Source organism: Mixophyes fleayi, chromosome 1, assembly GCF_038048845.1.
Source record: "Mixophyes fleayi isolate aMixFle1 chromosome 1, aMixFle1.hap1, whole genome shotgun sequence".
Classification (NCBI taxonomy): domain Eukaryota; kingdom Metazoa; phylum Chordata; class Amphibia; order Anura; family Limnodynastidae; genus Mixophyes; species Mixophyes fleayi.
In genome coordinates, this window is record NC_134402.1 from 229,395,562 (window position 1) to 229,539,740 (window position 144,179).

General features: G+C 41.1%; 1 protein-coding gene across 3 annotated transcripts; it reads right to left on the bottom strand.

Moving 5' to 3' along the window:
• Positions 1–17,929: 17,929 nt before the first annotated feature.
• On the bottom strand, positions 17,930–89,391 carry JAK3 (Janus kinase 3). Of its 3 annotated transcripts, XM_075206795.1 has the most exons (25): positions 89,077–89,391; positions 87,997–88,088; positions 80,957–81,149; positions 77,590–77,713; positions 73,405–73,522; positions 71,528–71,673; positions 70,578–70,863; positions 66,690–66,812; positions 57,923–58,080; positions 57,268–57,379; positions 45,361–45,544; positions 43,966–44,087; positions 43,704–43,835; positions 42,593–42,677; positions 41,500–41,633; positions 39,297–39,429; positions 32,505–32,656; positions 31,058–31,208; positions 30,840–30,973; positions 30,137–30,326; positions 29,433–29,557; positions 21,508–21,680; positions 19,215–19,332; positions 18,581–18,691; positions 17,930–18,382 (listed from the first exon to the last, which is right to left on the bottom strand). In XM_075206795.1, exons 3-25 carry the CDS (start codon positions 81,147–81,149, stop codon positions 18,272–18,274), a joined length of 3,315 nt encoding a protein of 1,104 aa, XP_075062896.1. In that variant the 5' UTR covers positions 87,997–88,088; positions 89,077–89,391; the 3' UTR covers positions 17,930–18,271. The 3 variants fall into 3 exon arrangements, with proteins under 3 accessions (XP_075062896.1, XP_075062888.1, XP_075062904.1); XM_075206787.1 differs by lacking the exon at positions 87,997–88,088; XM_075206803.1 differs by lacking the exons at positions 17,930–18,382; positions 18,581–18,691; positions 19,215–19,332; positions 21,508–21,680; positions 87,997–88,088 and adding an exon at positions 25,310–25,426.
• Positions 89,392–144,179: the final 54,788 nt, after the last annotated feature.

The window sequence follows — 144,179 nt, forward strand, 5'->3', positions numbered from 1 at the left end:
AGTGGGTCACCACAATATATATTAAAAACCCTGAACTTTTATGAATCGCACCAATAAATGTACCTGGACTGCGTAGAGGAGTGGGTCACCACAATATATTAAAAACCCTGAACTTTTATGAATCGCACCAATAAATGTACCTGGACTGCGTAGAGGAGTGGGTCACCACAATATATATAATAAGAAAACCATCAACTTGTTTGATTCGCACCAATAAATGTACCTGGACTGCGTAGAGGAGTGGGTCACCACAATATATTAAAAACCCTGAACTTTTATGAATCGCACCAATAAATGTACCTGGACTGCGTAGAGGAGTGGGTCACCACAATATATATTAAAAACCCTGAACTTTTATGATTCGCACCAATAATTGTACCTGGACTGCGTAGAGGAGTGGGTCACCACAATATATTAAAAACCCTGAACTTTTATGATTCGCACCAATAATTGTACCTGGACTGCGTAGAGGAGTGGGTCACCACAATATATTAAAAACCCTGAACTTTTATGATTCGCACCAATAATTGTACCTGGACTGCGTAGAGGAGTGGGTCACCACAATATATTAAAAACCCTGAACTTTTATGATTCGCACCAATAATTGTACCTGGACTGCGTAGAGGAGTGGGTCACCACAATATATTAAAAACCCTGAACTTTTATGATTCGCACCAATAAATGTACCTGGACTGCGTAGAGGAGTGGGTCACCACAATATCTTAAAAACCCTGAACTTTTATGATTCGCACCAATAAATGTACCTGGACTGCGTAGAGGAGTGGGTCACCACAATATATTAAAAACCCTGAACTTTTATGAATCGCACCAATAAATGTACCTGGACTGCGTAGAGGAGTGGGTCACCACAATATATATTAAAAACCCTGAACTTTTATGATTCGCACCAATAATTGTACCTGGACTGCGTAGAGGAGTGGGTCACCACAATATATATTAAAAACCCTGAACTTTTATGATTCGCACCAATAAATGTACCTGGACTGCGTAGAGGAGTGGGCACTGGGCACCACAATAAAATATATAAAAAACCTTCAACAGATCTGCATTACACTACACATACGGCTGCTCCTCCATCCTCTCCATCATATACATGTTGGAGTTTTAGCGTGTGACAACCTCTTGTTTTTGATAATGTCAGTGCATTTTGAATATTTTTCAATTTGCCCCACACCACTGAATGTACTTTATCTATGATACGCAATACGCATCTATCTATCTTGACTGCGTAGTGTGGTGGCCCCGGTACACAATTTGGTACCGAGGCCACAATATAATTAAAAAATTGGGCATCAACTGTCACCGTTGTTTAATATCTGATACACCTAAATATGGACTGCACAGTGGAGTGGCCCCGGTAGTAAATTTGGTGCCGGGGCCACAATACCTCCTCCAACTTCCAAGTGTAGTGTTTATAAAGACAGACAGCGTCGAAGTGTTATTAGTTGACTTTCTTAACCCTAAAATTGTCCCTGTTGCAAATATTCGTGCAATGGACAGTTACTTTTTTATTGAAAAGACTCAAGCTTTCAAGTGTAGTGTTTATAAAATATAATACAGTAGTTTTAGAGCACGTCAATACCTCTTGTTTTAAATTATGACACGGCATTTTACTTTTGGTTTAATTTCTTGTATTTTTTTAAATTTGGTTTTACTTTTTGAACATGGCAAACGACTGTTGATTGGTCATATAATGCAAAAAAAAAAGGTCCAAGATGGAATTGTCCTTGGGCCCTCACACCCACCCTTATGTTGTTTAAATAGGACATGCACACTTTAACAAACCAATCATTTCAGCGACAGGGCCTACCAAACAACTTTGGCTGAAATGATTGGTTTGTTTGGGCCCCCACACCAAAAAAGCTATTCATCTCTCCCTGTACAGACTAAACAGGCTCTACTGAGGCAAGATGTCGCCCTCATCCTCAACCTCTGATTCCTCTCCCCCTACAGTGTGTACTTCCTCCTCATCACACATTATCAATTCGTCCCCGCTGGACTCCACAACCACAGGTCCCTATGTAGTATCTGGAGGGCAGTGCTGTACTTCATTGAGGAATTGATTATTCATTTTTATAAACATCATTTTTTCAACGTTGTGAGGAAGCAACCTCCTTCGCCGCTCACTGACCAGGTTCCCCGCTGCACTAAAAACTCTTTCCGAGTACACACTGGAGGGGGGACAACTCAGGTAAAATAGAGCCAGTTTGTACAGGGGCTTCCAAACTGCCTTTTTTTCCTGCCAGTAACAATATGGACTGTCTGACATGTCTACTTGGATGGTGTCAGCAAAGTAATCATCCACAATTTTTTCTATTGTGACAGCATCCAATGCAGCGAGAGTAGACATGTCTGCAATGGTTGGCAGGTCCTTCAGTCCGGACCAGATGTTATCAGCATCCCCGCCAGTGCCTCTTTTGGGAAAACTGAGCTTTTTCCTCGCAGCCATAGATGTGGAAGAAAATGAGGGTGGAGCTGTTGGCATGTCACGGTCCTCTTCAGAGGACAATCTCCTGACCAGCAGGTCTTTGCACCGCTGTAGACTTGTGTCCGCCGGAAACAGAGACACAACATACGCTTTAAACCGAGGATCGAGCACGGTGGCCAGAATGTATTCCTCTGACTTTAAAAGAGTGACCACCCTCGGATCCTGGCAAAGCGTACGAAGGGCTACATCCACAAGAGCTACATGCTTGGTGTAATCGCAATGGCTTACCAGCTCCTCCCTCACTTTCTCCAGCTGCTTCTGCAACAGCCTGATCAGGGGAATGACCTGACTCAAGCTGGCAGTGTCGGAACTGACTTCTCGTGTGGCAAGTTCAAATGGCTGCAGAACCTAGCACAACACGGAAATCAGTCTCCACTGCGCTTGACTGAGGCGCATCCCCACTCCTTTGCCTATGTCGTAGGTGGCTGTGTAGGCCTGAATGGCCTTTTGCTGCTCCTCCATCCTCTGCAGCATATAGAGGGTGGAGTTCCAGCGCGTCACAACCTCTTGTTTGAGGTGATGGCAGGGCAGGTTCATGCTTTTTTGATGTGCCTCTAGTCTGCGGTAGGCACTGGCTGAATGCCGAAAGTGTCCAGCAATTTTGCGCGCCACCGCAAGCATCTCCTGCACACCCCTGTCACTCTTGAGGTAATGCTGCACCACCAAATTAATGGTGTGGGCAAAACATGGGACGTGCTGGAAATTGCCCATATTTAATGCCCGCACAATGTTACTGGCATTGTCTGACACCACAAATCCCCATGAGAGTCTAAGTGGGGTAAGCCACTGGGAGATAATTTCCCTCATTTTCTGTAATATGTTGTCAGCGTTGTGCCTCTTATTAAAGCCTGTAATGCACAATGTTGCCTGCCTTTGCATGAGCAGCCATTTTGTAGATGCTGCTACTGATGCAGCTGTTGCTGTTGCTGCGGAAGGGGATGCATCTACCCAGTGGGCTGTCACAGTCATATAGTCCTTCGTTTGCCCAGAACCACTTGTCCACATGTCCGTGGTTAAGTGGACAGTGGGTACAACCGCATTTTTAAGAGCACTGAGGACACTTGATCGTACTTCTCTGTACATTTTTGGTATCGCCTGCCTAGTGAAGTGGAATCTCGAGGGGATTTGGTACCGGGGACACAATACCTCCATCAACCCTCTAAATCCCACTCCACTGATGGCGGACACCGGGCGCACGTCTAACACCAACATTGCAGTTACAGCCGCAGTTATACGCTTTGCAATAGGGTGACTACTATCGTATTTTGTGGTCATGGCAAACGACTGTTGGACGGTCAATTGTTTTGTGAAAGACTTAGCGGTCTTACGACTTCCCCTCTGGGAAGATGACTGACTAACAGCAGCAACAGCAGCAGTGGCAGTAGTAGGCGTACCGCTGCAGGATTCCTCGGATGAATCCCGTATTGAGGAGGACTCAGTCTGGCTGCTGACTTGGGCTGCAGGACTGAATCTGATGGAGATTGTGGAGGAAGTTGACGAGGAGGGTGTTGCTGGTGTGTATCCAACTGGACCACGGGATTTAGGTGTCCCTGTACCGATGAGGGTCCTAGCCCCAGTTCCTGAACTAACCACTGAACTATGAAGGTTATTCAGGTGACGTATAAGGGAGGATGTTCCTAGGTGGGCAAGATCCTTACCCCTGCTTATTTGAGCTTTACATAAGCTACATATGGCCATACATTGGTTGTCTGGATTTGGATAAAAATAACTCCAGACCGAAGAGGTGCATTTTTTGGTCTTCTGACCAGGCATGACGATGGGCTTTTTCATCCCATGGACATCAGCTTTTTCCCCCCCTGGTGCCTCATTTACAATAACCACATCACCATCCTCATCATCAAGTTCCTCCACAGCGCCAGCTACATCATCAATAGCCTCCTCCCGAGCCACCTCTTCCCGTACAGTGATGGGAAGGTCAGGCTTGACAACCACCAACACCCTTGGACTCGCCTTGTGGATTTGTGATAATTTCTCTTTAGAAGGCAGAGTTGTTTGCTGTTTTGTTGCTGACAGCATAACTCTCTTCAATTTTTTGTAGGGGGGGGGGAGGAGGAGGAGGGCTAAGATCCGTGGGTGAAGCTGAACCACTAGTCATGAACACGGGCCAGGGCCTAAGCCGTTCCTTGCCACTCTGTGTCGTAAATGGCATATTGGCAACTTTACGTTTCTCCTCAGATGATTTAAAGTTTCTCTTTTTGCTACTTTTTCTTAACTTGGGCTTTTTGGATTTTACATGCCCGGTACTACGAGATTGGGCATCGGGCTTGGAAGACGACGTTGATGGCATTTCATCGTCTATGTCATGACTAGTGGCAGCAGCTTCAGCATTAGGAGGAAGTGGGTCTTGATCTTTCCCTACTTTATCCTCCAAATTTTTGGTCTCCATTATATGTAGCACAAGATACTGCAGAATGTGTGAACTTGGTAATATTGCAGTACCAATGGACTTATACTGCTGTATTGGTTTTGCAAATTTGGTTATAATTATTATATATTTTTTTTTTTTTTTACATTTTTTATTTTTTTTTACTTTTTTTTAATTTTTAAAAAACTTGGGAATAGTGGGGAAAAAACTATGCCCTTAGAAGCACAGAGCACAGGACACAGCACCACTGGACTGAACAGGACACGGCACAGGACCCAGCAGCACTACGGAACTCAGCAGGACAGAGCACAGGACACAGCACCACTGGACTGATACTGCAGAATGTGTGAACTTGGTAATATTGCAGTACCAATGGACTTATACTGCTGGATTGGTTTTGCAAATTTGGTTATAATTATTATATATTTTTTTTTTTTTTAAATTTTTTATTTTTTTTTACTTTTTTTTTATTTTTTAAAAACTTGGGAATAATGGGGAAATAACTATGCCCTTAGAAGCACAGAGCACAGGACACAGCACCACTGGACTGAACAGGACACGGCACAGGACCCAGCAGCACTACGGAACTCAGCAGGACAGAGCACAGGACACAGCACCACTGGACTGATACTGCAGAATGTGTGAACTTGGTAATATTGCAGTACCAATGGACTTATACTGCTGGATTGGTTTTGCAAATTTGGTTATAATTATTATATTTATTTATTTTTTTTTTACTTTTTTATTTTTTTTTACTTTTTTTTATTTTTTAAAAACTTGGGAATAATGGGGAAATAACTATGCCCTTAGAAGCACAGAGCACAGGACACAGCACCACTGGACTGAACAGGACACGGCACAGGACCCAGCAGCACTACGGAACTCAGCAGGACAGAGCACAGGACACAGCACCACTGGACTGATACTGCAGAATGTGTGAACTTGGTAATATTGCAGTACCAATGGACTTATACTGCTGGATTGGTTTTGCACATTTGGTTATAATTATATATATTTTTTTTAATTTCTAATTTTTTCTTTTTTTTTACTTTTTTTTTATTTTTTAAAAACTTGGGAATAATGGGGAAATAACTATGCCCTTAGAAGCACAGAGCACAGGACACAGCACCACTGGACTGAACAGGACACAGCACAGGACCCAGCAGCACCACTGACCTCAGAAGGACAGAGCACAGCACACAGCACCACTGGACTGATACTGCAGAACACAGCACAGCACAGCACAGCACAGCACAGCACAGCACAGCACAGCACAGCACTGCACAGCACAGCACTAAACAGCACAGCACTAAACAGCACAGAACTAAACAGCACAGAACTAAACAGCACAGAACTAAACAGCACAGAACTAAACAGCACAGAACTAAACAGCACAGAACTAAACAGCACAGAGGACCACCTAACACACCCTCCCTCTACCCTGATCAATGCCCGAGTGAAGATGGCGGCGACTAGCGGGGAATTTATAGGATCCGAGTATCGCGAGATCCGACAACGGGATTATGAGTCAGAGCCTCAATTTCACTTTTGAATTTGGCGCCAATACCCGGATCTGTCTCGGATCCGACTCGGATCCGCAACGTTCGGGTGGGCTCGGATTTCATAAATCCGAGTGCGCTCATCCCTACTGGGCACCACAATAAAATATATAGAAAACCTTCAACTGGTCTGAATTACACCCAAAAGTAGTATCTGAACTGCGTAGAGTAGTGGGCACTGGGCACCACAATAAAATATATAAAAAACCTTCAACAGGTCTGCATTACACTGCACATACGGCTGCTCCTCCATCCTCTATATCATATACATGTTGGAGTTTCAGCGTGTGAAAACCTCTTGTTTTTGATAATGTCAGTGCATTTTGAATATTTTTCAATTTGCTCCACAACACTGAATGTACTTTATCTATGATACGCATCTATCTATCTTGACTGCGTAGTGTGGTGGCCCCGGTACACAATTTGGTACCGAGGCCACAATATAATTAAAAAACCCTCCACGGGTCAGAATTCCACCAAAAAAGGGTATGGACCGCATAGTGTGGTGTGCCCGGTACACAATTTTTTACAGCGCCAACAATATAATTAAAAAATTGGGCATCAACTGTCACCGTTGTTTAATATCTGATACACCTAAATATGGACTGACAGTGGAGTGGCCCCGGTAGTAAATTTGGTGCCGGGGCCACAATACCTCCTCCAACTTCCAAGTGTAGTGTTTATAAAGACAGACAGCGTCGAAGTGTTATTAGTTGACTTTCTTAACCCTAAAATTGTCCCTGTTGCAAATATTCGTGCAATGGAGAGTTACTTTTTCATTGAAAGACTCAAGCTTTCAAGTGTAGTGTTTATAAAATATAAACAACAATACAGTAGTTTTAGAGCAACTCAATACCTCTTGTTTTATATTATGACAGGGCATTTTACTTTTGGTTTAATTTCTTGAATTTGTTTAAATTTGGTTTTACTTTTTGAACATGGCAAACGACTGTTGATTGGTCATATAATGCAAAAAAAAAAGTTCCAAGATGGAATTGTCCTTGGGCCCTCACACCCACCCTTATGTTGCTGAAATAGGACATGCACACTTTAACAAACCAATCATTTCAGCGACAGGGCCTACCAAACAACTTTGGCTGAAATGATTGGTTTGTTTGGGCCCCCACACCAAAAAAGCTATCCATCTCTCCCTGTACAGACTAAACAGGCTCTACTGAGGCAAGATGTCGTCCTCATCCTCAACCTCTGATTCCTCTCCCCCTACAGTGTGTACTTCTTCCTCATCACACATTATCAATTCGTCCCCGCTGGACTCCACAACCACAGGTCCCTCTGTACTATCTGGAGGGCAGTGCTGTACTTCATTGAGGAATTGATTATTCATTTTTATAAACATCATTTTTTCAACGTTATGAGGAAGCAACCTCCTTCGCCGGTTACTGACCAGGTTCCCCGCTGCACTAAAAACTCTTTCCGAGTACACACTGGAGGGGGGACAACTCAGGTAAAATAGAGCCAGTTTGTACAGGGGCTTCCAAACTGCCTTTTTTTCCTGGCAGTAACAATATGGACTGTCTGACATGTCTACTTGGATGGTGTCAGCAAAGTAATCATCCACAATTTTTTCTATTGTGACAGCATCCAATGCAGCGAGAGTAGACATGTCTGCAATGGTTGGCAGGTCCTTCAGTCCGGACCAGATGTTATCAGCATCCCCGCCAGCGCCTTTTTTGGGAAAACTGAGCTTTTTAGTCGCAGCCATAGATGTGGAAGAAAATGAGGGTGGAGCTGTTGGCATGTCACGGTCCTCTTCAGAGGACAATCTCCTGACCAGCAGGTCTTTGCACCGCTGTAGACTTGTGTCCACCGGAAACAGAGACACAACATACGCTTTAAACCGAGGATCGAGCACGGTGGCCAGAATGTATTCCTCTGACTTTAAAAGAGTGACCACCCTCGGATCCTGGCAAAGCGTACGAAGGGCTACATCCACAAGAGCTACATGCTTGGTGTAATCGCAATGGCTTACCAGCTCCTCCCTCACTTTCTCCAGCTGCTTCTGCAACAGCCTGATCAGGGGAATGACCTGACTCAAGCTGGCAGTGTCGGAACTGACTTCTCGTGTGGCAAGTTCAAATGGCTGCAGAACCTTGCACAACACGGAAATCAGTCTCCACTGCGCTTGACTGAGGCGCATCCCCACTCCTTTGCCTATGTCGTAGGTGGCTGTGTAGGCCTGAATGGCCTTTTGCTGCTCCTCCATCCTCTGCAGCATATAGAGGGTGGAGTTCCAGCGCGTCACAACCTCTTGTTTGAGGTGATGGCAGGGCAGGTTCATGCTTTTTTGATGTGCCTCTAGTCTGCGGTAGGCACTGGCTGAATGCCGAAAGTGTCCAGCAATTTTGCGCGCCACCGCAAGCATCTCCTGCACACCCCTGTCACTCTTGAGGTAATGCTGCACCACCAAATTAATGGTGTGGGCAAAACATGGGACGTGCTGGAAATTGCCCATATTTAATGCCCGCACAATGTTACTGGCATTGTCTGACACCACAAATCCCCATGAGAGTCTAAGTGGGGTAAGCCACTGGGAGATAATTTCCCTCAGTTTCTCTAATATGTTGTCAGCGTTGTGCCTCTTATTAAAGCCTGTAATACACAATGTTGCCTGCCTTTGCACGAGCAGCCATTTTGTAGATGCTGCTACTGATGCAGCTGTTGCTGTTGCTGCGGAAGGGGATGCATCTACCCAGTGGGCTGTCACAGTCATATAGTCCTTCGTTTGCCCAGAACCACTTGTCCACATGTCTGTGGTTAAGTGGACAGTGGGTACAACCGCATTTTTTAGAGCACTGAGGACACTTGATCGTACTTCTCTGTACAATTTTGGTATCGCCTGCCTAGTGAAGTGGAATCTCAACGGGATTTGGTACCGGGGACACAATACCTCCATCAACCCTCTAAATCCCACTCCACTGATGGCGGACACCGGGCGCACGTCTAACACCAATATTGCATTTACAGCCGCAGTTATACGCTTTGCAATAGGGTGACTACTATCGTATTTTGTGGTCATGGCAAACGACTGTTGGACGGTCAATTGTTTTGTGAAAGTCTTAGCGGTCTTACGACTTCCCCTCTGGGAAGATGACCGACTAACAGCAGCAACAGCAGCAGTGGCAGTAGTAGGCGTACCGCTGCAGGATTCCTCGGATGAATCCCGTATTGAGGAGGACTCAGTCTGGCTGCTGACTTGGGCTGCAGGACTGAATCTGATGGAGATTGTGGAGGAAGTTGACGAGGAGGGTGTTGCTGGTGTGTATCCAATTGGACCACGGGATTTAGGTGTCCCTGTACCGATGAGGGTCCTAGCCCCAGTTCCTGAACTAACCACTGAACTATGAAGGTTATTCAGGTGACGTATAAGGGAGGATGTTCCTAGGTGGGCAAGATCCTTACCCCTGCTTATTTGAGCTTTACATAAGCTACATATGGCCATACATTGGTTGTTGGATTTGGATAAAAATAACTCCAGACCGAAGAGGTGCATTTTTTGGTCTTCTGACCAGGCATGACGATGGGCTTTTTCATCCCATGGACATCAGCTGTTTCCCCCCCTGGTGCCTCATTTACAATAACCACATCACCATCCTCATTATCAAGTTCCTCCACAGCGCCAGCTACATCATCAATAGGCTCCTCCCGAGCCACCTCTTCCCGTACAGTGATGGGAAGGTCAGGCTTGACAACCACCAACACCCTTGGACTCGCCTTGAGGATTTGTGATAATTTCTCTTTAGAAGGCAGAGTTGTTTGCTGTTTTGTTGCTGACAGCATAACTCTCTTCAATTTTTTGTAGGGGGGGGGAGGAGGAGGAGGGATAAGATCCGTGGGTGAAGCTGAACCACTAGTCATGAACACGGGCCAGGGCCTAAGCCGTTCCTTGCCACTTCCGTGTCGTAAATGGCATATTGGCAACTTTACGTTTCTCCTCAGATGATTTTAAGTTTCTCTTTTTGCTACTTTTTCTTAACTTGGGCTTTTTGGATTTTACATGCCCGGTACTACGAGATTGGGCATCGGGCTTGGAAGACGACGTTGATGGCATTTCATCGTCTATGTCATGACTAGTGGCAGCAGCTTCAGCATTAGGAGGAAGTGGGTCTTGATCTTTCCCTACTTTATCCTCCAAATTTTTGGTCTCCATTATATGTAGCACAAGATACTGCAGAATGTGTGAACTTGGTAATATTGCAGTACCAATGGACTTATACTGCTGGATTGGTTTTGCAAATTTGGTTATAATTACTTTTTTTTTTTATTTTTTATTTTAATTTTTTTTATAACTTTTTTTTTATTTTTTTAAAACTTGGGAATAATGGGGAAATAACTATGCCCTTAGAAGCACAGAGCACAGGACACAGCACCACTGGACTGAACAGGACACAGCACAGGACCCAGCAGCACTACTGAACTCTAATTTAGGAAGGTCTAATTTAATTTATTTAATTTAACTAATTTAATTTTTTTTTAATTACCACAAAATTTGCACAACCAATCCTGCAGTATAAACTGCAGGATTGGTTGTGCAAATTTTGTGGTAATTAAAAAAAAATTAAATTAGTTTTTGGTATTTTTTTAAATAACTTTTTTTAATTTTTTTAAACACAGGGGAATATTGGGGAAATAACTATGCCCTTAGAAGCACAGAGCACAGGACACAGCACCACTGGACTGAACAGGACACAGCACAGGACCCAGCAGCACCACTGACCTCAGAAGGATAGAGCACAGGACACAGCACCACTGGACTGAGCACAGCACAGCACAGCACTGAACTGAACCGCACGAGATATAGCAGGACAGAGGACCACCTAACACACCCTCCCTCTACCCTGATCAATGCCCGAGTGAAGATGGCGGCGACTAGCGGGGAATTTATGGGATCGGAGTATCGCGAGATCCGACAACGGGATTATGAGTCAGAGCCTCAGTTTCAGATTTAAATTTGGCGCCAATACCCGGATCTGTCTCGGATCCGACTCGGATCGGCAACGTTCGGGTGGGCTCGGATATCATAAATCCGAGTGCACTCATCTCTAGTTCACACTGCACCTTGGACCCGGGAATTTCCCAGGTCGACCTTGTTCATACTAAACACTGATCTGCCCTGACAATAAGTGTCATCACAAGAGGAGCTTTGATTGGCTGAAAAATGGTGAGGTCATTTAAAGGGGACTGTTATTTTTGTACACAAAAATGAGGACAAAGTGGGTGGTGACTGTTCATAGCATTGCTTTTATCATGGACGACGAATCATTATTGTGTACCCAGACGTTCCTGGACAATTGTGTTGTTTTCCTGTGTCATACAACAAATGAGAGCTTGATGCAGCTGCTAATACTATGCTACCTTGCATGGTGTCATTTCAGGAGGAGAAAGGAGCAATTTATGGCACAGAGGGAGAATACTCAGCGTCTTTATTTGCGCAGGAGGAGAGCTTTTGTCAGGGCCAGCATTTCCTCTATATTGAGCTTCAGCGCGGCAAGTAACCGAGCAATGTGGGCCAGAGAACGCAGTCACGGAGAAGCTTTCTGGACTCTGTGGAAGCTTTTCAGAACGAGCAGTGGATGGCACAGTTCCGTATGTCACGTGGGAAATTTCAGTATGTTCTGGACCTTATCACCCCAGCACTTTCTAGACAGATCACTAACTTCAGAAAACCCATGCAGGAGTGTAGCAATTGTTTTGTGGTGGTATGCTTCCCCTGGCGATTACCGCACAATCTACTGCTTGTTTGGAGTGGGGATATCCACAGTTTGCACTCCATTGCATGAAGTCACCAAGGCATTGCTGGAAGACCTTTATTATCGCATCATCTCCTTACCTCAAGGACAGCGACTAGATGACACAATCACTGGATTCCTGCGACGTGGATATTCACAGTGCGCTGGAGCAATCTATGGGATACACCTTCCTATCATTGCCCCCAAAGACAACCCTGCGGATTACTACAACCGCAAAGGCTGGCATTCCATCATTCTGCAGGCTGTAGTTGACCGCAACCATTGGTAAGCATCATTTTTTTTATGTTAATGTGACTGTGTCTTATGATGTGCATTATAAAACAAAGCTAAATATATTTTATTTTCAGTTTCACAGATGCCTTTATTGGCTGACCTGGATGTTTCCATGGCGCCAGAGTTCTGGCCAATTCGGATCTGTACCAGATTGCAGAGGAGCAGCAAGATGGCTGGTTGTTCCCTAGAGAGGTAAATATCTATATATTTTTTACGGATGTTTCCTCATCTAGCTAATACATTCATGTATTTTGTGCTATTTGTTTACTGCCCCTGTCCATCTGTAGATTTTCTGCTTTCCAAATGCAATTTAAACAAATACCAGCAAGCAGGTATATTGTGTTCTGCAGCCAACATTTAGGTAGCGTCTATATGTTTGTTTTTATTAAGCTAGAAATTATAGATTGCAAGATCTATAGTAGTAGTGATTGTTGTCAAAGTTCCAATATTCTCTGTAAAGCACAACAGAAATTGAACTGTTGTATTTCTTTACAGAAATCCAAGTTTGTGAATGGTGTGGAAAACCCATCATCGGGGATGCAGCTTACCCTTTGCGGCGATGGTTGATGAAGGGCTTCACACAGCAACATCAACTGTCTGCAGAACAAATTTGCTTCACCCATATCCTCAGCTGAGCTCGGATGGTGACAGGGCCACCTTAACAACATTATGGGCCCCTGGGCAATGCAGTGCAACGGGGCCCCTAAATATATATCTATATCTGTATATATATTTTGTATATATATATATTGCCTGTGTGTGTAAAAAAAAAAGTGATTTCATATGTATGTATGTAAAAAAAGTGATTTTATATATATATATATATATATATATATATAATCACTTTTTTTTTACATATATATATATATATATATATATAGGGGCCTCCTTAACTTACCTTAAGTCCGATCCCCTTCTCTACTTTTTTCCGGGCTGAGTCTCTCTGTTCTGCGCTCCTCCGTGCTGTGCTTGCAGTGAATGTTGGGCGTGACTTCACACCCAACATTCACTGCGACCACAGCATGGAAGAGGGGACCAGGGAGGGAGCCGGATCGCCACCTGACCACATGATCTGAACAGTCAGGTGACCGCTAAAGGTAAGTTGTTTTTTTTTGTTTTTTTTTACACAGGATTTTTTTTTTACAGCAGTCCTGTCTTGGGCCCCCTTTCCAGCTGGGCCCCTGAGCACCTGCCCATCGTGCCCAGTCGCTAAGATGGCCCTGGATGGTGGTAGAAAATGCCTTTGGATATTTGAAAGGACGTTGACGGTGTTTATTGAAGCACAATGACATTGACACCAAAGTTATGCCCCATGTAGTTGCTGCTTGCTGTATTTTACACAATATTTGTGAAATACAGAAAGAGCAGTTTCTACCAGAGTGGAACGTACAGAACTATATGTGCTGTCTGTTGATTCTACGGCTTATTAGGAAGAACGTATAAATACCTCTGCAGAACTAATTTGTACCACCATCACTGCCAATCTGCCATCCATTATTGAGTAGAGCAGACAAAGTTTAGCTTAACAAAATAATTTTATTCAAATTGGTAATTTCTTTGTTAAATGGTAAATATTATCTCATGTCTACTAATACAAATTCAATTTAAATCAAAAAGTGCTTGTTTTTTTGATCAAAAAATGTCATAATATTGTAGTAGTAAATTGTTTTTACATATAGACACTTTAGACACACATGTGCCAAAACAGTAGTGCAAAACAAAATTTTTGGTCAGTGCTTGCATCACACATATAAAATATTAGGGGTGTGCACCGGCCACTTTTAGTGTTTTGGGTTCTGATTAGCTTGAGGTTTTGGGTTCTGATTTGTTTTGCCAAAACACCTGACGAAATGTTTTGGTTCTGATTTAGGGTTTTGGGTTCTGATTTATTTTTAAAAAAGCATAAAAAGTGCTAAAATCCATTTTTTTTTCCACTCCTACACTATTATTAACCTCAATAACATTCAATAACAACCATTTCCACTAATTTCCAGTCTATTCAGAACACCTCACAATATTGTTTTTAGTCCAAAACGTTGCACCGAGGTAGCTGGATGTCTAAGCTAAGCGACACAAGTGGGCGGCACAAACACTTGGCCCATCATAGGTTGCTGTGTAGGCTTGAATGGCCTCTTTCTGCTCCTCCATCCTCTGCAGCATATAGAGGGTGTAGTTCTAGCGCGTCACTACCTCTTGTTTTCGTTGATGACAGGGCATTTTCATTTTTTTTTAATTTGGCAGTAACATTGAATGTAGTTTAATATCTGATACAAAGCTTTCTGGACTGCGCAGTGGAGTGGCCCCGGTACCCAATTTGGTACCGGGGCCACAATACCTCCTCCAACTAGTCTGAATTCCACTGCACAGATGGCGGACACCGGACGCACGTCTAACACCAACATAGCTGTGACGGTGACATGGCCTGCAGTATATTAATGTTTCTGGACTGCAAGAAAGAACAGTGAACAATTTTTAATAGATTGCAGTATATTAATGTTTCTGGACTGCAAGAAAGAACAGTGAACAATTTTTAATAGATTGCAGTATATTAATGTTTTTGGACTGCAAGAAAGAACAGTGAACAATTTTTAATAGATTGCAGTATTAATGTTTCTGGACTGCAAGAAAGAACAGTGAACAATTTTTAATAGATTGCAGTATATTAATGTTTCTGGACTGCAAGAAAGAACAGTGAACAATTTTTAATAGATTGCAGTATATTAATGTTTCTGGACTGCAAGAAAGAACAGTAAACAATTTTTAATAGATTGCAGTATATTTATGTTTCTGGACTGCAAGAAAGAACAGTGAACAATTTTTAATAGATTGCAGCAAGAATTTTTTTTAGACTTTTTTGATTTTTTTTTTATATTTTTGGAAAATGATTTTTGTATAATTTTTTTTTTTTTTTTGAAGATTTTTTAATACTTTTAAAATAACTATGCACTTAGCAGAACAAAGCACAGGACAAAAGCACCACTGTACTCAGGGCCGGATTAACCATAGGGCTAACTGGGCTACAGAATGGATGAATATTACTGCAAAATTAAATAGCAGTGTTGTAAGCAGATATGTGCTTGAGGCCTCCTCTCTCCTGCACATTAGCATCACGCTGCAACATGTTGTGTTAATGTTTTGATATGTTTTTATGTTTAATTTTGTAGTTTTGTTTAGTTTGTAGTTTAGTAATAATGTTAAACTTTCATATATTTATTTCATTATTACTTTAAAAAATGTTTACATTAATAAATTTACTGTTTTACCATAGCATTGGGTTCTGAGTGGAAGGTTGTGCCACTGCCAACTGTTCGGTCTCTTGCAACAGTTGCGTATGTACTGAATGCTGTGCAGCTGGCAAAGGTTGCGAGTCTGGGAATTCCTCGGCTGAAATACTGATATTGTCTTTTGTTAGATTGGAATACTGCAATTCAGCATGTTCTTCAAGCGAATTGTCACTAATGAGCAGTGAGGACACGGTTGACTTACTCTTTTCTGGTGTAGGACTGCAGGCATCACGGCAGCTTGATAATGACAATGCAATCAAATTTGTCAGGGCTACGTTCCCAAACATTATATTACATTGCTCATAGAACTACCATTGCATGCGGGCAGCTCCGCTCTTTCTCCGTTTATGGTCATTGACTATTTTCGCAACAGTTTCAATTTATTGGCCATCTACTGCTAGCTGCGCTTTATCCCACGCTGAGTTAGTATTTTGGCAATGTTATTGTACTTTGTTGCATTCTTAACAGTGTCTTTGATCTGTGTCTTTATCTCCTCCTCTCCTCTAACGTCCAACAGCTCTCGCACTTCGTCATCTAGCCTGTGTGCCATGCTTTCTTCTATATGGCTCATCTGCAGCATTGCATTGATGTCATCTTCCAGTGTCCCAGACACACAATCAGCTTCTTTCTGTGAGACCTGGGTTTTTCAATCCGAGTCCCACCATTCACACGGCAGGCGACCCTGGACTGACATGTGAATAACCCTCCATCAGACCCGGGATTTTGCACTGACCCCCTTTCACACGGAGCCATGACCCGGGTCGTCGGAGCTCGCCCCAGAAAAAAACCTGAGTTTTTGCGGCAGTATGAAAGAGGTACTATTGGTACCCCCACACCTACACCCTTTCTTCCACAGTATCACACAGCCCTAATTTTCCACCGGGCCTGAGACATTAAAGCCCTGGAAAAAAGTTCTGCACTGCAATGCATCCTTTGATACCAAAATAGCATATGAAACATTTCAATCATTGGGGCACATTGAATTAGATCCGGCAATCCTTACTTTCCTTTCCTATATATATATAAATATATATATATATATATATATATATATATATATATATATATATACATATACATATATATATATATATATATATATATATATATATATGTTGGGCACTCACCCTATAGGGACTAAGGTCCAGTGCAAAGTACATTAATAAATAGTATGATACATAGTATAATGAAGATAAAGAATAAATAGTATAATAAATAGTACAATAAAGAAAAAGTAGTTGGTTTAGATAATGAGCATTAACAACCCGTTGAACTCTCCTTATCACTTTTATTATTACTCCTGATGAAGTTCTTTGAATGAACGAAACACGTTGAGCCCCTATACCACATCTGGAACACCACTGGCTGTACTGCTACACCCTGAGATATATACCATTAGAATATATTTCCTTTTATGATGAGCGGATAAGTTTGGTGTCGCGGTTGTTTTAGAACATACATTTTATCCATCGCTAAAGAGAATTGGTTGCAGATCATACTCCGGGATTTCTAAGGAGCTACTATACAGATAAGCGGTTTAATTTTATATATCTGGTACGCACACGACTTCTATTATTCTGCACGATCAACTTTAGAATATCTCTATCCTGTATTACAGTGATTTTGAGTCACCTGCGGTGCATCTATACAGACACCGTCCTGTTTTAACTCCTCTGGACTACTTTGTGTACATCTGTGCTTATATGTTTATATACATTGTATAAACCTGAAGGCGCCGCCCTTTACCGTTTATATCCTAATATATATATATATATATATATATATATATATATATATATGTTGGGCACTCGCCCTATAGGGACTAAGGTCCAGTGGAAAGTACATTAATAAGAAGATAAAGAATAAATAGTATAATAAATAGTATGATACATAGTATAATGAAGATAAAGAATAAATAGTATAATAAATAGTGCAATAAAGAAAAAGTAGTTGGTTTAGATAATGAGCATTAACAACCCGTTGAACTCTCCTTATCACCTTCTCCCATTAGGAGAATTTAGAGCAAGTTTGAAGAACAAATCTTGAAACTTTAAAATGTTTTCACTAACTTGTAGCCTCCAATATGGCTTTGTTGGACACTTGTCTGAATTGCCTGTGAAGAAATATAACTGAAACTATTCTTTTGTTTTAATAAACAAATTTTATTTTACAGGTAGGATTAAACATCAATACAAAACTGGAATTTTGTGTTCATTTGCAAATTGACAGTTTCATGATAATATAGTACACATAAATTCAATTTATTTTCATCTATTTGCACATGAGTAAAAATATTTTTCCAATGCAAATAAAGGAAACACAAATAAAAAAAAGTGTAGATCATATGTGACTTATCTTTGTGTAAATGTATGCATGTTTGTTTTGCTATATATAGTGTTATTATATACACAAGTCGAAAATCGACTTTTGTTAAATTATTAGAAAGAATACAGTAGTTGTGAAACTGATCTGCGTATGCGCTAGTATTAAGCTCACAAACTCCTGCACATCTTCCGGAACTGCTCACACTGATGATCCAGCTCACTAAAAGATGGCCTCTCACATGGGAGGAAGGACCAGCAAGAGAGCATCATCTTATACATCTGAAAGGAGAAGACACACAGGTTTACATAAATAATACATGGAAGTTTAAAGAGAAGCACATAATTTTACAATAAGTTATAATGCTTGGCCAAACACAGCATTAAAATGATCTGAAGCAAGTATGTATATTGAACATATTATACAGATTAAATGTAAAGGGCATTAAGATGCTTGGTTAAATTTCTGAAGGAGCTTACATGCACTGGACAGCTTTGGGGAGCTTGTAGTCTTTTCTCAGCTCTTAATAGTTCAACAAGCCCACAAACAGTTTGCTGGGAATTGTGAGGTCCCATCATACGTCGATACTCCTGAGAAAAGCAAATAATCATGATTAAACATTTTTCACTTAAAAGGTAAATATGTGGGGCCTGATTCATTAAGGATCTTAAATGAAGAGGTATCATATTTCAGTCTCCTGGACAAAACCATGTTACAATGCAAGGGGTGCAAACTAGTTTTCTGTTTTGCACATAAGTTAAATACTGACTGTTTTTTCATGTAGCACACAAATATCAACTTTAAATTTCAGTGTACAAATAAGCTATCAAGTATTTGTGTGCTACATGAAAAAACAGTCAGTATTTAACTTATGTGCAAAACAGAAAACTAGTTTGCACCCCTTTTATTGTAACATGGTTTTGTCCAGGAGACTGAAATAAGATACCTCTTCATTTAAGAACCTTAATGAATCAGGCCCGTGGTTCTCAGTCCGTCAATGGGTAATCAGTTGTAACCCAATTTAGAAGGTGACTATGCCCCCACTGTAGCAGGACAAAAACATTATCATTTCGGTGAAATTTCTTAGTGCTGAATAGTGTCTCAAATACTTACAGATGATGGGCTGCAGCTTCTTTCACAGTAAGTGAAGAGTTCATAAAGGAGTACCCCAAAACTCCAGACATCTGACTCACGAGAATAAACATTGTCCGAGAGAGATTCAGGGGCATGCCTGAAAAAAATAGTGAGAGAGAACAACTAATGAGTAATCAGCAAGCAAAAATTAGGTAAATAATCTCCATCTTTGGATTCTTCTGCTGTAAAGCACATAGATTAGTTTATGGCTAAGTATTAGTATTCTGACGCATGAAGCTCTTATATGTGTGGACACAATGGATTAATGACGCCCATTCCAAGTTGCTGGACTAGAGCAGGGATGGCCAACCTGCAGCTCCAGAGCCACATGCGGCTCTTTTGACTTTGAAATACAGCTCCGATCCTGGCGGGGCAGATCAGTCCCCTGCCAGCGCAGCTCCAATGTTCCAGGTACTGTCGGGCAGATTGTTCCCCAGTCAGTGCCGACTCCCGGTCATGCGACCTCCTCTGCACAACACAGGGAGGTCACAGCGTATAAGCACAGCAATCAGGGAAGGAGGAGGAGACATTTATACCGTGCTCTCCCTCCTTCCTTATTCTCGGGTCCAGTGGCTGTGTGAAAAGTAAATAAGGGGTATATTGTTACATTTAATAAAATGTGGTTGGGTTCATTGGCATGTGGGGAAATCTGATGGGGTAGTCTGATCGTATATAAGGGGCTTGTGAGGGGTCTGATGGGCATATGGTGAGGTCTGATGGCATATAAGGGGCATGTTGGGCATCTGATGGTATATAAGGGGCACATGGGGTAGTTTGATAGGCATCTGGTGAGGTCTGATAGTATATAAGGGGCATGTGGGGAGGCTGATTGGCATGTATACGGCATGTGGGGTGGTTTGATGGGCATCTGGTGAAGTCTGAGGGTATATAAGAGGCAAGTTGGGTGATCTTGTGGCATATAAAGGGCATGTGGCGAGGTTTGATGACATTTGTGGGGTGGTCTGATGGGCATCTGGTGAGGTCTGATGACAAATAAGGGGCATGTGATAAGGCTGATTTCAATATATGGGGCATGTGGGGAAGCTAATGGCATGTATGGGGAATGTTGGTGGAACTCATGTAATATGGAAAGGTTTATGTGTATGTAAGGGGCACGTGGTGAGGTCTAGTGGAAATGTGAAGAGGTCTGAGGGGCATGTTGGCTATTTATGACTTTTTTTTTATCCCCACTTCAACAGTTCCTTCCACAGAGATTGTGGATACAGAAGCACTATGAGCTACTGTGGAGAGACTGTAAGTACCCTTTATACCCTAATCTGCTGGACACAGCAGTGTGGTAAGAGCTGAGTTGGTTATTATTATGAACATTTTGGCAATGTTGGATATATTCTTTTTCACTTAACAAGATATTGTAAATTATGTTATGTTTTCAATGTTTGTGTGTGCGGTATGTATGCGCATGTTTATACTGTGTATATGTATATGCACACATTTATAAAAGTTATAAAAAGTTAGCTCTTTGCCGCATCTATGGATATGTTTTGGCTCTTAGGCTCTGAGTGGTTGGCTACCTCTGGACTAGAGAGTTTTGTTTCCCTAGCCCCCAGGATAGAGAGACTCCAACCAGAACCCTACCCTGCCTTCTCTTACTTTTCCTAATATCTCTTTTACTTTGTCTCTTTACAAATCAATTTTTGTTTCCTTTTTGGACTAACTTTGACTAGAAGGCGCAAGTGAACCAATAGTATTCACCACCTATTTGACTCTTGTGGCACGAGTCAAATAGAAATATGCCATGCCAGCACATTAACTGGACCCTCTGATTGTGATAATTGGTCCCCTACTAATTGGGTGAGGCCTTCCTCCAAGTTGTCAGTTTCAAAGTGTTTGATATTTCCTTAACTTTATTTTCAGAAACTTTTCTCATTGTTATGTTCTGTATTACTGTTATTAAAATGCAATGGTTTGCCTATAGGTAGATGCATATGCACATATAATATACTTAGGGAAAGATGCACATAAAAAATGGTATTTACATGCATATGTTGAATTGGGTGTTTCTTAGGCTAAAATGTATACGTATATTACATGATAGTGTAGAGATAGCAGCTTGACAATGTCAGTAATAAATGTTAAAGTTGCACTACCCTATTTCTACACAATATAATGTTATAATGAAGTTGCATATAAGCAAAAAAACAGACATATGTCACACTATAAGCCCCTCTGTGTTATACAGTATTGAATACACTGTTCTTGGTCTTCACTCTTTGCATTCATTGCTCTTCACTCATTTAGTGCTTTCGCTTACCAAAAGATGGGGCTTTGTCCTCGCTCTCGAACCACATAATATTCTTTATCTTGTGGTAGAATTTTTGTTAATCCAAAGTCTCCAATTTTCACATGATTAAGACCCTCTACGAGAATATTCCTACTAGCCAGATCCCGATGGAGATACCGCTGAGATCCCAAGTATAGCATGCCCTGAAAACAGTTGGAAGTTGATAAAAATCAACAAGGAGAAAAGGTTACAGAAGGGTATACCTTAGAATGTGAAACATCATGTGTTGGCATTATTATTACAATATTTCATTTAGTATGTTTTATTTAGGAAGATAAAACAAACACAGTGGTTATAACCCAGGGACATAATTTTTGATTGTTTTAAAGCCCTGCTCACAAGATCATAATAATCTAATACAAAACAATAGAAATGATTCAAAGGATATACATGCATCTTTTAAGCAATAGACTGCGACATATATCTATGTGACCCCACTGTAGTGGGGCTACGAGAAACTGGCAGCGTATATAGACTCCAACAAAATGATGCCTATTACAGCACCGTATCTAGATCTCCCTGTGGTCTAGGATACTGGGGGGAGGAGAAAGTGGATGGGGAGGAAGAAGGCAAATCAAGGAGCCCACTGGCGCCAATCAGGTGAAGGAAGGAGATAAATAGGAGAAGAAGCAGAGAAGCCACCGTAAGAGAGAGTGGTGCAGCTGCAGGAAGGAAAGAGTGTGACATAAGTGTTGGAGCAGAACAGACAAAGTAGTCAGAGTCCTGCCGCCACATAGTAAAAGAAAAGTGTAATCATTCACTTAAACACATGCAGCAATTTCTCATTATCCACAAGGACTCCCCCTGGACTCATTTAACTGCATCAGATAAAGACATTGACAAGTTTATTAACTTCTACCTCATTTGTGGATAAGTGTGAAAGTATTTACTGCAGCCTTATACATTAAAGACATTTACATGACCTGGGTTATCATCATCATCATCATAATCTATTTATATAGCGCCAACATATTCCGTAGCGCTTTACAATTGGGGACAAACACAGTAAAGTAATAAACAACTGGATAAAACAGACAAAGAGGTGAGAAGACCCTGCTCGCAAGCTTACATTCTATGGGACAATGGAAGTTTGATACATGAGGTTAAGTATATATTTTGCATTTCAGTCCAGCCTATTCCAGGAGAGTAGGCAAGTATGGTGTACTGCATATATCTGTATTGCCTGATTGCTGCAACTGTTGTTACTGCTGAATACGTCTGTACTACAAAGAACTGTGAGTAACTGCATTCATCTGTTGTTATCATCTTTAAATAAACAGCAACCTGTTTAAGTTACAAAAGCGTTGTGGCTTAAAATCCACATTAACACCGCTGAACACCTTTAGTAACACCAGAAGGCATAACCAACACATAAAAGAGGGGAAGAAGTCCCCTGAGTTAAGAGAGCCATAAGAACGGGAAGATGTCTCCATAATAATAATGAAGAGACCCTGAGAGATAAAGGTTGAAAACTAATAAAGTAGGGAGTCACTGCCTAATCTGTGTGGAATCAATTAATAATGGCAGTTGTGACAGGATAGACCGCATATGCCACCCTGTCTGTTGTTGCTGGGAGCTGGCTGGGCTTACTTTGCCACTGTCCCCTTTCGTTATTCCAAATACGCACCTCCTGCCGCAGTGGGAGGGGCCTGCTGCCACCACTGAGCTCCTTTTATGTCACTTAGAACCACGTTCCTTCTGGGTAACTGATGCTGCTAGTGTACCTCGTTGCTGGTGTACCTGGGCTGATACGCCTGACCTCTTACAATGGATCAGGGTTGCTGTGAATGGATCCCCCTGGCCTATCACACTGACCAGGTCTGCATGGGTAGCAGGCAGAGAGGTGGTACTGGAGAGCTTGGTCCAACCTCAGAATCAGCCGGAGAACGGATTAGAGTTTGGATCTATTCTGTAGGTCACAGGATTTTCAACATGGAAGATATTTTCAAGCAGATCTATGAAGCAAGTGATGTTTATTTGTTCAAACACTGGTTGAAGGTACCAGCGTTCAGGTCAGATGAAATCAGAAAGATACATTTTATGTACAAGTCAGTGCATTTTATACAGATTTGGACACAGGCTATTTTTAGAATCAGGGTGTAACCTGCTTACCAAAACATAGATTTACATGCTTTGCAAAGCTAACGATATTTACACTTGTCTGTGATGTCTTACAAATCCAGTGATGTCTTGCATCTTGTCTTTAGACACAGGAAATCTAGTAACAAGGTCTTAATTAACCCTTCCTGCCTTCAAAAGGCCTCACATATCAAAATATCCAATCAACACGAATCCTTTCTTTAGACAGTAGCAGGATACGTATTCCCAAAGACAGGTACAACAAAGCATTTCCTTGCACCAAGATATGCAAAAGGCTTTCAAAGCAAAGACTTATTGTATCAGATATACATCATAAATAAGGTATTTGCTTTTGAAAACCCCAATTTTCTACCCTGGTCTCAGAAATAACGATTTCCTGTCTCACAATATACACAATATCAAAAATAAGTGCATGTGCAATTATATAAATAAGCGCCCTGCGCTATTTCTTTAAACTAATTTATACCAAAAGTTATTTATCAGTGATCCAGTCACAGCAGTAATGAGGATCTGCCATATAGAGTCCCATGTCTGGAGAGGGGAGTACATGTAAAGATACCCTGTGGAGGAGGTTGCTGCAAGACACAAATGTAGCAGTATTTAATGTGACCCAGAGGGGCAGAGAGGACACCAGAGAGGGTGTTATAGCATAAGGGGTGAGAGAAGAAGCTGCAAGAGACCATTACTGAGAGTGTCAGATCTACCCTGCTCAGAGAATCGTCGTAAGCCCCGCATTGAACGGAAGAAGAGGCGCCACCGGCTGGAGGGTCTGGAAGACCCGGAGAAGACGTTGGGAACAAGCAGAGTATCCTATGCAGAGCAAGTAAGTATACTCCGCGTAGATAGGGCAGGCACAAGGCCCGTGGGCACTGTCGGGCAATAGGCCCGTGGCTACAGATAGGGGCACAAGGCCCAGTGTTAATTGGGCATAAGGCCCATATAGGTAGTTAGTGGGCTTTGAGCCCAGTGGCAGCAAAGGGCACAAGGCCCTAGTTAGTGGACTCAGAGCCGAGAGTCTGAAAGGGCACAAGGCCCTAGTTAGGGAGCATAAAGCCCTTAGTCAGGGTACAAGGCCCTATAGGTAAGGCCACAAGGCACTTAGTAGCTGGGCAGAGAGCCCATGGTGTAGGTCCTGTAGGCGGTGGGCGTGAGAGCCATGATCTAGAATAGGGTGCAGTCCCAGAGTTGTGTCGTGTGAATCTAGGTGATAGTCCTATGCAACAGTTGAGCAGAAGGCTCCTGTTAGTGCTTTACTAAAACGTCTGGTTAGATAGCAGAAGTGTGTATTCCGTGGTTAGCCTTCCAGGTACATCAGCAAGTCTTATTCCGACTGTGTGGTGAATACTGCATTGTGCATTGTATTCGGTTGTGCTGTGTATGTTTATTTACAGGTGCAAGACGTCAGGCACCCATTAAAGGTAGACTCTTGTTTCCTTACTGTTTTCCTGTTATAACCTGTGTCTTTCGGGACAAGGGGTAGTTAGGAGCACACACACAGTTAGGGAAGGACACGTTGCAGTATTCCCGTCCCTTTAGTCCTTGGAGTTACATTGGTTTTCTGAGGCAGTGATTGGGTACCTCACTGGCAGTGCAGCACAACCCTTTTGAATTCCAGCACTTAGTCCCGTGGTTCCAATTGGATGTCCAGTCTGAGCTCCGGCAGGTTTGACTTGAGTGTCTCTGATCATTGCCGTGGTCTCGGATAGTCCCTTTCTGGTAGGTATGGCCTTAACTTCTGTTTCTTAATTAGAGGGAAGAGGAGTGAGGCGACAGAGGTTCGGTTGCTGGTCTGCTGGGATAGGAGAGTGACTGGAGTGACTCGGAAGCGGACAGGAGGTGGCCATCATTTGTAAAATAAGATATGTGTGCGCGTCTGTCCTGTTCCCCGCAGGTGTTACACATCCACAGTCTAAGTTTTGTGCAGAAGTGAGTAGAAAAATTAATTGTCCTAACAACATCCTGAGACATGTTCAACTTGTGCAGGCGGAGTATGTGAAAATGTATGTGATGCAACCATACTCTTGCTATCCAACTAAGATCTGTGCAATAAGGATAAGTCATACTTGCCAACTGTCCCGGAATGTCTGGGAGACTCTCAAATTCCGGGTAGGTATCCTGGACTCCTGGGAGAGCTGGCAATTCTCCCACATCCTGCTCGTAGTGAACCTAAATGAAGCAATTTGCGGTGAATCGCATATTTTTGGTCTCGCCCCCATGACAAAATGATGATTTTGTCACGAGGACGGAGCCAAAATGATGTGATTTGCTGTGCCTTGCCACCTTCTTCCTCCCTTCTTCCCTCCCACCATGCCCCCTTTCCAGGTTCTCCTGGAACACCAACAGAAAGTTGGCAAGTATGGAATAAGTATATTCCTTAAGTCAAAGCTGTTAACCACCTAATAAGTGTACAAGAGGAGACAGGAGATGTACATATTTATTTTAGTATTTTCTGCAACCCATCTATGGTGCTAGAGGAGTAGGAATGTAAATATATTTTGCAAAATAGAGAATGTCTGTCGCCCAACTTACTATTACATTGTATCCCCATGCAAAAACAACTGTGTGCGGGGACCCACTGGTTACTTATGCCCACACCCAGGAGCTAGCCAGGGCAGATAAAAGCACAAGTAAAGAAATGTATTACCTACCCATGCACCATGCCATTACCACACACAGTGACAGGGAGCTACATATAGAAAAGTTTCAGCATGGAAAGTTTCAGCATGGAAAAAGCCAGCGGGAAATGGGAGGTAGTATTAAGGAATTGTGAAAGTAATAAGCTATTGCCAATTCAAAGACCATAAGGAGAGAGGTGTACAATTAGGGGTGAATTGGGAACTTAAAGTGGCACTGGAAATAAAACCTGAGACTGGTCTCATGTAGACAGGACCAAGTCATTTAAAAGTGGGGACATCACAAAAGTAGGCAGGACTAGCACATTTTAACCCTTGCCACATCAGTGGTAGGAGAGGACAATGCAACATGTAGTGGCAGATTCAGCACACCAGTGGGTGTACACGCATTAGTTACAGTTAGTGATGCAGTTTAATCCAGCAGCAAGGAATTTCCAGGGTTACCATTAATGTTATAGTAGTTGTGTCTGTGAAATCCTTGCACATACAGTAGGTCATTCTAACTGGGGTCTCATACCTGTCAATCTCCCACTGATTATAAAGTATCCCTAGCAGTAATAAAAAAAAATAAAAAAAATTCTCTGCCTACCTGTATGCAAAACTTTGGGATGTCCCAACATTAACTGTGATTACTTGTAAACACTAACATCAGCAATTCAACAAATGCCTTTTTTGTTTGAATTAAATGAAATATGCCATGCAAAATGTATGGTAACACAAAGCAGGTATTATACTCTTTGAATGATAATTTGGCCAGTATTGGTGATAGATATATAATACAGAGAACATGCTAGTGCACGCCATACAATACAGGCTGGATCCTATTGACCGCCATACAATACAGAAAGCATGCTAGTGACTGCCATACAATACAGAGAGCATGCCAGTGACCATCATACAATAGAGAAAGCATGCTAATGACCGGCATACAATACAGAAAGCATGTTAGTGAATGACATACAATACAGAGAGCGTGCTAGTGACCCCCATATAATAGAGAGCATGCTAGTGACCACCACACAGGGCCGGTGCTAGGGTTCTTGGCGCCCTAGGTACACTTTCACATCCGCGCCCACCCAGGCACACTTTCACATCTGTGCGCCCCCCCAGGCACACTTTCACATCCGCGCCCCCCCCCAGGCACACTTTCACAATCCGCGCCCCCCCCTCCCCACGTCTTTCCTTACCTTTACTTGCCGCCATAAAGCTGCTCCTCTCTGCTCCGTCTCCTCCCCTCCACTCACTGACACTGTCGGGCCGTGATGATGATGTCACGCCCGACAGTCAGTGAGTGGAGAGGAGGAGACGGAGCAGAGAGGTGGCGGTGGTGATCCATACCCCCTTCCCCTCCCCGTGGATTTATCGGAAGCTCTGCGGCGGCTGTGGAAGGTATGGTCAGCGGTCGCCGCACAGTTTTAAAGTAATTTTTATTCTCTGGCGCCCTCCAGAGCAAGGTTAGGCAACTGCCTAACCTTGCCTAATGGGAGCGCCGGGCCTGCCACCATACAATACAGAAAGCATTCTTGTGACCGTCACACAACACAGAGAGCATTTTTGAGACCACAAAACAGAGAGCATTCTTGGGACCACAATACAAAGAGCATTCTTGTATTACTAGTTACTCTCCGCAGTTACTGCCTTGTTGCTTAACCATTCGATTCATCTTCTCTGTGTTGCTGCTGACACACAGTGGGGTGAGTTGAAGGTGATCCCACCACCAGAGAGGAGGTAAGGGCACTAAACTGTAGCAATAGACTGCACGGCCCATCCTTTTAAGAAAAATTAAGGAGGTGTCTTGAGGCCAACAACTTACCGGGAAAAGTCCTGGTAAGCCTTATGCCCAATTCCACCCTCTGTGCAATATTATTATTGAGCATGTAACCCACTGTCACTGTGTGTAGTGTTGAGGTGCACAGGTGAGACAGTGCACCTCCTTCTCAGCCCTGGCTAGCTCCTGGGCATGGATGTAGATGACCAGAGGGTCCCTGCACAAGTTGGTTATTTTTACAAAGTCTGTGAAGATGTTGGGACACAGGTGATGTACTTTTGTGGTGCAGTGCAATCAGATGTCTCAATAATATGGGCACCAGACCATTTCTATATTGCAGAATAAAGTCTTTATTTACACTCCTTCACTTCAAACTGATGCAGTGATAAGTAAATATGTACATTTCCTATATACATCTCTTGTTTTCTGCACAGTTCTTATGGCTCCATGGACAGAATATTAACGGGACAGTCAAATTTAAAATGGTGACCTCTTAGCTCACATTTCTCTCTCACAGCAATGTTCACTTACCCCTTCTCTGTGGGGGTATTATCACTCACCCCTCCTCTGCGGGGGTAATATCACCCACCCCTCCTCTGTGGGGGTATTATCACTCACCTTTCCTCTGCGGAGATAATATCACCCACCCCTCCTCTGTGGGGGTAATACCTCTCATACCACCTCTGCTGGGGTAATGTCTCACACCCCTCCTCTGCAGGGGTATTGTCGCTCACCCCTCCTCTGCAGGGGGATTGTCACTCATCACACAGGTTCTGATTCTTTCATTCCTGCATTATGTTGTTAAGCAACATTCCTGGTGTGTTTCCTCCGGGTCCTAGTGCCGGGCCACACAGTCAGGCACTGGAAGGTGTCAATAACAACACCAGAGGGGGCGTTAAATTCACATGACTGGCAAAGGGCTGCAGTATTAGTAAAATGTTTAGTAAAGATAGATATTATAACAGTTGCAGGATCTACTGGCCCCATAATGCCCCTTTAAGCATATCTGAAGGCTGGATATTAATGACGCCATATTGGAGCCTGATTTCTAAAACTATAACTTGAGAAAGAATATATTTTATACTTTATAACTTTTTACTTTGTAGTTTCAGTGTAGTAAAATACTTTATCATCATTTTAACAGCACTCATTACTATCTTTTTACCACTGTATACATACTGTATGGCACCAATGCATGACAAGAAGTGCAAGAGCACCATCTATAGACGAAATAAGATAACATTTTGGTGACTTGGTATATCAACGTCAGTATAACAGTATTGTCCAAGACGTCATAGGAAGAGTTGCATATAACTATAAATGCCCATTCACAGGATAGATTTATTGGAAAATTTGCAGTTGGACATTATTATGTGTATGATAAGGGTACAAACCTTGCAGATCTGAGAAGCATAGAGAAGTAAATGATGGGAACACAGCCCGTCTCTGTTCTTGGGCAGAAACTCCTGCAAACTCCCGTTAGGAAGATATTCCATGATCAACTGGAAACTACGACGACCTTATAAAACATTAAGAACATTTTTCACTAAGAATATTGAAAAAAGTGGTAGTATAAAGTGGTGAGCTGATTTCTGATTATACTATAGAGTGAAAGTGCTCAGAGTGGGATAACTATAAGACATCACTTTCATCTTGTAGTCACTTCTGTATGTGAAATAATGCAAATACATAAGAATATCCCATTCAATGAACATACCTAAGACTACCTCTGCACCGAGAGGGTTAAACAATGGAAAATAAAATCCATATCATGATATCAAACTACATATAATTTTCTACAAACATACATAACTTAAATTGGAGTTACTGCAGCCACAAGTTTTAGATTTCACGTGGACAGACATGCATGTTTTAGACTTAATCATCTAGACATCATTACAGACAGTCGTTTGATAAGGTGCTTACCCTCTGCTGAATGGGTGTCTCTATGCATTCAATAGACCGCTGAATTCACACACTACTTAAGATTTAGTAACATTTCTGCATCCTTTTTATGAAGGTACAGACTGGAGTCAGTGATCTATGTTTTCATACATGGATATTATGTGAATATCTAAACCAATATATAGCTCTTCACCTGCACTATAGCAGATCCCTTTGTATTTGACAATGTAGTCACTATGGAGAGCACGCAGAATTAACCCCTCTCTGTGGAAGTCTCGGATATGTTCAGCATCGCTGTGCTGTAGCTTTTTTACTGCAACCAGCTCTCCTGTATTATCACCCAAGGGATCATATCTGCATAGTTCAACACTGCCAAAATTTCCCTGAGAAAAGAGAGAACAGAAATGAAAAATTACTAAGGGAGTGCAACTTGATATATTTTGGAGTTTGCAAATGACATAGAGCCTGTCAAAGAGAAGGACAGAATTTAAGGGTAGGATACTTAATTCCGACATTGGAATATGTCGGCAGGCTAAATGCCGACACTTCCATTGTGCTGATAGATTGCCAATGTCGATAGTGTGATTGGCGACATTCACAATGTCACCAATCACTTTGCCGACATTAAAAGAGCAATGACGGTGGGTCCGGGTATAGCTGCCAGACCCTACAACATTGAAGGTTAAGTGCCAAAATTTCTAATGTTGGATTTATGACTTATTAAGTACATGTACAATTTAACTGTGAGGAACAACATTGCAATTTTTTTTTAACAAAGACAAACCCCAGTTTTGTTCATAATATAGTCCACTATTAAACAACATACAGCATGCAACCGTAACAATGACAATTTAAAAGAGATAATAAGAGAGAGCATACTTTTGAATGTCCCTTACCTTGCCAAGGACTGATATGTATTTGAGATGTCTTTCCTCATACACACAAGGGTCCTTGTATTCCCAGACATGGTCACAAACTCTAAATCCTTCTTTCATTTGCTGCCCTTTGGAATCTACAAGCAGCTCATAATCTGTGACAAACACCAAGAGATCACCTTATATCCAATTTTTCATATCATCAAAACTCTGAAAATTACATACAGGTCCCTTCTTACCAGATGCAATAAGATTGTTGAGCTCTCGGATGATAGAGCGGAAGGATGGCCTCAAACCTGGGTTATAGGACATGCACTGTTGCTCTAAACTTGCCAACTCTATCCAGTGTGGAGCTGGAAGTTGCATCTGGTCCTTATAAAATTGCAGTTTCTGAATAAACAGATAGATATGATGAGAGAGAATAGAATAGTACTAAATGAATATGCTATAATAGCAATATGGACAGAGAGCAGCTGAATGCATTAAAAGTGCATTTAGTGCATTTCTGAGGCCCAAAAGGAAACAAATTATGGAGAGTAACTCGGATAAATGTTTGAATTGTATTAGGAAAGGCATTACTTTCTTTCATCATTTTTGGGAGTGCAGGAAGATTAAAACATTTTGGGATAAGGTGATGATCTTTGTAAACTGTATCATTAATCTTAATCTACAGAAAAACCAAATACCAATAATCTTTTGCAAATTTGAATTATGGAAACCACAATTACCTTGGAAAGAAATGAAACCAATTCTTACAGTGATTATAACGCTAGCCAATCATTTCATATTACGAAAGCGCACATTTTCTCACACCCCATTTCTTGTACGAACTGAGAACAGAATTACTTTATATATTAAATTTTGATATAAGCGCAACACTACTGGATACAGGACTTTATATTGAATTGTTAGAGCAGGACACTCAGATCAATATCATTAAAATATTTTGAGTCTACAAATTTGTATCTTATAGGCAATTTTGACTAACTCTAACTGGAGATGAGGTCAGACTTGTGATAAGTAATTTTGATTACTTGGTCATGGGTTCTAGCAAAGCATTCTATTGTGTGTTCCTAATCTGCTAGGCTTATACTGACAAAAGCCGAACAATTCTCACCACCTCTTTCAGAGGGCTAGGGAGGTTCCCCTTCACCTCTCCTTCTTCAACATCATTCACACGATGAGTAGGATTGACAGTTTGGGTTACTGCTCTGTAGTTCTTTAGTTCTGTTTTTAAATTATAGTTGTTATTTTATCAATAATTTCTCTATTTAAGAAATAATGCTAATGGAAAGGTATATTTGTTTCTTTTTTCTTGTTTACTGTGTCATTGTATTTTGCTACATTTGGTCTCCAGACATACAGTATGTGAAAGCATAAGTTGAATGGAACTGCTGTATTCGGATGTTCTTGGTTGTAAACATTTTCTAATGTGACGATCCCTGCCAAATGCACATGAAACTTGGTTATGCACAGACATCACATTCATCAAAAACAATCATATTAATCATCTAAATCCTAGTATAACATGCTTTATAACTGAGATAAAGCAGAATGTAATAAGGTGAAATGTATGAAAAGTAGATTCAAACTGTGGAATAAAGAAAAGAGCCTGGGATTAAAAAGTTTAGTGAGAAAAATTAAGAAAGGGTAAGTCTCAGTGTCTGAAAATTATACACCGCTTACCTTATCTGGTTCCTCTGCATTTAGGGGTACAATGCCATCATTAAAAATTTCCCACAGAGTGGCCCCAAAACTCCAGCAATCAGACTCTAAAGCCAAGTTCCTGGGGTCAGACACACATTCAGGGGCCAACCATGGGATCCTCTCTAGCAACACTGAAATAAAAACAGTTTTTTATGCAATACTACTATTAAAACTATGCACAAGTTAGTTGCATACAAAGACTTTCTATTTCTATAAAGTTTTGCATGCACATCAGCTTTTTAATTGGTTTATTACTGATATTGTGGTTGAACTGCAGTTGTGTGTTACTGTCTGTACTAGTATGCATGTGCATAGCACTCTCTTCATTTGCCGACAGTTCACCGGTGTGGTAAGTTGATACACTTGGCCAGACCCTCACAAAAAAAATAATTTGCTGTGGGACCTGGGGACTGCTAGATACTCCCCTGATCACCAGTGAATCAAATTGGCCAGTGTCACAACATTTATGGCTCGCAAAGAACTTTTATTATATCATTATTGGGCATCTCAGTAAATGTGGTCAGCACTGTGCATTATGAACCCGTGAATTCGATTGTCTTCTGAAAAGATGGCCTGGCCTAAGCCAGTGGTTCCCAAACTTTTGCAGTTCGCAGCACCCTTAGAGTCTCCATAATTTTTTCAAGGCACCCCTCCAAAATAATTATCGAGCAGTCCCGTTTTATAAGTAGTCAAAAAGACGTAATAAGTATTTAAGTCAGAACAGAAATACTTATTTAGTTGTATGCAAAAATAATACACATAAATCCAAGGGGAAAGAATTTATTTATGTATATTTTTTTCAATTATATTTCTGTCAAAGAATAATTTACAGCTAACACACTCTGTGCCCCCTGCATCCACACACACTCTGTGCCCCCTGCATCCACACACATTCTGTGCCCCCTGCATCCACACACACTCTGTGCCCCCTCAGCCTCTGTGCTCTGCCCCCACGCTCTGCCCCCTCAGCCTCTGCGCTCTGCCCCCATGCTCTGCCCCCTCAGCCTCTGCCCCCGCTGCATCTGCCCCTCGCTGTGCCCCCTCTGTATCCCGCCGTGGACAGGAAGAAGAAAAAAACCCCCAAAAAACTACTTACCAATCCGTCGGCGCCCGGCATTCAGTGAGAAGCGAGGAAGGAGGAGGATGCTTTGTCCCGGGCGCCGCCGGATTGGTAAGTAGTTTTTGTTTGTTTTTTTTTCTTTTTCCTTCCTCTTCTTCTTCCTGTCCACGGCACCCCTGTGACAGTGCCGCGGTACCCCTGGGAGCCGCAGCGCACAGTTTGGGAACCTAGGGCCTAAGCACTAAAGGGCCAACCGTATCCTATATGGCCACCCACATTGGAAAGTGGTACTGCCTTTCAGTGCACAGGACAAGTGGAAGGATCAGTCTTTGTGTGTCACAAAGGAGAGAAACAAATAAAATAGATTATAAAGATATAATCATTAAGATACTTGCAACTCAAAGTATACATGTACGGACACAATTTTGCAGCCAAAACTCAAGTGTAGATTACTGTAAATGAGGTCGATATTTGGTAGAAAAAAAAATCAAAGAACACCTATTTTGAACTATAAACAGAATTTTTCTTTAATCTTGATGGCCTGTTTCCATCTGTGATATGCATGCTTTTGTTGAAAATTTAAGCTAGGCTATGTTGTGGAAGCCAACCTGATTGACACTTTACCCGCAATTCAATTCCATTTTTAAGCTACGTTTTTTTTCATGAAACGGTCCTCTCGCGCTCCAGTGGAAGGTCTATTGCAAGTATAGGGTGTGCGAGAGGCATCCGCGCTAAAAGCTATTCAATTGTTTTTTAATGTGGCGGGTAAAACAGGAAAATATGCTGTTTTATCTTGCACCTCCTTGGGGTGTGTTAAAAATAAAAAAACTCCTGAAATCATATAATAATGCGGAAACAAAGTTAAACTTATGTTTATCACTAATGCCTAACTTGTGTAAGTTGATTTTCTTGTGAAAAAATAATGAAATAAAATAAACATAAATTTTTTTTTAAAATTAAATCACTAATTAATTATATTATGTATGTTTTTGGTACAAATATGAATGTAGTAATGTGTTTTGACATGGTATAGATGATTGTATGGTAAAAAATAATTCAATTAAAAAATATGCTAAAGAAAGTACTGTAATGTAGATATTATCAATGTGTAATGCAATCTAATATATGGAAATGTATGCAAAACCTTTTTTTGGTTGTTATACGTGACCGCGTTAAAACTCCTCTTTACTCCCCTAAAATCTTGCAAACACAATTTTTAATGCGCGGGGGCAGCGTTCCCTCTTTTTCAATTGAATTGCACAAATTTTCCCGCTGCTCTAACTTTGCAGTCAAAAACATGCAGGAGATTCTTTTTTTTCTACTCTGCGTGGAAAAAAACAACTCACTAACAATTGAATACCCCCCTTTATGGTTTATATTGTATCAATTAAGCAATACAATATTATTATATTGTATGTGTCCAATTCTGTTCTCTTCAGAATGCAGCAGGAAGGGGTGAAAGATTGACATGGTCTGAACAGATGTATTCTTAGCGCAGGAGGACAAACTTATTTACCTTTAGATTAAAAAGACAATGAGAGAGGTCAAGCTAAATAAAGTGAAGTGAGATTTATGATGCCAACAGTTATAGCAGGGGCGGGCTGGGCCGGGGGGCAGGGCGGCATCGCCCCCCCGGGCCGCTCAGAATCACGGCTGTTAGGGCCGCCCGCTCCCCGGAAGTAATATCAATGATGACGCAGCCGCATCACGTGTCATGTGATGCGGCCGCCTGTGTGGCGTGTGCCCCCCGGGCTGACGTCCGTCAGCCCGCGCCTGAGTTATAGCAATGTTAGTGTATGTGGTTTCTTTATCTCAAGATAGCCTATGTTTATTAGAAACTTATTTACCATATTAGGAAATTGTAAATAAGGGGTATAGATCATCACATTGTGTAACAGATGCTGTTAAAATGTATTAAAGCTTGTACTTGTATGCACAAGGACTCTTCTCTCTGCTTGAGAGGTGTCTACATCTGATGTGAATGCAATAAAGACTTCATACTTACTCCAGAAGACTTTGAAAATACTTTTTGCTTTATCAGCTGCTGTCCAACTAATTTATTATGCATATCATATACAAAGTGAGCATATTTTATTTTTCCAATTATACATAATTTTACACACTTAGATGCATGCCCTTTGCCTTAATGATATGCTATGGTATTTTGTGGAACACTATAGGAACTTGAGAACAGGCAACACAGTTTTCTATTTGCTTAGTCAGAAGATGTTAAATAAAACATAATCACACTCTACTGCATACAATCACATTAGGGCCTTTTCTCTTATTGACTTTTGCTTTTACAATTTTCTTATAAAATATCACTTGTTATTTCTCCCTTGCTTTGCTATAATATAACTCATTAAAGTGAAGGAACGTCAGAGCTGTTTATATTATATTTGACAAAAATACCTACTTTATGCCATTTACTGTGGCTAATGTACTTATGGCTTTTTGCATATTATGAGCATTTGAACTCACGTCAGGATCATATTCCCAGAAAATTGCATGTGCATGAATGGAATTGCATATGTGCAAATGAAATACAAACAGATGCATGACAATGTGTCTGATGCACATGCACTTAGATGCTGGCAACACCAAAGGTGCAGTTATAAAAAATACTTCCAAGAACTAGTTTCTCATGGAAATCTAACTGTACATAAATGGAACAGTGCACATGAAAACACTATGGCATTTACATGCACAAAGGAATTCCATGTGCAAGCCTGTCAACATCCTTATCTCTTATGCCTCTAGCTCTTATTCCAATGCTTTGGCTGACTAAGTCGCTGGCTCTTATGCCCTGGTTTGGGCTGACTGCCTCTCCGGCTTACATCCCTTAACTAACTCATCTAAATATTCTACAATCCACATCCCCGGTACGCAGACCATTATCAACCCAGTTAGCCAAAATATGTGTAGTCTTGTCTAAATTCATTTCTCAATCAAGCTGTCTGGTTCGTCTGTTGTCCTTAATAATAAATATATCTGACTTGAGTCCAAGACTTGGGTTGCAGCTAAGTACCGGTAAGAACATCTAGATCTAAAGGAAAATGGGACTGGTAAATGCGAAGAACACACTAGCCTGGTCAATTGTGTTCATTATACGATGCACAGGCTCAATCAATCATGACAACTTAGTTATTTTCTCATTGTTATAAATAGTTCTTACACAAACTCATTGTGGAGCATCTTATGCCTAACTCATACTAATAAGGAACGCCTACCTATCTCACAATGTTCAACCCTTAAACAGACACAATATTTGCTCACTCTCTAACAGCAACCATCTTGTAGTATAAATACATGCATGGTCCAGTTTATCTAGGTATACTGTCTACTGTATAATGCCTATTCATTGCCATTTGTGTTTTTTGCTTTTTTTAATTTAATTTTTATTGGGTTTTACTCACATATACAGGTTATAAATGCACAACCAACAAATTGGCATGGTATGTAATTGACACTGAAAAAATTACATCCTGGCACCAGTCCAAAATGTACTCAGAAATCTGTAAAAGAGTTATGCCAAACTATACACACACCTGCTACTAACCATATAACCAATAACACACAGACAAAAGGAAGGGAGGGAAGGGGGGAAACACATTGGGGGTGGGGGGTGAAGCAAAATCCTCATTCAAAAATTTCAGTTTAGTTTAGAGCTCTGTCAACCTAGTAGGTTATGCATCTGCCGGGCACACGACAAGCCCAAGTGGTCTACTCAACCAAGCCAACCCACTGGTGCAAAAATGGGAACAAAACCACTCAATCAGTCAAATTTGAAATCGGGGACTCTGGAGAGTCTAATAGGTTTAACCATGGAACCCAAATAGCATAATACATTTCAAACGAGTCTGTGGTTGACAGAGGCATCTCATCCATGACCCTATAGTGTTCCAATCTATTCGACCAGTCCCGAATACTCGGAGGCGTAGTTGATCTCCATTTCACTGGAATTACTGCCTTTTCTACCGAGATAATAAATTTTAAGAGAATTTTTTTTAAAACATGATAGAGGCATGTCAACATTATTTAACAGCCAGAACACCAGGGTGTTGGGTATGTTTTGACCTAGCAACTTCCGCGTGATGCTTACCACCCGGGACCAAAACGTTTGCAACATGGGGCAGTCCCACCAGATATGCAAAAAAGAACCAGAACCCTGGTTGCATCTCCAACAAGTGTCGGGCACCCCCTGGAAGACCCCTCGCCAAATGAGCCGGGCATCTGTACCACCTGGTAAGTACCTTATAGTGAGTTTCTAGGATTGAAACATTAGGAGAACACGCGGGCACTGCCTGGAAGATTTTAGACCAGTCTGCCTCTGGTAACTCAACTCCTAAATCTCTCTCCCACTCTATGGTAAATTTCGGAGGGGATACGAAAAGATGTTCTACCAAAAGCTTATATATAATTGAAAGGGAATGTGAGGGACATGGTGACCTGAAACACAAAGATTCGAACACCGTTAAACTCCTAGAAGTATGGTGTTTTGGAAGGTCCTGTGACAAAAGGTGTTTAAATCTGTAAATATCTTCAGATCTCTGCATTAGGCAAATCCCATTTGGATTGGATCTCTGTAAATGAGAGAACCCCCGTAGCACCCACCAACTGGCCGACTCGATGGATCCCTGCTTGAGACCACTGTTTGAAAGCTAACGGGGTAATCCCCGGAGGGAACATTGGGTTATTAAATAATGGGGTTAATGGGGAAATTGGAGAGGAGATACATGAGAGGGTTCTAAGCCTAGACCATTTCGCTAATGTAACTTAAATCTAGGGCGTCTCCCACACACACCATGAGTCTGGCACGTGAATCGGTAAGGTCTGAATGAGATATAGGAGATGGGGAAAGACATTCATTTTGTTTATATTGACCCGACCTATCCAAGTAAAGTTCTTACTCTGCCTTTCCCTCAAGTCTGCTCGGATCCTGCTCAGAAGTGGTCTGAAATTGAGGTCATAAAGGCATGTGAGGTCACTAGGAATTATCACCCCCAGGTATTTTAATTGGGAAGGTGCCAAATGAAAGGAAAGGCCAGTTTCAGCCCCTCTACCATTGAAGCTGGAGTCTTAATGTTCAAAGCCACAGATTTACTATAGTTCATTTTAAAATTAGATAACACGCCAAACTTTTGAAACTCACTGACCAAATTGGGTAAAGAAACAACTGGATTGGAGATAATGGCTAAAAGGTCGTCTGCGAATAACGCGAGTTTATGTTCTTTCTCTCCAACTTGTAGACCCGAGATATTTGGGTTGGCCCTGATAGCTCTTGCCAATGCCTCCATACACAACACAAAGATAAGCGGTAAGAGCGGAGCCATTTGTGTTTTTGATACTCTGTGGGTCTGCTTCATAAAGATCATTGTACGTTCCAAGCTGGTTTCTTAGTGGTAATAATTTTTAAAAGTGTATCATATGCTCTGCGGTACCGTACTATACAGATTATACAGGTAGTCTTTGCTGATACAGATATCAGGAGAGATCATCTCTACCTGTTATGGAACAACAGGTCCCAGCATTCCCTAACAGGTTGCCTAATTCTGATCTGGAATGAGCTAAATAAAGATATTACATAAATAAAAAAAAACTATAAATAGAAGTTACATGGTAATATTGATAGGAAGACTTTATGGAAAAAGTTACAGAGATGATTTGTATGGAAAAATAAGTTATACAGTAAATTTGCTTTGGGTTCTTACTTCCTTTTTCCAGGATTTTAATGCTTACACCACGGTCACTGAGTTTGATAAATGGTGGTGTGTCCTTGTCCCCTTCTCGGCTCAAAAGTATTTTCTTAGACGAAATATTTCCATGAACCAATTGCTTATCCTCCTGTTGTAGATAGGGTAGAGATAAGAGCCAATTGCATAGTGCCAAGAGTTAGTAAATGAAAATATAAAAATATATTTACTGGAACACTAAAGGAGTTGTATAAAACAGTTGTATGACACAATGCCATGTTAGACTTAAAGAGACAGCTAGAATGGATCAGGGTCTGTGGCTCAAATCACCACACCACATCATAAATTATGTTTGGGAAAGGGGATTTTTTTAATGGCTGGCCACTCACACTACGATATGGCAGCCAAGATTAGGCAAATTGACCTATATCCCATGGTGTGTGGCTACACAATGACTGAGATGTCAGATATTATCATTATCTTTTATTTCTAAGTTGCCACAAGAGTTCCGTAGAACTATACATAGGGTGTTGAAGGACTTTGAAGGAAATGAGAGCACTTATTTTCGTGCCTTTACTTCACACCAACCAACCACAATGTAATAAAAACAACTTTTTAAAATTAATATAAACCATACATGATAAACCATCATTATAACATATAACAATCCACCTTATATAGCAAACTACACTACAAAATGAGTCTCTTATTTAAGCTGCTATATTGCCTCTACTCAATCTGTCAGCTGGACGCATATTAAGAGGATTAGAGCATTTTTTGGGAACAGTGTTTGAAGGATACCAATCATACAGTCTGCAATCAGTCAGTAGTGAGATTTATACTGAAGTTTATTCTTCAACTGGACATTCCCGGCTCCTTTGTTTAACCAATAAGAATTTTTAATCTGGATCACTAATAAATTGGAGTGAGATTTTTAATAGAAATAGTGCTGTTTTGCTATACAAGGTGGATTGTTATATGTTATAATGATGGTTTATTACATTGTAGTTGGTTGGTGTGAAGCATAGACAAGAAAATAAGCGCCATCATTTCCGTTAAAGTTTTGTTTTTTTCTGTTATTGGATTGGTACACACTAATCCGAAAGAGGGCAGCTATTTTTCTCTGTCTATTTTGTTATTTCATTGCCTCCATTATCCTTATTGTATAAAATAAGAGTTTTAGTATTCACCTCCTGACCTATAGAGAAACTCCAATAGATTATTTATAATATCCTCTTCTTATGATTATCAATATTTATATCACCCGTTAAAGCGCCCAATAATTCCTTTAGATACAGGTCTAGGATGACACCCAGGCGGCAGACATGAGGGACAAGGGAGAGGGTGGTATTGTCAACGGAGATGGTGAGAGTGGGAAGTGAAAAGACCTGGTAGGGGGAGGAAAAAATTATTTTTGCATTGGACATGGTCAGTTTAAGGAAGTGTTGGGATATCCATGACGAAATGGCTGATATACAACTGGTAACACAAAAGAACGGAGGGGTGTGGAGAGAACAGAGGAGAGAGAGATTTGGGTGTTATTGATATAGAGGTGTTATTGGAGGCCATTTATAATAATAATCGATGACTTCAGTAACAGGGCGCAATAAAGCCAAGCAATATCTACCCAATCTATCTGAGACTTGAACAACAGGATATTATCCAATTTGCCACAGATGTGTGTGGTTAAATTTATCTATGATCCTCTTAGGACAAGTGACAAGATTGGCCCATGTGTGAGCTCATATGTGGAATCATGTTGATGTACTCTAAATGCAAAACTTAGAGTGAGTTTATTATTAACAGTTATTTATATATAGTGCATACGTAATATGCGACAGTTTACACAGAATATTTAATCATTTACATCAGTACCTGCCTAATTGAGCTTACAAATATAGTTTGACAGAAATATCTAAGAGTAAGTGCCCACATGTGAGCTGGTCCTGCCAAACATAAGGATAAGCCTAAATGACATTGGTATTAGAATTCCAATTCAGGAACCTCACAAATGAATATGTTTAACACCACATGTATGAAGGGAGACCATATGGAACAGTCTGAGGTATGGTAGGAGGTTGATTATGTCAATGGAACAATTTGAGGATGCCAGTATAATTTCTAGTCATGGTAGTAATAAAGATATTATCAGCTAAAGTTTGTTTCATTTTTCTTGGTCCTGAAGTTTTTACTTTTTCCATCTGTTGTGTTTGAGCCTTACCATATAGCAGAGAGCATAAGCTAGTTGCTTGACCACTTCCAGCTTCCAGCTGATGGCAATAGGACCTTTCTGCTGCTTTCTCTTCAAGTAAAGGTCTAGGGCACCCAGATACACTAATTCCTGGACCATGACAACTAGGGCACAGTAAACACATTGTGATACCATAGAACACAGAAAAGAATAATGTGTGAATGCATAAAATTGCACAGTTGCAGCACACAAACCATTTCTTCTAAGGCTCTTTTACGGTGATAATAACTTGATTGCACCATTAAGATGTTGACCATTCTGAGGGGAGAAAGATATTCCTCCTTCTGACTGAAGTAGTTGGACATGAATAATGGTAGCACTCAATGCCAAATATAGACCAGTACAAAACTAGATCACATTTTACCGGAGCAGATATTCTAATTAATTTGAAAGGAATGAGACTGCACTTTAGGGTGGTGTTATAGGTTTTATGGGTATCCACACAGCCTTTTCTGTACTGCAAAACTTTATCTTTGTAAATCCTCTGAGATCCAGTATTCTCTTGCCAGCCATTACTTTCAATGGAAAGCGTTTCTCTCCATCCAGACCCAATTTATGCAACAAACACCATTTATGTGTGCACATAATTCAGTATAAATGCAGTTGTAGAACATAAAGACAGTCTATTTTCATGACTTAATTAAGATATAAATGTGGCTCCAGCAGTAGTTTTTAGCATAGAAAAATTAAAACTTTTATTCAAGTAAAGGTGTAATGCAGAAGTGATAGGAGGTAGATGCTTGTTCCAATCATGGACTGCAATTACATAAAATGTAGCACAATGCATGTGTGCGCATGACTATTAACAAGATGAATGGTGGTGGATAGCAATGTATTCACATTTAAGGCATATCTGCATAAAATAGAATGTGCTGTACCTCTGCATATTTCTGGTCTATAAATGACTCTTAGAGGAAAGTAATGTTGGACTATAAAGTCTGACAGTCACATAATGAAAATAAGGGATACATAACACAGCACAATATGATCATTTAGCAGCATTAACAGTACCCAGTAAGAGCACACAGTGCAGCATGACACAAAATAGAAAAGAAACACTCACTTTGTTTCCCCACACAGACTCCGTGCAGCAGGACCTGGTGTTTGTGGGAGAGCTGGTTCATTATACTGGCTGCTTCTAGAAAACTCTAAAGGATGCAGAAGGAGAAAAGGGTATTAGCAAGGTGAAGAAGGAAGGTTTGGCGAGCAAAATTAATCAGACAGGGAAAAGAGAGTGATAATGATAAAAAGGGAGGTTGGAAACAGAGAGGAGAAACAGGAGAGAAAAGGGAAGGTAAGAGGAATACAAAAGTGAGACTGAAGAGGCAAGGTTCATCATGTAGAGGGAGGGTGAGGTGCTGTCAGAAGATATAACGTAAGAACATAGTAATGTCATTTTAACTGCATTACTATATTTATTTTATGCAGTGGCAACATATTCCTTATAGCTGTAAAATAGTCAAATAAAGCAACAATGCAACGGTACAGGAACATACCTTGAGACAAAAGGTGAGAGATTCCTGTTTTGTAGAGTTTGCAGTTTAAAAGGATCTGTGCTGTAATACATTGGCTTCTCCATGGAGTACAGTGAGTAATGTTCCATGGAGTACAGTGAGCAATGTTTTTAAAACACTAGACATGAAGATGGTACACTACCACTAGCTAGAGGAAGGCATTAGATTATCTTGCTTTCTCTCTAAGACCAGTATAAGTTCATGATTGGAATACCACCCCTCTCCGTCCTTGCCTCCGCTCTCCCCCTTTCCTCCTCCTACCCTTGCGTCTCTGTCCGTCCTACCCTCCCCTTAGATTATACGTTCCTTCGAGCAGGGCTTCCTCTCCTCCTGTTCTCCACCAACTTAACTCTGCTCTCCGGCTCCTTGTCTCTTCCGTGAGGCCCTTCTACCCCTCTCTCTACCCCCGGGGGCTCTCACCTTTCATCTAGCTGTACTTTGAGCTTCCGAGTTACTGTGCTTTTTGTTAACTGTTCCGTGCTGTCTCACCCTGTACCGTGTTTCTGTCTGTCCGCGTACGGCGCTACGGATACCTAGTGGCGCCCTATAAATAAATACTAATAATAATAATAATAATAATAATAATACCATGGCAGTAAATGGGCAATCAGACTGTTAGTGTCTAAGGAATGATCAGAAGTTGGGAAGCGATACTCAAACCTCTTGGTAATGTTGGTGTGAGGCATCAAGAACTTTGAGCAAGACATCCACCTCACGTTCTTCCTCTCCCTCAGCATCTCTGCGTAACCCATGAAATATTTTAGTGAAGGAACCTTTTCCTTGGCTCTCCAGCTAGAAAAGAATTGACCAATTTTAAAACCTGTATTTTATCACCCAACCCAGTACAACCAATGCAATTAAATTTCTGTTATCTACTGATAATGGCATTGTATTGTAATCTGCCTGCCTCTAGTCTACTCACAAAGGTGATGTCTTTTAGATGGATCTTGTGAAAGGTCATGGGTGGAATGTTCCTTCTCTGTCTAGCAGGCGACAAAATCCTTTGAGGACAACTCTCATGTAGTATTAAGAGATTTGATTTCTCTGGAAGGGAAGCAGAGAGATAGTATTCACCTAACTTCAGCTTAACACACACACACACACACACACACACACACACACACACACACACTTAATACTGGACAATCAGCACTAGAACATTTGTCAATTAGTATTCTATTATATTCTAATTGTTCTCTTCCCAAATGGAAATATTCAATATTCTCAATTTGTCAGACTGGGACACATTTGTAGTTCAAAGGCTCTATATGACCAGCATTCGTTAATAATAATAAAAATGAGGAGGCACTCACAGGGCTTTTACAAATGTTAAAGTGCTTTATTCTATATAGAAATACTAGGAGAAGAAAAGAATACCATGTGCAAGGGGCACTCCTGCCATTTGGGGTATAAATCCATAAACATATAGGTTTAGTATAACACTGATTTGTAACACCCCACTTAAAAACAGTCAACAAATTAAATATGTTGCCATCAAGGACAATTGACAATGAAATAAAATAAAATGTACCTTTTATTATATACCCATAAAATGTTTCAATAGTTAAAAGTGAAAGATTCTAAAATTAAAATGAGCGAGCGTTCTCTGGGCAAATATTCTGATATGAACTTATGAGACAGGACCTCAAAAATTGATACAATTAAGGTTAATTATAAGACTCCGCAATAATTGTTATCTAAAAAGAAATGTTCCACATTCAAACATCTATATTCCTCTACATCAACTAGAGCCAGATTATATATATATATATATATATATATATATATATATATATATATATATATATGTATATATATATATATATATATATATATGTATATATGTGTATATATATATATATATATATATATATATATATATATATATATATATATATATAGTTACATATAGTTACTGTATTGCTGTATTTGATATAGTATTTTTTCATGAGATTGCTGCTTTAATATATAAATGATAACATCAACCATTCCAAAGTTTACTTGTTAACTATTTTATTTATATCTTCACGCAAAGTTGCTTATTTTCATAATACCTAGATGTGACACAATCTACTGTTGTATTGAATAGAATTGTAAACACACTACAACTTTGCTTCATATCCAGTAGCAAGAAAAATAATAAATTTTAATACCAGAGAAGGAAGCCAGGAAGCTAAAACAATGGATTTAGTAAAAGTAGAAGATGGCATGTACAGATTAATAAAGTCATATGAAGGTGAAAAATGTACATTTTGATTCATGCAACTCAAATCTGTAGAATGCATCTACATATAATTATATATATTTGCACAGAAACCTTTTGCTCTTGGAAGACAGCAGTATGTGAGACGTGTAGAGACACCACCCAGACGTAGACTGTGGCATTGATAATACTCCAGGAGATTCCGCAAACAGGAGAAGTGACGTGGGACACCAGCCAAGCAGAAACTGTCATTCTTAGATTGGATACAGCAGCCCTGGAAATCCTTCCCCAAAGGGGTCTGTAGAGGGAACAGGGAAAGGGGTGTAAAAGAGAGACTAATTAAAGATAGGCAAAATTAAAGACAAGAGTGACGAAACATGGTGTAAGACAATATAAAATAGGAAGATGAAAACTAACAGCATGTTGGCAAATTAATTATGAGATGAATTAAAAGAATGAAATCAAAAAGTAATAAGCTGGGCCAAAAATGTCAAATAATCATGATATTTTAGTCCTGAACCTCTGTTGTATTGAGAGTAGATATAGGTTATATAAACACTCACTGATAAAACCATTTGTAAGATATGACTTACTTTTAATAATAAAGGAAAATTGATCTAAAGTTAAAAATCAGGTGTAATAAAAAAATTTAAATATTTGGTGGGTGGTGCATTGTAAATTACATATCTTGGAGAATGTCCAGTCCTTACATTTCAAATGCCAGCCATCTCTCAAAAAGTTTAGCCTCAACCTTTAGCCAAATCCCAGCTCAAGAGCACATGCTGACTGGGCCACATCACATCCTGGGCTGCACCAAGAAGTTATTCTCCAGAATTCACACCCACAATTTTAGGCCCAACATGACACCTCTCCACAAAACAGAATGTTCAACACATGACCTCCATAAGCCAGAGTGGAATCATAAGTGTGAAGATAACAGTTTTCTGGCCCAATTCTACCCACATTTCACGCTGACTGGCCACCCACGGGTCTCTTACTATGCCAGGGAAGTCTACCCAGTACCCTCTAGGGTTCTCATTCACTCAGGCAAATGCAGTTAGAAAGTAAAACAATACATTTATTGTAACAAAAACAATCATTAGATTATTATATAAACAGTAAATAAATGCCAGGCAGGTTTACCAAATTATCTGTCCCTTATCCCACTAGCTTAAGGAGTTACAGTTACCTGGCTGTCTGGACTTGATGACCCGTGGATCTGCCGATGTATTTCACTGGTAGAGAATGGCAACTCTAAAACCAGCCACCCAGCAGCTTTCAGTCCCAGAATGGATATCTTCCTCCCTTGGAGTGGCTCCTTATATCTAGGGTCTAATTTCCACAGTGTTTTCCCCTCCCAAGGCAAGCCCCTGCTTCTATCCTTCTTAACTATTGTTGGGTGCTGTATCAGGGGGTTGGAGGTGGAGTGGAGATGAGCTGTACTTTCACAGAAGGTCCCCCTGCTGGGCTTTAAACAAAGTGTCTCAACTAGTCATGTTGAATACAATGGATACTAATTGGCCTTCCCGCTCACCTGTATCCTGCAATCTGATCCTTACCCATAACTCACCTGGCTTCATTTTAAGGACAATGGCTAACAGCTTCCATGCAATATCAACAAGTTACAATAAACAATATACATATTTACAATGAGCTACAATGTCCCCTTATCCACATGTAATTAGACACTGCAGTGGTATTCTGTTGAGCTGGGGAACAAAACCAAGGGCTATAAAAACTACATGCTAAAATGCACACTTTGTGAGAAACGAGGGGCAGGCTGGTTAGGGTGATATAAATACCTCATTTCACCACAATACAAAAAGAGAGCGGGGTACATAAGACCATACTGAAATCCAAGCAGTATAGGACACCAACCCTTGAGTTGCCCACCACATAGGTCAAACATCATATTTGCCTATATTAGCATAACTGGGCCTGACATACGAGCCACAATAACACACCTGTTAAATACCATATTACAAACTTCACTAATGTAAGTCACAAAACTCACTTCTTACAACCACCATTACGAGAATCTTTTTTTTTTTTTTTAAACAATTTTTTTATTAGAAGCAAAGGAAATAAATATATCAGCTTAAACATTGGAAGTTATCCAAAAAGTTTAAATAAAACCTTTGTAGAAGACTGATAATTAATGATACAATTAAATCAGATACTCATTGAGACTAATAAACAGTTTAATATGGGTATCAATGTGCTCATAAAATAAATAGCATTCGTCAGTTTACTCATTAGCACTTCCATATCTCCCACGGCTGGAGGCAAACAACAGGCTTCAACACATGTTCATGATTCCCTGAATAAAATAACTATTATAAGATAATAGGCGGATCCCTTGCTATTTTCCTTAAATTATACCAGGAAGTGAAGACATTCGTGAATCTGATTCCTCATAATTAATGGTAGTGTATCAATATAACTTTCCCAAGTTGAAAAAAAGCATTCTGCTTTTACCTCCTTATCCAGTGACCCTTCCACCCAATCCATTCTAAAAAGAAGAAAAGGTTTTCTTTAAAAGAGGAGAGTCCATGGACAATATTTAAAAACATTTCTACATAAATGCTGGATGGGAGACATTTACAAGATAGTTCCAAAGCCCGCAATAATTCTTTGAGTGAATGAGAGGGGAAAATAAATAACCATCAACCCAATCCCACAGGGGATGAGGAAAGATCTATATTAGTGCGTAAATGGCTATAATGTAGAGAAATAGTTTTAGCATTTGGGGAACTCAAAAGTCTATTCACCGGATTTTTCAAGTCTAATTCAGAAAATGCCCTAAGCACAAAACTTATATAATGTTGAGCCTGAAAGAATGCCAACGGAAAAGCTTCAACATTTGGATACCGCTTCAGTAAGTGTTAAAGGACGTTTGTTTGTCTGTCTTGTGTATTAGGCAATCAATTGTTCCGTTTCCCCCCACCTTCCATATGGAGAAGGGATAGGCCGCCGCACCATCCTGAAAATCAGAATTCCTCAGGAATGGTAGGTGAACCCATTTATACCTATTCAGACCAGCCTTGTGGCGAATAATGTGTCAAATCTTCCTTGTAGTCCATAACAAAGGATTATTACGCATTTTCCTGGGTGATCTACTAGTCATGCAAATGTATGAAACTGACCAAATCCAAGCCATCTAGAAATTCACTCTCCAGAAACGTGGGGGTATATATATCACTACTCTGCCGCCAATCCCTGAGATATCGAAGTAGTGAAGCATGATTATAAGTTTTAATATCCGAGAAATTAATCCCTCCATTTGATTCATTTTTTTGCTTTTTAATCAAGCCAATCTTGCCTGCCCAAATAAATTTCCTGAATAAACTAATAATTTGTATGATATCTTTTTGAGAAAGTAGAATAGGGAGTGTCTGCAGGTAGTAGAGCAATTTCGGAAATACAACCATCTTAATGAGATGTGCTCTTCCTGTAAACGACAGCATCAGATTTCTCTACCCCTCTACATCCCTTTCCATTTCTTTTATACAAGTGGAAATATTAAGAGGTTACAAATTAGAAATATTTTTTGGCAATTGAATTCATAAGTGTGTAAAATGACTAGGCATCCACCGAAAATTGAAGTCATGGCCCCACTCCGAACTCCCATTCCTCTCTCCCAGACACAGTGTCACAGTTTTATCCCAATTCACAGAAAGACCCAAAATCTTTCCAAAAGATTTAAAATCATCAATGATCCCTACCAAGGATAGTTCTGGGTTCCCTATATATAATAGGATGTCATCGGCAAAAGCTGTTATCTTAACCTCTCTCTTTCCTATTTCGATTCCCAAAAAATTCATAGATCTAATAAGAAGACGTATCAGTGAGTCTACTGCTAGGTTAAATAGTAAAAGTGACAATGGACAACCCTGCCTTGCCCCTCTACACATGGAAATTTTACTATGCCTACAACCATTAAGAAGTAACATCGTGGTTGGATTAAAATATAATCCGCTAATTATACCTATGTAATCTTTATCAAAGGCTCTGTATTGTAATATTACGAATAAACGAGACGACAACACTGTGTCGAAGGCTTTATGAATATCTAAACTCAGTAAAGTGTTTTGAGTGTTTGGCTTTATTTTAGAGGCTATCACTGCAGCCACAGCAGTACAAATTCCCTGAACAGAATGTCGTCCCTGAACAAAACCCAATTGATGGGGAGTAAGAATTTGTGGTAATATGGTTTGCAACCTATCCGCCATAATCTTTGCCAGTAGTTTACAATCAGTGCTTAGTAATGTAATGGGGCAATAGTAATCCGTTAACCTCTACTAGGTTTAAGGAGTAATGTTGTATAGGCTTTGTTGAACCCAGGACGGATAGTACCCTGCCTGTGGATATATTAATACAACTCTACCAGGGCCACAGAAAGTTGTGGTTATAGTAATTTGTAATAATCATTAGAGAAGCCATTGGGCCCGGGTGATTTGCCGAATTTTAGGACTGTAATCACTCTGGTAACCTCTTTCAGTGTGACACTACCCTGTAGTGCCTCACATTGAGAAAGGGATAGTTTAGGTAATTTGGCTTTATCTAGGATCTGGGTTTGTAATGCTTTATCAATAGATTGGTCCGAATATAGCTTTGAGTAATATCTCTCAAATTCAAGATATCCTGCATCTTTGTTAATAAGGCTCGAGGAGTAGATCCCCTTCCATTATGAGAATCTTACATATATATTCTAAAACAATTTTTTTTTTTTGGTGAATGGACACTGTGTAATTATCTAGGTGAAATACAAGTCAATGCTGCAGATACCAATATATACTGGTGACTTAACCCTCTGGCCTATATGATATGAAAACAAATATCTAGGTAATCTTGAGCAAGAAAAAAGATAAAACTAAACTAAACCTAAACATGCCTCACCCATATTGGAGCTCCCAAGATAGCACCCTTAAGATACTTTAGGATTCCCTCACCTCATCTCTCCTAAGAAACAGATTATCACCATCTATCAATGTAGTGATAACACATCATGCAACTAATACCGAATACATAACTAGTGTCTCTACTATAGGGCAAATCAAGATATGTTTAAAGCAAATATTGATGTGCTTTAAACATGTCTTCATACAGATGAATGATAACAAATTGTTTTTATGAATATTATTATATTTATAATTATTATTATCTGCTAGTTGTAAAGTGATACAGTAGTGCTGGAGAGTGGGGAAACAGAACATCCATAAAGCAGAGCCATACAAGCTAGACAAAATAAATGTAGATATAAAATAAATGGGTTGGAACGGCCATGCTCATGATAGAGTTAAAAGTTATAATTGGAGGAGAGTAAGCTGACACAATAGGAACGAGTAGGGCTCAGAGTGGAGATTGGGACACCTGTGAACCTGTTTTATTGTGGGTAGCAAAGGTGGGAATATGGTAAGCTCTAATAAAGTGATGGTTTACAAAGAGCATTTAAGGTTTGAAGAGTCTGATTGTACATGATAGGGAGAGTATTTTGACATGGAGTTTTAGATGTATGAAGGGTTGGAGTTGCTGAGGGCTCTGTAGGCAAGAGTGAGTAGTATCTTAGGAAAGAAAATGGCATATTCTGGCAATATTATTAAGGTGGAAGCAACAGGACTGGGAGAGAGAATTAATGTGATGAATAAAGTTATGGGTATACTCAACACTGAAATCAATGAAGCAGTCTTTGGAGACTGGGGAAATTGTGGGACTATTGATGGTGAGGGAAATCTGAGGGAAGGTGGTGACTCTAAAATACGGGAAAATGATAAGCTCTATTTGAACAGGTTGAGCTTTAGGTAGGATTGAGACATCCATGTGGAGATAGCAGAGAGACAGTTGGTTATACAGGATAGTAAAGCAGGGGAGGTGTCAGGGGAAGAGAGGTTGATTTGGATATCATCATCGTAGAGGTAGTACTGGAGGCAGAATGAATGAGCGTCCACTCCAGTACCTTCCCTTTAAAACCTATTAATATGGTTGCTACTTGATTAAAGTCTTTGGCATAATATGTAGGGTTGGAAAGGAACTGATTGAAACACTGCTGTGTAAGAGCAATAAATTGCTCTAGGCTCCCTATCAAAAGACAGAGGCTGGAACATGGAAAAGTTAAAGGCAGTAGCCTTGGCAATTAAAGCACAGGAGTCCATGTTTGGGCAGTCTGAAGACTTTGGCTGTGGGTTAGTGCCAGTTACCTCGTTGGGCACACAACTCGGAAAGGCCTGGACTGGGCACACAGCTTGGAGAACTCGGGTTGAGAACATATATCCGAAGGCCTGGAGTGGTTACAGAACTCAGGGAGCTCAGGTTCAGCACCTATATCTGAAGGCCCGGACTGGGCACACGACTTGAACTGAACAGCACTGGGAGAAACCTCAGAATGGAGAGCACTGTGAGAAGCCTCAGTACGAACAGCACTTTGAGAAGCCTCAGGACGAACAACACTGTAAGAAGCCTCAGGGTGAACAGCAAGCACTGTGAGAAGCCTCAGGGCAGACAGCACTAAGTGTCAACTCAGACTGAACCATACTAAGTGGTCACTCGGGTTGAACCGTGTTAAGTGGCAACTCAGGCTGAACCGTATTAAGTGGCAACTCGGGCTGAAGCGCATTAAGTGGCAACTCGGGCTGAAACATTAGCAATGTCTCTGGAGCAGACTGGAGGGACAGAGCCCTCTCTGGAGCAGACTGGAGGGACAGGGCTCCCTCTGGAGCGCACTGTAATGGCAGTGCCTCCTATGGAGCGGGCTGTAAGGCAGCACCACTCTGGAGCAGGCTGTAATGGCAGCGCCCCCTCTGGAGCAGACTTGGGACCGGACACAGTGGATGGCACCTCATAACAGGAGACAGAGGCTAGCACCCCAGCGCGGGAGCCAGTAATAAATGGTGGATCCAGAATAATGTTTTTACTGGAAGTAAGATTAGCTACAGGCTGTTCAGCCAGGTACCTCTATTTTCTGTGTGGACACGACAACAGGAAGTGTTTAGCACTAGCACAATAAAAACAAAGATTCAAAGTTTTTCTGTGGCTACATTCCTCCTGTGAAAAGGAACTGTGAGGACCACCTCTAAGTTGAGATATTTCTGTAGAAGTGGCAGCGGTGACTAGTGTCTGAGTTGAAAAAGAAGGAGTGTTGGCTGGCTGAATTGTAGATCTTTCTTCCAAAAATACAACAGCTGGGTGTTACAAGCCGCGGTGGTGCCCAGCCGCCGCGACTCTCCTCCCTCCGTCCCGGCCATCGCTATGACGACCGGGACGTCACTTCCGGGGCCCAGCCGACCGTTGGCGTAGCAACAGTTGGACGCTTGTTAGTTCGGCGCCGCGTCACGGCATTACAGGGCAGCCGGGCGTGTGCGCAACAGGGTGCAAGCCTGCGGGCTAATTAATTCAATTAGGGGACAGCTTGGGTGCAATTTGAGAGCTGAGCTCTCATTGGTCCATTTCAGTATTTAAGGCAGGGAGGGCTTAGCCTCCCTGCCGGTTATAGCTTCCAGTTTCCTGTGTTGCTGCCTGCTGCTGTACTCCTGTACTCCTGGTGTTAAGCCTTTGGATTGTTGCCTGCCGTGTATGACCCCTGCCTGTTTCCTGGATTTGTCTTTTGTCTGTGCCCTTGACCTTTTGGTCTGTACCTCCGTTTCTGCTGATTTGCCTGTGACCTCGACCCTTGGCGTGTTTCCTGACGATTCTTCCTGGCAAGTGACCCCTGACCTCGGCCTGTTCTTTGGAATTGCTGTCTGCCAATACCCTCTGCTCCTGGGTTCCCCACAGCTGGTACACGCCACACGACCCTCTGTAGTCTGCAGCCAAGTCTGTCCCCACCACTGGGGGCTCCAGTGAACACCTGACTATCAGACTAGACTCTGGGTGGTGTTGTACTGGTTGGAGGGGTTCCTGACACTGGGAAGGAAGCTTTACACTGCTTCAGTTGATTTTCCACAGGTAGCTCATGTTCTGCAATAACTGGAGTCTGGGTTGCCAATGAAGTTGTTTTCAGGCAGGAAAAGTTTCTGAGTGAGCACCACAGTGAACAACATTTGTAGAAAGTTCTTTGATAAACTGAGGAAGCAGACACAAAACGTGGGCTAACTGAGAGCGGTGTTGCAATATTTCAATCTGCAGAGTCTGTAGCATAGTGGTGTCTGAAAGAATTGACACACTCAGATCCATGAGATTTGGCTGGATCATTCTGTCAAGGCTCTCTTGTATATCACACAATATTATAATACAAAAACAATGGTGATAGTGAACTTAAGTGATGTTTATTGTTATTACAAGCAGGTTAGGATCTCTTTGGCTGAAGGTCCAGGCAAGGCATGCAACAAAAGTTCAGAAATAATATACATAAACAAAGTCCTTTAAAATAGCTGGAATCAGGGTCCCAGAAATGCAGAGTAGTCAGACTAGCTGTGGGTCAGGGTACCAGAAAGTCAGGAGCGTGGTCAGGAATAGCCAAGTCAAAAGCCAGGTAAAGTAGGAACCAGGAAACACAATGATCCAGGGCTGCACAACATGAACTGTAAAACACAATGATCCAGCCGGTTTGATTTATAAGGGTGAGTATTAATAGTCTAGTCATCAGCAAACCAGCTTACAGCTGAGTGAGGCAGCTCAGCTGCTTCCAGAACACATGATTCCCATAGCGGCCACTAGTGGGGAAATGCGGAACTGTAAAGACTTAGTGCAGAAAAAAAATCAGACCATAACACCAATCCAGCTGGAGTAAGCCACTGAAAATTCCATGGGGATAGGCAACATAAAACATACTTGAGAATACAACGCCCCCAAAAAACTGTATAGAAGAAATAAAAACATGGCAACACCTATAAATTTCCTTCCTCGGCCAAGCCTATCTTCTTACAGTGATGGCATTCTCCAAAATTCTACACCCTACACAAGGTAGATTGGATTATACTGGGCAATACTTTGCAGGGCTTTCCACATCAAACTAAGCAGATTTCATGAGAAAAGAACACAGGTATTACAGGTTGGATATCATATTTTTCACACATACAACTATCTCCAGTAACGGGAGATTTTCTAAAGAGCAGTCTCATCAAACTGCATGGTTTTTGGTGTTTGTCAAGAAATGGGGGTGCTATTGGATTGAGAACTTTTTATTCATCACCCGTTTCTCACGGTTTAATGTACTTTTTTATCCTTGGCCCAGTCTAAGTATATACACCAGAGCATCGGTGTGTATTATTATTTCATGTTATTAGGTACATTTTGCCCTTGCTAATGCAATATTGTAAGTATTAGAAATAGAAAGAATATTGCCATATTGTGTGAAAATAAGAGGACAGCAGAAGTCATTTTGCTTGTGTTAACTAAGGCAACTACCATTTGTCTCAAATGCCCATTGTTATGAGGTGTAGCGTAGACCTGGTTTGTAATCAGAGCAATGTCTGAGTAACTTGACATAGCTAGCTTGCAGCCCATGTTAATTAGTTAGGTCAACAGGTAATCTGAGAGGTAATTAGGTTAGAACTTCTAGATGATATGAAATGTGCCTCCACAGTAATATACTGGCTGAAATAGCTTTGGGAAATGTATTAATATGTATTAATATAAATGTTACTCATATTGTTTAATGTTGCAGATACAATGTGTCAAATGTCTTGTTGTTTCACGCAAGAGTGAAGTGTCATTTTTGATGTTATATGTTACAATATAACACTTTGTTTAGTGTGTTCATCCAAATAGCTAATTGAGTCAAGCCATTCCATTGTATAATCAAGGTAACAGAGACTGTATGTCTAACAGCTAAAGTGTATACTGACAGACCCCTGCTGTAAAGGGGAGGATTGAGACATTTGAAGCTACTCCATACAGCCAAGAATATAGGGAGAGCAGGATGCCAAGACAGTGATTCCAGCTTAGAGGATCCTGGGGTACAAGACATCAGCAAAAAGGACTCTGGGTCAGGCATTGTGGTGCCGCTGGAGGAAACCCTACCAGGACAGGGTATGTGTGAGCCAGTTTCCCAAGTTGGGCGACATAGTAACTGTCTAGCTAAAAGGTAGTGGTAATATTGCGGGAGGATAAGACTCTGAAAGAGACTGAGATTATTACTTTGGAGTGCTGACTGCAAGAGGCTGCTGGAGGATACATGCTACCATTACCCTGTATCTTGTGAATGTCTTGTGGTGTTGTGCTGTCATAATAAAGCCTTATTTTGAGTATACTCCGGTCTACCAGAGTGAGTTGAAACCCACAGAGGGTAACTGCCATCCCAGCTAAGAGTGGTTTCCTCACAGTGTTTTTTAAGTGCGGTTTATAAACCGTACAATTTCCTAAAGGCCAAACCAGACTTCAAACCGAATAATTTCAAACCGCCATCCTGATTTTTACATATGAATAAGAATACAAAGAGTGCTGTGTATTAGCTGTAGTTTGCAAAACCGTACGTCAAACTACTATAAAAACTAAGAAATTTTAGATGTGACTGTGATAGATGAGACTGCTAAAATTGCATGCCATTTCAGTATGATGTCTAAATCTATAGCTGATATAGTAAGCATCATAAATTTGGATGTTTATCTGAGAAATTAATGCAGATACATCTTTGTGCATGTCAAGCGATCCAAATCCTTGCCATGACTGTGAATGCAAAGCAAATATCTCTCAGGCAAACTCAGAAATTAATTGCATGTATTTGGTAAAGCTTACATCTCTTAATAATTTAAATGGCCATGGTGACCTCAATGTCCTCTTTCATTTCTAAATAGCTTAGTGACAACATTAAGAGCATAATGGACTAAAGACAAAAAAATGAATATTTTAAGAAAAGGTTAGTTAGTAACTGCATTAACTATACACAAAATAGTAGTTATAGTCTTAAAACAAACTGTTAGATATTGGTCTGGTCTGTCTCCTTAAAACATAGTCTACTCCATTTCTTCAGAACCAGTTTATTTGCTCCATTGGGAGAATAATAAAATGCCAAGGACTCAGATATGTGAGATGCATAGAACTATTAATTGTTGGTCACCCCTCTGGATTCTTGGTGTCACAAGGATCATCAAAGGGCCCATCATGTGATTATAATCTGTCAGGATAGGTACTGACAAATTTTCATATCACTTCCCTGTTCACTATATTTAGCTATATAGAATAATAGTGAAATTATTGATAAAAAAAATTAGGAAGATAAAAGTGCCTGGTACCCTTCATGAATGTGTTCTGTAAGCAATGGCATTTGTCCAGTAGCCCCCAATAGGATTTGTAACATCCCAAAAAGGCAAAGGCTTTGCTCCAAAACAAACTTTTATTTCCTGCTCTCCGGGAGATCCCAGAGGGGAGGTGAAGTGGGAGTGTGGAGGGAGATGGGGCGCTGCAAATTGTGTAATGTTGGCCCCTCCCCATGATGTAATGACCACAGTATAGTAAATCCAGCAAGTTGGATCTGAAAACTGCATTCATGTGTGGCAATTTGCAAACTGTACATTAAACCACTGCTTTGTAAATTTGCACCAAACTTCTACTCTGCTCTATTCTAAGAACACACACACAGTGTATACAATGGAATGTAAAAATACTCTCCATCCGGGTGCCACAGAACGGGTCTAGAACATTTGCCAAGATGCCCTACAACCAGGCAACAAATTAAGAAATTATTCAAATATACAACTTGGTATGAAATTAGAATACTACATCAAGATACTACCAAAACATAAATATTGTCATACTGATAATAATTATAACACAGGCCACACTGGTTGTTCTCACCTTATCTTGCCACCCACCCATAGTATACACTTTTTTTTCTCACTGGTAATAGAACCTATTTCTAAAAGTGCATAATTCTTAATATTATCTGTATGCTCAAAATATACTTACTATTAGTGTTAAATAATATGATTATGAACCATTATATATGTATCTCTTGAAAATGGCATGAATGTACAATAGTATCCCATTCTTGCCTATCAATTCATTTTTCCTTTCTATATCTAATTTTTAAGTTCAGTAAAACTTTTTAAAAAAATACATATATGAAAGAAATAAGCAGCGTTTTACCTCCAAACACACAGTTAGTAGAAAACTGTCATAGTCCTGAGGGGAGCAGCGAAGAACATAGCTGCCTCCAACACTACCATTTTTCTTCAGTTTGTGAATTGCAAACTCAGAGCTAAAGGAAAAACAAATTAAGCTAGTTGAGATAACAGCAAGAGACAGAGGTTAATGGAAAGAGTTGCCTATGTCAGGAAACAGTAAATGGAAAATTGTATTAAATTCTCATGGTCAGTGAAAGTAACTAGGTCATACATAGAATTAAAGATGTAAAATTAGACATTTAATAAAGGCAGAACAAGGTAGAATAACTTGTTTTTTAGTTCAGAGGTTCTCACTTACTAAGTGTACTGGATGCACACTTGGTTTTGTAGCAATGTATCTAGATGGCCGGCCCAGCACACTTCTTTCCTTTCTCGGAAGTGTACTTTTTGAAAGTAGGTGGAACAATCTAGAGGTGCTCTAGCCAATAGTGTAAATACTACTTCAAATTCCAACCTCCTACCACTTTAAAACCACCCATTTCATTAACTTTAACTTTTCCCTTTTTCTTGTTAAAGCTGTTTTTTCCAGGTTGTCCTCCTGGAAAAAACTATCTTTTTTTTTTTTTACCCTTGGAATGTAACTGGATGTGGGGTCTGTTTAGCGTTCAGTAACTCACGTGATAGGTCCATGGCACTGATTCTCTAAATTCCACCGTAGACGCGGGGGAGCCACTTCCTCACAAAAATAATGGCGAGAGTCTGTAGTCAACCTGTAATATCCATCAACCAGAGACACAAAAGACAGGGCTTCCCTCAGGACTGGAAACTGTGACTCCTTGGACAAAAAAGATTAAGGAGCTAATTTGAAGGGGCATATACTTCAAGGTATAGAGTTATCTAAAACACGTATGATTAGATATGCTAACATAATTTATGGTTATACTGTTAAATTGTTTTACTCAGTAAAGCTGAGTGCACACTACAGAAAATGTCTCCCGATGCGATATCGTTAATAATTTTTACCAACAACTGAAAGTCCCAATCAGCTTGACGATTAATGTGTACTCACTTACATGATTTTACACAACTTACCTTCAGATCTGTGCTCTTCATCTGTCATAACCATCGGCTGAAAAGATCCTGACTCTGTAAACTACACTACTGGTCGTAAGTGCATACACACTTCAGAATTTGCCCGACATCGTTCCATCATTTACAGAGATATTTAGTCTGGTTAAAATGAAATGATACGATGTGCTTTGGTAGGATAAAACATGACCATGGAAGCGTTCACACTAATGTAACATCGGGCCTAACAGTCGTTTATCATGTGATTGGCATGATAATCGGTTGAAAAACCTGTAATATAGCTTAAGTGTTCTTGCATGTTTTTACCTTACCTATCTTATGTACTGAAAGAAAGACTAATGCTTGCAAAGAAGAATCAGGTCCGTGAAGTGCAAAGTTTTATAAATGTTAATTGAATTAAGGAAAGCAAAAACAATATCGGCAACTGCTACGTTAACCTCAAAAATGAGAAATAGCAATCAGATTAATCTCCCTGGAAGTCAGTACCACCATAATTTCCCCTGTCTCCCAAATATGCTGCCTTGGTGTCAGACTTGAGTCAGCCTACTGCTTTATTCCTCACATCTATTTTCTGTCACAGACTTATCTCCCCAACCATAGAAATACTGCCAGAATATACATTTTTCTTATCCAAGATGTTACCAAAACTCTTATTCATTCTCTAATTGTCTCCTGCCTTGACTACTACAACCTGCTTCTATCTGTCATTTCTCTCACCCAACTATCTGCGCTTCAATCCATCTTAATGCCACAGCAAGACTAATATTCCTCTCTTGCCGCTCCACCTCTGCTGCACTACTCTGCAAAGCCATACCATTGCTGTTCGTGTCCTCCAGAATCTAATTTAAATTACTCACCCTCAAAGTCCTCAACAACACCCATTCATACATTTCAAATCTTATCTAAAAATAATCTCCCTCTTAGATCTACCACTGATCCTCACCTTGTCACTAGTATCCACCTATGACTCCCATCTACAAGACTTTTCCCATGCTGCTAACCACTTACGGAATTCCATACCACTCACGATCAGACTCTCCTTCAGCCTTGAAATCTTTCAATGCTCACTGAATACCCATTTATTTATTTGAGCTTACCCTACTCCAACTTATGCTACCTAAACTAGTACACCCTCGCAACAGGGCCATCTTTTTCATTGGGCACAATGGGCAGGTGCCCGGGGACCCCACAGGCAAGGGGGCCCCATAGACAGGGCTCTTAAATATTATAAATAATCCTGCAAATATATCTATATCTATATCTATATATATATATATATATATCTATATATCTATATATATAGAGGTAGGGGCCCAGCTGCACTGCTTTGCCCGGGGGCCCATAATGTTGTTAAGGTGGCCCTGCCTCGCAACTGTCTCAATCTCCACTTTGAGCCACACTCACTCGTCTTGTTTCAGCTGTACCCTCTTCCAATTACATTGTAAGTTTTATAATGAGCAGAGACTTCAATACCCTTTGTGTGCATGTTTGGAATTATTTTATATACTTTGTATGTCTCTGTTTTATGTGTTTCCTGTTTTCCCCACTGTCCCGTACAGCAATGTGGCACTTTACAAATGTACAATAATATTAAGAGCAATAACCTATGTGTCTAGTTGCAGCAGTAGTGTGTTGTTGAATTTCCTACAGGTGATTTCAGGCAGAAACCCTCTTTCAAGTATCAGTAATTATTAAGCAAGTTGTAGTACTTAGCATAAAGATTTCAGTTAGGCAACATAAGTTTAGCAAATTTAAATTTAAACAGAAATATATCTCTTAATCGTGTGAGATACTTAAAAGCAATGTTATGGTTTATGTGATGTTAAATACTTTGTGCCAAAAAAGACAAAAGTATTATAGGAGTGATACCTTTATTGATTAACCAAAAAAATTATTAGAGTTGGGTGAAAGCTGTTCCATCTCAAAACTGTTGGTTTATGATAGACTGATGTTTGTATAGTATTGTTTTTATTGTATAGGGTCATGTCCAGGAAATGTATGCGAGATTGTGAGCAGTTAAGAGTGAGTCTAATGCATACTTGCCAACTCTCCCTGAATGTCAGGGAGACTCCCTGAAATAGGGGTGGTCTCCCTCACTCCCTGAAGAGTCTGGTATTCTCCCTGATGCTGAGCCAGTACAAGACGTGGTTGGCTTCGTCATCTGTGGCATGATGACACAGTTCAGAAATTGTGTTCTATGTCCATGTATTGATGCCTATGGAGGTGGCCATTTTCATAGAGAGACCAAGATTTAATCAAAGACTGACAGGTAAGACAACATGACTTCAGTAATGGAGACAGAAATGTAAAAGACACTTCAGTCTCTAGAGATCCATTAGCTGCTTTTCTTTAACGCATAGTTGCCTATTCTCCTGGAATGTCTGGGAGACTCCCTCATTTCTGGGAGACCTCACGGGCGAGCAGGGCAACCTCCCGGTTTTTGCCCCGCAATAGATAAGTGTGGGGGGGCCTAATGATGCAAATATCTTGTCAACTTAGCCCCAAAATGATGCGATTCGTCAAACCCTGCCCCCACACGCCCACCTCCCCTGGGATCTCCCTGAAGCCAATGAGGAAAAGTTGGCAAGTATGGTCTAATGGTTGGGTGAAATTTGTTGAAGTTTTTATTGAAAGTCAGCAGCTCATCTTCAGAGCCAGTCCAGATTAGTAGAAAATCATTAATATAACAAAAGTATGCTAGAGGTTTTTATTGTGCAAGTTGATAAGAATTCCTCCTCTAGTTTAGCCATGAAAAGATAAACATACCAATCATTGACACAAGGGCTCAATCTAATGCTAAGTACACACTACAGAAATTTCCACCAACTTTTTATGCCAAGCGATTTTACATGCGATCGATGGTCCGATCGCTCAGTTCATGGACTGCATACACACTAGCCTTGTTTAGGACGATAAAGGGAAGAGCGGACATCCCGTTAGCAACTTTTTACAGCCATCTTGTCGTGAGCAATGATTTTAATTTCTTACACACTGAAGCATCATTTGCGTGGGATGTAACGATATACCAAAGACATTAGCCTAAAGGGGCAGAGCTTTCACTATACTTAACACCCAAAGCTGCATAAAAAGAGAAGGCAACACTGTCTCTTCATTCATTCATATAAAATAGAAGTTTGGTAACATACATAAAATTTAGAAAAACATTTAACTGCTAAAGTGCAACGCAATGAATATTCCCTAATAATAAAATCCCTTCATATGTAATGGAATGCTCCATTCTCGGCGTGCATCGTCGCTGATTGGTCCACAGCAGAAACGAACGCCCATGTCTGAGTGTATAAAATGACAGAGGAACCTGTTTGGCGTCGAGGAGCGTGAGAAGATGGCGAGTGAGCAAGTGTTAGTGGGTGTTAAGGTTGAGGAGAAGGTGTCAGTGGGGGTTGCGGGTGAGGAGCAGGTATTAGTGGGGATTGCAGGTGAGTAGAAGGTGTCAGTGGGGGTTGCAGCTATAGAGACGAGACAGAGTCAGAGATGGTGCTGGAAGGGCCAAAAATGTCAAAAAAGTTAAGGTGGGGGATGGAGATGCTCAAGAAGAGCAAAGAGCAAATCCAATGAGCCAAAGAGAGGTAGAGGTGGAGATGATGTTCAAAGTACTGGCCCAGGACGACAACGACATTATAAAAGGTCAGTAGCACATGTAGTGTACCTGCTTGAAGGACTTTATTTCATTGTAGTGTCACATAAAGAAATGTAAACGCCCAATTTGTAACCTAATTTTTTTTATGTCAGAACGAAGAATTAACGGTGAGAAGGCCTGTTTAGATACCACTGATACCACTATTGTTACACCTGTTAGCAAACAAGAAAAAATTGAAAAAGAAGGAAGTTTATACACACTACACAACGGAAACGAGATTATTAAACGGTACGACCAAAAAAATGATGCGACAATCGTCCATTTGGGCAGACTTTCGACTAGAGATGGGCGGGCTCGGTTCCCCCGAGATCCGAATCCTACCGAATTTAGCCTATCCGAGTACCGAGCCGAGCACGCTCAGTACTCTCCCGCCCGTTCGGATTCGAAATCGAGGCAAAACGTCATCGCAACGTATTAGTTTTTTTGAGCTCGGTTCTCGAGAGATTTGAAAAGCATAAATACCAGCCTCCACAGCAATCCATCGCCATTTGACAGAGGGAGAGAGCAGGGTTAGGTCACACTGGCTATATCAGCGCAGGGACAGAGCAGTAATTGGACACATTATTGTTTGTATTCAACACCACTGTAATCTTAATACCAGTTGTTACAGCAGTAAGAGGAGAAGAGAGGAGGGTTTTTGTTCAGTTTCTTGCACTCCAAGTGCTTTTGGGGCGTCCCCCATTCTTTTGCATACATTTTTACGACTGTCAAAAAAGTCCTATTTGGCAGCAGTGTCAAAAAATATATTTAGCACTCCCAAGTGCTTTTGGGGTGTCCCTTATTCTTTTGCTTTAATTTTTCTGGCTGTCAAAAGTCCTATTTGGCAGCAGTGTCAAAAAATATATTTAGCACTTCCAAGTGCTTTTGGGGTGTCCCCCATTCTTTTGCATTAATTTTTGTGGCTGTCAAAAGTCATATTTGTCAGCAGTATCTAAAACAATTTGTAGCACTAAAAGTGCTTTGGGCTTAGAATGGATTCAAAGCAGTCCACATATGAGCAGAATGAGCAACCAGTTTCTATCACCAGTCCTGATGGTAGTGTTCCCAGTACGTCATCTGGGAAAGGCGATGTCAAACTACACAGTCTTTTGAAATCAGTCAAAAAAACAGACACCCCAAAAAATTTACCGTGTTGAAGCAAAAAAGAAGTGTAACTGAGGAAAAGTTAAGTGCCGATAAAAAAAAAATTGCCAACATACCATTCTACACACGCAGTGTTACCGAGCCTACAAGTGGTGCACAACTACTGTTTCGTGTCAAAGCCGAGCTGCAAGATAACAGTAAGGCATTAGAGGATAATGTTTGCTCTGAATCAGAAATGACACCAATTCCTGTGGAGAGTCCATCCAACAGTGGTATGTCTAATCGTTAGCATTCTGTTAGTGTACCCATAAAGAAGGGGCCTTTCAGCAGTTCTGCTTTCTGCTGATGTGTACCTGAATAGCCCGAGTGTAGCCGGTGATACACCAAGTGAGGATGACACTTTGGAATTAGAAGAGGATGAGGGGGAGATTTGGGTAGCCCGTTGAGGGCGCTGATGAGGATGCGGTTGATTGTGTAAGTCCTGCGCCAATGGCAGCAGGGTGGCACCAGTGGCAGCAGTTCTGGCACGTGAGGTTCTGGCACCAATTTGCACTTTCCAAACACAAGCAGAGATGTTGCAGGTGGCAGACCACAACAGTTTGACATCTGGGCTGGTTTGAAGGATTTGACAAAAAAATGTGTGACCTTGCCCATAACTGCAAGCAATCCTACTATTAACATGCAAAGGATGGTGGAGGGCCTAGCAGGGATTAAACTGTATTTTTCCTAATTAGCACTAATACGGTTTGGGTGTAGTATACACCCAAAGACGAGTGCTCAATTGCTAAGAGTCATTGATGAAGAGGAAGACAAGCAGGCTTGTCTGTAGAATTTGCAGGCAAATTCTACTGCATTATATAGGTAACACCCAAAGAGAAGAGCTCCATTGCTCCATTGCTAATTGTAATTGCTGAAATAGAAATAATAGGGCTGACACTCTTTGTGTAAATCTGCAGTTACATTTTATTGTACCATAGCTCACACACAAACAGGAGAGGTGGCAGGGGTCAGTGCTAATCTTCCTCAAACAATACTAATTCATCCCACCATCATAGAAGTCTGTGTACTATGATGTAATTGCCAATAATGTCCTTCAAAATGGAATTAGTAGTTAATTTTAGGGCACAGCTGTCACGATTTTTGGCCAATTCTTTTACAACAGAGCAAATATCTAAATGTTGTGCGGCATCATCTGCATCACCACTGGGTGTCTTGGGAAAGCAATTTTTTGTACAACAAGCAGTTGCCTGAGAAACTGAAGTAGAAGACGTTTCAACAAGATGTCGATAGGTCTTGGATCCTTGCGAAGCAAATTAAGTATTTCGTCCACAATTAAAATATAGTTAGCACATTTACTTTGTTTTATGTCACACGTTAAATTTCTGTAGCTCCTTGTGAAAATGTATTATTAAGGCAATCACTTGACTCAAGCTAACCGTGTCTGCACTCTCTTCACAGGTGACTACTTCGCTGAACTAAAGTACATTCCCCTCAAATGCTAGTCTTCTTGCAGCTGCTGCATTCTCCTACATGCTGTTGCAGAAAACTGAAACTGCCCCTAAATTTTTCCGGACACAAACAGCATCCCCTGCATGTAATTTTTTAAAAGTTCTGTAACACCAAGTTGATTGTGTGTGCAAAACAGGAAATGTGATGGAATTCAACCCCGCTGTAATGCTTGAACAATATTGGGGTCGTCATCAGAAATGACATATCCTCAGGAGAGTCCAAGCAGGATTAGCCATCTTTCAATGACATCCCTTAGTTTTTGGAACATATTGTCAGCTGTATGCCTCTTAGTGAAGCTGCTGATACACAAAGTAGCCTACTTCTGAAAAATGTGACGTACTTGGGTACATGCAGCTGCTGTCCCTGCTGGTGAAGGCAAATGACCAACCAAGTGGCCTGTCACAGTCATATAATCTATACTTTGCCCAGTTCCGCTTGCCCACATATCTGTGGTTAAGTGTACAGTGGGTAGAATGTAATTTTGTAGACCAATGATTACATTTTTAAGAACTGTCTGGTAGAGGTTAGGAATAGCTTTTCGAGTAAAATGGGGTCGTCATGGAATTTGGTAATAGGGACAGAACACCTCAAGTAACTGTCTAAAACCAGCTGCATTAATAATGGACATTGGACGCAGATCTAATACTAGCATAGTCCTTATGGCGTCTGTGATCCGCTTTGCGACTGGGTGACAGATTTCATACTTGCTTCCTCTTGCAAAGGATTGTTTAACTGTAAATTATTGGTTATGGGGATATTGATGATGAAGGTGTTGGGGGGGGTAGATTGCAGGTGCTGGGATGTAGATGAGAGAATGGAGGCAGATGATACTGGACTGCTTGTTGTTATTTGTTTTTTACCTAAGTTTCTGATTTTCCCAACAGCTTTCCAAGAACTTGCTGAAAAATGCTGTAACATGGATTAGGATCCCAGATGGTTAAGGTCCCTACGTCTACTGAGTGAGGGTTTAAAAACGCTACAAATGGATAGACAACTGTTGTTAGGATTTCTGTAAAAATAATTCCACACTTAAGAGGTGGATTTTTGGTCTTATGCCCAGGCATGACAATGGGCTTTTTCTTATCACTGGCAAGAAATGCAGCAATTTTTCTTTGAAAGTGTATGAAAATCATATTGTGACCTAGGAGGTGGGCAAAATTGCATGGAAATGACTGGAAATTAGTGTTAGTGAGGTTAATAATAATGTAGGTACAAAAAAATACCTAAATTCTATTATTTTAGGCCAAAAAAAAGTATTTTTTTTAACAAATAGCAAAACAAAACCAAACAAAACCAAAACCAAAACCAAAACACGCAATGGCGGTTTGGTAAAACCAAAACACGACGGTAATCCAGATCCAAAACCAAAACCAAAACACAGGGGTCAGTGAGTGAACATCTCTACTTTCGACCATCGTGTCACTACACACACTGACCTAATTTTTGAACGAGCGGTCGTATGTCGGCTGATTGAGCCGATTATTGGACGAAAACCGTGTAGTGTGTACCTAGCTTAACACCTGGATTTTTGAGCCACTACTTGGATACACTTCACCCCCCACAGCAAAGTGACTCCAGATCTCTGAACTCATAGGACTTTTATACCTTCCATCCGTAAGGAAAACCTGAGTTTTATTACTTTAGCTTATCTTAATGATATATCCCCCCCTGAACAAATTTCTTGATGTAACAGCTCTTAAATGTTGTCTGTTTCTTAGTCATACATTTGCAAAGTTGTCTGATGAAGGGGCCTCTGTGCTCTGAAAGCTACCAAATATAATAATATTATTTTGATTAGCCAATAAAGGTATCACTCCTATAATACTTTTGTCTTTTTTGACACAAAATTATTTAACATCACGTAGATTTTTCTGGCTAACACGGTACTGCAATAACAACTTTTTAAAAATAATATTTTTGCTACACAATTTTATGGTTTCAAAGTTGTAAAAATATAATGTGCAATGCAGTTTAAAATATATGTCATTATATAAAATCTGCCAATAGTACATGTTGAATAGTTACAGTTGACAATATTATTAAATCTAGACATCATCTACATGCTGTCCTTTTTTTCTATATTCTCTATGCATCATCCCACTCACCAGAACTTTGTTGTTTTGCTTGGTGATGGTTACTATGCGTCCTTCTGCTATTGTTTGATCAGCATTAGCTTGTGTTATTCTAATATCCACAATGTCTGCAAAGTCACAAAATGGTTGCCACAACTGCAGAAGAAACATTATTTAAGTGTGCAATGTAATATTTACTACAAGTAACAGACATATATACAGTGATTTTCTAAAAGAATATAATACATCATACTTGCCTTCTTTTAAAACCTCCCTTTCGGGATAACAAATGCAGAAGGGGGTACAGTGTAACTCTAACTGTTTACACACATGCTGTTTACACACAAGTGTACAGTATTTTGGGCTGCTAATAGTTGCAAAAAAAGGGCATTCACAATTCAGTACAATTTAGCAAGGCCACCTTAACAACTTTATGGGCCCCCGGGCAATGCAGTGTACCGGGCCCCTAAAAAAAAAAAAATATATATATATATATATATATATATATATATATATAAATAGTGTGTGTGTGTAAAAAAAATATATATGTATGTAAAAAAAAACGTGATTATATATGTAATCACTTTTTTTTTACATATATATATATATATATATATATATATATATATATTGGGGCCCCCTTAACTTACCTTAAGTCCGATCCTCTTCTATTTTCCGCGCCGCTGAGTCTCTTCTGTCCTCTTCGGTGCTGTGGTTGCAGTGAATGCTGGGCGTGACATCACGCCCAGCATTCACTGCGAGCACAGCACGGAAGAGGGGACCAGGGAGGGAGCCGGATCACCGCTGATGTGACCGCAAGTAGGATTTAGACGGGCCCCCCTTGCCTGCAGGGCCCCCGGGCACCTGCCCATCGTGCCCAATGGAAGAGACGGCCCTGCAATTTAGCAAGAACGAGAGTATGAGGGACTGCAAGCTTCTTTTATTGGGCTATTGATAGCCCTTCTGCTTCACGGAATATTTCTGTCCTCCCTGAGTTCGCCTTAGGTCACCTGCATTACGGTCTTTGATAGGGTTATAGATAAGTGGCATTGGTTGCTACTTGCAGATTGGCTTTTTTACATTCCATTGTACTGCGATTGGCCTGATTACACAATGAACATTATTTATTCAGACAATTTTGGTGAATCATTACTGATTTGCAAATTAGTTTGACAATGGAGAATATCTGAAATGTCACTGAATTCAGAATCTGACAAATCCATTTGTCCATCTCTATTTAGGAGTATGAAATATATAAGGCAGTGTGGCTAAGGAAACCAAGTATACATTTTACAAAAACAATTTGTCAAATTACTCCCTTTTGACAAATCTCCTTGTCCCTCTCTCCTCCCATGTTGTACTTTTTTAGTGCCTGAAATGTTGTTGTGGGTAAATGGACAGAAATTCCCATTTTAATTCAATTGTGCAGAAAGCTAATATTATTTCACAAATTATCTAGATCACCGTTTGTCAACTTTTTGATACTCAAGAACGAGTATCAAAAAGTTGACAAACGCTGATCTAGATAATTGCAGTATCTAGCCCATGTTTATAAAATTATCCTGTCATGTTAATAAAATTATTGTACCACCTTAAATAATTTTTTAACTGCCGTTCTGCTACACACAATAGTACTCTGGTAGAAGTTCTTGGGATCCATAAAGACTGCTTAATTCAACAGTGTCTCAGTACAAAACAAATCTGTGTATGTCTGGTGGTCAGGCTTCATAATTATCACTGGGTGACGGAGGGTTAGGGTAATGGCCAGAAAGCTAGAAATAATAGCCAGTCCCTGATTAGATGCACATGGTGCTACTTCAGTTAGGAGCCAGCTGTCATTTCTTGCCTTGCATTAAATTTCTCCTTTCTCCAGGGCTCATAAACCTTTACCAATATTGGCCAGTAGAGATCCTCAGTAATTGTAAGTATTGGGACCATAATGAAATGCCTTCTATCTTGGTGGGTCCTTGCACATCATGTACTAATGAGGTGTAAGGTGTTTAAAATAATTAATCTAAAGTGGAAAAATTAGTTTTACACCCTGGAATATAACTGAGGTGATGTACAAAATTCTACGGAAGTGAGAACTGACCACATAATGCACCAACAATACACTTCATACTACTAGTACAACTGTGGGAGTGTTTTAGAGGAATAGACCTGGAAATATGAATATAGAATATACTGATGAATATAGAGCACTGGTAGCAGTAGGAGTAAGGAGCCTGTTTATAAAGGGGTGTTACATTTAGTTTTTAAGTAAACATGAAAAATAAAAATGCAAAATGAATGTGTAAGTGTGAAAAATTAATAAAGAAGTGAGTAGGAAAAGGAGGTTTCATTTACTTCACAAAATCATTTCTCATGAGCACTGTATGATTTAAAGTGATATTACCCTATGCATTGCCGTTTTTAGTAAAAATTGGCCTCTGGGCAAAACTCATTGTGAATCATTGGCCTATTATTGTAAATGTTAGACCAGCAGCTTAGTGCAGTTATACATGTCTCATTGCAAGCCATGTTGCGCAGCCAAGAAGCCAGCTACATTATTCAAACCCATATTGTGCAAACCACCTATTGCACAGACCTCTCCATAGCCCTAGGCAGTTGTGCAATGGACTATGCTTGACAACACGAAACCACTGTACTGAATACTAGAGTATGCTGGTGATGTGAGTAGATAAAGTATTTACACAGCATGGTGGCTTAGTGGTTAGCACTTCTGCCTCACAGCACTGGGGTCATAAGTTTGATTCCTGACCATGGCCTTATCTGTGTGGAGTTTGTATGTTTTCCTCGTGTTTGTGTGGGTTTGTCTGGTTTCCTTCCACAATCCAAAAACTTACTAGTAGGTTGATTGGCTGCTAATAAATTGACCCTAGTCTCTCTCAGTCTGTCTGTGTACATTAGGAAACTCTAGACTGTAAGCTCTTTTGGGGCAGGGACTGATGTGAGTGAGTTCTCTGTACAGCACTGCGCAATTAGTAGTGCTATGTAAATAAATAAATAAATTATGATGATGATGATATAGATAAACACAAAGCTTGAGAGCCCCAGGAAAACGTGGCCTTGTTTGCCCTCAAAAAATGCTGGCCCAAATCCATTCTACTGTTTATCCATTGTCTGGATTTCTGAATTATCTTTACAATGAATGCTGTGTTAAAGACACTACACAAGACATAGCTCTGTAAAAATTTTCACCATTCAATGCCATAAAATATGTCTCAATAAAAACACTAAATTACTGTAGACATCATATTATCTTCACTCCTGATCTTGCTTGCATCTTAATCATGTTATTTTTTTGTTATCCATTCCCTCTATGGCTACACTTGAATTCCTTCTCATCTTATATTCTTTTTATTGTACCTTAAGCTTTTTTTCTTGACTTGCTTCCAATCATCATTTAACTTACATGTTTACATATCTCATGCTTTTTTGATTACCAATACCTGATTTTATGTGATGTATTCCCTCTTAACTTGGTCATGCATTAGGCAGCATGGTGACTTAGTGGTTAGCACTTCTGCCTCACATCGCTGGAGTCATGAGTTCAATTCCCGACCATGGCCTTATCTGTGTTGAGTTTGTATGTTCTCCCAGTGTTTGCATGGGTTTCCTCCCACACTCCAAAAACATACTGGTAGGTTAATTAGCTGCTATCAAATTAACCCTAGTCTCTCGGTCTGAGTGTGTATTTGTTAGGGAATTTAAACTGTAAGCTCCAATGGGGCAGGGACTGATGTGAATGATTTCTCTGTACAGCGCTGTGGAATCAGTTAATTTGACAACCACATAATCAAATTAGAAATCAGAACAAACACATTTTAAATGATCTGATCACTCAGTTGGGCAATAGGAATTTTCAAACCTAAATAGTCACTTTTCTAAATATTTTTCTCCACTCACTTATCTACTCACCTCACTCTCTGCCTCTCTCCAGGTAATTCCTCCAATACTAGAAACTTTAAATACCAGGTCTTTCCCACCTTTCTGTGTGCTTTTCACTGAAAAAGTCTCCGTCCCAAAGTCCTGGTACAGTCTCTCTATATCCACTAGATATTTGATTTTGATGAGAGGAACACGGAGTGTACAAGCACGGATCTTTTTCAGGGATTTCTGAACACTTCGGCGCAATCTCTTTCGACAAAATATGTTCAGCTTCACAATGCTCTGCCGAAGACTTTCTGGAACACAGTGCTTGTAGCTGCGCAGGAAGAACAAAGAAAGCATTACTAGGAGGCTATGATAAGGCTCACTTAATTCTGTAAGGACTTAAGGGCCTGATTGATCTTTGAATGCACTGTGAACACAACTTGCATATAAAAAAATACACATATTCAAATACAAGTGGATCTCAAGATATGTTTCCATTTGAATCTGGGTATAAGTATGCTCCGGCTATACTGTGTTCTGTCTGTAGACAGACAGAACACAGTGCAGTACACACACATGCGTATGTCCCATCAAATGTCCCATCAAACTCATGCAAAAAAGATTTTATAAAATAAATTTACAAATCTAGATAGAAATCACAGGGTACTATAACAAAAGCGAAGGGGCCCCTATATTTCTGTATTTGTACTCCTTTAATTATTACTTATCACTCTAGAAGCCTCTGCTCTGTATGGGAGCTGGCACATGCTCAGTAAAGCCTGTATAGGCTTTTAGCTGCATTGTTATAAATGACAAGCCTCCTAGCAGCCATATGGGCTGCTATGTTGGGAGTTACACCTCTGTGCTTACCTATGCATATTAAGTCACAAAAATTCACTTGCCGTGCAGGATTACTCTTTCGTACATTTGTAAATGACCGTTATAGTTGGCATTACATGCCTAAGCAGTAATCATGTTGATCCATCTGTGCTCACCTAATACTCCTAAGGATCTCTTTTGAGGTTTTGTTATTCTCTTGTGCCAGCCTCATCATATCTAACACTGCTAGGGCTAGACACTGTTCCTGAACATCCATGTTCACAGGCAGCTGCATCTGACCGTTTATGAAGTCACTGCGACACTGAAATCACAAGGACAGAGAATATTTTTAGCCACATATAATACACAAATACACACAAGAATGGCAATATGTTTTAAGGATTTTTCTTTTTTCTATAAAAAAATTCTTATAAGACTACAGGACTAAGCATACAGAAATGGTTGGTATGAACATTGTTGTCGATATAGACTTTTTTAGAGAAGATTGTGCATGCTTTTTTTGGTTTTTATTAATTTATTTTTGATGACTTTTAATTTCAACTTATTCCACATCTGCATGGAGAAAACTCTGCAGTTATTGTGTTAGTCTTCAACCCCAAACCACATGGATGTAGGGTGGTTAAGCAAACATATCCTGGTGTCCATCACCTAAACTGGGGTCTAATTTTATCAGGCACCACCCACGGATTATTTCAGTGATATTAAGCTGCAGTGTTCCAGCCACTATTGCTGGTTACCACATCTTAGTAAACAGGGTGTGATTTAGTTAATGCAGAGAAGTAAACCTGACTTGGAAATCCATTACAGCGGAGATCCACTGTACCACAGATAAGTATTACACGAAAAAACCCAACTCAGATGCTTGAACCAGACAAATATCGATTTTCAAACTGGTTTGATAAATTGGTTCCAAACTTCACAAATGAACTGGAATTCCTCGAATTTAAGATTAATTTAAAAAAAAAATCAAGATACATTTGAGAAAGTCGAACATGTTTAGCGGTGATCAATCCTGTTCTACCATGTTCAAGTCTGTTTGTACATAGTTGAGTTGGCTCGAAGGTGTTCAAGCGAAAACCTTGAACTGTGAACTTCAAACACAGTAGTGTCCAAAGTTTGATTTTAAAAAAAGAGTTAAAATACTTTTTTATTAATTAAATATATTAGATTAATTGTATTTTAATAGTGACATTTTAAATAGTGATTTTCTAGTGACATTTTAATGTGGAACACATACCATGAACTGCGAACCTTGAATGTGAATGCTGAACCTTGAACATGGTTGGAGAACAAAAGCTGAGAAAAGGGTCCAAAATTTTTAAATCACAAATTCAACTGTACTGTGAACATGTTCATTGCCATCAAAGCAGTGAAATTCAATATAATTTCAAACGGGTTCGAAAGTTTCGAGTATCACTACTCAGGATATTCAAGCCTCCCAACATGCACTATTCTCCTTGAACACTAACATCACTGCATCTACACCCACAGGTTTCATTATCACTTATAATTCAGTCTAAATATTGAAAAACTGGTATTGTCTTTCTATAGCACACTTCACTCTACTGTATTAAGGCCTCTTTATGCTGAGGGCTTAACCTGCTATGCCGAATCTCTGTTGGTTAGTGTCTTTAGCCAATGGAAATAGAGCATTCCCCACAGGTGAATGCCAAATGGATCTTTTTACACCAGGATTCAAATACACACAAAAATATGCTTCCAGGCAGGTGTATCTGGACGTGCATCCAGGTCACATTAGATCTCATCTCCAGTGGACTTGCTATATTCCGCCTCCCCAGAAATAAGGGGACTCAAAGCTAAAATATGCACACATCTAGAAATGGTTGCATTTTTGGTGTGCAAACCCAGTACGGGAATGCATATATTAACACGACAAATATTGGCATACTCTCAACTTTAAACAATGCTCTTAATATCAGTCCAGTATCAGAAAATAATGAATTTATCTAGGATTCACAGTTACATTCTGGGTTCATGAAACACCAGGCAAACTTTATCCCTCTTAACTCACCTGGGCAAAGAGATAGTCTATGACCTGGTAGCTGAGAATGGGGTCATGATGAAGATTCATGAGGCTGCAGCGTGCAGTTTTTTGCTCACCTGCACCAATCCAACTGGGGAAGAAGAATCTTTACATGGAAGTAAACAATTAAGAAATGGTATTATTCAAACTGAAAATACAGTGTTTCATCTGGTAAACTATGGTATCAGAAATAATTACAAAATACTGCCGTTATTCCTTCATTATTGATTAGATTCAGCATAATTACCTTAAAAGCAGTCCATGCAGCTGCTATGGGGCTCAGCAGTGTGGGGAACCCAGCAAAATGATCCATGATCCAGTTAAGCACCATTTTGGCTTTCAGTGTCAGTTTCCAAGGCCCCAATTGTGTTATACTACGTATGTGCCAATCCCCGTGGATGATCAAAAGAGTAGATCAGGGGCCTCTGGACACATATAACCAAGCTACCCAAAAATGTTTTGCTATGGGGCCTGGTGATTGCTTGTTATGCTCCTGACTGAATCTAACATTTTTCTGGTCTCATAGACTTAGTTAATGCTACCATTATGCTTGCACATGGAGATGCAGCATAACTTTCAAAATTTAAAACGACTTAGGAAAGAAACTAGATCATATCATCATCATCATCATCATCATTTATTCGTAGGGCAAAAAAGTTTACATAGCTCTGGACAATCATCATACAGCAATGACAAACATGAGTACAGTAAGCATGTACAGAAGCATGAGCACAGTTAAGGATACTAACTGTGACCGGAAGGGCTGACTTTGCCACCTGGTCTGTTGTGGGAAGAAGGATGATGGAATACTCTTCCTGCACAGTTTATCTGGGTTTCTTTTTCACCATCAGTAACTGACTGTTACTGACCACTCCTACAGGTGTCTCCGTGCCACAGACACTTGTCGACTGCGAATACCAACTGCGCAATAGTTGTAGGAGAATCTTGCTGCCACCACTAGGTTCCCTCGCGGCACCTATAACCGCTTGCTAATGGGGTAGCTGGTACTTCCTGACCGCTTACTATGGATCAGGATTGCTGGGTATCGGGAGAGTGTTGACTTAGAGATGCTGGGTTCAACACAGGACAGCTGGGAAATGGATTAGGTTGCTCGGACCATGACACACTAGTTTGGAGGTACTAGTGATCATTCAGAAGTACAGATGGTATAATACAATTAAAATACAAATACAGCTTTTTATGACACACATACTAGTAGGGGGTAACCCAGCCCCCTTCCAAGCTGGCACCACAAACTCTGAGATATTACATCAGATATCTAGCATCAGGATGTAATACATTCTCTTCTTGGATATCACAAAATTCACATCAATCTGCGATTTCCTAAATTAGTTGCTGATTGCAGTATTCATGTAGTTCATCTATCTTTTTTAACAAGACAAGATAAAAGGTAACAACCCCTGATGTGTATTCGTGCTAAAATAGTGATGGTCACTCACAACTTAAAATGACTTAATTAGCATGGGATTTCCTTTCTTCAGACAGTTGCAGAAACAAATTTCTTCTAACATGGCATCAATACATTTCCAATACAAAACTTATTTGCAGAGAAGGAAAGTTGAGCGTTACCATCAGTCCTATGTCATGCCAACAGTAAAGCATCCTGAGATCATTCATGTGTGGGGTTGCTTTTCAGCCAAGGGAGTGGGCTCACTCACAATTTTGCCTAAGAACACAACCATGAATAAAGAATGATACCACAACATCCTCCAAGAGCAACTTCTCCCAACCATCCAAGAACAGTTTGGTGACGAACAATGCCTTTTCCAGCATGATGGAGCACCTTGTCATAAGGCAAAAGTGATAACTAAGTGGCTCGGGATCAAAACATGGAAATTTTTGGTCCATGGCCAGGAAACTCCCCAGACCTTAATCCCATTGAGAACTTGTGGACAATCCTCAAGAGGCGGTTGGACAAACAAAAACCCACAATTTCTGACAAACTTTAAGCATTGATTAGGCAAGAATGGGCGGCTATCAGTCAGTATGTGGCCCAGAAGTTGATTGACAGCATGCCAGTGCGAATTGCAGAGGTCTTCAAAAAGAAGGGTCAACACTGCAAATATTGACTCTTTGCATAAACATAATTTAATTGTCAATAAAAGCCTTTGACACTTATGAAATGCTTGTAATTTTATTTCAGTATACCATAGCAATATCTGACAAAAAGCTCAAAAGACACTGAAGCAGCAAACTTTGTGAAAACCAATACTTGTGTCATTCTCAAAGGTTTTGGCCATGACTATACATGAGGGATGAAGGAGAGTTTGTGATAGCCCCAATATTGAGCAGGTCCCAATCCAGAAAGATTTTGTTATTTAAATACCTTCCTTGCGGGAAGCCATGCCACCATGGCATTCAGACCTGTGATAAAAAGAGGTTTTTGCCCCACTGACAGTAATCCTCTGCTTTGAACAGTTTTAATGAGTGCTAGTGATTTGATCGAGTAAACTATGTGGACTATATCACTTTGTGAGCCAGACGAAAGAAGACATTGAACTTCGTCATTGCTGGTAAAGTTCTGCAGTTCTTGTCCACACAGCAGGATGTAACTCAAGAACTCCTTGGAAAAACAGTCATAGGTCGGTCTAGCTTACCCATACCCATACCTGTTTTCAGTTGGCCCACATATGAGCCAACCTTGTCTATTGGACTGAGCTCTGAATTTTGACCATGCACGTGGGTGGCTGAATTGGATGATATTCAACAATTTAGCACTTGGACTTCTGGTGTGCACTGCAGCCTGTTAACACAAAGATAACCACATGGACAGACTGAAAGTGGTCATCTTTTCTATTTGCCAATAATGATCCAAATGATTTTAATCTAATAACTATTGGACATTGTAATCATTGGGGCTTAACTATAGTTGGACATACGTCTGGTATTTTTGTGTACTGTACATGTGCAATAAAAATGCATATGGATAAGTATATAGATTTTCTCTCTTCTTACACCTGGACAGGTAGAATGGGGGCTGGGAGGGTTTGACATACATAGATTGAGTACAGTAAGAGTGAGACACAACTACACCACTCCATATATGCAGGTTCTCTTTTTATGATGTGTATCTCTAGTGGGTGAAATAAATGTGACATTTATTTAGGACATAAAAGAGGCTTCAAAGAGCAATATTGTAGGTGAAAAATTTGTTATTAACTAAAGGGATGGTGTGACTGGATCACTTATAAATAACTTATGGTATAAATTTAATTAAAGGAAATAGCGCAGGGCGCTTATTTATATGATTACAAATGTACTTATTTTTGATATTGTGTGTATTTTGGTAAAGGAAATATCTTTATTTCTGAGACCAGGTGAAGAAATTCTTTTTTGTTTTAACTTTGCTAGAAGAAATGCATTATTTCTGAAGTATATACCTGATGCCTTTGTTGAGGAAGTCTTTTGTGTATTTTGGTAGGGAAATTACTTGTTTGGGGGCTTGTAACTTTCCCTTGGGAATATGTATTCTGCAACTGTCTGAAGAAAGGACCCATGTTAATCTCATATTTATTAGTCCTAAAGGCACAGGAAGGTTTAATTAGACTTGCTGTTAGATTTTCTCTGTGTCTAAAACAAGATGCAGGAAATCACAGAAAGTTTTAGGATATCACAGATAAGTGTAAATATTGTTAACTTTGCATTGCATGTAAATCCATTTTTGGGTAAGCACATTGTATCCTGATTCTAAAAATAGCTCAGATCTCTGGGAGCTGGCTTACCCTGTGAGGCTGTGTCCAAACACTGTGTAAAAGCAGTGTTTTGTATTGAAAATGGTTCTTCTTGTTTCATCTGACCTGCTTCCTGGTACCCAGCAGCTCTGGCCAGTGTGATAGGCCAGGGGGGATCGATCCACAGCAACCCTGATCCATAGGAAGAGGAAAGGAAACGCTGGCAAAGTGAGCCCAGCCGGTTCCCAGCAATAACAGACAGGGTGCATAGGCGGTCCTTCCTGTCACAGATGGTCTTAAGTTGATAGAAGATACAAATGACTTTGTATATTTCTGCAAAATTCAATGTTCTACATATCTGCAAATTTTGCGTTTAGTAAATATTTCTGTCTTTTGTATAAGCGTAAGTGTAGATGTTCACTTCAACTATACCTACTATTAATTAGCATATTATACCTAAACTGAATAACAGATACAGTACCTGATTCGATAAACCACAATGTGAGCAATGCTACCATCCACTGTGAACATGTAGTTTGGATTATACCAGGTCTTGAGATCTGGTGATGCCAGTGCAAATAAGGAATGATAAACAGGCAGGATTCCTGATGGGCAAAAAAATAAAGTTTCTCAGTAATAAGTACATACATATTTTTTATTATATGCTCACAGCTTGCTCGTTTAACAGTGCAGAGATTCGACTTAGAGGCAAAGGATGGAACACTCAATAAGGGATTAATCAGGAAAACACTCCCCTCTAAAAAAAACACTGTTACCCTAAGCAATACCAGTCCTCATAGGTTTCTGACTGCAGTCCCGAAAGAACACTTTTAATAAATGGTCACAATCTTTAGCACATGCCCTTGTGTTTCTAACTCCCATTGTCCTATAGATTGTAAGCTTTCGAGCAGGGTTCTCTTACCTCTCTGTCTGTATGTATTACCCAGTATTGTCTTATTAATGTTTGTTCCCAATTGTAAAGAGCTACGGAATTTGCTGGCGCTATATAAATAAATGTTTATGATGATGATGATGATGATGATGAATCTTTCATTCTTTATCATTGCGATAAGGAATGAAAATGACCATGCCAAAAAAACGATTATTGTTAAATATGCCCCCATATCCTTTTTGATCTTAAAGTGTGATTTTGGTGCTAAAGGTGGATTAATAACTTGCTGTATCACTCCCAAATGAATGCAGTTGTTGACCTCTTGTTTATAATATATTGTATTTGAGGTTTTATACTATATACTGTGAATAAAGTTTCCTATGCCTAGGCACAGAAACTCTCTGGCACTAAAGAAGAAATGGAAAGTGATAAATAATAATGATAATAAAAAAAATATTAATAACCAATAGAAATAATTTATAGATCAACAAAATTACAAATCAATAGAAATAATTTATAGATCAATAAAATAACAAACCAATCGAAATAATTTATAGATCAACATAAATCGCATGTTTTTGCACACTAAATGCATATCCTATATGTTTATTGAATCAATATTTTGTAGAGATCCTCTATTTTACTATATATTAGTAGTTAGACAATATTGTATGTGAAGTGTCCTATTTCCACAGCGCAGTTCATTATTCTCTTTTTGTATATACTGTGAATGGTTCTAAATAAAAATAAAAATTCTGTATAACTCAGAGCCTTTGTGTGTATTTCTGCCATATTGACTAGAATATATATATATTTAACTATTACTGTTAATTTATTTGCCTGTGTTGCAGTCTTTTTAGTTGGTTTAGTAGTCACACATATCTTAAGATACATATTATGCAAATTACATACATTTCAGTAATATATGCTTAAAGTGTACTATGTTGAAAGCGTATGATATGCTTTAACTGTATCTTACACGTGGTGCGCCGTTAGGCTCTGCCCCTGTCAATCTTAGGCAATTTTAGCCAATCGCAGCAGGGGTGGGGCCACGATGCCGCATTTATCCCAGCCCCCACCATCTTCAACAACGCACACAGCTGGATCCGGGATTTTTGCCTGCTCTCTCAGGAGTCCGGGAGAGCTCCCAAAAATTCGGGAGTCTCCCGGACGTTCCGGGAGAGTAGGCAACTATGATTAAACTTTATCTTGTTCTGTATTCAACATGCAATTCTCAGTGTATGTTTGGATTCTGCCCACTATATAAATAAAATATACATAATATTTACTACTGATGAATATTTAAAATCCATTTTAATTGCTTTATAATACTAAGGAACAAGCACCTATTGAAGGGTTGTTTATGTTCTTGTAGAATGTACTACACATGCTATAGGTCAAGCAATAAAGTGTTGCTTGACATTTTTTTAAATGTTGGCATGGTGACAGTGGTTAACATTTCTGCATAGGAACAGATTTATCTTTGCTGATCTTGTATGTTCACATGGTTTTTCTCTGGGTGCTGCAGCTTCCTCACACAGCCCACAAATGTACTAGTAGACAGTGAAGAGTGACATTTTGTCCAAATTGAGAACAGAAAAGGTCATTTTGCAGAGGTGTGAATTTCCAATGATACAATCTTTGAATTTCTCTTTGCTTCATTATTCTGCACTGACTTTGTCTGTAAATTTGCATATTGCGTGAATTTCTAATTAATATATAGACCTGGGACATTTGTGGTCCATTCAATCTGCTTTGTGTTGTGTTTGGATAGGAGGGGTAACACTTAACACCACATCTCGACAGCGAAACATACAGAATAAGGTGGATATTTTGTGGGGTAAATATGAAAATTTAACTCATCTTTATTGACAGGTTAATAGGCTTCTCACTAATATGTGTGTGTCTGTGGTAGAGAATCAGATTGCACTGAGGTTGGGACTGGTGTGAATGAATGAACTATTAAAGAATATTAACTATAACTATTTTATATATATATATATAATACAAGTTAACTCGTGCATGATACTCATGCATTCTAGTCAAATCAAGCTACTTAAGGTGTTAAAAAGGTTCTTGTCATGCATTTGGGGCTAGGCCAGGCCTCCTCAGGGGAAGAGCGTTACTTCCTGACGTAAGCGCCATTTTTTAACGTGGTTTTGTCCACATGTCACCACCTCATCATTCTTCGCCATCACCTCGTCCTTCATCTTCATCGCCACATCCTTAATCTCCATCATCTTACTGTTCTAAAACCTCTCGATACACAACGTTTCTGCTAAACACCTTATCGCTGTGCTCAATCAGTCTTCCTTGAAGGGCAGTATTCATAACCTGCACTTTCACATCACTGCTTCTCCGTACTCGTGAAAATGCGACATACAATTGTCCATGACCAAAGACAGGCTCTGGTAAATAAATACCCACATGGTCAAGTGTTTGACCCTGTGACTTGTTTATGGTCATAGCAAATGCCGCCTTCAAAGGGAACTGCCGCCGTCTTAGCTTAAACGGCAGTCCTATTTCGGATGGACATAAGTCAATCTGAGGTATCATCACCTTTACTACCCCTCCCACGGGGGGAAGGGGGGATGATGGAAGTTAACTGACTTCACTATTATAATTTTTTTGTCAAATAATGTCAGTATACCAAATTTCAGGTCAATTGGATGAGCCCTTTCTGAGAAAATAGTTTTTTCCACACACACACACACACACACACACACACACTAACACACGCCGCTAGGCTTATATATATTATATATATATATATATATATATATATATATATATATATATATATAAAAATATATATACACACAGATAGATAGATAGATAGATAGATAGATAGATAGATAGATAGATAGATAAATACATTCACTATGCACAAATGTGTTACCACAGAATAGCCCCAATTTATTCCTTATACTGTATTCCTTTTATATGTTCCTCTTACCGCAGGATTTGGCAGCTGCAGTGCATAGTTCCTCTGCAGAGTACTGTCCACCAGGGAAGATCATCTGTGGGTCAGACTGAGAAGCGGATGGCAATGCAGATGTGTATAGGAGTAGTTTGAGAGATCCCGTGACAGAAGAGTAGGTGCTGCAAGAGCGTGAACCCCACAGGAGCGGAGTGTGTTCACCAGACATCTGTAGAGACATTTGATTTGTGATAGCAAACATTGGTACTTAAACAAAGGTCAGATTTTGACTAAATAATGGTTGGGCTGATGCAGTAAACATTTGAGTAAACAGATGGTGTATTGGTGTGTAAAAGCAAATAAAAACCACAAAAGCAAATAAAATTAAGTAATATAGAATAGGGTTTGAGGTTACAGCAAACTTGGCATGACCCAATTAGGTGGAGTTCATTTCAACATATTTTTCCTACTGAATATTTTTATGCATATTATCTTATATATTTTGGTTGCGTTATTCATTTCTTTTAACAACATACATTTGGTCAACTTTCAACGAATTTGTAGGTCATACATTGGTATCACCTTTGAGCTCCAGGTGCTAAGGTTCAAAGTCATATGTAATGGCTCCCTGCTTCTGTTCGTATTGACCTCCTCCCTCAATGAGGCTTGTCTAACATGCTCATGTTTATCAGCTTATTTTACGCATTATGCTGCCACACATTGTGCAGTGCTGACATTGCCTATGTGTGTGGTCAAATTGTACACTGCTCATGTCGTCCAATCATGACAGGATTGATCTTTGTGTGGTCAGCTTTAGTTACACTCTCTGCGAAGTAGGTGGACAAAGGGTCTATGTCCAATGATTCATGTGTATCAGTTCTAACAATTTTTCAGTATTTGTTTTCAGTGCAACAAAATGTAGGTCATTCAGTTTAACACAATTAACCACAAAATTCAAGCTTACACTTGAGAAAACCTTGATGTCTTTTCATAAACAAATACTAAGTTTATAATATAATAATAATTTTCCTTATTTGCTATCTTAAATACCAAGCAAAAAATAAGCACATAGCATTCATATTTATAACCCCACTTTGGCCATTTTCCAGTTAAATTTTCTTTGAGTAATGTACAAAATCTGTGCAATGATGTCACAAACTTCCAGACTCCGACTCTGAACCGCACTCAACCTTATTAAATGGCTCCTACTGTATGGAGCATTGCACATATACCTACTCTGTTTACATATTTTTTTGCATGCAGACGATGTGGGAGCTGCTGTGCACAGTCCCAAATGACAATAGATAAGATACACCTTCGGGCCACATATTTAGCACGGCTAAAGGAAAGAGACAGCAGGCTTCACCATTGAGGATCAACTGTTACTGTTAACTTGAAAAATGTCTGTTCTTTTTATTCCCATCCACACTAGAGGGGACAACCTTATGGTCATTTGGCTCTCACCACTTGTACTAAATAGTTGTGTGTGGTTTTATTGTAACAAATAAATAGAAGTTAACATATTTAACTTTCCAAGCCTGTTTTGTACATTGCTAAGTATGTGGTATTCAACTTCCTTTCTAGTTAACAGAATTAAATCTTATCAAATTTATATTGACAATTACAGCACAGTTGCTATATTTTAAAAAGCAAAATCAGGATGCATTCAGCTGGGCAACTGTGCCAAGATCCATCCAAATCACACCTGTCCACGCAAATTAATATTGACATGTACCCAATGGCAGAACAACCCAATTGCACGTTATGAGCTTAAAATAGTTACAGTCTTCAGTTACAGTGAGTTGTTTAACATGGTTGGTCTTTTTTTATGCAATTGCATAACATATTTATTTGGTATAGAAATGCAAGCTTGCCACATGGATGGACACCCCTCCACTGCTTTGGAGAAGCTATAAAGTCAAAGCAGACAGTCCAGAATACAAGATGTAAGGCAGGTGGTCATCCTATATGCCCCTTCCTAATCCAATACAGGCTTGACCCCCAAGGAAGACCCTGCATGGATACTTTAAAACCATCACCCATCTCTCTCGGCACTCATGTCTGCACTTACAGATATAGTAGCAGAGCTCTGGCTTACTGGAGGAGATGAATAAGCTCAATATGTATAGTTTGACCCCCACTACAAACCCTGACATATTTTCTCAGTGATCCTACTTCCAGACTTTCTCCAGTGATCCACCTCCTGCTATTCTTGAGATTTGGTTATCAGGAATGAAGGCAGATTAGGTGCCGATTCCAATCTGGGTATCAGAGAGTGTCAACCATGACTTTTGGCCTGCACCAGACTGATTACAGTCTCGTACTCCTCTGAAGGCTCATCTGCAAAAGCAGGCCAGTGCACAAAGCATGAAGATTTCTTAACACCAAAGGCATCTCTGGATAGAGGCAGTCCCATTGGTAGGTGGGTTTACCTGTGCTCGATCTCTTCCTGTACTGATCCAGCAGCCTTTTCTGTGTTTTTATTTATTCTCATCGTCCTTGAGCCATAGTGCTCATTTTTGTTAGCATCTTAAATTGCATTGTTGAGTGGAAATTTAGAAGAGGTGATATGAAAAATTTAATGGGAATGTAAATGAAATTTGATAGTTCTACAATGAATGCAGTAACAGAAGTCGTGGTATGGTAATTCACCATATACACCCCCACTTCAACCACTAGGCACCACACATTTCACTGTTCACACTTATGGTCCACCTGGATTGCCTCTACTCCCAGAACATAAATATTCCAACTTTTATTCCCTTGCATTTTACTTCCATAAGTCCTCCTAAGATACTATAAGAGGCCATTATTGGATCTTTGCGGGGTGAACACAAGCTTTGTTTGTACCAAGTATTCTCACACTGCTACTCTTCACTGGAATAAGTCCAAACACACTTGGGTTGACCCTTTGTCTCCCCAAAAACAGCTAGAAATTAGGTTAGAATACTCAAGCACTCTCCTGACTTAACTTGGTGGCTTCTCTGGGTCTCTTCCTCCTCTGTCTGGTATGTTAACTTCCCTTGCTCACTGGCGATATAGACTTTTGGTAGCCAAGGCAATTATTCCACCATTCTTCTACCTCACAGCTCATGCGATCACTTTCTCTGTAAGGTGGAAATTAGCCTCCTGAGAGTAATAAAACGAGCCTTCTTTCCGAGATGGCTCTACCCCTTGACTCTCCTACCATGACTTTGGGGTAAAGTGGACACACTGTGTCCTCTATACTGGCCTACCCTTGACCTAGACTTGCAGTGACTCTCTCTCTTTTGCTCATGCAAACTTTTAAGGCCAGTAGTATGTAATCACTAAACTTAGTCCGACTTCTTTTCCCCTGGCCTTAGGGAATACACAATTAGAACTAGCACACAAAAAGAACACTTTTTGAGGTGTTTTTCACTCCTCCTAAGTGTTACATAAAGTGGCACAAAATCCGCCCCCTACAATGTTGCTTGACCAAGTTCTCTCCGGTTCTTTGGTACAGCATCTCCCTTGTAGCAACACTTCACAAAATATCTGATTTCGGTGGGGAAGCTCCACTAAGGATACCTGTGTGGGGATTAGGTATCCTAAAATGATCAAAGAATACCCCCAAAGTGTTGCTTTAGCTAGGCCCACCATAGCACATGCCTGCTCTGCTGCTGAGCCAATAATCCTTGCTTTAGAGGTGCTCATTGTTCTGCTGCACAGAGCCTCACATTGGGAACCATTTTATAACCCCTGTTTGCCTGGCTGGGTGGTGATAGTGTGTAATCCTTAACTCCGACTTTATGTTACTCTTGGGTCAACCACCCAGCTCTAGCTCGGTCTGTCAAACTTCAGATAACTTCAGGGTTCTTTGGGTTTAATCAGCAAACAGGTATCTCTGCACAGGTTTAGTAATAGTAGAAAAGATGTAGCCCATATGCAGCAGGTGTAGCTGTGTACAGTAAAATAATGGCTGCCAAATCATCTTGAAAGTATAAAATAAAAAAGGTAGATTTATTTTACTCACAGTCATTTATTTGCAGCTTTCTATATTTCTCTTCTCCAGCACAAATCACTTAGTTGCAGTAAGTTATTTAGCATCAAGTTGGCTAATCATATATACAAGGCATTAATAAACCCTTCATTATCCCTTCTATGCTCACAATTGGCTAAAGAGCTGTCACTTATACATAGTGGGACTTTCATTCTCACTCTAACAAACTTCCTCATCTTCCTGCTTACTCTCAAACGCTCTCAAAACACAATAGCGTGCCATCACTGATTCCAGGTGCCTCTCTGAGCGATGAACCATCCTCTCACCACTGGACTCACAGGCAGGACAGACTAGCAACTAGAGATGGTCACTGACGCCCGTGTTTTGGTTTTGGATTCAGTTTTGGATCTGGATTACCGTCGTGTTTTGTTTTTGGTTTTGCAAAACCGCCATTGCGTGTTTTGGTTTTGGTTTTGGTTTTGTTTGGTTTTGTTTTGCTATTTTGTTGGAAAATCAATGGTTTTGGGCCTAAAATAACCCAATTTAGTGCTCCAACTGTTTCATAGATAAGTAATCTAATTGTAGAGGTAATAAATCATCCAAAAAACAGTTTAATTCCTGGTAGGTAGGCCTTCATTTATTCTACACACAAAACAGATTGTCTTCCTCTTCATCTATGCATATTGGCAATGCAGCCATCGTCTTTGGATGTATATTACACCCTACACTTATAGTTCAATATGTAAAGAAATGGAAAAAGGCAGTTTGCTTTCTGTCTCTATAGGCCCCCCTCCACTTGTTTAAAAAAAAAAAAAATTCAGCCGTTATAGACACTACAATATTAATTGAAATGGACAAAGCCAGTTTGGTTTCTGTCTCTCTAGGCCCCCCTTTACTTGTTGAAAATACAAAAAAATTCAGCCGTTATAGACTGTACAATATTATTTGAAATGGACAAAGCCATTTTCATTTCTGGCTCTGTAGGCCCCCCTCCACTTGTCAAAAATACAAAAAAATTCAGCCGTTATAGACTGTACAATATTAATTGAAATGGACAAAGCCAGTTTGGTTTCTGGCTCTCTAGGCCCCCCTCCACTTGTTGAAAATACAAAAAAATTCAGCCATTATAGACTGTACATTATTAAGAGAAATGGACAAAGCCAGTTTGGGGTCACTCTGTCTATGACACCCTACCCTTCAGGATAAATTGCCCAAACAGCAGCCTTTCAAGACGGTACGTGATATGGAAATGCCACAAGTCCCTTTCCTCTTTGGGGGTAGATTGCACCCTACACTTACATAGAAAGTTTTAAAAAGATGTTATCGTCATCATCTTCAGCTTCATCCTCACCCTCATCAGTGTGTACGTCATCATCACAGACTATCAATTCATCGCCACTTGAAACCGCCATTAGAGAACAGTCAGTGCTTGGATGTCTTGGATGGTGAAGGCCTTCCTCGTGGAAGATGTAGTTCATTTTTATAAACATCATTTTCTCCACATTTTTGGGAAGTAACCTTCTACGGCGATCACTGACTAAGTTCCCTGCTGTGCTGAACACTCGTTCAGAGTACACTTAAGTATTGCAAAGCAAGTTTGTACATGGGTTTCCAAATGGCCTGCTTTTCTTCCCAGTAAGGAAAGGGACTGTCTGACATTTCCATATCAACTACCTCTTGAAAGTAATCCTCCACCATCCTTTGCATGTTTATACTTGTATTGGATGAAGTTATGGGCAAAGTGACACATTTTTTTGAAAAATCCTTCAAACCAGCCCAGATGTTAAATTGTTCTGGTCTGCCCCCTGCGTCTTCCCTGCTTCTTTTTGGGAAATTTAATTTTTTACAAGCAGCAGCTTGAGAAAGCGAAGGAGGACAAGTCGTCAAGCCGAGGCCCAGTTCAGCGGCCAACTTGCTGAGCAATAGCTCCTTGCAAAAGTTCACATCTCGCTCATTTACAAGTAAAGACTCAATGTAGGTTTTAAACCTTGGATCAAGCACAGTGGCCAAAACGTACTGATCCGAGTTCAAGATCTTAATAACTCGAGGATCATTGTGAATCGAATTAAGTACTTGATCGACAGGGCCAACATACTTTGCTGAATTGCTTCCTTTCAGCTCCTCCTTCATTTTCTCAAGCTGCTTTTCCAATAGTCTAATTAAAGGAATGACTTGGCTCAAACTAGCAGAGTCTGCACTCACTTCACACTTCAAATGGTTTCAGCACCTTGCACAGCACTGAAAGGATTGCCCACTGTGCAAGAGTGAAATACATCCCCCCTCCTTTCCCAATGTCATGGCTTGTGCAATATGCTTGGATGGCTTTGCGCTGTTCCTCCATCCTCTGAAGCATGTACAGGGTGGAATTCCACCTAGTTACCACCTCTTGCTTAAGTTGGTGGCAGGGCAAGTTAAACTGCTCTTGGAGCTGCTGCCCCCCCGGCTGCAAAATACAATTCTTTCCCCCGCGGCCGCATCTGATGACATCAGATGCGGCCGCATCAGCGCACAGACGGCCGCATCACATGACAGGGGATGCGGCCGAGAGAGAGAGAGAGATATTTTTTCATATTCCAGCTTTCAGCCAATGAAAAGTGCTCTGGTGATGACTCCCACAAATTGCCAGGGCACAGGCTTGTGCAGTATGAATGGGGTCAACCCGGGAAATTCCCGGGTCCAAGGTGCAGTATGAATGGTGTTTCTGACCTGGGACGCTCCGAGCCCCTGCAAAAACCCGGCTTCAAAAACCCGGGATATTGCAGGGGCGGCAGTATGAAAGTGGTATAAGTGTACTCCGTAAATCTCTTACTGCCTATAACTGTTAGTCAGTTATTGAGTTGAGTGTTCTTCGGGATTGATCGGTTGGTCTTCCACCAAGATTCTTGATGCATATGATGTGGTATGTTTGAATCAAGTATGAATCTGATATTTGATGATTGTACCTGGCATGGAATCATTAAAGCTTTCCTAAATTGTTATTTTTGCTTTGAGCCTAGTGAAAAGCTGCTGCTATTTTATTATGCATAGGTAATGCCCTGATCCCTGCATCACCCACAGGAATCCTAAGTGCCGATGCTTAACTTTCTAAGCCCTGTACAGTGTAAATCATACTTGCCCAATCATTCCGGGAGACTTCCGAATCCTGGGTAGGTCTTCCAAACTCCCGGGAGAGCAGGCCATTCTAATGCATCATGCCCGCTTTCGCCCCTGGGACAATATGACGTGATATTCAGCAGCCCACTCCCCTACAGACTTGCACTTCCCCTTCCCTCCGGGATCTCCCAGAGGGATGGGGAAAAAAAGTTGATCTGAATGGTATAAATGCAGCAAAACAAAATCTAATGCATAAAAACAGTCCAAACACTAGCAACCATTTAATATATTTTAATTTTTAAACTGATAATATTTACATTGATTGGAGTATAATCTAAAGAACTGAGTATGCATATAAGATGAAGAACACAAACTATGTTTTAATCTTATTGTGTACAAAGGTACGAGTAATGGTTACATGATACTAGGTCAGTGACTTCAGCCCCTTCATTTTAAAATGTGTCACTGTCATGTTGAAAATGTTTATATCCCAATATAATTATTGACAGTTTGTGAATAGAACTCTGTATATGTGATTTTGAACTACATTAGTCCATTAAACTAGTGATATAGCAATAAACAGGAAATATAATTATTTAAGGTACATAATTTATTGACCCACAAAAACAAAAAATCAATATTGTTTTTGGATTGGTTCCTGAGTGTGTTGGGCATAAGGAACAATGCTTCTAACCTCACACACAAACTAAGATTGTTATGGCCAGGTATCAGTTTGTCCCAATATACCTGAACTTGAAGTAATATATTATAGGACTGCAATAACATAACTCTGAGACCTTTTGCACACATGGTTATATAAAGAAAAATTATCATTAAATTTCTCAAATGGAAAACCCCACGATCCTTATTTTTCCATTTATGAAGCCAGATGCAAACAGTGAGCTTCATTTAGCGTTAGGAGAAAATCCAGTTAAAGGTCATAAATGGCTATATTATTTATACCAAAGAAGCACAGTAATGCAATATTTACTATTTTGCCCAAAAAATAGAAAGCGTTGCCGCTACTACAATAATAATTGCTCCTATCTTTTAGGTAAAAATCCATATTTGGAAATAATATTATCAAAATAAGAAACATTACCTTATACGCGGCCCTGTGTCTGCTCCCAGTGAATATGAATGTTGATGATTGCAGAGTATGGCTTTATAAATCTGTTTCTTCTCTTGGTAATTGTACTATGTATGTATGAAGAATCTGTGATGTATCTATTGAAGTGTGGAAGACAAGGCTTATTTTTTATTGAATATCTCTGTGTCTAACCATGCTTAGATATCCCCTATTGATGTGTGATATATACGTTCATGTGCCTTTCTGCTAATAATCTGTATATTTGGTTCCCTTAGTATGTATTTCTCAGCCTTTCTCTGCAAATGTATATATAAGTATAGATCTATCTCATACATGCAGCAGTGTTAAAGAAAAGCAGCATGCACACATCCTGTCATAGAATATATCTCACCACATCTAGCTTCCTGTGTGAAAGCACTGGGTTCAGACAGAAATATATAACAGTAAACATTTAAAAATGTGAACAATTTTAGTTTAATATGATTGTGCTCTGTCATTAAGTGTTCTTGATGGGAAATGTATACGTGAAGGGACAAGGTCGTCCACAAGTTTATCTCCTTGTTTTATACAATATTATACAATAAATATTTTTAACTGCTATATGTATCCAATTGTGGTGATAATGCTTCTACTGTACGTCATCTTCAATCACCTGTGAGCAAACCGTCTCAGTATTTCCAAACTTTTAAGGGACACTTTGCTGTTTACTCTGTGAAGCACATCATGTATAAATGTATGATTTTTGCCAGGGGACGTTAGAGTGATAAAATACCCATCATATCATGTATATTTCATTTGATTATAAGTTATTGGTTGCATTTTTAAAACTCTGTGTTAATAAATATCATCATATAAAACTCAGTGGATAAATATAACTAAGAATTGCATTTGACATGCAGAAAAACATACATTTTATTGTGCGGTTGGTTAATCTTTAAAAATAGGGAAGTTTCCAAGGATAAATCTTTACAAACCTGGAAGTGTCTCTGGAGATTAGGGACATTTGACAATAATGTAATCTCTAGTACCACATACGTGAGAAAAAAAAAAGTAGTCAATAAACCAATAATATATCTGTCAACAATTAAAATGGTTACAAAGAGGCACTAAATATTTGTCTAAAAAATGCAGTGTTGTTTTTTTTCTATAAACACATGTAACCAACTCAGTAGACTTTGGGACACACATGATCATAAAATAAAGTTCTGTAAATCTCCCTCTCCCTCTCCTCCTTCTTCTCCCTCTCCTTCGTCTGCTCCTTCTCCTTCTTCTACTTCTTCGTCCCAACCACCAGTAATTTTGGGAGGAATATCATCCTCACATCAGTGAGTGTGTGCTTTGTTCACCTGTAACTGTTACGAATGGCAATGGAAGGTTATTTTCAGAGGATTGGTAGTGGGGTTGTCCTAGCACTTCAGAAGAGTCTGGGGATCTGGCTACAACCCATCTGTAACATGATTATATCTCCATATCGAAGTAGCCACATGTCCTTCTCGAAGTGTCCCCACATCAAAAATTGTAATGTTGGGAGGCATCATCATCATCATTTATTTATATAGCGCCACCATATTCCGTAGCGCTTTACAATTGGGGACAAACATAGTAAACTAATAAACAAACTGGGTAAAACAGACAAAGAGGTGAGAAGGCCCTGCTCGCAAGCTTAAAATCTGTGAGTAGGCATGTGCCAGAAGTGCAGGGAGTGGTCAATTTCCCAGAGATTAACACAAAGTTTTACTGCTGCTAGTTCTCTTACAGAAGTGTGGACATAATTTATTTGAAAAACTGTTATAAATGTAGCCCCCTTTTAGTTGGAGCAGCACGAGTGTTAGGAAATCACAGGCAGGGCCGCCGAGAGGGAGGGGGAGCCGAGGTTTTTTTTTTTTTAAATTTTTTTTTTTCTTTGCAAAACAATTTTTTTTTTGTTGTTTTTGTTTTGCGGCGGGGAGGGGGCTCGGTCGTTGATGGGGGGAGCAGGGTAGTTAAAAAAAAACAAAACCATACTCACGTGATCGCGGTTAAAAAAGGAGGGAGGGGCCTGTCATAGAGGGGTTAAAAAATGACTGGGGGGCTGTCATTGAGGGGTTAAAAAATGAGGGGGGGCCTGTCATAAAGGGGTTAAAAAATGAGGGAGGGCCTGTCATAGAGGGGTTAAAAAACTAGGGGGGGCCTGTCATAGAGGGGTTAAAAAGCGAGGGGGGGCCTGTCATAGAGGGGTTAAAAAAAGGAGGGGGGCCTGTCATAGAGGGGTTAAAAAAGAGGGGGGGCCTGTCATAGATTTTTTTTACCATACTCTACTATAAGGTGGGCCCCATTAATTTGTTGTACCGGGGTCCTGAATTCCTCTTGGCAGCCCTTATCACAGGAATAACATGGATATGTTGTAGTATCAAATGCTATTGAGTTTATTGCAGTATCAAGAGCAGACAGGAAAAGCACACACTATGAGGTAATGCAGGAGTAAGTAATTAGCCACAATGTAATGCAGGAATCATGCAGTAGTACAACAGTCTTGCAACACAGATATGAACTGTGTCTCTGAAGAACTAGTGATGCAGGTTAATACAGTCAGAGGGAATGCAAAATATGAACAATGTATTTAACGCTGCTTTAACATTTATAGTGAGCAGTGTCTACGGTTCTTTATGGGATTTATAGCTATTTTGCATGCTGTTTGCAATTCGTAATGTTTATAGCTGCAACAGTTTAGATTTCAGTGTTTATAGCTTAAGTGCAGGAATTATTCATTCTGCCTATAGATTGTAATGTACATAGCTCTTAATTGTATAGTACACTGTGTTTGGTAAACAGTTTTAAAAGTGGGTAAGTTCTATAGCTCTCAAATGTTTCTGGCTTGAAATAAAAGAGGGAAATAAGAAAAACTAAAATAACACCGCACCGTTAAACCTCAGACCGCTAATCCGGTAATTTTAACACTGATTTGTGCTCGCGACTCAGGGAGGCACAACCAAAAGGCAAGCATTGAAATTACCATATTAACGGTAATAATGTACACTATGACTGTAATATCGTTAATAGTGCGCAGGCCGCGTTACTTTTAATAGTAACGCAGGCAATTTAATATGCCTCACACAGTGTCCGTCCCATTTTATTATGTTTTTCATTTATGGCTCCAGAGTAAAAGGCACAAAAACACATAATAAAAGAAGTTTATTTTCAACACATATTTCTTGTCTATCATAGGTGAGTGTAAATATTACACAGTGTTCCTTTTTTCTTGGGTTCATCTCTGTCACAGACATTTGCTATTTAGATGTACTACAGAATTTTAACTGTTACGTATCATGGCATTCAGGAAACTTTAATATGCATTTCTGGAGGTCTCAAAAAACTTTTTTCTTACATCTGTAAGGCTGTATAACTACTTTTAATTAGCACTCTCAAGCCATAGTGGTGTTATCTGAGATATTATGGATATTTAAATTCCACATCACTTTGGGGGACTATATTGAGTGAGGCACATAGAGCTTGACGGGCCAATATATTTCTCCCCCAGAGGCTGCTGGGTCTCTTTTGCTGCATAAATACCCTCCTGTCCTACAATTGTATTTACTATGATCACCATTTTTTTCCCCAGTTCCAGAGGAGGCTCAGTTTGTCGGCAGAGCTTTTGCAGTCAGCAACTAATTCATACAGTGCTATCGCTTATTGGCTGCATGTCACTGCCCCCTTCTAATCACCCTGGCTCTTGGTCCCTTTGTGTGGGGGACCCCTTTACCTACTTTGTGTGGGCACCTCCTTTTGCGCCCAGAATGGGAGTAGTCACAAAGACGTCACAAGTCAATCACAAGGGACAAAGTCCTAGTACCAGTGAAAGCATGGCCAGCGGAATGCGGTAAGCGGGGCAAGCGAGGTGGGGGGGGTGCAAAGACTGAGGGGCGCTTCCCCCGCTTGCCATCCCTGCGTGTCCACCGAAATAAAAAAAAATAGAAAAAAATGTCGTCGCCCTCCTGCCCCATAGCTCCCTTCTTACTGACAGTGTCGGGTGTGACATCATCATGTCCTGACACTGTTAGCGCGGAGCGAGCAGAGAGGAGCCGTACTCCGAGCCAAGAAAAGAAGGAAAGACTGAAGAGGAGAAGACAGAAAAAGAGAAGAGAAGGAATGAAGGTCATAGAAAGGTAAATAAGTAAATAACGGAGGGGACAGCAAGATTGAAAAAGGAGTGGGAACCATCATGTGATAGAGGAGAAGAGGGCAGCGTGTGATGGAGAAGAGGGGGCAGCAATGTAGATGAGGAGAGGGGGGCAGCGTGTGATGGAGGAAAGGGGGCAGCCTGTGGTAGATGAGAGGGGAGCAGCGTGTGATGGAGGAGAGGAGGGCAGCATATGGTGGAGGAGAGGAGTGCAGCATGGGATAAGGGGTCACCGTGTGATAAGGGGTCAGTGTGTGATGAAGAAGGGGGGAGGGGCACAACCAAACTAATTTGTCAAAAATTTTAAATCTTATTACAGAAAATACATATTCTTCACTTATATTATTCAAAAAGCAATGTTTGCTGTTTAATGTATTTGTTTTTATTACTCTCTTTATTAAAGTGTATTATATGATTTGCATTGAAAGAAAAAGCATTATTGAATGAACAAATAATTTATAAAAGAGCAGGGCGCAAATTTATTTTTTGCAGGGGGTAGCCCGACATGCTAGCACCGACCCTGAGTGGAAGTGCCTGTGGGCGGACGCTGTTGTTAGCTGACTCGCAATTTGCTCTCGCCGCCACCATTTTATATAATCGATTCAATAAACTGTGATCTATTTAGCCAAACTCAGAAGTTGTCCATGTCTTTATTTCACAAAAGGTATTAGAGTTAAGAATATACATTATAAGAGATTTTGTGCATGGAAGAAGTGAAGCAGCAATATGCAGTTTATCGGTATGGTTAAGTGGTGAAAGAGAGGTTTTTCATGATTTGACAGTGATTTTAATGATCAGTGTCATCTGCAAAAAATCTCTTTTCTCTATTCAATAAGTTCTTGGACATCTGACTTTGAAACATAGGTGATCCAGTGTAGCTCCTGGTCAATTCACACTCCCAGGGAATTCAGACTCTTTCAAAAGACCTGTAAAGAGGAAAGCAACCAAGACCCCAAAAACTACCACCACAATGTGCCATTCCAGTAACAAAAGGTTCCAAAGTAGAATTTTAATATTTGGCATTAGTACCGTCTTAATCCAATTAAGTACATTGATGAATGTAGCATTTATTTATTTCATTTTATAACTATAACACTTTACCCAGGTCATACCAAATAATTTTTGTTGGTTGATCTCCGGCCTTGTAATACAAATCAACCACTAGAGGTCTCCAAAGACGGAACAGCTTTCTTCTTTTCATGTTTATAATAAACCTTTTTCTGAGAAAACATGTTCCTATTATGGTTAACTGAGTATTTGCAATGATAGCAAAGTAGTCCAGAATCGGTGAAGGATATAATAGTTTATTGAAGCCCAGACACACTGTTGAAGTACATAAAATGCATAGCAGGGAAGTTTTCCCAAATAACACACCTGTGATAAAACCTTTATTCCAGACCAAATAAAGACACGGACACAAAATTAAAGTTGGAATGAATGACGGTATTTATTTATTTTTAAACTAATAGGACTGTAAGGCGGACGAGAGCAGGGCAGTCAGGAACGCAAAACCAATAAGGTGGAAAGGTCAGACCATATAACCACCAACCCAGGATCATACCTTATCTATTGGCCGGTGCTAAGATCAAGTCCAACGGCAAGACTACACCCCCTATAAACTCCGCCAGTATAAACCATACAAAACTGGCCCAAAGGTCCTACTAACAAAACGGACCAACCATGGTATGACACCATAACCGCAGGGGGGTAGTGACCTATGACAAGATCACCCAAGCACCATATGCACAGTTACAGACTGCACTGTTCTCCTACTCTCAACAACTCCGTTCAAAGATATGTAACCATTTGTAGGGAGGGCGGGAGGAATCCGGAAGCAGGAAGGGCAGAAGCCTCTGCACACTGACTTATAACTGTGTATAAGTCCCAACCCCTTCCTGCACTCATTGGCTGAAACTTACAGGAATCCACAGATAATAGGTTCTTTGGTAAGTCACTCACCCGCATGATTTTAACTGCGTTTAGTCTGAGGGACACACTTCTCTAAAATGCATAGCAGGGAAGTTTTCCCAAATAACACACCTGTGATAAAACCTTTATTCCAGACCAAATAAAGACACGGACACAAAATTAAAGTTGGAATGAATGACGGTATTTATTTCTTTTTAAACTAATAGGACTGTAAGGCGGACGAGAGCAGGGCAGTCAGGAACGCAAAACCAATAAGGTGGAAAGGTCAGACCATATTACCACCAACCCAGGATCATACCTTATCTATTGGCCGGTGCTTAGATCAAGTCCAACGGCAAGACTACACCCCCTATAAACTCCGCCAGTATAAACCATACAAAACTGGCCCAAAGGTCCTACTAACAAAACGGACCAACCATGGTATGACACCATAACCGCAGGGGGGTAGTGACCTATGACAAGATCACCCAAGCACCATATGCACAGTTACAGACTGCACTGTTCTCCTACCACGCCGCATGAAATTATACATGCGGCCCGCCAACTACAGCCCTAAGAACTCCCCTTAAACGCCAAAAAAGCTGGTCAATAAACAAACGAACACCCTCATCTGATAAATGAACACCGTCAAATCTATATAAAAAGGGGGACTCCACTTCCAGCAAAGGATGCTTTATAACCGAACCACCCACAGAACGAAAAATTTTACTGGCCACCTGATTTATTTTCCGTACCGCCGCCCCGATGTTAATGGCGGACATATCAGATCTCCAATGCCTACTAGGAACAATACAAGACCAGCATAATTTAATATTAGGCCATCTGTTTGAAATAGCATACGTGTCCTCCCGAATTTTGATGATTAACTCCAGGGTCTTAATTTGCCCCACATCGTTGCCACCAGCGTGGACTACTAAAACGTCAGGCACACCATATAATAAAATTTCCTCTGACAGGAGAGGGAGAAAATTGTCCCATTTTAAACCACATTTACTTATCCATCTAATGTAAACATTATCCGCTAACCAATGACAATTCACCTATTTATAACTAGGAGGTAGGGAGTGAGGTGAATGCTGGGACAAAACATTAATTCCAACCTTAAACCTAACAGAAAGAAAGGAAAAGCAGCAACCCAGGTGAAGGTGAAAACCTATGAGGAAAAAGCCCTTCAACGCCCCCGCAAATAGCGGCGAGCAGCCTAGCGCCCTGGGTTCACTAGCTTAGAGGAGAAAAGAGGTAGAGAAGAGCTGCTTAGAGGGAAAAAACACATGTTAGACATCAGGACGAATATACGATTTATAACAGCCAGACTTCCATCCTTCTAGCCTTTGTATAAAATCTACAGAAGCCCCACTTGCTGCAGCCGCCGTGGCCGCTCCAATCCGAAACGAATGTGTTCCGAAATCTGATGTTGATAAACCAAGGGCATTTAAAGCGCTGCACATAACTGCATTAAATTGGTATTTAGTAAGGGGGAGCAATCCTCATGAACTAGCCAAATCTCTGCTCCATGTGGCCTAAGGCTGGCGAAATATTGACACAGTTTAACCGGACATATAACTTGATCCTGAAGTTTACTAAGGGTAAACCAATGTCCTACACCTACCCGATCCGTTTTAGAGCGCCTAATTTTATTTGAATGAGTCGTCCGACAACACCACGTGTTTAACTAGTAAAACAGCTTCCATCCTGTTTTTGGATTGCGCAACTATCTCACTGACTCACATAGCGCCATGAAAAGCCATAGAGAACGCTACCGCAAACAGTGAAGCTTCAAAATGGTCTGATATCACTTCAGGCAAAATCAAGATCATACGGGACAATAATACGGGATCTATGGGCTTTCTCCTATCTTTGGGGGCGGGGTGAAGCCTAGACCATCCTTTTAAAGCTTTGTTGATGAGGAACGATTTAGTGGGATCTTGTAAACTTTGCAACCTAGCCATGAATGATATACCCGCTAGAATAGCTGCTATAGATGTTTTACTAACCCCCTCCTGGTAACACCCCCACATGAAGTCCACAATACCGTTAGGGTCCCCCGGGGCACGAGAGGGACCGGACTACAGAAAACTCTCCCATCATTTCCAGGCTGACCGATAAGCCTTCCACGTGGATGGAGCTAGGGGAGCCTCTGCCAAGAATCTTAAGCCGGACCGACCATCTGCCAAACATGGACAGGCTGTAAACGCAGGGTCAGCATGAGGGGCCAGGGATCTAAAGCACTCCCATTCAACGGGAAAGGGAGTCAGCTATGCAGTTGTCTATACCCGAAACATGTTTGGCGCGAAAATATATGTCGCAGTCCAGGCAACGAAGCACCAGAACGCACAGCAAATTTACTGCCGGCTTAGAGGAAGCGCTCTGACGGTTAATTGCCTGCACCACGCCCAAATTGTCACACCAAAAGGACACATTACTCCCAGACTGCTGAGGGGCCCACAACTCTAGCGCTACAATTATGGGAAAAAACTCCACTACCAATAGGTTCCTTGTGAGCCCACCCTCTATCCAAGATTGCGGGCAAGATAAAGCGCACCACCGACCTTGGAAGAAAGCACTAAATCCTTTAGCGCCGGAGGCGTCAGTGAATAGATCTAACTCTAACGTGGTAATGGGAGGCGAGGGCCAGATCCTGGAACCGTTAAATTTCTGAAGGAATGTCACCCATATGGCTAAATCCGCCCTTATCTTGTCACTCAGCTTAATTAATGCGTGGGGTCTGTTCCTACCCGCTGTGGCCAACTTTAATTTCCTGCAGAAGATCCTGCCCATGGATATGACTCTACATGCAAAATTAAAGGAGCCTAGTAAAGCTTGAACCTGCCTAAGTGTACGAGAAGGAGAGGCCAGAGTGTTGGATATCAAACTCTCCAATTTCGCTATTTTCTCCGTTGACAAACGACTACAGCCTGCCACCAAGTCTATTTCTATCCCCAGGAACGACAAGCAAGAAGTTGGGCCTTCTGTCTTATCCTTGGCTACCGGTACCCCCAAGAAAAGGGCCTGAGCTGAATACAGCGTATCTGAGCACTGTGAGGAGCTAGCCGGACCTACAAATAGAAAATCATCTAGATAATGTGTGATGCCCTCGTGGCCTGTCCCGCTTGTATTGCCCAATGGAGAAAGGAACTAAAGGATTCAAAGTAAGCACATGATAGGGAAAACCCCATGGGAAAGAATCTATCACTGTAATATTGGCCTTTGAACTTAAATCCCATGTAACGAAATGACTCTGGGTGAAGGGGAAGTAACCTGAAAGCTGACTCAATATCTAATTTGGCCATAAGAGCTCCCGGTCCAAACCTCTGAACGAGCATTAAAGCCTCTTCGAATGACTGGTATACGACAGAACTTATGTCCTGGCCAATGGCCTCATTGACCGAATTGCCAGCGGGAAGCGACATGTGCTGTATTAGCCGAAATTTACCTGTCATTTTTTTAGGGACTATACCTCCTGGGGTTATAACTAAATCTATCGGGCGGGGTGGGGAGGGGAATCGAATGGGCTAACCATGCGGCCCAAGCTTATCTCACCGCAAATTTTCTTGTCAAGGATATCGGGAAATACGTATGTTGATTTTAAGTTCCTGGAGGCCCTGGCGCTAACCGGTGTGATAATGGGGTGCCTAAACCCGTTAAGAAAAAACCTTTGCGTAGAAAAGAAGCCTGGCCCGCTTTGGATACAGTCAAAGCCATTTTTCCAAAATTTCATTACATATGGGAGACTGGGCTTTAAGGAGCGCTGTTATCGTTGCCGCGGTTTCTGAAGAGGCCGGGGGCACACCTCAGACACTCTCTGGCTGAAAGAGCACTGCAGCAATAGGAGCAGTTGTGCTCATTTCGTTTATAAGATGTAAGTATTTCCAAACCTCCTCGCTCGCCTCTGGCCTCGTCTCCATATAACACGCCGCGAACGGGCAATATCCTGATATCCAGTTGGGAAAGATTTATATGTCTCCTCTCCTATCCCTCCTTTAGCGCATGCCAAGACTAGCTCCTTTTTTTTTTTTTTTTTTTGCCGCCCTTGACAATTCAAACATATTCACAATAACACCCCTCCTGATCTCCTCTCTCATGCTGGGCCTAAGGCCTGCCAGAAGGGCAGTGTTCTCGACACGTAGCATGGGACTCTTAGCTGCGGTTGATTTCCCACCTGCGGCTCTAGTTCCTGCTCTTGATTCATACGGCTAAAACGTGTGTTAAATATCTTTATGAATTTACGTGGGCGTCTTTCAGATGATGAGGAAGAGTCGCCACTACTAGTGACAGCTGGGGACCTAGGACTAAGAACCCCTGAAACACCCCATCAGGTAACTCACCACCTTCCGCAGCCCCTGAGGATCTAGCGCTGCTCCCCCTGATGCGGATGGCTCCGTTGCTGCTTGTGCTTCGACCGACTGAGAAGGCCCCGGTCCGTCTGCTGCCGAAGAGGAAGCCACCGTGTTCGAACCTTGCACTGGCCTCAGGGGCTCCACCATCCTCTCTGCCCCTGGTGCTGTCTCTTGCCTGGTTCCGATCGGACCCCTCGGTTGTGTCCCAGGCCCTTCCATGGAAGCCTGAGGTACTGACAAAGGAAGCATGTTAAATAATGAAGACAAAGCCTGTAAACTAGCGGCCAGCCCGACTAAGCGCTATCAGTAGTGCCCCAGGCCTGTCTCCGACTTCCTTCTAAAAAATCCCAGGGGGGGGGGATCCCCTCCCCTACCCCTGTCACCTCCTCCCTCGTGTTAATTTCCCCTATACCCGGGACGGGATGGAATGTGTATGCCGCACCGAGGGGGTGGGGTACGGGGGGAGGACCGATATGTTGGCCCCATATGTCGTATAGCGACCCAGGGGAGGATAAGGCATGTTCCATAGTGTACCCGGGTTAGTATGATCCGCTACCATGGGGAACCTATCCAGGAACTCGGTGCGTCCTGCAGGCGCTGTGGGAGAGCTTCTTGTCTCTTACTGAGCTGGACGGAATGTATTATTGCTTAGGTCTTGGGAAAATAATAATGGAGATATCTATCTTGGTAAAGTTTCTGTTGCCCCCCTAGACCCGGCTAAACCCACCCCGTCTGCCTGCCTCGTGAGTTCCTGTCCCTGAGTGTAGCGGGGGGGGTTAAGCTGCTGACCATAAAAAAGGGGAGAGGGGTTAACATGATCCCCTGGCAGACCCCTATCTCCTACATAACCAGCGTCCTTCTGAGGCAGGAGTGCCTGATATACGTTTCCCATATATAGGTCCCAGGCCCCTATAAGGGGATCCCCGGTTATCATTACCTACAGAAATGGAGGAGACCTACACGACTTCCGAAGATCCGCCCCCCCCCCAACTTCTGATTAAAGGCCCCACTACTGACGCGGCTATCCCTGCCTGATATGGGACTGAAAAACTCACCGTGGACCTAACTTGCTATGCTGTCTGATCTGCTGCACTGGATCCTGCATTACTTTAGGGCATCACTAGAGGGCTCACTACCTGATCAAATCTGCCTGTCCTGATGTTCCCAAGCCCGCAATACCGGAGGACTCCACCAGAGGGCTCCCTGTCTGCCGGAAACCTGCCTGACCTACAATACCTAAGCCTGCCATACTGGAGGCTGCCGCTAGAGGGCCCGCTACCCGCCGCCCACCCACGCTATGTGCCCACCGGACACATGGAACACCCCTACCCCTACTAGGTCTAACTGAGGGGGAGAACTGCAGGATGACCTAGCAGACACGCCGCTAGAACCGGAACGTGGACCGGAGGGGACGCTGGACCTCGGGGAACCAGGAAGCGCCCGTGATGCAGGTAAGGATTCTGCATAAGGGGCTGGGGCGCTGAGGACTCTACTGGGCCTAGACTTGCTGCGGGGGACCTAGGGGGAGCCTGAATTTAAAACGGGGAAAACATAGCAGGACAAGAGGGAGCAGGAGATGGAAAGAAAGATAAAATACACCTAGCAAGAACAGAGGGAGATGACAGAGGAGGGGGAGGGGGGGGCGGGGGAAGAAGGAGAGGGAAGGGGGATAAGAATGTAAGGGAAAAGGGATGAGAAAGAAAACAGGACAGATGTAAAAAACCTGTAAAGGGGAAAAATAAGTTAAGCATAAGACCAAAAAAAATAAAAAACAAAATAAAAATCAAACAATAAGAAATCCATAAAGCAGACAACCGAGAAAGTTACAGCAAGGGAGATCAATACAAGCCTGACTCTCTTGCTGAGAATCCGGAAGCAGGAAGGGCAGAAGCCTCTGCACACTGACTTATAACTGTGTATAAGTCCCAACCCCTTCCTGCACTCATTGGCTGAAACTTACAGGAATCCACAGATAATAGGTTCTTTGGTAAGTCACTCACCCGCATGATTTTAACTGCGTTTAGTCTGAGGGACACACTTCTCTAATGGAGCAATGCAATAAAAAACACAATCCAGAAATAGCAGGTAATAATCAGAACTAGAGATGGTTACTGACCCCCGTGTTTTGGTTTTAGATTCGGTTTTGGATCTGGATTACCGTCGTGTTTTGGTTTTGGTTTTGGTTTTGCAAAACCGCCCTTGCGTGTTTTGGTTTTGGTTTTGGTTTTGTTTGGGGTTTTTTTGCTATTTTTGAAAAAAATACAATTTTTTTGGTCTAAAATAACCTAATTTAGTGCTCCACCAGTTTCTTAGATAAGTGAGGTAATTCTAAAGGTAATAAATTATGAAAAAAACAGTTTAATCCCTGGTAGGCCGTCCTTAATGCGAACACTTGTCTGCAAATTATAAAGTCAAACCTGGTTGTCTACCTCCTCCATCTTTGTTTATTGGCAATGTAGCCATCGTCTTTGGGTGTATATGACACCCTACACTTGTAGTTGAATATTAAAAAAGCAGCCTGCACAGACTGTGGAGCTAGAAAGCAAAATTAAATGGATCACGGTACTTTGGTGGCTATCTATGCCCCTCCCGCCCTCCACCTGTAGTTGAATATAAAAAAAGCAGCCTGCACAGACTGTGGAGCTAGAAAGTAAAATTAAATGGACCACGGTACTTTGGTGGCTATCTATGCCCCCCCCCCGCCCTCCACTTGTAGTTGAATATAAAAAAAGCAGCCTGCATAGACTGTAGAACTAGAAATTCGAATATACAAAGAAATGGACAAAGGCAGTTTGGTAACTGTCTGCATCAGAAAACGATTCAGCCGTTATATAATCTAGAATATAAATAGAAATTGAGAAAGGCAATTTGGTATCTGTCTGTATCATAATCATCAACATCCTCATTAGCGCCCTCGTCACCTCCATAAATCTCCCCCTCATCCTCTTCTATTTCCAAAGTGGCATCCTCAATTTGTGTATCACCGGCTACACTCGGGCTGTTCAGGTACACATCAGCAGAACTGCTGAGAGGGCCCTTCTTTATGGGTACACTAACAGAATGCTCACGATTAGACATACCACTGTTGGATGGACTCTCCACAGGGATTGGTGTCATTTGTGAATCAGAGCAAACATTATCCTCTAATGCCTTACTGTTATCTTGCAGCTCGGCTTTGACGCGTAACAGTAGTTGTGCACCAATTGTAGGCTCGGTAACTTTTTGGGATCTGCCACTAATAGTCAAAGGTGAAGGCCTCATTCTCTCTTTGCCACTGCGTGTGTAGAATGGCATGTTGGCAATTTTTTTTTTATCGGCACTTAACTTTTGCTCAGTAACACTTCTTTTTCGCTTCAACACAGTAAATTTTTTATTTCATTTTGTTTTTTGGACTGATTTCAAAACACTCTGTAGTTTGACATCGCCTTGCCCAGATGACGTACTGGGAACACTAACATCAGGACTGGTGACAGAACCTGGTTGCTCATTCTGATCATATGTGGACTGCTTTGAATCCATTCTGAGCGCAAAGCACTTGTAGTGGTAAAAATTATTTGGTAAGATACTGCTGACAAATATGACTTTTGACAGCCAGAAATATTTATGCACAATTATGGGGGACACCCCAAAAGCACTGGGGAGTGCTAAAAATGATTTGGTAGATACTGCTGACAGATATGACTTTTGACAGCCAGAAATATTTATGCCCAATTATGGGGGACACCCCAAAAGCACTGGGGAGTGCTAAAAATTATTTGGTAGATACTGCTGACAGATATGACTTTTGACAGCCAGAAATATTTATGCACAATTAGGGGGGACACCCCAAAAGCACTGGGGAGTGCTAAAAATTAGTTGGTAGATACTGCTGACAGATATGACTTTTGACAGCCAGAAATATTTATGCACAATTAGGGGGGACACCCCAAAAGCACTGAAGAGTGCTAAAAATTAGTTGGTAGATACTGCTGACAGATATGACTTTTGACAGCCAGAAATATTTATGCACAATTATGGGGGACACCCCAAATGCACTGTGGAGTGCCAAATATTAAAAAAAATAATAATAAACCTCTATCCTCCTCTCTTCTCTCGATTTTTGTTAGAGCAATTGCAAGAAGAATATTGGATTCTCTGTCCCTGCTTTAATCAGCCTGTAACTACACCCTGCTCTCTCCCTCTGTCAAATGGCGATGGATTGCTGTGGAGGCGTGTATTTATAATGTTGAAGTATCGCGAGAACCGAGCCCCGAGATCCGACGACGTCACAATGAAGTTCGGCCTCGATTTGGATTCGGAGCGGGCGGGAGAGTACCGAGCTACTCAGCTCGGTACTCAGATAGGCAAAGTTCGGGTGGGTTCGGTTCTCGGGGAACCGGACCCGCCCATCTCTAATCAGAACACAGTCCAGGTTTAACAAAAATGGGAAGGGAGCATACAAAGAAATAGATTGCAAGGCATATGCAAGTGCTGCGAACCAGATGCTAAAGGAATCCAGATAACCTGTGAGTATGGAGTGATGGTAGAAAGTAAAGCCAAAGTTTAACAGGAACAAACAGTGGCAAGCTGCATGTCTATGGCACAGGATAAGGCAAACACCAAACAATGACCAGTAAGGTGCATGGTGAGAGTCAGGAATAAATAGTCAGGAAAGCAGGTGCAGGTAATCCAACAGAGGAATAAGATTAACTCCTGCAGGTGAGGAGAAAATGTCCAAAGCCATAACAGTACCATATCTGGTGACACAGAGGTACAGCTGGCCTGATGAAGAATAAGGGCAGAGTACTAACATAGCCCTCCCTCTCTTTAAGAAGCGGATTCCAGATGCTCCATAAACAGAAAATTGTTGATGCCCACATTCAGTGCACAATAACCTTCCCACATGGTATAGTTTAATACTATAAACCTTAAAATAGTTACTCAGATGCAGGTGTAAATTTGGGAAAAACTGTCAAAGTTTTAAATAGAACAAACTGGTGGCGGAGAAAGCAAAATGCGTGAGGGCTAACACAACTAAATACTGCACCAAACAAGTGGATGGCCCAAATAGCACTGACTCCACTAGAAGAAGTATGACCTCCCATACCAAATGGCTGAATTAGTCCTAACAGTTCCATAACAAAGCTAAACCCTATTTTGTCCACCAAATCTAAAATCTAAATGGCAAAAGTCTCTAGCCAAAAATTTAAAATGGGATTTAGAATTGTCTGCGCCGTGAGTGGCAAGTACAAAGATGAATGCAGTGCAGCAAAGAGCGTAAATCCTTTCCCAACTCGTTCATCAAGAGCTGCCAAGCATCATCAACATCAAACAAAAAAAACATGTGGAGAAGAAATATAACATAAATAAAAGGCATAATTATATATTATATAAGAATCCATATGGATTCTAATATAATATTTGTACATTTTTTCTTTTTCTTTTTTATGGTTTAGTAGTTTTAATAATTATGCCTTTTATTTATGTTATATAATATTCTCCACTTTTTAGCCAATCATTAAATATTGTTTTTATTTTATTTATTATGGTTTTTTTTGTTTTTTTTAAGACCTAGCTAATTATATCATGTATTATAGGTTATTTGTTAGTCCAATGTGCAGATATATATACATAGGAAAAATCTAAATGGATCGTTGCACTGCGGTCACAAGATGGTTAATTAACCAGGCGTTAATGCTTCCTAATTAAATGAGTAATATTTATATATGCAGGAAAGGGAGGTGGCTATGTCTCTGAAGAAATCGCCAATTAGGCAATGAAACGCGTCAGTACTATCTATTTGGTCAGTAATCTGCGTTATTGAATATGTTCATCTTCATTTAACCCTTGTGGCCAGCTTGTCAAGGAACGATTTAAATCATGTGCCCACTGTGATCTGGAAGTCTTTATTACATCTGCAGCGTGAGGACTATGGGGCACATTTATCATTAATCGGCAAAAGTGAGAAATAGCTATCAATCCTTATCGCAAGGATAAGGATTGAACTATTTCTCAAATTTATTAAAAAGGGGTCACAGAAACAGCAGTTCCGATAAACTGCTGTTTCTGTGATAGAAAAAAATCACACTTACCACCCTTTTCGGATGCGCTGTCTCGGGATCTCCTCTTCGTTCCTCTTCTTCATGCGCACAAAGTCCCCGCTCTGTCTCTGCAACTATCGTTGCAGAGAGAGAGCTCTGAGTGACAGGGAGGGATCATGTGATCCCTCCACACATGCGCTGTCCAGCTCTGCTCTCCGGAGCAGAGCTGGACATAACGAAGAAGAAAAGCTTCAGCAACAGTTCCTATGATGTACGCCAGCTTCAGCTGGCGTACATTTACATAACAAGTTCCCGAAAAATATATTTTTTCGGGACTTGTTAAATGGCGGCCCCGAGCAGTCACCATACTGTTGTATGGTGACTGCTCGCAAAAATGATCTGCAGTTAAAAGGACTCATTTTTAACAGTCATCAGTGCGATGTGCCTTTAATAAATGTGAGTTGGACACTTTGTTGACCTAATTACACGGTAAGTGCACGATAGTGCAATACCGTGATTTGTTAAATATGCCCCTATGTCTTTACCTTACAGGAACTCTTAATGAGCTGCATCAACATCGTGAGACGCTGATCTCTCTAATACACACAGAGTTGTGTGATATTTGACAGCACATTGTGATTGTCTCCCCGCCGGGACATCAATGGGAGGATGAGCTTTGCCGGACGGACATAGCATTAGCTATGTGGGATGTTTACCAATCTTGTGCACACGCTGCTGTGTAAGATTCCAGATTTGCCTCACTAAGGCTATTGGTAAGAAGTCCGGTATTGTGAGAGACAGCTCCGTACTATAGGAGGGGGGGGGGTTTTGATATGTGTGATGTTTACTAACTCTGTGCACACGCTGTTGTACGAGATTCCAGAATTGCCCTACCCAAGCTATTTGTAAGAAGTCCAATCTTGTGAAAAACAGCTTTGGTAAGATATCAGCCTTCCGAGACTTATATTTCTGTGCATATCAGTACAAACAGGATTGTGGCACTGTTTTCAACATTTTTCTATTTTTCCTTGCTAGCATTTTTTCCATCCATGGTATGGTTACATGTGGACACATTTATGTAGGAGTATTCTAATAGCTCATATTTTTAAGTAGATGTTGCATGTTGGATTTATCCCTAGCTTTTTCATTCAGATATTGGACCCATTCCATTTATTGCATCTTTTATGGGAGATTTATACTCATTTTGCCTATATGGTTTTATGGCGTATATTTATATTTATTTTTATTGATTTATATGTATTTTGAAAAAAATTGTTGTTTACTGCAGTGCATTGATCTTTTTATTTGATACCATATACACAGCTGCAACTGTTGCGTTTTTTTTTTTTGTTAATGTGTTTCTATTTAAGGAATAGCAGACCCCTAGCAGCTGTTGTCAATTTAGTATCTGCCCATTCAGCGATTAGGAGTATTCCTTTGTGTATTTATCATCAACATCAACATTTATTTATATAGCAAATTCCATAGCGCTTCCCCACCTATTGAAATTTTTATGTACGTTACAAATCAATTGCATGCTACAACCCTGGTTCTAGATGTTTCTCATCTATTTCTACTTTTATTTAGCTAGAACTGTAACACAATTCTCCATCAATTTTGTTCTCTTATCAGGGCATAATTATGGCGGCTGCGCTGGAATCACCGGGACCGCCCTTGGTCTAAAGGGGGCGATTCTGACTTTCAATATTACAGGCAGCCTGGTAGCTAATCTGATTGCTCCCAGATGCCTGTCAGTGTGGCCGGGGGTCTTAGTCTGGTCTCTCGAGATCGGGACCTCCACATCTCATGAGACCAGCATAAGAAGCATCTGTGTCGGCACTGAGAGGCAGCTAGCAGCAATCGGATTAGCTGCCTGACTGCCTGTCATCCCTGTCAGCGTTGAAGTGAAGACGGCCGTGCCAGAACTAGAACTAAGTGGACAGTATTACAAGTTGCTTTTCACAAACACAGCATGCTGCACATTCAGTCTATTTGTATGTTGCCATTTCACTAAATGAAGAAATTCAGTGCAACATGAGGGTTTTGGGGGGGGACAAATTATCTCGCTGGAAACCCTGCATACTATTCATTTTCCATTCTTTTTTCCCAGTTCCCAGTGGGAACTTCCAACCAAGCATGGAGTAGAAGACGCAAGTTGATCTGCAGTGTTTGTGTGTGTCCTGGTAGTCAAAACGCATATAGGATACAGGTCAGCACATAGCTGATTGTCCAATCCATGCTCTTCCTTAGTAGTCATTTCTACTACTATAAGCAACATATCTTCAATATTCAAGATATCTTGATCCATAGTCTCCCATTCACCAGACATATTAGCAGGTGCTTAATGGAGTGGACTTCTTGACATATGAAAATCAAAACTATCCCAGAATACACTGTTAGGGTCCATTTAATTTTTATTGTTAAAGGAGCCACGAAAGGCCTCTCCGTGTAAGAAATTGAAGGTCTTGCCATCATTTATCTTGAGTAGGTCTTCCATTTGGACCACATGTATTAATGATTACATTACAATGATTACGATCAATAGCAATAGCGAGAGGAGAGGGTGTATAGTTTAAAGGGCCACTAGCAGGCAGAACAGGGGACAAACTTTAATAAAAGGCCTTCAATTTCAAAGAGGGTACATTTAAATGAGGCATTGTTTTTCTCTGAGGTTAGGACGGGGAGGCAGATGACAATGCTGAAGGTAGCATATGAAATTGATGAAGAGGCAGCTGAAAATGATGAAGAGGCAGTTGAAAATGCTGAAGGGGCAGCTGAAATGTCTTAAGGGGACAGATGAAAAATAGAGCAGCTTTGTGGGCATGATCTCTATATTGTGTGGAGGTTATGGGGTTGCTCTCTGTGGACTCTAGAGTCACTATAATGCTAAATATTAGGTGAGACTGGTAGAGGTTTGTATTTGATTATAGCTCTTTGACAACAATGTTCATATATTTTATTGCCTACATATGTCTGTGCAATGGAGTAGTTTTATCTGGCCATAATGGAGTGTTGTGTTTGTACTAATGAGCCTAATCATTCAGGGTTTGTTAACATTTTGCATTATAATACAAATGCCCCATATTTTCAAAATTGGACCCCAGCTTTCCAGAAGCCAGCTAGACAACATCAAAGCTGCAAGAACAGGCAAGAAAGAATCTGTCTAGATTTGAATGCAGGAGAATATATATACAAATTGAAAACTCATATTAGTACCAGTGAAAATACAGTGGCAAAATTGACCATACCAATAAAGTTATATTTAATAAAAAGTATTTTGTATGGCCAAAACCGCTTGTCCACCTTGACTACTGCAACCTCCTTCTTTCCGGCCTTCCCCTCAAACTGATTTTCTCATTCTAAAATCCATGCAAAATGCCTTACTGTCTCACCGCTCCATATCAGCTGCATCACTCTGCTAATCCTTACACTGGCTCCACATTACCTCCAGAATTTAATTCAAGATACTCACCCTCAAAACTATTCCCCTTCATACATCTGTGACCTCCTCACAAGATACTCTTACTCTCACCCTCTTAGATCTGCTGTTGACTTATGCCCCGCCTCCTCTCTCATAACTACTTTCAAGCTAACTATTAAAACTTACTTCTTCGGTGTAACCTCTCCCATGCCTAACAAATAAAACAATATTGAGTAGGAGTAATTGAACCTCACTACTAAAAATTATTCATTTTACTCACATATACACAACCTTAGACAAGGACACTATCTGACTCTCTGTCTCACAATGAAACCACAATAACTCAGTCAATCCATCTCAAAGTGCGGGTCCCAAAAATAGGCAAGTATTCCTTTGTAGTCACACATTTTCCCTCTCACCACTGTAGTAACACATAACCCCTTCACACTTCTCCTGTAACACATTCCTTCATCACCTCTGTAGTAACACAATTCCTCTCGATCTCCTATAGCAACACATTCCAACCTCATATCAACACATTGTCACCTGTGTAGTAACACAGAATCTTCCCGGTAGTAATACGTTATGTTTCTACCCCCTGTAGCAACACATCCCCTATGTAGCAACACATTTTCCTCCCTGTAGCAATATGCTCCCTTATATATTTCTTACCTTCATCCCGAGACTCCACTCCTCAGTTGTGCAGGAGCAATTTGGCAGCAAATCAGGGTGAAGCTTACTCATTTTGATTTGCTGCAAGACTGACCTGACCGATGAATAGCTTAAACCGGTTTCTGGGTGGAAGAATCATTTGGAATGTTTATTCTCACCCTTGGAGGGGGTTGTTTGAACCGGCCTATGACCTGTTTACACTGGACCCTCCTGAAGCCTGGACCTATAGAAGCAAACCACATCATCTGCATTGTTTTCTCTGTAACACTGAGTGTATATAATACAGCTTTGCTGGGACCAGCTGCAGTCATTTCTGACCACAGTCTTCTGGAGTGAAGTACTGTAGCTGGTGCCAGCAGAGCGCAGCGAAGGGCGCGGCGGTATATATGTATTTGGTATCGGCTATACTGTATTATAATTATGTATTGAACTGCTAAAACTTTTGCTTCTGCTAAATAAATTCTTTGTGCTTTGGAAACACAAGAAATTGCTTAGACAATACTTATTGGAAAACGATAAAATTACTTTAATATCTGGGATATGTGATATATGTGATAACAGACCCAAGAAGGGATATGTGAACACAGTGGATTTATGACAACAGGCCCAACATGGGACATGTGACAACAGGCCCAAGAGGGGATATTTGACAACAGGCCCAACAGGGGACATATGACAAAAGGCTCAAAAGGGCATATGTGACAACAGAGAATCTGTGATAACAGGCCCAACAGGGGATATGTAAAAACGGGCCCAACAAGGCATAGGTAAAAATATAATATGCATGTGTGAATGGCCCCTGTATTAGTATAGAGATCAGTTCCTTTTCTTACAACAAAATTACCAACTTTTTCATTGGAGATTATGCCTTGGTGTCATTGACAGTTAACTGTGTTTGACTATATGTGTTTTGAAGTCTATTCATATGTATGAACACTTGAAGAAAGAATACTTATTTATAACAAATCTTATACATTCCCTTTTGGTCATTGGAGGTGTTAGGATGAAAATGTCCAACAGTTGATAATCACATTCTGACTCATTAACTGCACAGTTTGTTGGTATTAATAAATATCATATTTTGTTCTCTGCATTGGGCAGTGGTCTCATGGCTGTCCTCTGTATTGTCTGGTGGTGAGAAGGGTGCTATGTGTTGTATGGTGGTCACAAGGCTGCTGTGTATTCTGTGGCGGTCACAAGGGTGCTGTGTGATCTTCTGCTGGTGTAGCACATCCACTTCAAAGTTGAATGTGCTGTGCATTCAGAGGTGCTCTTCTGCATACCTCCCATGGTTAATTGAGTTACTGTCGCCTTGCTGTCAGCTGGAACCAGACTGACCATTCTCTTCTGACATCTCTCATTAACAAGGTGTTTCCACCCACAGAACTACCGCTCACCGGATGTTTTTGGTTTTGGTTTTGAGCATCGTTCTTTATCAACTCTAGAGACTGTTGTATGTAAAAATCAAAAGAGATCAGCAGTTTCTGAGGTACTGAAACAGCCCATATGGAACCAACAATCATTCCACAGTAAAGTCACAAGATCACATTTGTTCTCTATTCTGGTGTTTGGTCTGAACAACAATTGTAATTTTTGACCATGTCTGCATGCTTTTATGCATTGAGTTTCTACCACATGAATGGCTGATTAAATATTTGCATTAACTAGCAGGTGTTTACAGGTATACCTAAGTGGATAATCCATACAGTGTTACACCTTGATACACTCCCTTATGTACAAGTGGCAGCCTGCTTCCAATAGACTGATTGGTAAGTCCAGAAAAATCTAGAAATAAGAGAAAGGAATACGGTGCCCAATATTGTAGTAGTTAGAAGGTACGATCCGGTGTAATAAGTCATAATGAATATGCGTACTAGATAAATAAGTGAATGAAGCACATCTTATGTTAAGGTCCCTGGTTCACAGTCATGTATCACGGCAGGCTCCAAATCATATCAGGAAAGAGATAGGATACCAGAGATAGTGTGTTATCTTTTATAACTATCAATATGACACCACTGCCACCAATCGTGTATATCTGTACCAGTACACAAAGCAAACAGTCTTTTTTGTAATGCTCTCCAGCAACGTATTTCATCCAAATTGCAGAGATATTATAACCAGTTCTCTCCGTTGTTGACCAAGGAACAGAGAAATGGGGATACCATATAGTGTAGTATATTCTATATTCACATGAACATTTTATTACACATAAAATGTAGATTTTGCACTTACAAAGAAATAAAAAAATATAGTGCTTATCTGAACTCCCAATCTGGTCAGATGGTATCTGGAAAGTCCCTCTTGGTGAGTAGAAGTTCTTATTCCGCATCCTGCGTACAAAAAGTTGAAGAAAACTCCCCAGAGCATTACTAGATACAGAAACAATACTACAATGTACAATGCACACTCTAAATCACAGCCTCAACGTGATTCGTTTCAATTAGAAACATCATCAAGAGGGAAAGGACTGTACAGCCAGCATACAGTCAGGTCCATAAATATTGGGATATCGACACAATTCTATTATTTTGGGATCTATACACCACCACAATGGATTTGGAATGAAACAAACAAGATGTGTTTTAACTGCAGACTTTCAGGTTTAATTTGAGGGTATTTACATCCAAATCAGGTGAACGGTGTAGGAATTACAATGGTTTCTATATGTGCCTCACACTTTTTAAGGGACCAAAAGTAATGGGACAATCGACTCCAATGCTATTTCATGGACATGTGTGGGCTATTCCCTCGTTAATTCATCATCAATTAAGCAGGTAAAAGGTCTGGAGTTGATTCTAGGTGTGACATTTGCAATTGGAATCTGTTGCTGTCGACTCTCAATATGAGATCCAAAAAGCTGTCACTATCAGTGAAGCAAGCTATCATTAGGCTGAAAAATCAAAACAAACCCATCAGAGAGATAGCAAAAACATTAGGTGTAGCCAAATCAACTGCTTGGAACATTCTTAAAAAGAGAGAACGCACCGGAGAGCTCAGCAACACCAAAAGACCCGGAAGACCACGGAAAACAACTGTGGTGGATGACAGAAGAATTTTTTCCCTGGTGAAGAAAAACCCCTTCACAACAGTTGGCCAAATCAAGAACACTCTCCAGGAGGTGGGTGTATATGTGTCAAAGTCAACAATCAAGAGAAGACTTCACAAGAGTGAATATAGAGGGTTCACCACAAGATGTAAACCATTTGTGAGCCACAAAAACAGGAAGACCAAATTAGAATTTGGCAAACAACATCTAAAAAAGCCATTACAGTTCTGGAACAACATCCTATGGGCAGATGAGACAAAGATAAACTTGTACCAGAGTGATGGGAAGAGAAGAGTATGGAGAAGGAAAGGAACTGCTCATGATCCAAAACATACCACCTCATCAGTAAAGCATGGTGGTGGTAGTGTCATGGCATGGGCATTTATCGCTGCCAATGGAACTGGTTCCCTTTTATTTATTGATGATGTGACTGCTGACAAAAGCAGCAAGATGAATTCTGAAGTGTTTTGGGCAATATTATCTGCTCATATTCAGTCAAATGCTTCATAACTCATTGTACATCGCTTCACAGTGCAGATGGACAATGACCCGAAGCATACTGCAAAAGCAACCAAAGAGTTTTTTAAGGCTAACAAGTTGAATGTTATGCCATGGCCAAGTCAATCACCTGACCTGAATCCGATTGAGCATGCATTTCACTTGATGAAGACAAAACTGAAGGGAAAATGCCCCAAGAACAAGCAGGAACTGAAGACATTTGCAGTAGAGGCCTGGTAGAGCATCACCAGGGATGAAACCCAGCGTCTGGTGATGTCTATGCGTTCCAGACTTCAGGCTGTAATTGACTGCAAAGGATTTGCAACAAAGTATTAAAAAGTGAAAGTTTGATGTAGCACCTGGGAGCACCTGGGGATAAAAGGGCACACATGGGAGAACATACAAATTCAACTGGATTAGACTACAAGGTGGCCGAGCAGTTCAGTCATGGGAGACAGCCTTGTGGGCTGAACAAATACTGAAGAGAGGACCACTAACAGCACTGACCGCAACATTCCAGGATTTGGCCAAGTAGCAACTGACCTGTAGACACCACTAGCAGCTACAAGAACAGGAGATCCACAGATCCCGGATACGCTTTGAGAAAGTGCCTATCTTTGGCACGAAATGCGTCAGCTGGGTCTGTAGTTGGAATTGTGACTGCTGTAATCCACTAGCAGTATTCATTGAATTTCTGCCTGAGATACGTTCTCTGTTTCAATATCAACTGAACTGAATTTTCCGTGAAGTTACTTATCTCCTGTGTGTGGACTACGAATATCTTGTTGCCAGTCAATCTGGTAATACAGTTGCGCATCATCGCGGCAAAGACTGATTTATTCACCGGGAGTAGGAGGTTCAAGTTCACTAACGAGGGTCAATTGTTCACAATCTAACGGCGTGAGTATATCTGTATGCTTGAAATGACAGTGGATCCTAGACGAATAAGCTGTCGGCAGTATATCTACCACAGCGCTTTGTGGAATTAATTCATGCGGTCTATAGACTTGGGAACACACTTTACCTAAGGTCTAGTATTCCTAGTTCAATTGACTATCATGAGATATAGTCACGTATAGGACTGGATCTTTTACCAATAACTTAGCTTATATGTACTTTTTGTGATTGAGCATTTATTATTTTTATTGTGAATTGTCGACAGCCGCGGTTGTTTCTAATCTAAAAGTCACCTCAGTACTGAAGGTTCAATAACTTGTACCTTATATATGTTAAGGATTCCTCAGATTTATGCAGAGGTATTCATGTTTTATATGTATATTTAAATTTTTGTGGATAGTTTAATAAATATCAACTGTTACTATTTTTAGTTTCTTTCTCGATCATTGGGAGATCCTTCAGATATATCAGTATATGTATTTCTTATTTATAGTATATTTGTAAATCAGACGGATAGCAGCGCAACCTTATTCTCTTATTTTTTTCTGTGGGTGACCATTTTTGATGGCAGTTTGCAATCCACCAAGGGTTTGCAGCAGCAAAATTAGTTTGATTATTGTTTATTAATATTATTTTTCTCATTTAGTCCCGGTTTTATACGATTAACTATTCCCTAGTATTCTCCAGTGTGCGCCATTAACCCCTAGTGGGTTCTGTTTGTCTAAAGTTTGATGTAGGATTGTTTAGTTTGTCTCATTACTTTTGGTCCCTTAAAAAGTGGGAGGCACATATAGAAACCGTTGTAATTCCTACACCGTTCACCTGATTTGGATGTTAATACCCTCAAATTAAAGCTGAAAGTCTGCAGTTAAAGCACATCTGGGGGTTAATGTATCATAGTGCGGGTTGTACAAGTCGCCGGAAATCGGCGAGATGACAGCGTAAATTTAGAGCGGTGCTGCCTTGTAAAGGGCTTCCCTTTACAAGGCAGCGCCGCTTTAAGTTTAAGCTGTCATTTCGCAGATTTCCGGCGTTTTGTACAACCCGCACTATGATACATTTACCCCCTTGTTTGTTTCATTTCAGATCCATTGTGGTGATATATAGAGCTCAAAATATGAGAATTGTGTCAATGTCCCAATATTTATGGACCTGACTGTATCTGTGGTAAATAACGGGCGCCATCATTTTGCACATGCGCAGTAGGTGCCGCGACTCTCTGTGCATGTGCAAGTCTACGGCAATATCAGATATAGTTCCCAGTGTCAGTTTGTCCACAGAGAATGTGTCTGGCATGGCTCAGATTCCTAATAGGTGTCGCTAATGAAATATAAGTAATCAAGGACCACTAATTAATATTTTGATAAAGAAGCTGCAGCAGCGACCATCTTGGATGTGGGCACCATAATACTTTTTGCCCTCTGTTCTACCTATTAATTAGGTCAATTACATATAACAGTATCATTCCTACCAAAAAGATAACTGTCAATATATGTACAAAAATGAGGCAAAAAGCCCGAAGCACATAGACTAAATAATATATAATACATAAAATAAATAATAAATTTAATAATAGTAATAATAATAATAATAATATATATATAAACAATATAAAACCAACAATAGGAAAATTGAAATATTGATATAAATAAAACATTAATAAAATGGCACTAAAATAATAATAAAAATATCAATATGAATCAGGACAAGATAAAATGTTCTCCAGTGTAAGTATAAGTGCCACATAGCAGTATAAAAATCCATCACTAATAATTACAAAATGATATAAATGAAGGACAAAATAGCAAATCACAACACTGTAAAAATACCAGAGCACCAGAATGGGAGGTTGGGTCACAAAAAGGGGGCTATTTCATAATTCTTATTCATACCCTGTGGTGACAGGGTACCCAACTCATAGATCCAATACATTTCTCTTTGTGAGTGTTTCCTTTGTGATGTCGCTCCCTCTCGATCCCACTTTAACCTGCCCCAGGTTCTTAAAATGTAATTGTGACGAATCTGAGTTATATTTATTTAAGAAATGTTTTGATACTGAATGGCTTTCAATTAGAGATGTTCACTGACCACCGTGTTTTTGTTTCGGTTTTGGATCTGAATTAAGTTCGTGTTTTGGTTTTGGTTTTGGCAAAACCGCCCTCGACGTGTTTTGGTTTTAGATCTGTATTTTTTAGAAAAATAGCTAAAATATACAAAATTTGCATAATTTTGCCCTTTTTTTGTTCCTACATTATTATTAACATCAATAACACTAATTTCCAGTCATTTCCAGTCAGTTTTGACCACCTCACAGGTCACAATATTATTTTCATCCACTTTCGGACAAAAACTGCAGCGACCTGGCTGAATGCTAAACGACAGAGCAATGACAGAAACTCACGGCAGTTCATAGCACATCTAGGAAACATTGCCACACAGCAGTGACAGAAAAGATATTGTTAAAATGTACATGTCGTACATTTTAACAAAGCAAGCACTCCAGCGACAAGGAGTGCCACTTTTGTGGCTGAAGTGCTTGGTTTGTTTGGACCCCCACACAACAAGCTACCAATAGCTTAGCTGCCTTAAGCCCAACAGTGCTGTCAATGAACTTTACATTATTAAACCATGTCTGCTTGTGCAGCATCTTTAATCTCCTTCTCATCTGTGGATACCTCCCTCTCATCCCTGAAGAACTGCCAAACTTATGTAGACACAGGCAGACTGACTGTGACACTGAACATGTGGGCAGCATGGAATCCGTCATCTTGGAATACACTGCATTGAACAGAGATTTAAACCAATATATAGACTCAGTAGAGATGACCATACTTAAGTTAAAACTTGACCCACCGGATGATATCCCGGATTTAAGAGAGCTTGTACACAAGAGATACACTGCGCTTCAGAAGAATAATACAGAGGCCCTGACACAGCACGATAAATATGTCCAGTTTTATAAACATCTAAGAGACCTGAGAAAACAAATGGGTGTGTCACTGGCCCCTGCAGACAAAGCTTTGGACGAAGAAGATGAGGAGATCGCCGTCACCCAGAGCACTCCTATAACACAGTTGGAGATGCTGAACCCAGTGAAAAAGTATGAAAGGATGATTTAAAGCAAACTTCAGAAGTGTAAATCCGCCAGCTGTCCAAAAATTGTCTGAATCACTCTAACATGAGTATATCAGATCTTGTTCCAGACAATGCCCTAGAAAGAGCCATTGACATTCACAGCAAAAAGCAAAGTCATCAACGAGCTTAGAATCGACCCCAATCCCTAAAAAAATAAAATATAGCTGGATACCTTTGACATAAAGTGCAGATTACAAACACTTTGTGCAATACTGATGAAACAACAGCAAAGTGGAAGGTTTGAGTAATACATATATACATCTATTTAGACATTCATGCTTACATTACTTCTGCAAACAACGTTGTTCTTTGTTACTAGAACATCTAGGTAACATTAGCACACAATGGCAGCTGAAAGGAAAAGTGGTGCTAGGTGGTATTATCCTTGGTGTAGATTGCAGGTGCTGGGATCTAGCTGAGAGAAGAGACCTAGCTGATGCTGGACTGCCTGTTGTTAGTTTTTTAGCATAAGTTTCAGATTTTCCCAACAGCTTGCCATGAACTCACTTCAAATGGCGTAATATGGATGAGGTTCCTAGATAGTTAAGGTCCCTACCTCTACTGACTGTGGCTTTACAAACGCTACAAATGGCTAAACAACTGTTGTCAGGATTTGGGTAAAAATAATTCCACACATAAGAGGTGAATTTTTAGGACTTATGCCCAGGCATGACAATGACCTTCTTCGTATCACGTACAAGAACTGCTTCCACTGGTGGTATGACTTACACAACCAACATCATCATCATCAACATCCTCATTAGCGCCGTCATCAGCTACACATCCCTCATCCTGTTGCAATTTCAAAGTAGCATCCTCAATTTGTGTATCACTGGTTACACTTGGGCTGCTCATCTACACATCTGCAGAAATGCTGAAAGGAGGTTTCTTTATGGGTACAGTATTAGAAAGGTCAAGCTGGTCGAGCTTTCTCTTCTAACAGGCTAATGGATTCGTTAGAGTATCAAGGACGCAACATATTATAGATAGATTTAATATACAAAAATACAGGACATACAGATACAAAAATAATGAATAATAATTAATAGATTGACATAACAAGCAAAACAGTTTAAAATAAAAGGGGTTACATTCAGAATAGCTCTTACTTGAGTTGCATAATCTGCGCCATGGGGCTAGGAAGATGGACAGCTTATCAATGTGGCTTCATTTCCCCAAAAAGTCTGACAATTTTCTGTGTCTCGTCTCAGCATTTTAAAGACCTGTCCCAGCCCCCAGGGGTTGTGGCCTGTGACACTTTTTCCAATCACCATTTGCATGTTGCCTGATTTACTAACCAATTCTACTATGAGATCTAACTTTCCTGTAAAGTGTCACATCTATCCAATTGTATCATTAATAAATCCTCTATGATTCTGTCCATTTTTTTATACCAAACATGATGACATTTTGACAACGTGACATACCTTTTTCAAAGATATGTTATTTTAGCTGTTCCCGGATACCCCAACCCCCTTCCCCCCTCGTACCTGTCATTCACAACCCTGGTGTGATTTCTGCTCCTCAGTATGTAAGGGCACCCGGATTCCACAAAATATGAACTATGAAACATTTTCCCTTGAAGCTCATATTTCCATATACCTAAATAGGCTTCCACATGTTGTCTACAAGGATCTCCAGCTGTGATCGGCCCCACCAAGTCTATTCAAGTGTCCAAGACTAACCATCAGAGATCTTTGAAGCTGCTACAGGTGATATGGTTATCTTCTCACACTGGGATGTGCAAAGCCAGCAATACATTTACATCAGACTCTCTGTCTTCACACTTTACACTTTACCAGCTCAATTGATCCATGGATTCATTTGAGACAACCTATTTACACTGCAGTTATGATTTATCCCTTATAAATAACTGCAAGATCTCTATGTTCACGACAGGGACCATAGGACACACATTGGGCTGAGACCACCTTGTCAATGGGCTGAAGTCTATACCAACAGACACCACGCATACTCTATGAAGGTTCAGGTGGTCTATGATGCTAACATGAAAATTATGAGTAATGTTGTAGGCTATCCTGGCTCTTGCCATTAAGCATTTATCCTGCATCAGTCAGCTCTCTTTCACAAATTTTAGAATGGTGAAATGCAGGAGGGATGGGTACTGGGTATGTGATATAATAATCATGCATTTTCATGCACACATTGTTTATATTTATGTCTCAATCTAGGTGACTCGGGATATGGGTGTCAAGTCATGGTTAATGACACCTCTGTTGAATCCACAGACTCTTGCGCAACACAGATATAATAAAGCGTACACATCCACTAGAGGTGTGATAGAATGTACCTTTGGTCTATTGAAGACCAGATTCAAGTGTCTTGATAAATTTGGTGGTGTGCTTCTATAGGCTCCAGTTAAGGTGACTAATATCGTGTCGTCATGCTGTCTGCTGCATAACTTGGCACCTAACCAAAATATACCCCTACCACTGGCAGTAGACAGTAATGAAGCAGGAGAGCTAATAACATCAGCATATGTGGAAAATACAGAGGGGGTGGGGCAGGTCAGATAAATTAGATTTCCAGAAAGCTCTCTTACTGTCCCAGTTAGACTATTAATAGCCGTATTCATTTGCACCAGGCTGGAATCAATCCTTTCAAAACTGCTAAACATCCGCAGTTTGGTCTGATGGATGTCCTGCAAATGATTCACCCCTTTTGTTAGCTCTCTTTGGATTCCGTTCATAGAATTTTGATGGAATTGCAGTAAATTGCTCTGCAGTTCCCGAAACTGCTCGATAGAACTTGTCAAATTTGGAGCAGTTGTTGGTTCCACTTGTTTGGATGGAGCAGTTTGAGGAATGCTCTGTGGGGCCGAGTCTACAGACTCCACAACTTCTAAAAAATGATCCACACTTTCAAAAATAATGTGTTGCTCAGCTACTTTGTCTGGTGTTGGTGCTTGTGCTGAATCAAGATCTGACTCTGGTGACATATTGACTAGGGATGTGCCTTTGGAAATTAAAAAAAAAAATGAATCCATTTACCTGTACCAAACCACTTACAGGGGTTTATGGCTATGGCAAAATGTGTCATGACAGTGACATTAAATATGTTTTTTTTTTATTTTCCATATTTGTATTAACCTTCTAAAGAGTCATTATCATCATGGTAAGTGATTGGTGGCGCTGTCTGAGTTTGAGATGAACCTGTGTATTTAAAAATGCAAGATGATTAATATATATATTAATATATTTAATTTAATTTAAGAAATATATGGAAGCTGTGAAATAAAAACATGACATTATGACATTTGTTTAACATATGTCAGGCTTCTGAATTCAATGTGCAAAAATGTGTAACATTTATATGATGCCGGATTATTAAGTTACCATAAAGGGTTTTAAGAATTAAATGTAGACATTACGCACCAGCCTTAGTTTGGGACAGAAACATGTCCGTGTCCCGGACATTGATCCCTTCTATTATTTCACGTGGGGTGAGCTGTTTTTAATTCTTCCTCATAGGAGGTATAGGCAATGACCAGGGCCGGGCCACCGCCAGTCACTGCAGCTGCTCTCATCTTATCAGACATTTTTCTTTTCAACTCTCTGCCTAACATCAGAGGTGCGCTTGCAGCAATTATCTATGGATCTTTTTATAGGGCCAACCACATTTAAAGAAGTACAGACAGATGACCAAAGCTGCTTTTTTTCTAGAATATGCTGTTTTGGCAGCTTGAGTGCCCAAATGTCTGTCATATACTGGTGTAATACCCTGCAAATCACAGGTATATTACTGTATACAATCATTCAGAAAAGACAAAAATGGACTGGCTAATGAGAAAAGTGATGTGTGACTGCTGGCTGAGCTAGTGCTGGATCTTCCCACAAAAACCAATGAACGCAATGGCTGAATTGTTGTCCTGAGGGATGTTTGCAGCCGGCCCAGAAAGAAGCACCTTTTCAGTATAGGAATTCACCTAACTTGCCACTGCCCATGAGATGTCAGAAGACTCATATGAAGACAGATAAGTTTCTTTTGCTTTGCCCTGTTCAATTTAATTAAGTGAGACATCAAACTATGTTATGAAAACCTCTGACCGGGACTATAATTTTGCTATTGAGAGGCGTTATAGCACTGTCTAAAGGAAGAGTTTATTAAAGCCAAATATCCTGTATTTAAAGTTTAAAGTTATCTGCAAGCTGACTGGGACATAGTGAGCAATCATTTATCACAAGAGTTTCTTTATAGTGGATCAAAAGTGTGATTCTATTGTGACACTACCTAAAATGGTCACTGATGAGAGAATTGCAAGTTGTTTAACCCTACAGTTGCTGGGAGACAGCTGCTTATTCGGATTGAAAAATCTAACATGAACCAGCTGGATTACTACGTGTTGCATGTCTACTGAATTCTGTGTGATAATCATGATCTATATAATTGCACTAAAAGTATTGTGATTGACTTTATTATCTGCTGCCGCAGCATTTAGTATGGTGGTCTAATTAACTTGTAGCAACCGGCTGTCTTCTGAAGTATCTATCCAGTGAAATCCATTTCACTGAAGCACAGTGCCTAAGTTTAAAGTGGGATATATTTATTCAATCACCTTTGTGTTGTCTGAATTTATGTTTGCATATTGTTGAGCCAAAATTCCTAAAATGTTATTTATTTTGTGACATGTTGAATAACATTGCATATTTATGGTATAGTGCTATTACTTTTCTACACTACCACTTATCTGCTGCTGTGGTAAAGCCTTATGCCACAAGCAAAGATAATAAACCCACAAGTTTGTGCAGTTTTAGCCCTGTTTTCCTTGTTTTATTCCAACACTACTGGGCGGGGTGGGTTGCCTCTCTACCATACCACCAAGCTTTTAGACTCATTCCTTACACAACTTTTGGGGTGACAACCATCTGCCTCATTACACTGGCACTGCGTTTCGAACTAAAACACAATATACTTCAAAGCTGAACTGCACATTACACCCAGAATTTGTCTTCCTAAACCCAGCAGAAGACTCTGCCTCATCATGAAGATCCTACCCCTCCCCATCTACTTTCTCTTGTCTATTTCTCTACTCCTCCCCACTGTCTCTAGACTGCTCACCCCTCCTTCCTCTTATCATCATAAACACAAATTAAACACAAAAGTAACAAGTGGATACACAATTTAAGACTCACAATGCTCTTTTGCCAACAATCGCCACTCTCCTGCTCTCTCCACTAGTCTCTCTATAACTCGTGCAACCCCTATCAACTCAAATAAGGAAGTAGACAGTGTTTTATAGTGCTGGTGATGTCCAAATCACATGAGTTTATAAATTTCAGCTTCAACTCATCAGAAATGGGTATTGGTTTGAAAATTGTGATTTGAACATCAAACCCGGGCATCTTGTTTTGGGAAAACTGCTGCAACTCGGTCGAGATTAACAGAGATTTTGATTTTGAGACTCAAAATCACAGGTTAATACATATGGCAGCTGTGGACATAAAATCGCTGGTGATCTAGAGCGATTTGCAGTGATTTGAAATTGCTGCAGAAATCACAGCTTGATACATTAACCACCAGATGTCACATTGCCTGGAATGAATACCTAGAACCAAGCTAACCATATCATCATCTTCTCCTTTATCAGCCCCCTTAGAGCAAGTTGGGCTCACCAGTACTTGGATGCCACCAGGCATGCAGGAGTAGGGGCTTATTCCAGAACTGTCCGAGACAGTAGATATTTAAGAAACACAAATAAAGTACTACTGTAATGTGGACAAGAAATGCAGATACTCACACAGACCCAGTGGAATGACTGCATGGAAGACAGCTTCCAAGAAGGCTAAACCAGAGGCCAGGGCAGGCAGTGTCCAGTGAATATTCAGGTCCAAAGCAAGGATCAGGGCAAGCAGTGTTCCAGAGAGTAATCGACATCCAAGCAGAGGTTATAACTAACATCTTAACAAGAAATACTGACTTGCAGGTGTGACTGCTGTGAAAGTCAAATAATTGTATGAAGCAAACTAAATTAATTAATATTGTTTTACAGTGTGATTGCGATTAGTATGCACGTATTAATAACACACACATTTACATTTGTGCTTACACTTGTAAATAATACAATACACATTTATTAAGGTTCAAATCCACATTTATTAGTAAAATGTATTAGAGATTATGTATACATAGATAAAACTATAGTAACGGTATTTATTGTTCAGGTCATCTAAAAGGTAAAGAGTTAGGTCTCATATTAAAGCTTATTTCACCAGCATTAACCCAGTTTCGACAGAGTAACGATCGCATCTAGCGGTCGTAAGTTATGAGCAATGTGTGATTAGTACTCAAAAGTACTTTGTTTGTGGGTTAGTTTGAACGGGTTATTCGGAGGAAAGACATGTAGACAACAGTTGGAGTGAGCAGACTCTCCTTTGTTTGAAGATCAAATGAACTGACCTATGACCAGCAGACAACTGGAACATTGTTAACCCTTAATGGAGACCTCGCTTAGTGTTATCTGTGCATAATTGTGACATCATCAGTGTTTTTTTGTAAACTGAAACTGCATAAGTAAGTTTCTTTGGGCCATTGTTCTCTTCCTGACAACAGACAACATGACTGTATCTGAACCTGGGCCCAGGGGAAGCACATACTGATGTATTCTGTTTTTTTTTTATACTTTCCTGCGTTATTATAATATCCTTTATGTGTTATGATGGCTTGCTGTAAATCCTGCTATATTTTGCAATTAAATATCTTTGTGCATTGGAACCACAATAATCGCATTGGACATTATTTATTGGTAAGCGATAAAACAAACATAACACTGCCATTTTACTCAGCACAGAAGTCACAATCCAATCAGAAGGTTCATAGCAAGTGGAGCCACCCAAAGCCTGATTAGCTACAGTGTGAATAAATGATTGCCCTGCACTGGCCACTATGCAACCTGGAGCCATGCATAGTAAGCAAGCAGCCAGGGAAAAGAGGAGAAGGATCATAGTGAGCCTGATTCATTAAGGAAAGTAAAGCAAGAAAATTAGTAACTTTGAACCTTGGCAAAACCATGTTGCAATGCAAGTTGTGCAAATGAGTGTATTAATTTGTACATTAGGAAAATACTGGCTGTTTTGTCATGTAGGACACAAATACTTGATATCTTTATTTTTACACTGACATTAAGGGCCTGATTCATTAACAAAAGTAAGGCAAAAAATTAGTAAGTTTTCTCCTGGACAAAACCATGTTACAAAGCAAGGGGTGAAATGAGTTTATTATTTTGCACATAAGATATATGCTGTCTGTTTTTTCATGTAGCACACAAATACTTGATAGTTTATTTTTACACTGACATTAAAAGTTGATCTAGGACGTGCTCTACCCCAATTATAGATCTGTCCTCACATTTTAAATTTACCTCCCCCTCCAATGCAACATGGTTTTGCTAAGGTCCAAAGTTACTAATTTTGTTTCCTTTATTTACCTTAATGAATCAGGCCTGGTGGGTTCATTATAGTTTACAATTCAGTGGGAAAAAAGCAGAGCTGAGCCATGAGAATCAAGTGTGACTCAGGGTGGAGATTGGGATAACAGCGATTGTGTATTAGTGTGAGTGGTATAGGTGAAAGTTTGGTAGGCTCTAGTAAATAGTTTTCAGAAGTGTTTATAGATTTAAAGAATAAGAAAAAAAAACTAGGAGTAGAGGAATGGGAGAATTCTTGAAGGTGTGAGTGTGAAGCGGGTATTAGAGAGGAGGCAAGGTACATGTCAGAGGCAAATATAACAGGATGAAAAAGAGTATTTAGGGATGAGGTTTGTGATATATGATATTGTCTGTAAGTGCATATGAGGTGAAAAATTTGAACTTGACACTCTAGAAATTTGCAGAGATATTTTCTGGATATGGGGCAGTGAGAGAGAAAGATTATTATTTATGTGGAATTTAGGATGGATTGAAATCAGAAGTAAATATGTAAGGGGAATGTCAGATAGGAGGAGGTTTCAGTAGTTAAGGCGGGAAAGGGTGAGATAGTGAATAATATTTTGAGTTAATTTTGGGTAAGAAATGGATGTATTCTAGCAATAACAGTGGTCAAATGGGAATCTAGGAGTGCTGGTAAGGAAATTTTAAGTGAATGGAGGGGACCTGGGGGCCACCTAGGACCCCATAACCTTTAGGAATTTTGGGAAGTGGGAAATTAATTTTGGATGCTTATGAACACTATTTAGTATAATATAAAATAAATTAAATGATGCAGGCTACCTGCCCAGTTTCCCCCATATCTTTAAATACATATAAATAAACACACTTATTGTTTCTTGCATGAGCCAGCTATCTGTGTGCCAAAGGTACCTAAACAGAGAACAATCCTCCAGCACACCGCTGTTAACCAGTAACAAAGCTGCTATTTCTTCTTGTACATAAAAATGCAATATTGTTAGTTAAACACATTTGCAAATGTATGCTAAGCCACCCACCACTTCACGGCGCATATGCTAATAGGGTGGTCCTAACTCTAATGAGAGTCCATATTTGTGTTTTTAAATTGAGAGCTAACTTATCAAGAGGTTTATCAAGAGGTACCCCAAAAACCTCTGAATGGCAGTATAGCACCAGCACTCCCCATCAGCTACTGATACCAGAACATGCATCTCAAGCAAACAAAACAGAAAGGTGTGTAACTAAGAATTCTGCACAAGTAGAAATAACAGATTTGTTACTGGTTAACAGCTGTGTGCTGGGGGATTTTTCTCTGCATTTGCTCCTTTCAGGATAACCCCACCCTTTCAAGCACCTGCTATTAGCCTATACATTAATTGAGTAACTTACCTTTCTGTTTTGTTTGCCACAGGAACATGTAATTATTTTAGACATCTTTTATGTGTAAGTATTACTCATTTGATTGTATATAATATTTCCAATATAATCCCACAAGCCCGTGTGGATAAAATGAATAGTTTTTGTACTTGGGCTGTGCAGTGATAGTGCCCGTCTAAGCTGCAAGTCACAGGGACTTGGTGTCATTGCATGGTCCTCCCCTCTATATAACCCAGCCGATGTCACCGTGCTCCATCTTCCTCTGTTTTACCGTACTACCCTCTCTTTTTCTCCAGCTGCTGAGAAGTTCCATATGCATGCTTCTAAAAAAAGTGAGTAGAAATATCTGTATGTCATAGCAGCACTTAACACCCCCACTTTGAGCACTGAGCAATATTTAAAACTAAGAGACAAGATGTGGGTAAAGTAAAGCAGAGGGCAGGCAGTTGTGTATCCAAGATGGGTGCATTAGGGCCCATGAATCAAGGAGGCCTTGCCCTGCACCCATTAAGTGTGCCCATCTCCACCTTTTGTCTTTGTTTTTTCTACAAAGGCCTCATCATCAAGTATTAGTGACTGTGGGCTGCAGCTGAGAAATGGTTTTATGGTTTTCTGGCTCTATCACTAAAGTAGTAAAATGTTTACCAGCCATATAACTGTCAGAGTGCTCATGTTGACCACTGTCCACTGCTGAAAGCTCCTACAATGGTCATGTGTATGCCAGAACTTCACTTTGGAGCAATGGAAGAAGGTAAGCTGGTCTAAGGAATCATGTTTTCTTTTATATCATGGGGATGGCCGGATTCACTATGGGAAGAAGGCAAGTCGGCAGAGACAGTGTGATGCTCTGGGTAATATTCTGCTGGAAAGCCGCGGGTCCTGGTACTCATGTGGATGTTGTCACTCACCGGACTGTGAGTGCCATTTCCCGTGTGTTCAGGAACCGTGGCCGTCCGCCATCCTGAGGGTCTGCGCATGTGCAGCCCTTATCAAACCTTCAGTACCTGTTGCTTTTAATTGATTGGATGATCAGGCAACCCTCCCCCTATTTAAACCACCTGTGATCATTACCTGGTTGCCTGATCTTGGAGTCTCATTCCCCATGAGCCTCTGAAGGTGTTCCTGTGTTCCTCGTGTATTCAGCTCCTGCTGATTCCTGTTTACTGCTATTGTGGTTTCCAGACCACTTCAACTCTCCTGTGTTCATCGTGCCTGCACTCAGCTGATTCCTATCTGCTGTTACTACCGGACTCCTGTTCGTTTCAACTCTCCTGTGTTCATCGTGCCTGCACTCAGCTGATTCCTATCTGCTGCCTCCGTTACTACTACAGAGTTTCTGATCGTCTCAACTCTCCTGTGTTCATCGCGTCAGCTCTCCGCTGCCTCCGTTACTACTACAGGGTTCCAGACCGCCTCTACTCTCTCGTGTTCAGCGTGCCTTCTCTCCGCTGCCTCCACCACTACTACTGGATACCAGACAGCCTCAACTCTCCCGTGTTCATCATGTTTCCAGTTTCACTTACTACTGCTTCCTGAGTATTGCTTCGTTGATTCTGGATTACCTGCCGTGCGCTGCACCAACCTGATTACCGCTTCCACCCTCCAGTGGTCTCTCCCCCTGCACGTCTCTCTGACAGCCTGCTCTCCTGAACCGCGGTATGCATACTATCCATAGACTTTGCTTTTGTATTGCATATCCATCTGGACTGAGTTGTGTTCTCCTCCGGAGCCTCCTATCCACTGAAGCTATTGTTACCATTGACTTTGTTTCCTATTGCCTGGATAGCTATTGTGACTTTGTATACTTCAAGCAGTGCTTGTCAGTTATCGTTGTATTGTGGATATCATCGTGGGATCAAATTCTGTGTGCCCCGTGTATACTCTGCTTTACATTCATCTCCTCGTGCCCCTCCTCACATATATATATCAGTGGTACAACTTGCTGACGCAGACCACTGACTCCTGTTCCCTGTGACACCAGTTTCAAGTATCCTCTCACATAAGCAGTGGTACAACTTGCTATACGCAGACCACTGACTTCCCCGTTACCTCCTTTCACCTGGATTCCATTCCTTCACTATAGACAGCGGAACAACTTGCTATACGCAGACCGCTGACTCTCACTACCTCCTCGCTACTCCTGGACATTCCTCCTCACTATAGCAGTGGTACAACTTGCTATACGCAGACCACTGACTTTCCTCACGTTTCCTTGTCCATCTGGTTCCTCGTGTACATTCATCTACTCATTACCAGTTGCTGCTAGTCATAGACTTTCCTCGAGCATTCTCTCACCATCTGCTGTTTCTCCTGTTCCGTTGTCACCCTGCTACCAGAGAACCATAGTACCAGCTATATTACTCTGGTAAGTCCATCATCTGGTGATATCCTGGGCAAAGACTCCTAGTGCCCGTGACAAATGTTACTTCGACATATACCAGCTACCCAAACATTGTTACAGACCAAATACACACCTTCATGGCAACGGTATCCCCTGATTGCAGTGGCCTCTTTCAGTAGGACAATGGGCCCTGTTACATTGCAAAAATTGTCCAGGAATGGTTTAAGGAACATGACAAAGGGCTCAAGGTGTTGTCTCCAAATTACCCAGATTTCAATCTGATTGAGCATTTGTGGAATGTGCTGGAAAAACAAGTCCGAGCCATGGAGGCCCCACCTTGCACATTAAAGAATTTAAAGGATCTGGTGCTAACATCTTGGGGCCAGATACCACAGGACATCTTTAGAGGTCTTGTGGAGTCCATGCCTTGACGGATCAGAGCTGTTTTGTCAGCAAGAGAGTTTAATGTTGTTGATGAAGGTGTATATACATTTTACATAAAAAGTCTATTAATATAAATAAAATCTGTAAAATAATTTTATTACATAATACACTGCTGGTGGGCCTCTTTATTCCTCTGAAACTGTTCAAAAGCTCAGGGTTTATTTAAGGGCTCAGGCCACACTACTTTAATATACCCACAGCATCCCTCCCCCCTCCAACAATCTTGATCACCCCCTTCAGTCCCTTCATCAGTCCCCTTTCTTGCACTTCATCAGCCCCCCATCAGCAACTTCATCAGTCAACTTCAGCCATTTCATCATCCACTGCCATTTCCAGGGCCTAACCAACCCATAGACTGATCTGCGCTGAAACCTGGGCTGGGGCAGCAGCAGCACACTTTAGCAAGCATTATTTATTTTTTGTATGTGTGCTATTTAAAAAAAAAAAAAAAATGTTGGTGATCGGCATCATCTTCTTGTCTCAAAGGGAGGGGAGCCCGACTGTCACTATCCAAGAAGGCTGTGAGTCTACCATATCTCACTTGTCCAAAGTAAGTGTTAGGCACCATCCCCGCTTTTCCTCCACGAAGCAGGGACAGTCACCTGATGGATCCAGTAAGGGGAGTCCTGTTGCTAGGCAGCAGGCATGCAGCGTCCCCGGCCGTCTTGCCAATGTCTAGCACGTGTGACCTGCCTCGTCACGTTGCTAGGCAATACAACGCTTCCTGTAGCACTTCTGCCCGCCAAGCCTTCCCTCGTATCAGGTAGCTGCAGCCTCTATTTAAATCTCATTAGGGTGCCAGAGTATCAGGTCTCCCTGTTCTCCAGTGTTCCTTGCTCCTGTTCTGATATTGGTTTTGATCCGGCTTCCCTTGACTCCTCTCCTGGTTCCTGTGTTTATCTGGTTATTGACCCCGGCTTGCTGACTATTCCCTAGATTTCTCGTGACCCTTGACCTCGGCCTGTTTGACTTCGCTTTGGATCTCTCCGTTGTACTGTCTGTCTCCACTGGTTTGACCCTGACCGTCTTGACCCTACTTTACTAAACTGGTGACTGTCTAGGTGGACAGGGACCTGCGTACCTCTTGCAGAAAAGTTCATACCTCCTTGAGGGGGTTCCTGGTGAACACCAGGGGGTAAATGTATCAAGCTGAGAGTTTTCCGGCGGGTTTGAAAAGTGGAGATGTTGCCTATAGCAACCAATCAGATTCTAGCTTTCATCTTATTGAATGTACTACATAAATGATAGCCGGAATCTGATTGGTGTTTCAAACCCACCGGAAAACTCTCAGCTTGATACATTTACCCCCAGGGGTACGTTAGATTACGCACCTCCTAATTCAGTGGCGCTAATACCAGTTGGTGTTTCCTGCGTTCAGTGGCTCTTCCCGCCTGACAATATACTCTGGCCATGTCAGAGGGTAACGACGAGCCCTCTGCTCGTGATCTCCTTCTACACCTGGCTCAACGTGTGGAACAACAGGAGACTAATCAGGCTCCACTTCTCCAGTGCATCCAGGGAGTAGTATCCAAACTAGATCCCTCAGGGATCTTTGAACCCAGTGCAATCACCACCTACAGCAGCTCCTCCTGTAACCTTTTGCAAGGTGTTACCACCACCAGAAACTTACGCATATCTGCCCCATAGAAGTATGATGGCAACTCCAAGGGTTGTCGAGGTTTTTTGAACTAGTGTTCGATCCAGTTCAAACTCGCGAGAACTTTTCTTCTGAGAGAGAGCTAACGTGGCCTACATCATATCAGTCCTTTCCGGACAGGCTTCTCCCCTATGGGAACGGGATGATGTCTCTCTTCCCAACTCCTCTGTCATTATTGAAAATTTTTGTTGGGTATTCGATGAGCCTGGGCGTGTATCTTCTGCCGCCTCTAGCCTTCTGGCTCTACAACAGTGGTCCCTCTTAGCCAGACAGTATGCTGTCCAATTTCGGACTCTAGCATCTGAGCTAAAATGGAATAATGAGGCTTTAGTTTCTACCTTCTGGCAAGGACTTTCTGATCAAATCAAGGACGTGTTAACCTCCCGGGACCTTCCTCCCAATTTGGATGATCTCATTTCAATCAGTATGAAGGTGGACATACTTCAGCAGGAACGCTTTCTGGAGAGGGATCAAAGTCGTCGCCTTTCCTCTCATCTAGCTCCTTGCTTCCAGTCTCCCGTTTCTTCAGTGGAGGAGCCCATGCAGATCAGATGCTCTTGTCTTTCCCGGGATGAAGAGAACGCCGCATTACAATCCACCTTTGTCTTTATTGTGGAGAGGCCGGTCACTTACTATCCGCTTGTACTAAGAGACCAGGAAATGCCACCTCCTAGGCAAGAAGAGGGAGGTCATCCTAGGATCCAGTTCTCACACTCACTATTCCCACAGGAATGCTAACTTCTTGATGTCAGTTACCCTGATAACTTCAGATGAATATCTTGTATGTGCTGCCTTAGTTTATTTTGGATTCGCGGAGAACTTCATTTCTGCTAATCTCATGTCAAGACTCCATATTCAATTTCATTCTTTGCCGCAACCTTTGGTTCTGACTGCAGTGGATGCTACAATTCTATCACCTGTATAACCAGTCCAGTTCAGTTGCAGGTAGGAGTTCTACATTATGAGTGGATCAAGTTCCTGATTATTCCACAATCTGTGAATTCCATCATTCTGGGTTTACCCTGGCTGAGGACTCACTCTCCTCAATTTGATTGGCACCGGGCTCAAGTTACTTCTTGGGGTCCTTCCTGCCTCCAGAAATGTCTTTCCAAGATTCCTCATCCAGTGAAACAATAGGCCTGTCTGTCACTTTCTTACCGAGTGACCCTTCCTGTACATTACTTGAACTTTCTTGATGTCTTCAGTAAAACAGCCACAGAGAAACTTCCTCCACACCGTCCATGGGACTGCCCCATTGAGCTTGTCCCTGGTAAAACTAGGGATGTGCACCGGCGACTTTTGAGGTCTCGTGTTTTGTGTTTTGGATCCGGATTTTCGTTATTTTTGAGGTTCGGATTTGTCTCGCAAAACACTTGACGAAAGGTCTCGGTTCGGATGTAAGGTATTGGATTCGGATTTTTTTTGAAAAAAACATAAAAAGTTTAAAAATCAAGTTTTTGGGCTTATTTTCACTCCTAGGCTATTATTAACCTCAATAACATTCAATAACAAGCATTTCCACTAATTTACAGTGTATTCTGAACACCTCACAATATAGTTATTAGTCCAAAACGTTGCAAAAAGGTATCTTTCTGGACTGCGTAGAGGAGTGGGTCACCACAATATATCTTAAAAACCCTGAACTTTTATGATTCGCACCAATAATTGTACCTGGACTGCGTAGAGGAGTGGGTCACCACAATATATTAAAAACCCTGAACTTTTATGAATCGCACCAATAAATGTACCTGGACTGCGTAGAGGAGTGGGTCACCACAATATATTAAAAACCCTGAACTTTTATGAATCGCACCAATAAATGTACCTGGACTGCGTAGAGGAGTGGGTCACCACAATATATTAAAAACCCTGAACTTTTATGAATCGCACCAATAAATGTACCTGGACTGCGTAGAGGAGTGGGTCACCACAATATATTAAAAACCCTGAACTTTTATGAATCGCACCAATAATTGTACCTGGACTGCGTAGAGGAGTGGGTCACCACAATATATTAAAAACCCTGAACTTTTATGAATCGCACCAATAAATGTACCTGGACTGCGTAGAGGAGTGGGTCACCACAATATATTAAAAACCCTGAACTTTTATGAATCGCACCAATAAATGTACCTGGACTGCGTAGAGGAGTGGGTCACCACAATATATTAAAAACCCTGAACTTTTATGAATCGCACCAATAAATGTACCTGGACTGCGTAGAGGAGTGGGTCACCACAATATATTAAAAACCCTGAACTTTTATGAATCGCACCAATAATTGTACCTGGACTGCGTAGAGGAGTGGGTCACCACAATATCTTAAAAACCCTGAACTTTTATGAATCGCACCAATAAATGTACCTGGACTGCGTAGAGGAGTGGGTCACCACAATATATATAATAAGAAAACCATCAACTTGTTTGATTCGCACCAATAAATGTACCTGGACTGCGTAGAGGAGTGGGTCACCACAATATATTAAAAACCCTGAACTTTTATGAATCGCACCAATAAATGTACCTGGACTGCGTAGAGGAGTGGGTCACCACAATATATTAAAAACCCTGAACTTTTATGAATCGCACCAATAAATGTACCTGGACTGCGTAGAGGAGTGGGTCACCACAATATCTTAAAAACCCTGAACTTTTATGAATCGCACCAATAAATGTACCTGGACTGCGTAGAGGAGTGGGCACTGGGCACCACAATAAAATATATAAAAAACCTTCAACAGGTCTGCATTACACTACACATACGGCTGCTCCTCCATCCTCTCCATCATATACATGTTGGAGTTTTAGCGTGTGACAACCTCTTGTTTTTGATAATGTCAGTGCATTTTGAATATTTTTCAATTTGCCCCACACCACTGAATGTACTTTATCTATGATACGCATCTATCTATCTTGACTGCGTAGTGTGGTGGCCCCGGTACACAATTTGGTACCGAGGCCACAATATAATTAAAAAACCCTCCACGTGTCAGAATTCCACCAAACAAGTATCTGGACTGCGTAGTGGGGTGGCCCCGGTACCCAACTTGATACCGGGGCCACAATAAAATAAATACACCCTCCACGTGTCAGAATTCCACCAAACAAGTATCTGGACTGCGTAGTGGGGTGGCCCCGGTACCCAACTTGATACCGGGGCCACAATACCTCCTCCAAACATGCTACAGACAATTCGTCATTGAGATCCCATTAAGTATGTTAAAGACAGACAGGGTCCAAGTGTTATTAGTTGACTTTGTAAAGAAAAAAACTGTCCCTGTTGCACATAGTCGTGCAATGAAGACTTACTTTTTCATTTAAAGGCACGATCTTTCAAGTGTAGTGTTTGTAAGTCTAAGTCATATTATACTTTTGGTAAAATTGGTTTTTTTTGTTCCTCTTTATGTTAATTAATTAGTAATAGAATTAAAGTAGGAAATAGAATTAAATAGAATTAAAGTAGGAAATAGAGTGGTATAGAGTTGTAGTGTGGTATAGATAGAGTGGTCCACACAATATAATAATAAAACCCTCAACTGGTCTGAATTCCACCAAACAAGTATCTTGACTGCGTAGTGTGGTGGCCCCGGTACACAATTTGGTACCGAGGCCACAATATAATTAAAAAACCCTCCACGTGTCGGAATTCCACCAAACAAGTATCTGGACTGCATAGTGGGGTGGCCCCGGTACCCAATTTGATACCGGGGCCACAATACCTCCTCAAAACATGCTCCAGACAATTCGTCATTGACAGACCCCAGACAGACAGGGTCGTAGTGTTATTGTTTGACTTTGTAAACCCAAAAAAATGTCCCTGTTGCACTTGCACATAGTCGTGCAATGAAGACTGACTTTTTCATTTAAAGGCACGATCTTTCAAGTGTCAGAAAGAGAGAGAAGACACAGGAGAGGAGAGTTGTAGCTGGGGACCTGGGGTGGAAGCTCCCAGGCTCCCCCAGCATTGCCTGGAAGTCTGAGCGTGGTGACTGAGCCAGGGCAAGGAATGTGTGCCCTGGATGAGGGGGAGAACTCCATGCCACTATAGTGAACCCAAGAGAGAGGGGGACACTGCACATGGAAGAGGCCCTGGAGTGAGGGCTGCTACAAGAGGCATGGTAGCTGTAGTGTCAGATCCTGAGGCTGAGAGTACACAGAGTGACGTGTCAGAGCACAGGAGACATTATCCCCGCAGAGGAGGGATGAGCTGCAGTTGAGAGGTCTGTTGTTGAAATAGGACATGCACACTTTAACAAACCAATCATTTCAGCGACAGGGCCTACCAAACAACTTTGACTGAAATGATTGGTTTGTTTGGGCCCCCACACCAAAAAAGCTATTCATCTCTCCCTGTACAGACTAAACAGGCTCTACTGAGGCAAGATGTCGTCCTCATCCTCAACCTCTGATTCCTCTCCCCCTACAGTGTGTACTTCCTCCTCATCACACATTATCAATTCGTCCCCGCTGGACTCCACAACCACAGGTCCCTCTGTAGTATCTGGAGGGCAGTGCTGTACTTCATTGAGGAATTGATTATTCATTTTTATAAACATCATTTTTTCAACGTTGTGAGGAAGCAACCTCCTTCGCCGCTCACTGACCAGGTTCCCCGCTGCACTAAAAACTCTTTCCGAGTACACACTGGAGGGGGGACAACTCAGGTAAAATAGAGCCAGTTTGTACAGGGGCTTCCAAACTGCCTTTTTTTCCTGCCAGTAACAATATGGACTGTCTGACATGTCTACTTGGATGGTGTCAGCAAAGTAATCATCCACAATTTTTTCTATTGTGACAGCATCCAATGCAGCGAGAGTAGACATGTCTGCAATGGTTGGCAGGTCCTTCAGTCCGGACCAGATGTTATCAGCATCCCCGCCAGTGCCTCTTTTGGGAAAACTGAGCTTTTTCCTCGCAGCCATAGATGTGGAAGAAAATGAGGGTGGAGCTGTTGGCATGTCACGGTCCTCTTCAGAGGACAATCTCCTGACCAGCAGGTCTTTGCACCGCTGTAGATTTGTGTCCGCCGGAAACAGAGACACAACATACGCTTTAAACCGAGGATCGAGCACGGTGGCCAGAATGTATTCCTCTGACTTTAAAAGAGTGACCACCCTCGGATCCTGGCAAAGCGTACGAAGGGCTACATCCACAAGAGCTACATGCTTGCTGTAATCGCAATGGCTTACCAGCTCCTCCCTCACTTTCTCCAGCTGCTTCTGCAACAGCCTGATCAGGGGAATGACCTGACTCAAGCTGGCAGTGTCGGAACTGACTTCTCGTGTGGCAAGTTCAAATGGCTGCAGAACCTTGCACAACACGGAAATCAGTCTCCACTGCGCTTGACTCAGGCGCATCCCCACTCCTTTGCCTATGTCGTAGGTGGCTGTGTAGGCCTGAATGGCCTTTTGCTGCTCCTCCATCCTCTGCAGCATATAGAGGGTGGAGTTCCAGCGCGTCACAACCTCTTGTTTGAGGTGATGGCAGGGCAGGTTCAAGTTTTTTGATGTGCCTCTAGTCTGCGGTAGGCACTGGCTGAATGCCGAAAGTGTCCAGCAATTTTGCGGGCCACCGCAAGCATCTCCTGCACACCCCTGTCACTCTTGAAGTAATGCTGCACCACCAAATTAATGGTGTGGGCAAAACATGGGACGTGCTGGAAATTGCCCATATTTAATGCCCGCACAATGTTACTGGCATTGTCTGACACCACAAATCCCCATGAGAGTCTAAGTGGGGTAAGCCACTGGGAGATAATTTCCCTCATTTTCTCTAATATGTTGGCAGCGTTGTGCCTCTTATTAAAGCCTGTAATGCACAATGTTGCCTGCCTTTGCATGAGCAGCCATTTTGTAGATGCTGCTACTGATGCAGCTGTTGCTGTTGCTGCGGAAGGGGATGCATCTACCCAGTGGGCTGTCACAGTCATATAGTCCTTCGTTTGCCCAGAACCACTTGTCCACATGTCCGTGGTTAAGTGGACAGTGGGTACAACCGCATTTTTAAGAGCACTGAGGACACTTGATCGTACTTCTCTGTACATTTTTGGTATCGCCTGCCTAGTGAAGTGGAATCTCGAGGGGATTTGGTACCGGGGACACAATACCTCCATCAACCCTCTAAATCCCACTCCACTGATGGCGGACACCGGGCGCACGTCTAACACCAACATTGCAGTTACAGCCGCAGTTATACGCTTTGCAATAGGGTGACTACTATCGTATTTGGTGGTCATGGCAAACGACTGTTGGACGGTCAATTGTTTGGTGAAAGACTTAGCGGTCTTACGACTTCCCCTCTGGGAAGATGACCGACTAACAGCAGCAACAGCAGCAGTGGCAGTAGTAGGCGTACCGCTGCAGGATTCCTCGGATGAATCCCGTATTGAGGAGGACTCAGTCTGGCTGGTGACTTGGGCTGCAGGACTGAATCTGATGGAGATTGTGGAGGAAGTTGACGAGGAGGGTGTTGCTGGTGTGTATCCAACTGGACCACGGGATTTAGGTGTCCCTGTACCGATGAGGGTCCTAGCCCCAGTTCCTGAACTAACCACTGAACTATGAAGGTTATTCAGGTGACGTATAAGGGAGGATGTTCCTAGGTGGGCAAGATCCTTACCCCTGCTTATTAGAGCTTTACATAAGCTACATATTGCCATACATTGGTTGTCTGGATTTGGATAAAAATAACTCCAGACCGAAGAGGTGCATTTTTTGGTCTTCTGACCAGGCATGACGATGGGCTTTTTCATCCCATGGACATCAGCTGTTTCCCCCCCTGGTGCCTCATTTACAATAACCACATCACCATCCTCATCATCAAGTTCCTCCACAGCGCCAGCTACATCATCAATAGCCTCCTCCCGAGCCACCTCTTCCCGTACAGTGATGGGAAGGTCAGGCTTGACAACCACCAACACCCTTGGACTCGCCTTGGGGATTTGTGATAATTTCTCTTTAGAAGGCAGAGTTGTTTGCTGTTTTGTTGCTGACAGCATAACTCTCTTCAATTTTTTGTAGGGGGGGGGGAGGAGGAGGAGGGCTAAGATCCGTGGGTGAAGCTGAACCACTAGTCATGAACACGGGCCAGGGCCTAAGCCGTTCCTTGCCACTCCGTGTCGTAAATGGCATATTGGCAACTTTACGTTTCTCCTCAGATGATTTTAAGTTTCTCTTTTTGCTACTTTTTCTTAACTTGGGCTTTTTGGATTTTACATGCCCGGTACTACGAGATTGGGCATCGGGCTTGGAAGACGACGTTGATGGCATTTCATCGTCTATGTCATGACTAGTGGCAGCAGCTTCAGCATTAGGAGGAAGTGGGTCTTGATCTTTCCCTACTTTATCCTCCAAATTTTTGGTCTCCATTATATGTAGCACAAGATACTGCAGAATGTGTGAACTTGGTAATATTGCAGTACCAATGGACTTATAATGCTGGATTGGTTTTGCAAATTTGGTTATAATTATTATATATTTTTTTTTTTTTTTTAATTTTTTATTTTTTTTTACTTTTTTTTTATTTTTTACAAACTTGGGAATAATGGGGAAATAACTATGCCCTTAGAAGCACAGAGCACAGGACACAGCACCACTGGACTGAACAGGACACGGCACAGGACCCAGCAGCACTACGGAACTCAGCAGGACAGAGCACAGGACACAGCACCACTGGACTGATACTGCAGAATGTGTAAACTTTGTAATATTGCAGTACCACTGGACTTTTACTGCTGAATGTGTGAACTTGGTAATATTGCAGTACCAATAGACTTATAATGCTGGATTGGTTTTGCAAATTTGGTTATAATTATTATATATTTTTTTTTTTTTTTAATTTTTTATTTTTTTTTACTTTTTTTTTATTTTTTACAAACTTGGGAATAATGGGGAAATAACTATGCCCTTAGAAGCACAGAGCACAGGACACAGCACCACTGGACTGAATAGGACACGGCACAGGACCCAGCAGCACTACGGAACTCAGCAGGACAGAGCACAGGACACAGCACCACTGGACTGATACTGCAGAATGTGTAAACTTTGTAATATTGCAGTACCACTGGACTTTTACTGCTGAATGTGTGAACTTGGTAATATTGCAGTACCAATGGGCTTATACTGCAGGATTGGTTGTGAAAATTTTGTGGTAATTAAAAAATATTAAAGTAGTTTTTGGTATTTTATAAAAAAAACTTTTTTTTATTTTTTTAAACACAGGGGAATATTGGGGAAATAACTATGCCCTTAGAAGCACAGAGCACAGGACACAGCACCACTGGACTGAACAGGACACAGCACAGGACCCAGCAGCACCACTGACCTCAGAAGGACAGAGCACAGCACACAGCACCACTGGACTGATACTGCAGAACACAGCACAGCACAGCACAGCACAGCACAGCACAGCACTAAACAGCACAGCACAGCACAGCACAGCACAGCACAGCACTAAACAGCACAGAACTAAACAGCACAGAACTAAACAGCACAGAACTAAACAGCACAGAACTAAACAGCACAGAGGACCACCTAACACACCCTCCCTCTACCCTGATCAATGCCCGAGTGAAGATGGCGGTGACTAGCGGGGAATTTATAGGATCCGAGTATCGCGAGATCCGACAACGGGATTATGAGTCAGAGCCTCAGTTTCACTTTTGAATTTGGCGCCAATACCCGGATCTGTCTCGGATCCGACTCGGATCCGCAACGTTCAGGTGGGCTCGGATTTCAGAAATCCGAGCGCGCTCATCCCTAGGTAAAACTTTTCCTAAGGGGAGGGTATACCGCTTATCATTACTAGAAACTAATGGCATGTCCTAGTACATTTCCGAGAACCTCCAACAGGGTTTCATTTGTAAATCTTTTTCCCCAGAGGCTGTTTTTTTCTTTGTCACAAAGAAGGACAGCTCTTTGAGGCCTTGTATTCACTACCATCGCCTGAATGCCATAACCGTCAAAAATCGCTATCCTCTTCCCCTCATTTAAAAATTATTTTACTGTATCCTAGGTGCTCGTGTCTTCGCCAAATTAGACCTTAGATGAGCCTACAATCTGGTATGCATTCACAAAGGGGATGAGTGGAAGATGGCCTTTAACACCCGAGATGGGCACTATGAGTACCTTGTAATGCCATTTGGGCTCTGCAATGCCCCCACTGTGTTTCAAGAATTTGTCAATGAGATTTTCAGAGACCTTCTCTACCAATCAATCATTGTCTACATTGATGACATTTTGGCTATTTCTCCCGATTTGTCTTCTCACCGCATTCATGTTAAGGTTGTTCTCTCCAGTCTCTGGGCTCATTTCCTATATTGCAAGTTGGAGAAATGCCTTATTGAATGTCCACAAATCCCTTTCCTCGGCTACCTCGTTTCTGGAACAGGTCTTCAAATGGATCCAGTGAAGGTGGAGTCCAATCTCAACTGGCCACAACTCTGCAGTCTTAAAGCTACTCAGCGGTTCATTGGGTTTTCTAACTGCTATCGCCAGTTCATCAAGGAATTCTCTTCCCTCATCGACCCTATTACTACGTTGACCCACATAGGAGCCTACTGTAAAATTTGGCCTCAGGAAACCGTATCGGCCTTTAAATCACTTAAAGAGGCCTTTATTTCTGCACCAGTACTTAAGCAACCTGATTAGGAGAAACCTTTCATTCTGGAGGTAGACACCTCTTCTGTTGGGATCGGAGCTATATTATCTCAAAAGACCTTTTCTGAATCCTTTGAACCTTGTGGGTTTCTCTCTAAGAAATATTGTTCCCGTGAGCAGAATTATAGGATTGGCGTTAAAGAGCTGTTAGCTATCAAGAACCCGTTGAAGGAATGGCATTATATCTTAGAGGGGTCTCAACATCCTGTGATGGCAATGACTGACCCTAAGAACCTTACCTGCCTGCAGGAGGCTCATTGCCTTAATCCCAGCCAAGCCCGTTGGTCTCTTTTCTTTTCTCGCTTTTGGTTAGTTATCACTTACCGCCCTGGTTCCAAGAATATCAGAGCCGATGCATTATCCAGAGCCTTCGATAATTCTGACTCCTTGGGTCTTGCTGACACCAAACCAATCCTCAGTCCCCTTCAAGTAGTGTCCTTAACCAACTCTTCGGTGAAGTCTCCTACTCCTGGTCGCTCTTCGTGAGTCCTCCTTTCCATTCCAAGCTGTTATGTTGGGCCCATGATTCCAAATTTGCTGGTCATTCGGGCTACAAGAAAACTGTTGCTCTTCTATCCAGATATTATTTGTGGCCCTCTCTTGACTGTGATGTCCGTAAATATATTCAGGCCTGTAGCATTTGTGCATGTCACAAGGTTCCCAGACGTAATTCTCCTGGTCTTCTGCTTCCTTTTCCGATTCCAGATTCTCACTGGACCAGCGTTACCATGGACTTCATTACTGAGCTTCCTCAAAGTCATGGCTACAATACCATCTGGGTCGTTGTAGACAGATTTTTGAAAATGGTTCACTTCACACCATGTAAAGGGCTACCTTCGGCCCCTGAACTTGCACAGCTTTTCCTGAAGAACATCTTCCGTCTACACGGCTGTCCACAAGAATTTCTCTCTGACCGTGGAGTTAAATTTGTGGCTGAGTTTTAGAGAGCTTTTTGTAAAAATCTGGCAGTCAATCTCAAATTCTGCTATGGATATCTTCCCCAGACAAACGGTCAGACTGAGCGTGTTGATCAAGACTTGGAATGTGTTCTGCAATGCTTCGCCTCTGAACATAAATCCTCTTGGTGTGACCTTCTTTGCTGGGCAGAGTTTGCACACATTAATCAATTGCATTCTTCTTTATTTTCTCTGTTTTTCTCTGTCTATGGCAGACATCGGTACCTCCCTCGTTACCTCCCTCGTTACAAGAGATTCTTGTCTCATCCGTTCCTGCTGCAGACTCTCTTACACACAATTTCTCCCAGATCTGGTCTTAGATTCTGTGTCTGGATCACTTCTAAATAACTTATGGTATAAATGTATTTAAAGGAAATAGCACAGAGTGCTTATTAATAAATTTGCCAATGCACTTATTTTTGATATTGTATATGATATAGGAAATCATTATTTCTGAGACCAGGGTAGAAAATTAGCTTTTTCTGTTTTAACCTTGCTAAAGGAAATGCCTTTTTTCTGATGTATCTATCTGATACAATAAGCCTTTGTTTGGAAAGTCTTTGTTTATCATGATGTGGGGAAATGACTTGTTTGGTATTTGTACCTTTCTTTGGGAATGTGTATTCTGCGACTGAAGAAAGTATTTATGTGAATTAGACCTTTTGACTTGCTAGATTTCCTGTCTCTAAAAACAAGATGTAGGACATCACAGCGTTTCTAGAATTTCACAGATAAATGTAAATATTGTTAGCTTTGCAATGCATATAAATCCATGTTTTTGTAAACACATTGCATCCTGATGCTAAAACTAGCCTGTGTCCAAATCAGTATAAAAAGCACTGTCCTGTACACTGAAACGTATCATTCTGATGTTCCATCTGACCTGACCACTAATACCTTTCATCAGTGAAACTGTCCTTGTCAGGGCACCTGAGCGAAATAAAACATCACTGTATGCTTCAAGACCCTGCTTGACAACTTCTTCAATATTGCTGTAATCCTGTGACCTGCAGATTAGACCCTAAAGCTAATCCGTTCTCCCGTTGTTTCTGAGGTTGGACCCAGCTCTCCAGTACCACCACTCTGCCACTACCCAGCAGCTGGCCAGTGTGATAGGCCAGGAGCATCCAGCCACAGCACCCTGATCCATAGTAAGTGGGCAGGAGTACCAGCCCAAGTGTACCAGCACAAGAGTACACTAGCAGTGATGGTTACCCAGAAGGATTATGGTTCTGAGCGCCAGAAAGGAGCTCAGTGGTGGCAGCAGGCTCCTACTAGGCGGTCTATTCTGTCACAGACTCAAACTAGACTTTCAGAGTCATCTCTGCATTATAAAGATGCTACTGATCACCATATAAGGAATTTCCCTGTATTAAAGGTTGGAGATCGTGTATGGCTATCCACTTGCAACCTCAGGTTCCATGTTCCTTTGATGAAGTTAGCACCACGCTTTATTGGACTCTTTTCTATTTCACAAATCATTAACCCCGTTTCCTACAAACTTTCCTTACCATCCTCCCTCAAGATCCATAAAACCTTCCACATCACGCTATTGAAGACCGTGGTCCTCTAAAAAATTTTTAAGGAGCATGTCACACCGTCTCCCATCAAGACATCCCTTAGAGATGAGTAGGAGGTTGAGAGAATTTTGGAGGTCCGTTCTCTTCGTGGTAAAGCTCAGTACCTTGTTCACTGGAGGGGCTATGGCCCAGAGGAGAGATCCTGGGTGGATGAAGCCGACCTCCATGCTCCTCGTCTTCTTGCTGAGTTTCTGGATAAAAGTAATCCTTCTTTAAGGTGGAGAGAGGGAGGGGGTACTCTCAGGCGCCTTCCCCACTGTTCCTCCATGAAGCGGTCACCTGATGGATCCAGGAGGGAGCGTCCTGTTGTTAGGCAACAGGCACTCAACGTCCCCGGCCGTCTTGCTGATGTCATACGTTAGATTCCGCACCTCCTAATTCAGTGGCACTAATACCATTTGGTGTTTCCTGCATTCAGCGGCTCTTCCAGCCGGACAGTAAGATCACACACCGCACTGACAGGGCAGCTTACAGCATTGTATACACTGCCGGCTGCCTGTCAAGAAGCAAGAAGATGTGTCGGAGCCTGAATAAGAAGAGGACCATGGCCAGGAAAGAGAAAGGTAAGTGCTGCTTCTTAAATATCAGGGGGGTGGAGGTGTTGATGCATTGTCCTTGGAGGGGGTAGATGGCTAGGGGGTGAGGGGAGTTGATGAAATGATGAAATGGCAACTGGTTAATGGCAAGGGGTGATGAATTGGCTGCAGGGGGGGTGATGAATTGGCTGGGAGAATAATTAATTGGCTGGGGGGTGAATTGGTTGGGGGGGTTAATGAATTGGCTGGGGTGATGAATTGGCTGGGGGAGATGAATTGGCTGTTGGCCTTAGTTAATGAATTGGCTGGGGGAATGGTTGATGAAATAGCTGGGGGGTCATAAATTGGCTGCTGGGGATTGATAAAATGGTTAAAGGGGGGTGATTAATTGGCTGGGGGGTGGTTGAGCAAATGAGTGGTTGGATGGGTGATGAAATGGATGGGAGTCATAAACTGTCTGGTGGGAGTTGATAAAAATGGCTGAGGGTGTGGTGAATTGGCTGTGCGGATGGGTAATCAAATGACCGAATTGAATGGGTGATGAAATCGCAGGTTGATCATAAATTGGACGCTTGGGGTGTGATGAAATGGCTGGGGGGAGGTGATGAAATAGTATGTGGGGGCATGATCTCTGTATTGTGTAGCGGGAATGAATGAATGCTAAATACTAGACAGACTAGGCTGGTGGTTGTTAGTGAATGATTGTAAATCAGTTTCATATATTTTATTGTCTTTATATGCCTGTACTAGGGAATTGTTCTATTTGGTCATAATGGAGTGTTGTGTTTGTGTTGGAGTGAGTCATTCAGGTGTTATTAACATTTTGCATTATAATACAGAATGAATGGGCACAAATTCCTACAGAAACACTTCAACATCTTGTGGAAAGCTTTCCCAGAAGGGTGGAAGCTGTTGTTGCTGCTGAAGAGGGACCAAGTCCACATATATATATATATATATATATATATATATATATATATATATACACACACACACACACACAGACACCACACACACACACACAAGAAATGTGTGTGTATTTCGGTTTTGTA

Excerpts from the sequence above, each read along its gene's own strand:
- JAK3 (XM_075206787.1), bottom strand. The coding sequence starts at position 81,149 with ATGTCTGGTGAACACACTCCGCTCCTGTGGGGTTCACGCTCTTGCAGC. Across the intron at positions 57,380-57,922 it reads CAGTGCCATGGACCTATCAC|CTCTGAGTTTGCAATTCACA; the intron begins GTGAGTTACTGA and ends TTTTTCCTTTAG. Across the intron at positions 30,327-30,839 it reads ACATATCAGTCCTTGGCAAG|GGAAATTTTGGCAGTGTTGA; the intron begins GTAAGGGACATT and ends CTCTTTTCTCAG.